This window comes from Ammospiza caudacuta, chromosome 3, assembly GCF_027887145.1.
Source record: "Ammospiza caudacuta isolate bAmmCau1 chromosome 3, bAmmCau1.pri, whole genome shotgun sequence".
In the NCBI taxonomy this organism is placed as follows: Eukaryota; Metazoa; Chordata; class Aves; order Passeriformes; family Passerellidae; genus Ammospiza; species Ammospiza caudacuta.
This window is the reverse complement of record NC_080595.1, coordinates 97,737,285-97,859,180: the sequence shown is the minus strand read 5'-3', so window position 1 is coordinate 97,859,180 and position 121,896 is coordinate 97,737,285. Positions and strand designations below refer to the sequence as shown.

Sequence of the window (121,896 nt, the reverse complement as noted above, 5' to 3'; positions counted from 1 at the left end):
ACAAAATTGACTACACAGCAATGTGATATTCCAGCTTCAAAGATGGACCAACCTAACCATCCCAGTGGGATGCTGCATTAATGCAGTCTTTCTGGCATCTCACAGCACATCTCCTGCAAGCAACACTCTTTTCCTTTCCAAAAATTAATTTCTCCCAGTAGCTTCTGCAGTTAAAAATCTGCAGTATTTTAGGTAAGTGCCAGTGACTTAGATTAAAAAATCATTGGCTATGAAATATAAAAGAAAAAAAAAGACCCTGCCTGGATTGGGTGTAGCTTTATTTATCATTCTTTCAAAAATCATCCTAAGTATAGCTGCCACAGAACTCTCTGGATGCTGTTTGAGAAGCTACAGCCACCAGTGTAAAAGGGTGCCCTCAGCATGTCAAGAGTGCCTGGTGTCTAGTCCAGGTGCTAGTCCAGGACTAAAGATTCTGACAGTTCCATCTCTGCCTGTGCTGTGAAAGCACAAGGTTAGAAACAGTTCAGTCACTAAGAGCTTGGTGATTGATCCATCTCTGTATCTTAACTTCTGAGCCTACAAGAAAGATGGAGAGATTTGCATGGGCATGTAGTGACAGGACAAGGAGGAATGGTTTCAAACTGAAAGACAGTAGGTTTAGATTAGATGCTAGGAAGAAGTTTTTCACTTTGAGGGTGGTGAGACACTGGAACAAAATGCCCAGGGAAGCTGCTGAACAGCTTTCCTGGAAATGTTCAGGGCCAGGTTGGATGGGGCTTTGAGAAACCTGATCTAGTGGAAGGCATCCCGGCCCATGGCAGGGGGACTGGAACTACACAATCCTTAAGGGCCTAAAAACCCAAACCATTCTATGATTCTATGAATCAGTTTCACCCTGTACATCACTGTGACACTGTATGAGACACCAGTCAAAAAAAGGAACTTCCAAACCCATATTCTGTTCCCATAAACAAATACATGGATGAGCAATGCCAGCCTTAAGAAACTGGAGTTTAAATGCAAACACCTGATTACATTTGCATAGTTGTGAAAATTTATTAGTTACAGTGTAATGAAAATCAACTTTTTTGGTACAGGCAGAAGTAAAAACATACTTTATATAGAAAAAAAATCACAGCTTTAAAAACTGACTTACATAGTTTAAAATGAGTAAATTTGGTTGTATTTCAAGGCATTGGACTTTAATACTTAATTTTATGCCAAACCATCACACAGTGTAAGAAATATTCTGCAACAAATTCCATACAGCAGTCTTCAGAGTATTTAGTCTCACAGAATCTCATGGTGGCAAAAAAAAATATACTGAATACTTTTCCATTTAAACAGAAAACATTGCGGAAGTTACATTTTTCTTTCTTCACATACTCTCTATTACAAAATATCAAATTGCAAATTTGACAGTGTATTCTACAAATAAATGTGTCATAAGCAACAGGAATTGCAACTCTGGCACAGCTACTTTACAAAGTGTATTATAAAAATAAATTATATGGCAAATATCAAACAAAATCAAGCACGTGCCTTAGGCTTTGCAATTGAGAGTGAAATTCAGCTGGCAGAAAGACTGCTGCTCTCTCTCTGATTAGATACTTTTAAAATACCAGCAAGGCCATTGGTTTTTAAAGCTCTACCAAGAAAAAAAAAATATATAAAACCTAATGGAAGCACTAACACTTCCATAAGTAATCAGTAGCACAAGTGACCCTGGTGTTGATGGCAGAGAGCTTCTACAGTGATCCATCCACAGGCATGGAGGGTAGTGCACACAGAGAGCTCTACGGGCGGTAACTCATCTAGAGTTCACGCGTGACTGGTGAATGATGACACTCTCTAAAAGAAAAGAGAGCAAAACATTCGGGTTTATAGAACTACAAACGCATCGCAGCTTACTTTAAAGAAGAACAATTACAGTGGCAGTGCAAGGCATTTTTCTAAAAAGTGTCACAAACATACTCTCACATCACTGCTTGACAAAACTGTCCTGGCTAATGCTAGGAAGGGAAACTAAATTAGTACCTGTCGAGGGCTCAGAGGGCCTTGGCTTCCACTTCAATGTCAAGACCATCATTTGGTTGTCCATAGGATAAAAGGAGTAATACAGTTGAATGGATTAAAGCAGAGGGACACCAAAGTTCGAGTTCCACATCCAAACTAGGTAGAGAAAGACTTGGAGTTGGGTGTCTAGTATAGTGTCTAAGCAACTTCATCATAAATCTGGTGGCAATTCATAAATAGGGATGAGGAAGAGGTATGGGGTTATTTCTCATTTTTTTTAAATTTAAACTTGGTTTATAAACCTATGCTGTGTTTATTCAGCAAATCTTCTTGAATTTTGCTACTGACTTTAATGGGGATAAATTTCAGCCACAGCTTGCAAAACTGGGTATTGGCATTTTCTTTAAAATGCTGGGTTTGCCCTGTGTGTAATACCAGAGGTCCCTGACCCTGATTAATCTGCTGAAGTACTAATGGCCTGGTCTTCTGTTCTTCTACCTATATATGCAGCTCTTACAGGCAACCTTTTTAATATAAGAATTTAACTGTCAACTAACATTTTTCTCTGAAAAAGTGTCTTTTATGAATTTCAAATAATGTAACTGTACCAATACTAATTAAAGCATATACATTTTCAGAAATATTCATCCTAATTGAAATTACTTTTGTTACCTTCCTTTCTTAATAGTATGAAGATTTTTCAAAATTTACAGGACCCAAGAAATGACACTATTGATATAATTTTTGCCTTTTTAATATATATATATATATATAAAACTTTTATATAAATATATATATAAATTTTGTAATTTTGTTGGCTTCTGCCTTTATCTGCTCCTAACTAATATTTGCAAGGTGTTTCATGAAATTACATTCTAGGAAGAAAGAAAAATGAAAATATTTTCCATGCACTCTTACTGCCAGAATTTTGCCACTAGATGGCAGATCCCAGTGCTGCTTTTCATACGTGGTGAAGTAAGAGCAAGGATCAGGCAACGTCCAATAAAATACCTTAAGGCAAATGAAATAATAGAATTTCCCGAATTGAAAGTATTTATTTTCCATAAAATTTATCAATAACAAAATATTTTCAACAAGAAATGTATACCAGCTCCACCATATTTGAGCAGTGAATGTGAATGAACCACACTACTGCATGATTTTACCTTACTGTTCTAACTGTGCTAACTTGAAGCTCTTGTGGAATATGATGTTAAATGCTACATTTGCAAATTATTTTCTAAATATTAAAAATATTTTTTTAAGATTTTTTTTTAATATTCACTGTGTACATTTAATAAGAAACAAAATTCTAAAAAATGTGCAGCAGAAAAATATCATGCTCCTTGTTAAGGCTCTGTCACTGAACAAACAGCAAAACTACAGTCAGTGTCCGAATCAGACACCTTTCTCCTACAGACCCAAAGAGTAATTGTGCAGAAAAAAGTAGGAGAAAAAATAACTTTTTAAAACCTCAAATAATTTCCACTAATATTTATCTTTCATTCATTTTTCACACGTCTAGAGAACACACACTCTAGGTTTGTCTCAGTTGTTTCTATTTGAAATCCTTACATACTGATTTGTATGTATGAATATATATATATATATATATAAAAAATGTACACACACACATGTGTAGTTACTAAAAGAGGTGTCTGAACAGTTACTAAGCTAAAATTAGAGTAGGGCCAATTTTGTCAGAGTGCTTTTGGCCCACCCTCTGTAGGAATATGATTATATTTGAAGGATATGATTAAATAAATTTTTCTATGATTCTAGATGGGAATATTTCAAGGAGCTAAGTATTCACTTAAACAAAACAATTTATTTTAATGACAGAAAAAGAAAATGAAGTTAATGTAAAACAGCTAATTCTGCTTTCAGTCCTCCTGATGTAAAGCAGAACTTCTCGAGGAAACACATCAGGATACCAGTTCATATAATGAAGCACATCAAGTGACATTTCAACATATAAAGTTTAATTTCTCCTTACAATATATACAAGTATCACCAGATAATACAAAAATGAATGTACCACAGACAATGCACACCCAAGCAACAGAAGAGAACCATACATTAGTATTTCTGTTTTTAAAAGCCCAAGGAGAGGGTTTTTTTGTATAGAGAACAATTCACACCTGAGTGTTTCATACCCAAGAGCTGATAGCTCTGCACCTGACAGTAGTTAACCCTGGTTACATTTTAAGGAAAAAAAAACCAAGGTAAGAGCAATGTGTAGGGAGCAAGATTCAAAGTGAAGTTAATATCTATAATGAGAAATATTGCATATAATTTTGCCCAAGAGAGCTCAAGCAAAATAAGGAGAAAAGAGGGTAACTCACACTGACACAGGGGAGAAAACCATTCCCCTAAATGAAAGCAAGTTCAAAAGATGAGCTCACAAAAATTCCTGCCAGCAAACTGTGTTTCAAAGCAACTCAATGAAATTGGCCACTGATGTGTGATGAGAACATATAATTGGTCTGAAAACTGTCCTGACTGTTGCAGCTTATGCCAAGTACCTGAAACCCAGAGGGACAGTAGCTTACTCTATGCTCTTCCACATCTGATTAGAATTACTGAATGTATTCATGTATTCTGCATGGCATATTTCAAGCAGTGACATATGACTTGGCATCCTGTTGGCTTGGATCAATATATTAATGTGGTTTTAGAGATTACTCTCATGGTGGTAATTACTATGTGCTTTAAGTGGTTTGAGGTTTAAATACAGTGATGTGTTCTCCATGGGCATATTACAAAGAGTCACACAGTGTTTGGTTTCTGAAAAATCACACTAACAGGTGTCCCAAAAGGAAAAAAAGGTGAGCAAAGTAAATCAAGATCTCGATTTTTCTTCTACCATTTGCTTAGGATGTTTACTATTCTGAGAGAAATCCCTCTAGGCATTACAGTTGAAGCCGTGTGCTCCTTTTTCAGTCACACTTACTCAACTGTATTGATCTACTAATGACTACATTAGCAATACCCCTATGTAGCAGTAAGTCTGGTGGGATGGGATCTAACTCAGGGAACACAGTAGAAAACTTGCTAGGAACTAAACTTAAAATCAGAGAGATCATCTGGAAAAGTGAGGGTGCACCTTCTCAGTCCATGTGTGCTGCTCATGAATGGGCTGGCATTTTCCCTGCTCTTCCCCCTCTCCACCTTACTGCTGGTGCTAAGCCATGTATTACTACTGCTGGGCTTGAGTTATCACAACTGCTTATATGGCCATGTCATCAGCCAAAACAGGGCTTCTCTCCAGCTGACACTGATTATGACTAAAAGTACAAAGATTACTCAGTCATCTTAGTTCCTGACAAAGCATTGCAACTATCATTATGATTCTGAGTGCATTATTTTGCTACTGAAATTGTTCCACTTCATTATGAAAAACCCAAACAAAATGACAGAAAAAAGTTAAGAGAGAGAAAGCATAAAGATGAGTGATTCCAAATGATCATTTAGGAAGGCTTAGTTTATTATGCATTATAATCCAGTAATGCAGAATACATGAAAGCCCTGTAAATAAAGCCCTAATATTATCCTTTGGATTGATGTGTCAGAGATTGATTCTTTGGTGCCTAGTAAAATCTGAGGTCTGAACAAAGCTTGTCCTTGTGGCATTTATGACATCACTCTTGTGTTTATTCTTTGATGCTCTATGAAGGTGAGCTCATGCCCTACTCTTCCACACAGTGAGGCACTGCTAAGGTCTTGCTCCTCTTCTCTGCCGTCCTTTTCATTAAACTGGAAAAACTTCTTATTCTGGAGATCCCTATCGCTCTGTCAGGTTTGCATGAAATTGGTTGGTTGTTCAGTGTTATTCATTAGGGAAGGAGAGATTGAAGGATGGATGAACACAGACACTTCATCTTATAAGCCTCCTTTTCAACAGGGCCCGGCTCAAAGGCAGGCTTTGGAACAGGGACACAGATCTGGGGAGGGCTCCCTCCTAGTTCAATATCCTGACCCCTCAACCACTCCCTTGTTTCTGCTCAGTGAATGCTGAAGCATTCCATGCAGAACGGCTCAGCCTTTCCAGGAGGGAATGAGAATGCCATCTTCTTCCTCCTCAGCTGTCAGTGCCACTAGTGAACCTGCCTGCAGCTGATGTGGGTTTGAGTCTCCTCAGATACTGTCTCCTACCTTTGAAAAAAGGTTTCAATCAAAAGCTTTTGAAAATAAGCAGCACTACCCCTGCGTTTGTGTGGTATTTGATCTACTAGAAGGCATTCATGATCCTACAGTCATTTTAAAACACCAACTGGTTTCTTGTGCCCTCCTTCTTTCTTTTTCTGGCCTGTGAGCCTGGCACTAAGTTATGTTAAAGCCAGCCTTTATGTTTTTTTGCCAGATTCCTTTTAATTCAGATCAGTTCCCCAATTAAATTCAAACACTTGTGCCAGCTCAAAGGACAACCACATACTCAGTGAGCAATTTCTTGGCTGGAGGTGACAAAAACAGGACTACAGCTTTTCAGTCCAGTGTGCTGGACTTAAAAGCCTTGGAGGAAACAAGAATACCTGCATTATGGATCTCAGTGAGGTACAGCAGCTGCAGTGCTACATTTAAGTCATAACAGAAACACTGACTAGATAAGGTCTGTGGAAGAACATCAGGAAGATCTTCAGGATGCCTCTTGGACTTAGGCATTGTTTTTAGATTTGGTTGTTTAAATTGCCTTTTGGAGCTGACCTACTGAATGGAGTATCTTAATGTAGTCACTAAACATAACTGTCTTCAGATTCAGAGGAAATTTCAGTGTAATACAAACAGTTAGGCTTGAACTTTTAAGACTTCTGAACTATACGCTTTTCTTTTCTCTTCATCTTACCCTTCTTCTACCTTCAGGAAACAAGAATATTAGGTCAATTAAAACAGATGTCAAAAGTTCTGAGGATAACAAAATACCTGGCTTTAGCTAACAGTTTAACCAGCTGCCCAATTCCAACTCTTTAGACTTCTGCTGCAGAGCAAAAGTCCATTTTTGTTGTGCAGCCCCTGGGGAAAATAACAGGATCCAAAGTCTGACCTCTCTGGAATTTCTGAAGTCTGTCTCATCAAATCCTCCTGACTCTACAGGAGCAACTCCCAGCCTATGCCTGCAATTCTGGCTCTAGCTGTGCCAGTTTGTGTGCCCTAGGTTTCAGGTACTGTGAGGCTGGCTTGTTTCTTCAGGTGAATTAGTTCCTTAGACCTCAAACAAAACCAAAATTTTCAACCACAGGCACACACAGAACATTGAATATGGCAACAGTTAACTAAGGGACTGTTTCTTTGACGCAAAGAAGGCTTAAGGCAGCTGTATCAAGCTACATTAGGTTGGGGATCATGTTTGCAATATTATTTGACTTTTTCGACCTTCTGTTTTGACCCTGTTTTGACAACTTCCTTCAGTAACAGTATTTAGAGTGAATATCCAGAAAAAAACCTTTTTTTCCTTTAAATATCTGTTAAAAAGTCTGTGTTACAAAAAGAACAGTAAGATTTCAGCAATGATTTATTGACATACTGAGGCTTTTAAGTGATAAGAATTCCTTGAGAGGATCTGATGTATTTCTGACATATTAACTCACATTGCTTGCTAATTCCACTTTCCAAGTTTTATCTGAAGTACTGGGAATAGGAGTTATGAAAAAATGCTACTAATACTAATCTGATTTTTGGATGTCATAGGACCTAGAACCTGAAAATTAACAGGCATTTTAGGTGCTACACATGTAAAACAACAAAACCTACTTTTTTTAATGTGTCAAATTAAAAATGCCCTTCATGTGAATAATAAAATGCCAGCTTTACAACGGGATAATTGTCATATCTGGATGTGAAACTGGAGAGCAAAGCAAAGCAGATGGAAAACCAAACATGCTTGGTTTGAATAGAATTTTGTTGACCTTTGGTGACAGAGTTCTTCCATCAAGTATCTTCTCCCAGACCAAATTTCATATTTCAGTGCATTTTCCTTTCTGTGATTTTTATTTATAATTTATTGGTCTTCCCACCTTGCTTTCTGTTTTAACCACTGGGCCCTTCACAGCTTGCTGAGGTGAGTGAAGCATTATAGAACTTTAAACCCATTATTTATTGGTCTTCTCAGCTTCATTTCTTTTGGTTGTGACTTTCTTCTGTGAAAAGTGATTGCTTAATGGAAATGTGCTTTAATAACTCTACTGTTATCAAATAAACAATCATAACAATCATCAGCATCCATACTATTTCCATGCTGGAAAAATTCCTTAAAACATGCTTGAAAAATGCAAACATACAGATGAGGAAATCACAAAGAGGGAAGGAAAAATGATGAATCACCATGGTATTGTAAGGTAGTCTTCATTTTATGACAAAATATTTTAAACAACTGAAAACTGAGGGTAATTTCCTTACCAAACCCTCTCTTTCATTGTGTACCTGAGCTGTGCCTTTAGATAGCAATTCCTGCCATCAGCAGGCTGTGCTGACTTACCCTATAAGACATAAGGATGCTTGGCAAGTGAGGTTTAAATGTAAGACCCAAGACCCAACCAGGAAAACTGAAAACCCAGTCAGGTCAATGGAATGAGGTGCTTCATAGCCATTAGTGGTCTTTGGAGCGGGCACAAATGAATTGTATTGATTTTTGCCAGATAGTGTTTCTCAAGCTTTTGCTGAAGACTAAGCACCTTCTGGCTCACAAGCCTTCATCTGAGCCCTGAGCGAGAAGTATTCCAGTGTGTGTAAGTCAGGGACCTGCTTCTAAGTTTTGTTTACAAGTGTTGACTCTCTCTGGAAGAATTAAATTGCTGCCAAACATTGTGCAACATCCCTATGCCCCTGAATTTAGTAACTATCTTGAGAAAGCAGCTCACTGCTGAGAAATGGCGATTTTCATGGGAGGCTCATAGAGAGGAGGCCACATGGTCACATGGTGCCCATCCTTCCTCTCCTCCCCTCCCACACATGAGGTACTGGCTTTCATTAAAACAGGACCTCAATGCACATAGCAAGTCTTCTGGCATTGCTTCCCTAGGCCATGTGGCATTGCAATAATGTGATCAAGGCAGGAAGGAAAGTAGAGCATGCAGCAGCAAAGGTGGAAAGTGATCTGTTAAGGTGGGAAACAATCTAGTGAAAGTGACCACACCTCCTTTGATCTACTAAAAAGTGACCAAGTCTATCATTAAGAATTCCTGATACAGATTAATAACTTATTTCAGTTACCCATTCTCACTTCCTAGACTGGAAACCTTAATTGCCTTTTTGACAGCTTTTTTTTTTTTTAACTTGACAAACAAAAGGATTTTGTTATTTAAGTAGTCAGTGCACACAATTATTAGTTTGTTGTTAAGTGATAGCTGCAGGACTTTGTTAGCACAGGCAAACGTGAACAGCTACACAGACAGGGGAGCCGACTCCATGGCAGCAGTAAAACCTGCAGAACGTACCCCCTGAGCCACCGCCATCAGCCCTGGCCCCCGCCCAGGGAGGCAGAGCTGCTGGCTGAAGATTTCTTCAGTTCTATTTTCATAGACTGAGTCTCAGCACGAGGCTCGAATTTTGTCACATTTCCTGCTCCTGGGGCTGCCACTACTGGCTTTCCTGCTTTCATACCTTTTGACACAGGAATGCGGGTGGGTGTAGGTCTCGGGGATGACCCATCCTGTCCTGTCTGCAAAACAGAGAAAAATGCAGTGAATTAAGGACTTTTCCTCATACATGCTCATCTTATACTTTGTTTTGGTTCTTCATTTACCTCTCAAACAACAATATCCCAAATCACACCTATTAGCAAAGTAATATTCACACTTGGAATCTGGCCGTGGCACATACTGCTAGAGTAGGGCCAAAGGCACAGCTGCAATCAAACAAGTTTCCCAGAGGTGAGGTGCAGTGTTTTGAATCAAGATGTCACAAGAATGGGAATTTGTGCAAATCTTCCATTCTACAGCATGATAAAGTGCAAGATGGTCTTAGAGGCTGCTACAACATTGGCCTGGCTGTCAGGACAGGTAAAATATTAGCATCTTGTATAGACACTTGTACAGGTCCTTAGAACAGCATAGTCAGGTGAGGCTAATGAACCCAGGGTAACTGCCAAATTTTAGGAGCTGGGGCATGATCACTCAGCATTGTAAATAAGATTGAATTTTACTTCCCAAAGTATGCTGAGCTCATGGCTGGGGCCATTTATTTCTGCACTGGGAAGAGCAGGGGGTTGGGAGAGAAAGAGAAAAGATCTGGATTTCCTTTTCCTGTGGCTGTGGCAGGAGGGATGTGAGAAAGGGCTCTCCCAGTCCAAGCACAAATCACAACTTGAGAAACTCTGGTAAGGGTGAAGCTGCTAACCCAGATTTCCAAGGATACCTCAAGGCAGTGTGGTCATTTTACTATCTCTGCCAGTCTTCTGCCCTGGACAACAGCTGAGCAAGCACACTTATCCTCAAGCTTGAGTACTTCAGAATTAAAAAAAAAAAGAACAGCCTAAGTGGTTGGCGTGGGTGGCTTGGGGCTGGCAGACCCAACACAGCTCCCATGTCCTTCTGGAGCCCCAGCTGGAGACCAGGCCAGAGCTATCCCATCGCTTTGGCCAGATAATGATGCACGTACTCTTCAAGATCAAATCTGGAGCTACCCCATATAAACCATGACTTAAAGAAAATACTTATAAACAATTCTGGAAGGAAAATGGGCTTTATCTCCTGCAGTGTGCAATACAGACACAAATGTTAATGGTGACAACTTCAGTGTCTCGGTTGAATTTCATATGTGACTGACATTTCTGTTCAGATTATGGATTAAGACTTTGATCTCACAAAAGAGAAGAAGTCTCCTAAAATCCTGTAATCCTAGCTAGACCCACCTGCTAAATGACTAAACTCTGCAACTTATGACATATAAGCAAAGTAAAATTTAACTGCTGAAATAGACTGGACTGGGGACCCATGTCAGCTGCAACATGCATTTATACATTTACTTAAAAATGCTCTACAAGTGCTTTTCAGCCAGTGGCATCAGAGCTTTCTGTCTGCATCCTGAGCATGCAAAGGAAAACCATTCCTTAATCTTCTAAGAACAGTTCAAAACCCCATGTGTGTGGAAGGGGCTAGCAGTGGGCCTGTTAGCTAAAGGAGGGAGAAGTAAGAAGAAGAAGAAGCTGATAAGGAGCTTTCTCCAAGGCCGTAACCAAGGAGATCGAGAGAAGGAAGATAAGAGCATTCTGCAGCTGGATGAAGCATTTTTAGAAAGTTAGGTGGAGTCAGAGTAACTTTTCACCAATGGCATGGTATTGAATTATTGTGGCCAATAGCTAAGGTAGAGGAAGGGTAAGCAACTGGAAAGTGTATAAAAGATCAGCCATTTTCATTAATAAACTGTTGCCAAGTGTTACCAACTGAGAGTGCTTGTGGCTTTATGTCGTGACCGCCTCGACTGCGACATTTTGGAGACGCCGACATGATAAGAACATAGTCGGTGGGGGCCCATACAGGGTCCTAGTAATTGGCAACCGTGACCCACTGGGACGTAGTGGGGGAGGCGGCGTTGGTGCAGCTGAGAGTGGCAGGTGGAAGCCACAGGGAGGTCCGGACCTGATTCCCTCCAATCAAGACACCTGGAAGTAGGTGAGCCACCAACTAGTAATAATGGGACAAAATTTATCTAAAGAGGAAGAAAGTGTTCTGTCTACATGGAAAGTTTTGTTAAGAAATAAGGGAATTAATACGTCAGACTATGAGCTTCGTAATATATTGCTGTGGGCTAAATCACAGAATTTTGGCACTGATCCCAACACAGAATTTAGTGTTAAGGCATGGAAGAAAGTCGGGGACAGACTTTGGCAAGTTATTCGAGCGGAAGATAAAACAGCTGTTGATTTAGCAGTAACCTGGAACTCGCTCTTTGAGGCTTTAAAGGAATGGAGAATAGAGAGAGAAACAGAGCAAGATGCGGACGAAGAGTCGGGGCTGATATCTGACGGGGGGGCTGAGGTAGAAGGGGGCTCTGATGGGGAACTTGGTGAAGAAAGTTCGGATGCCATGGGAGTTACCTGGCATGCTGCCAAAGCTTCTGGGAAAGCTGCCAAGGCTTCTGGGAAAGCTGCCAAAACTTCTGGGCAACCTGCCCTAGCCTCTTCTTATCAGACTCCTAAGCCTCCTTATCTCACACCTGCACCTGCGCAGCAGCTCGAGATGGTGCCTGTATATACTACACCGCTACGCCAGTTAGCTGAAATGTCTTTAGCAGAGAGAAAGGTCCAGCCATCTGCCCCCCCGCTTCCCTCCTCTCTGGTCCAGCCGTCTGCCCCCCGCTCCCCTCTGAGATGCCTGAACAACCTGCAAGGCCGTATCCTCCTTTACCTGACAGTGACAGCAACAGTGAGTCAAGTGATGAGTCGCCCACAGTAACACCTGACTTGGGGCAAGGAGCTCTGGTCTCTTCATCTCCTAAGAGCTCTAGCCTTACTGCCCCATGGACTTTGCCTCCATGCCAAGTCACTGTGCTTCCTCGACACCCTCAGGAGTTTTGGGAATTTGTTAGGAGGAAAGCAGTTGAAGAAAAGAACTGGGACATCATAGAAAGGTTAGGTGCTCCAAGAGTACCTCAGGAGAACAGTGCCATTGCAAATGTTGCTTGTGATAACCCTATGGCTTTTCCAGTTTTCAAAGCAGCTCCTGGAACAGGACAGAACGACAGTCATCATGTCTTTGCCTGGAGGGTTGTGCAAGACCTCCAATCAAAAGTAGCTCAATATGGTATTAATTCCTCAGAGGTAATGCAATTAATACGTGTGATTAATGCAGATTTACTTGCACCTTATGACATCACTCATCTTGCTACAATTTTATTCCAGCCAGTACAATATGGTGTATTTCAAGAAACTTGGAGGCGAGTGGCTGAGCGCACCGCTTTAACAAATATGCAGTTGCCTCAACACGACCCTCGTCATGCTGTGGGTGTTGATGCCCTAATGGGCTCTGGGCCTTTTGCTAATCCAGATTTACAGGCAAGGTGGGATCCTTCGATTTTGGCACAAGCTCAGCAAATTGGCATGAGTGCCTTAACTAAAACAATGGAAATGGCAGCTCCAAAACAGAAATATGTTACTATACAACAAGGAATGAGAGAACCATTTTTGCAGTTTGCTGAAAAACTTGCTGCCGCTATTGAGAAACAAGTAGATGATGAAACTTTGCGAGACAAATTGTGTGGACAATTGGCTAAAGAAAATGCAAATCCAGATTGCAGAAAGATTATTGATACTTTGCCTGGGGAACCCACCTTGTCTGAAATGGTTACTGCTTGCTCGAAAGTTGGTTCAGTCGAGCATAAAATGGCAGCTCTTGCTGCAGTGTTAAGACCTTCAGCGAAGTGTTATAATTGTGGACAACAAGGGCACGTAAAGTCACAGTGTACTGTCTGGAAAACAACATTTAGGCCAAGTGCAAGCAGTGATGTTGTATGCCTCAACCTGTAAAGTTAGACATTGATGTTAAAACTGCTACTGATGTACAGAAATTGGTTGGTTTAATAGGTTGGATTCGATCATATTTAGGCATAACTAATCATCAGATGCAACCATTGTTTGATCTGCTGTCAGGCATCACTTCCTCCACTGATGAGAGGCAATTGACCTCAGCGGCAAAAAAGACCCTAGAAGAAGTTGAATTAGCCCTAGCACACAAATTTGTTAACAGGATAGATCCCTCTGTTGGTGTTCAATTGTTTATTTTGAAAGACCATGAAATACCATGTGGAATACTGTGTCAATGGAATGATAATTGGGAAGATCAATTGCATATTCTGGAATGGATATTTTTATCTTTCAGATCTCGGAAAAAAGCTCCAGGACTTTATGAGCTCTTTGCAGATATTATCATCAAGGGTCGTAGGCGTTGTCATGAGATTTTGGGACAGGACCCTGTGACCATTGTGATACCTGTGCAACAGTGGTATTTTGAATGGTGCTTTCAAAATAATCATGAATTGCAATCTGCCTTATCTTGTTTTACAGGCCAAATCTCGTATCACTTGCCTTCTCATTCTGTTCTAACACTAACTAAAGAGATTCCTTTTGAAGGCAAGCAAATTTGTTCTCCTGTTCCAGTGGAAGGTATAACGGTTTTTACAGATGGGTCCGGGAAAACCGGAAAAGCAGCTGTGGCTTGGAGAAAGGATGATCACTGTGAATATCAGACAGTGATTCAGCAGGGATCTCCTCAACTGGTTGAACTTTCTGCTGTTCTTTTGGCTTTTACTTTGTTTCCTGGTTCTGTAAACATAGTTACTGATTCAGTTTATGTTGCAAATTTGGTTAAGCATTTAGATCAAGCAGTGTTGTATAATATTCAGGAGAAGCCATTGTTTACTATATTAGTGAAGTTGTGGACAGTTATTGGTGTTCGAAAACATTCTTACTTTATCATGCACATTCGCAGCCATACATCATTACCGGGATTTTTTGCTGAAGGCAATGCCTATGTAGACTCTTTAGTAGCTGCTGCTGCAATCAAAACTGTACCCAATGTGTTGCAGCAGGCAATTTTGTCCCATCAATTTTTTCATCAGAGTGCTCAAGCTTTACAGCAGCAATTCAAATTGTCTACTGCCGAAGCAAAATCTATCCTTTCCTCTTGTCCCGACTGTCATATGACTCATGTCACTCAGTATTATGGTACCAACCCTAGAGGTCTTCCTGCGTTAGAAGAATGGCAAACTGATGTTACAAAAATGCCAGAATTTGGTCGCTTTAAGTATGTTCATGTTACAGTTGATACTTTTTCTCACGCAATGGTTGCTTCAGCATTCACAGGAGAGATGCTATTCGTCATTTTTACCATGCCTTTTCTATTCTAGGTGTTCCATGTCATGTAAAAACAGATAACGGCCCAGCATATGCTTCGCGGAAAATGCAAGCATTCTTTCGTGCTTGGGGCATTGAGCATTCAACAGGTATTCCACATGTCCCCACGGGCCAAGCAATTATTGAAAGAGCTCACGGACTTCTTAAACATCAGGTTCAAAAACAAAAAGGGGGAATGCAACAGGAGTCACCTCAAGTGAGATTAGATAAAGCTGTTTATGTGTTAAACTTCTTGCGTCCCCTACCTGACTCACAGTTATCTCAAATCTTTTGCCATTTTTCTTCTTTGAATTCTAAGCAACCAAATTTCCATAGAAATGTCAAGGTAAGGGTCAAGGATTTGATTACTGGTATATGGTCTGGTCCAGTGGAACTGGTAACCTGGGGAAGGGGTTATGCTTGTGTTTTGACAGATAATGGTCCTCGATGGGTTCCTGCTCGCTGTGTTAAACCTTACCTAGAGCGTGCGGGAAAGTACAGGATCGGTGGCTCCGCAGTTGAAGCAGAACGTGCAGATGACACTGGCTAAGACCATACATCAGTACTTAAAGATGGATGAAGGAAGAATGGGAATTTTGTTGATGGTTGTGATTGTGATTTTGTGTGTCCCCTCTCTGCTTGGGATTTTGCAAAGGGCCCTGCAAAAATCCATAGCAGCTGTATTTACAGGTCAAAAACAAAAAAGGGGGAATTGTGGAAGGGGCTAGCAGTGGGCCTGTTAGCTAAAGGAGCGAGAAGTAAGAAGAAGAAGAAGCTGATAAGGAGCTTTCTCCAAGGCCGTAACCAAGGAGATCGAGAGAAGGAAGATAAGAGCATTCTGCAGCTGGATGAAGCATTTTTAGAAAGTTAGGTGGAGTCAGAGTAACTTTTCACCAATGGCATGGTATTGAATTATTGTGGCAAATAGCTAAGGTAGAGGAAGGGTAAGCAACTGGAAAGTGTATAAAAGATCAGCCATTTTCATTAATAAACTGTTGCCAAGTGTTACCAACTGAGACTGCTTGTGGTCTCTGCTTTATGTCGTGACCGCCTCGACTGCGACACATGTGTACACTCAAAAAAAATCACAATTGGAAAACTTGAATGCTGTCTGCCTGACAGGAAGGAAGCCATTTTCAATAACTAAAAGCAACATTTACAATAGCAGTCTAAAGGCTAATATGGAACTCACATGTAGATGTCAAAACAAGTTAGGCCCATACAATTCTGTAGGGCAAAACATGCAAATGCATTCCATCAGCCTTGGAAAATATGTCAACATCCCAGGGAACCCAAATGACAAACATCTTGTACTCCCTGAAAGAGTCCCACAGTGAGTAAACATGAGGCAATCAAATGGAGTAGCTGGAATCTCAGGCATTTCTTCAGCTTTATTCACATGTAAATTATTAACTAAGGATTTGGATGCTTTCAAGTTACTCATTTCAAGCCTAAATCACTCAAAAGCACTTTGAAAAGGACTCTAACTTGCTTTAAATTTCTTAGTTGCCTTCATTCCAGCATACTAACGTGTTGATTGCATGGAAGCTAATGCCTGCTTCCCAGGCAGCCGCAAAAGCATTTTGTGTTTGCCAAGTGAGATGGCACAAAGGTGCCTCCCCAGCCGGCTGTCCCCTTGGGCGCAGGAAGGGGCAGCAAGCAGAGAGAGACACATTCAGCCCACGTCTGCAGCATCTGCGGCAGAGAACCCACACGACTGCCTGTCTCTCCATCATTTCTTCCAAGAACTCAAAGCCATTCCTTCCAGCTGTTTCTCTGTAGGCTGCTGTCTTCTGGTTGGCCCAGGACTGTGGCTCTAACCAGAAACTAACCCTTACACAGCTGGAATGGAGTGCCTGAGATGCAGCCCCATGGGACACTGGATGATGCAAACTGGATCTGAGCAAGGCAAGGCAAGACATGGTGCTGGAACAGGCACCCAATGAGGTTACACAAGACATTACTGAGACTGAGATGAACACATGCAGCTGCTATGGTGCAGCCATAATCAGCTCTCACTGCAGACACGGGTGTATTAACCTGTAAAGTTGCAGTAAGGTTGGGCAGTCCCATTAAAGGAAAAAAGCAAACTGACCATACAGAACACACAGCATGTTTGAGTAGTTTGTAGCAGATCCTGCTTGGTGCATTTTATTGCCACACAAAGAGAATGCCTTCATGCACACACTGGTTTCTGGAATATTTTAAGTAAAAAAGTGCTTTTTCAGCATTTGTTCTCAACCTGATCAGGCCCCAGCTTGCTCTGGACAGAAATGGTTCAGTTCAGTGACCAACAGACACCTTGAGCAATTTGATATGCCCTGGGCTACTCAAGCAATGTACACAGGGCTGGTAGACAACACAGATGACCCAAGGAGACCTAAAACTTCTGATAAAGCAGCTGGAAGGAAGGTAGACTACTTGACAGCACTGAAAATGGCACTAAATAAAGTATGTTTAGGTAACTTTATCCTGAAAGGGTGGGACTTGAGATCTAGGCAATATAGTCAGCAGAGCCAGTGGGCAATTCAGCTCACACAGAAGCTAGCCCTGTCTCAGCTGGATCACCCCCCAGCCACCACAGGCAGCACACAGGCCTCAGTGCTGCCATGGGGAGCACATAGATTACAGACTGACTCAGCTGCCCACACTGAGCCATCTTGTGCCATCTGAGGTGTCCCATCAGCTGCCACTGCAGAAAGGGACGGGTCAGTCATCCCTCCCAGCTTCACACAGGCACACACTTGCCAGCACTTCTCAGTTGCCACAGGCACACAGCCAGCACCACAACACCTCTGCACAGGCAGGCGAGCTGCTCCCTGCCCCTTCAGGGCAGCTAGAGCACACATGGGACACCTACACCGAGCTACATTTAGATGCTGGTCTCAAACTAAACGTTGTCCAATTGCAAGTGGCCTTACAGCTACACAAACACTTGTCCCCTTCACTCTGGCACCCAGCAGCTTCTCAGCTGGGCCCTCCTGCCATGGTCACAGGATGCCCTGCATGGTTGGTGCTGTGCCATCGTGCTGGCTCTGCTGCAGCCGGGATTCCCTCTGCTCCCTGCAGATTTGCATGGCACTGGAGTCACTGTGTACCCTGGCAGCATAAACAGCTGGCACTCAATGCCAGGCTTGTAGGAGGTGGGGAGCACAGGGATTAAGTGATTATAGGACTGACACCCATCATGGCAGCCAAAGAAGATCCACATTCACCAGCAATCCTATAACCAAACGAAAGCCTAAATCAAACAGGATGTAGGCACCACTGTTTTTGGGGGTTTTCACAAAGAATACTTGGGTTTATTCTGTGGAATTTTTTCTGCAAACTATATGAACTGTCCTGGGAACAGAAATTTGAGCCAATGTGCTAAGGGAAAACTAACAAGCAGGCTCATTTTGGTTTCCATACCCTTTGGTCTCTGTGGTCCATTTTCAATAAAAAAAATCATACCCTAGGTCTGCTAGGATAGTCCAAGTATTTTCCTGGGAGTGAGTTTGACTCTAATCAAGCTAAGGAGGACTAAACACCATTTTTTCTGTTTCTATAGGAACCATCCAAATCCATAGGCTGCCATAAAAAAGGCATTAATACGTTGTACAAAGCATCTTGTGTGAGGAGAGTTAAGACAAAAATTAAAACCAGTGAGCTAAGAAAGCAGCTGTGTATCAGTTTGCCTTGTTCGATTTTATTAAGTTCAGCCTTCAAAACTGTATCTGTTGGTTTCATTTAGGGTTACTGAGTAAATGATCACAGCTTGGGTTTTCTGACTAGGGGCAGTGAAGTGTGTTTGTAAAGTTGTCATTTGCAAAACAGATGGTGAATACACTTTTTTTTCTTTATAAGAGGCTGGGGAGGAAAAGACACATTTGAGCTTGTTCAAAGGTGCCTTTCAGCTGACTAGGGACATTAAAATACAAAGGGAAGCATAAGATAAAGTAAATCCTATGGCTGAACTATTTTCCCTACATTCCAAATCTGGGAGGATAAAGTGAAGAAAGAAGCCAGATTTTAGCCAGAAAAAAACAAAACAAAACAAAACAAAAAAGTTTTGTCTGCCATGGTTCACTGCATCATCACAGTAGAGACAGACATTTAGTTAAAAGAAAAAGTTAAAAAAAAGTTTTCCAGGCTTCTGAGAGACAAAGGAGTTTGTAAATTAATTCAAGACTTTAAAAAATGAAGAGTTGCCTCTAATATGTAAGGAAACACTGTATAATAAAGTATCTACAATACTTTATATAGGTGAGAAGAGAGAGTGAGCACATGTGCAATCCCAAACAGATCTGTGTGATGAATGCAAGTTTTCTTAATTCAGAAGCCTTAAATGGGAATGGCAGCTTCTCTCCAGAAGTGTGAAAGTTTAAGATAAACACATTTTGACATTTCAGCTTGGGAAGAGATGGCTGACAAGGCGTGTTGTGGGGCTCTGCTGACTCCCGAGCAGCACGGACAAATGAGTAGGGGGTGACTATTCAGTATTTGTCAAGATACAAGAAAAAGGCTGTAACCAATGAAGGTATTGCATAAAAGGTATCAAACAAAAGAGCTTTTCCCAAAGCCCACAACTGAATTCACTGCCCCCTGATGTTGTGGAAACAACAGTGTAAATGAGTTCAAAAAGCAATTAAAAGAATAAATAGAAAAAAACTCTGCCATGGTGTATTAAAGAGAAAGATGTGGCTGCAGGCTCTGGTTCAGAAAGAAATACCTGCCTATTGCCAAAAACTGGGAACAGACGCTGAGGGAAACATTACTTTGTGTTTACCCACTCAAAATAATCTTCCCCTAAGCATCTGTTGCAGACTCTGTCTAGCTAAGTAAGTTTTTGGACTAATACAGTACTGCTAGTTTTCTGTTTAATACCCTGGTTAAATTCTTTCTCAGGGTAGTTCCAACTCAAGCAATAGAAACTTATGTCCAGTAATAAACTTGGGGAGGACTATCAATAAATACTGCCCACTATGGTTAAAGACAGAGGTGAGAATTCTTTCACTATGAAAAAGAAGTTGGGTTACCAGCACAGAAGCCCAAAGAGAAAGCAAAAAAAATATAATAGAGGACGCTCTATTGTAATACAGCACTTACAGAAGTTCAGAGAAACAGAAAGAGCTCTACTATTCACTGGCTAAAGAGGCTTGGAGCTGTAAGCAATGATAACATGTCTGCTTATTTATTTCTTTGGAGCGCAGTAATATAGCAGATATTAACTGAATTATATGGGGATCAAGGGATTATATCAAAGAAATGCCAGCCTGCATAATTAGAGTCTAAAGACTTGCCAGCTGAGCCAAAAAACATGAGGTGTATTTTTAAAATTCAGATATTGCACTCATCAAAAATAAAAATACAGTTTCCTGCTCTGTCATACCCATTGTTCTTTGTCCCTCTGTTTCTCGCTTGTAATTTTGCTGGGTTGCCATTATGAAGATAACTTTGAAGGGACTTCCTCTGGAAGTTAACTGCTTTGGGAGATAATACCAAAAGCGTACCAGCATCCAACACTGGTACAAAAATACATGAATTGGGCAAATTCTGATTTTATAGTTAAGCTTGAGCCTGGAAGAAATGTAGGGAAGACAAGAGTTTCTCCTCACCCCTCCCATTTTCCCTGCTGGTGTCTCAAACCAGAGCTATGGTCTGTCCTTCTCTCTGCCATGAAGACCACACCATGAGACAACACTGCTTACCACTGATTGTGTTCCTCGTGTGGAAGATGTTGTAACAGGTGTGATGGTGATAGTGCTTGTCACCTTGCTGGCTGCAGGTCGTGGGGACAGGTTGTTCCGAGGCGATCGAAGGACAGTACCAGTCACCACCTCCTTCTCTGCCGCGACGTTCACCGGCCGGACTGTTATCACAGGGCTCGCGCCGTCAGGCACGGCACCGGGAGAACGCTTAAACTGGGAGCCCAAGTGGATGTGGATTTTGTTGTCCTCTGTTGTGATAATGTTGGCATTGGCGTTGTACTTGCGGATTGGAGTCGGGACGGTTTGCTTTTCTGGCGTGACTTTGAAGACAGCCCTGCCCATGGTCATGTCCTGTGACTGCGGAGAGACGGAGATTTCAGCCGGCGCCGCAGATGTCGACACCGTCATGATCTGAATTGGCGATGCAGGTCTGTCAGCGAAGGGTGCTGTCCCTCCCTCTGGGGACTTTTCCCTGGAGAATGTTGTTATAGTGACTGGAGACATGGAACGATCTGGGCCCATGGGACTTTCACTGCCTTTTCCTTTTTGTGGCATAACATTGGGAGACGGAATGATGGTTATTCGTGGCTTCTGATTTCCCAAAGTAGGAATGACAGTGGTACTTGAAAAAAATTCCTCTGCAGATGGACTGGTTATCTCCAAAGTTGCTGTACTGTTCTCATGGTCTGGTGTCACCCGAATATGAAGAGGTTGACCCTGCTTTGGTGAAAGGACAACCTCCCCAGGATGTGCTGGACTACTGTGGCTTCGGGCTCCTTTATCAGGAGTTGTCTGGGCCCCAGTTTCCCTCTTTTTCATCCATGGTATCCAGGATTTCCTCATAGCAAGCTCATTTGCTGCTGGAGGATATCTCTCAAGCACTGAAGAACGCTCCATGGGTTTTTTCAAACCCACCTGCCGCAGATTGCTCATGATATGATTCTCCTCCTGGAAGGATTTCCTTATAAACACTGCTGGAGTTTCTTCTTCTGCTGCTTCATTGCAGAGAGCATCTGTCTGCACGCCGGTGGACGTCAGGGGAACATCAACCATTCTTCTCCCGTTCATGCTGGGCCTCAGAGCACGGCTGTAACGCTTAGAAAGCTCCAGCTCTCTTGTCAGGTTCAAAACTTCCTGCCCCATGCTCTTGTTTTTGTTTTCCTCTTCCATAAACCTTTGCTGTAGAACTGAATAATCAACTTGGAGCTGAGAAAGCTGGTCTTCTTTGTTCATGAGCTCATGGATTTTTTCCTTAAGTGCTTGAACTTCTGCTTTCAAATCTCTGCTTTTGGCCTCTTCCAGACGAAACCTGTGCCTCAGCTCTGCCTCCTGGCTCACCACCTCACCTTTTTCTATTGCTTTCGTTTTGGCAATCTGGAGTTTCATCTCCTCCAACTGTTGAGAAAGAAAATTAGCTTTATCCTGCTCAGTCCTAAATTTCTGCTCTAGCTGATCATACTCATCTTCAGTCTTCATCAAATCTCCTTCAACCACTTCCAGTTGTTTGAGACGTTTTTTCAATCTTTCGATTTCAACAGTAAGTTCCTTAATCTTGTTGTCCTCATGACAAACATGCTCTGCTCCTTTCCTAGTTCGACCTCTTGTAATTTCTCTTTCTACTTCCTCCATACCATCAATTCTTTTCTTTAACAGGTCAACTCTACAGCTTAATTCAGATGATTTTTCTTCTTCACTTTTCAGTTTGCCAATTAACTCATCCCTTTCCTTTGTCAAACTAGATACTTTTTCCTCCATTTCAGATTTCAGTTTCAAAAATTTCTTACTTTCTTCTATCAATTTCTCTGTTACATCCATAACTTTCCCTTGTTCAACTTTAAAATTCTTGTTTAGGCCCTCAACCTTTTTTTCCTCCTGTTTTATTTTTTCCATCATATTTTTTCGCTCATCAACCAACATTACAGTAAATGACTTCAGCTTTGTAAGGTCATCTTTTAAGCTTATTTCAGCCTTTTCCAATTTGCTTTCAGATGTCTCAAGGTCCTTCACTCGAGTCTTCACCACTTCCAACTCATTTATCAAATCCTTAGTCAAATTTTTTTCTCTCTCCAAGTTTAAGTGTAGCTGAGTGCATTCTGACTTACTTTTACTGAAAGCCTCTTCCAGCTTCTCTAATTCTGACATTCTTTTCTGCAGTTTTTCCACTTCAAGTTTCAACTCTTTGCTATGATGCTCTTCCTCCTGCAGTTTGTTTTTCAGCTCTTTGCACTGGGATTCGGTTTTTGTGATCTCTTCATCTTTCCCCTCCATTTCAAGCACGCGCTTGCGGAGGTTTTCCACTTCTGCCATTAAGCTAGAGTTCCCACATTCCCCTTTCGCTATTTTATCTCTTAATTCTTGAAGTTCCTCCTCAGTTTTTTGAAGATTTTTGTTAGTTTCTTCTAGCTCCTCTATTCTGCGAGTCAACCCCACTAGCTTGAGCCTTAGCTGTCTATTATGTGACTCTTGATTAGCCAGTTTAGCAGTCATCTCCTCATGTTCTTGACAAAACGATGATGTTTTGTGTTCAAGTTCTGCCTCTAATTTCATCAGTTTTTGTCCATCTTCTTTTGTTTTTGCAGTAATAATTTTAAGCTTTTCTTCTTCTTCCTTTAGTTTTTGGGTTAAGTCCTGTATTTTCTGGCTTTGTTGACCAAGTTGTTCAATATGCATTTGTCTTTCATCCACCAGCATGAGTGCAAATGATTTGAGCTTGACTAGTTCTTCTCTTAGTTTACTGATTCTCTTTGTATGCTCCTTCTCCTTCCGGGCTTGATAGATCTTCTCCTGCTCAAGAAGTTTCTTCAACCTGAAAGAAGTCAAAAGAGATGTGTCAGACTAAAATGTATATATACATGCGTCTGTGTGTATCTCTCTATTTTTAAAATCACATTTTAGCTTCCTTTTTTATTAATTCATTAATAATTAAGTAATTTATTAGTTCTATTTCATTTTCAAGAAATAACTACCTACTACAGTTGTATCCCCAAACCAAGTATTTTGAATTACATAAGTTAAATGAAAAATACATAAAATTGTCTAGAAATCTGAAACACAGTAAAATTTTATACATGTACAGATAACAAATACATCAGGTTTTAATTTCCTTACATTGATTTTCCTGTTAGGATGATGTTGATAAAAGTACATAATATCCCAACAGGACAGGTATTATCTACTCACAAATCCATTTATACCAAATTTGTTTTACAAGGTGAATTCCTCTTTATGTCTTGCATACAGAAAAATGTGTAAAATAAGGTAAAATATTAAACTAATTGTTATATGCAGCCACACATAAACAGACTAATCCTGGTTACAGACAAACCAGCAGGACAGAAGATTACAGTAACACACAACTGATAACCATCTGGGCATCACAATTATGAAATTAGTAGGAAGGTAAATTTTCCAGCACAGTCACTATTATGCTAAAAGGTTTGTTCTTCTACATTTCATTTAGTACATGTTGTGAACCACAAGGACCAGACTAGTGAAACCTCTGGCTATAGCTGACCTCATCTGGAAAACGTTCTTCTCTGTGGCCTCTAAATCTGCGTTTTCAGCCAATATAAAAACTCGCCATATATCCAAATTAGGTGCTCCTCAGAAAGATAATAAAAGCATACATTACCCAGCCTTAGCCATGCAACATGGAGTAATATAACTATTTTATATCTGTGATTAATATTCAGGATCTGATGACACCAACATAGGACGTTCCTGCACATGTTCTAAGCACAGATTTATGAGGATGGTGATCCTCAATTGAAAGAGGTACAGATAACACAGGGATGCATCCCAACCAATCTAAGAGCCTTATTGTAAAAGCAGCAGTCTGACTTAGACACAGGTATGCACACTGAAGTTACTGTGAAATAATATTTTTTTCCAAACTGCTGTCACAACACCTACAGTTCCCACATCCTCTATCAAGACACGAGATAATTCAAATCCACTTGCTTTGCTTACCCTAAGTCTGAAGCTTCTCAGCTTCCTTTTTATAACTGAGATACACATCCAGGTGGTAACAGCAGAGCAATTAATGCCTGGTAATTAACTCAAAGTAACTGGAACATCCATATCTTAGCAAAGATCAACTTTTATCCATATTCTTATCTTACATGTTGGATTGTAGATGACAGCAGGTGGAGCATAGATATACATTCCTCTCTGCTACCCCAGCAATGAAGTGGTGCCAAGGGCCCTGGGGCACGTCAGACCCAAAGGATGTCTTCCAGAGCCCCCACCTGAACTCTACACTCCCAGAAAGAGCCAGATCAACTCTGTACTCAGCAACTGTTAATGTTTCACTCCCTGTTCCTGGGGGAACCCGAATCAAAAGGAACTGGAAAGAAAAGCTTTAAAAAAAGAGAAGGAAGTCAGAAAGCAGAACACAGGATGCAGTAGGTAGGGAAGGAGAGGCTGAAGAATGCATTTGAAAACAAGACTCGGATAGGATGTGGGAGTAAGAGAATAGTAGGAACCAGCGGCAGAGAGAAAAACAAACAAACATTGCAGCCAACCTTGCTGGGTCACAGATTATTCTCAAAAGAAAAGTCTCTTTAGTTGTGGCAGCTCTTTGGAAAGGACTGAAAAGGCATGCTGGTGGATGCCTCATTATTGGTCAAGTTAGAATGTCAAAAGGTAAAAAAAGACCCACTGTCACTCACAAAGCACGCACTTTTCACACTGAAGAAGGAACTTTATTAGCATGCAATATATTCCCTGGCTGCTCTGCCTCAGTGCTTCATGCAAATGTTTCAGCCAAGAACTCTTCCTCATCTCCCCCAGGCTACATTTTTCAAGGAATAGTATGTATCCTTCCACAAAAATAACTGTTTGCCATGGCAGAATAGTGAAGTCGAACCTGGTGGTGCTCTAAATGACACATCTTCCAAAGTCATAAACATAGGAGAATGTTTCCAGCCTCCCTTGTCCCACAGGAAAATTTTAAGGTGACCCCTATAAATTAAAAAACCCCAGAAAACCGCTTAAAAAAATTGACATCCAAATGCCTAAAGATGGTTAGAAAACTGTCTTTGATTTGTAATTCCTAGACCTGCACATGTGATTTTCACCCAGCAATTGCTCCAGGCAGTGCACACCAGCCAGGCTGCGTAGCAGAGTGCAAAATAATGCACTGACTATACGTTGTTCCATGTGATTACCTGAGAGTCTACTGGGGAATACTGCCGAGAAAGCCACTGAAAAAAATTGCAAATACCTGTTAAACTAAGACAAGAAAATGTCAGTCATAAGGCTGAGCAAGAGAAGAAAGCATGTTAGCCCTGTCACTGCCTTGCAGGAGTGCTAGTAGTGGGGAATAACCAGCTTGGCCCCTCTGGGAAAATAAAGCAACATTCAGCACTTCATTCTGCTCCAGCTTTAGCACAGGGAAACTACATGTCTTAGATATGACAAGACAACTTTCAGAGAAGATACTTATCAATACTTCTGTTTTTCATGTCTGTGGGAACTGCTTCTAAAATCTGGGTCTGTGGGGGAGTTGGAAGGCAGCACACAAATATATGTGTTAATTGCCAAAGTAATTGGAAAATCTACACCTTTTCAGTGTTACTTCTAGAGACTAAAATAAAGCTGAGTTTAAGCTTGCTCCTGCTTCTCCATCTTTGTACAACTTTCATACCTCAGTGGTTAAACCGGAATTTCAGCAGGACTGCAAGGTGAGGTTGTCCCCTCTTGACCCTCACAGCACATTTGCTGCTATCAGGCTTTTCATCTGACTGCTGCTGCTAATGTGCTAAGCAACACCGATCTACATGGGCTCCTGTGCAACACTAAAAGCCCTTAGATTCCCAGCACCTGGTCTTCAATGTGTTAGCCAGAGCAACTGCATGCTGGATTGTCAAGAGGTTGAAAGCACCTGCATTCAGGATCAAAATGAAAACAAACAAAACCTTTAGTACTGAAACATTAGATACAGCCAAAACACTGACAATCAAACAATTTGATACCCCCCAGCCTGCATATGGTGTCTTGGCTTGTGTTTTTTTAGAAACAGAAATGAGAAATGTTTGGATACAACTGGATAACCTGCCTCCATCACTGAGTCTCAGGGGTTTGGCTGAATGTCCCCAGAATGAAGCACACAGATGTGATCCAGCTCCCTGCCCTCGTTACCACAGGTGCCATGGCAAAGCCTGCAGCCCGAGTCCGTCCCTGAATACACAACCTGAACACACAGCCATTGCTGCCATGGGGGTCCTGGGGGTCTCTCCCTCTCCTTACCATCTGTCCTCCCCACAGTATTGAGGAACAGGCCCAGTACTCAAGGCAGGCCCATTACCCCTTGCAGTACTGTCTGAATAAGCAGCAAACCCTGCAAACCCTCAGGTATGATGACCGTGTGCAACTGTTCACTGCCTCAGTTACAAACAAGCACCCCAGATGCTGCTCTATAAAGAAAGATGCCTGACTGGCACGGGCAGGATGCTGGAGTCCAGAAGCTGCTGCTGCAAGCTGACATGGTCCTGCTGCACAGGGAGCTGCCTCTCTTGGATCCCCACCAGCCTCAGCTGTTCACAGCCACACCATGCACTGCTGGAGCAGCAGGAGAGCTCTGTTGGCAGCCGTGCTGGAGAGGCAGGAGCCTGAAAACTTTCAGCAACCAATCTCGGTTGCAGAGAAAGCGGACACTGGACTGGAGGAAGACCAACTATGGAATTAGTTTTAACAACTCTCATGAATGGTGTGCTGGAAGTAGCTGGCAAGGAAGATGTAGGAGAGGATGGACAATAACCAGGCTCTCCCTCTCCTCTTGCCTTTAGGTTTGGTGCTGAAGTGTTTCACTGCACAGTCTCTGCTTCCCCTTCCCTCCTCCAAGCTATGAATTGATCAGCAAGCTATGAATCGAAGCACAGTGGGATGCTGACAGCTACAACTCTATCCCTCCAGTGATGTGCCTTCATTTCTTTAGTCATGGCTCCTCTCAAAAAAAACCATCCACTTCCAAGTGTTTAAAACAGAGCATGCAAAAGCAAATAGCCCCCCAAACATTTATTGAAAATCATACCAGAGTGTGTATCTCCCTTTCTGTTTGTACTTCCAGCAAGATGAGATAACATCACAGGTACTCAGACAACCTTTTCCACCTCTAGCACAGAAATAGGCACTCAGCTACACAAGGAAATCCTGGGAAAGCATGGCAAGCCAGATGATGCCCTGAAAGGCCATAAGCTGCTCCCATGGTTTGCATGCACATCAACATTACAGCACCATAGTTCACCTGTGTTGGCCTGTTTTAGCCCCCTGCTCTGCAAACAAACAAAGCCAAGCTTCCCAAGGTGTCTCCCAGTGTTTAATTAAGCACTCAAAGGAGGGGCTAATGTAGAGGGAAATCTGGAGAAGTGGAGAGCTATTTCTCCTGCTATCAAAACTGGCAACAGGAGGAACAGCAGTTAGAAGAAAGAGGATGGAAAGGAGTCAAGCAGGTAAGGTCTCTAGGGGACCTTATTAACTGAGTTCACACACAGCCTGGAGACCCACAGAGTTTCTCACTGCTGCTCTAGCACAAAGCCATGTGACTTCCCTCTCCTGCAGTACCTTACTTTGCCATTTACATTCCAAAAGTCTGTTGCTATGGGGTGTAATGACTTCTATCCCATTTCACGGGTGGCCAGTAAGTGGGAGTTAAGGCAAATACATTAATGAGGACTTGGTCACTCTAAGGATCAGATGACTGAGGGCTGATGAAGGCTTCTTCCTCCTGAGGGGCCAACAGCATTTCTCTGCCACTCACAGCAATCCCAAAGGAATTTCCACTGGGAAAGCAAAAGTCTTTGCAAACTCATCTTTCCACTTCAAACCCAAAGTTTGCTACTGTACATGCAGAGTTAGAGAGACTGGACAACTTCCTAGTGGTAGCTAGAAAGCTGCTGCCCATTAAGTGATGCAAGAGTCTGTAATCCCAGGACAATGAAAACCAGCAAGAGGTGGTTTAACTCAATAAAGGAGTTCCCTTTTTTTTTTTCCCCCTGTTTAATGTACAACAGCTGATTTTTGAAGATTATTTGTACAGCCACTGGGAAATCCTCCACATGTCAGGACTATTTCCCAGTGCTTCCGTGTTTGGGGCCAGGCTGAGATACACAAAAGGCTGAATTTTGCTAGTTCTGAGTACTTACAACTTGAGCTGAAGTCAAAGAGAGCCAAAAGGTGGTTAGGCTCTCTAGGAAACAAAACAATCGGGCCCAAGACTTAAATTAGGTGATGAGGTCACACTTTCAAATCATCAGCCTCACTACTTCCCATGCATCCATCTCAACTGGGAGAAGAAATATGTAAACGAGATCAGATCCCATGACAAGAAAAAGAATAAAGCACATCTGTATTACTTTTCTCCTTACTATCCATTACATTTTAAAGGTAAGGAATGAGAAAAATGTTTGAATGACCTTACTACAGAACTTTCCAACTTCTTGTTCAGTTTATTACAGGGTCAACTCTGAAAACAAACACAAGCTTGTTTTAAAAAGTTCTAGTAAAACTAAAGACAATTTTTTGTGGCTACCTAATGTACAAACTCAAAGTGTAAAAAAGTGCATGCTCTTCACTGCTGAAGAACTAAATTAACTTTGGAAAGTGATTGTATCAAACTATGTAACAAAAACATTAATATTCTTGCTGCTCCTAATCTACATGATAGTTTCTAAAATACACTGAAAGTAAAGGAAATGTTTTCTTCCCTAATTAGGAGGACACATTGCTTGTAATCTACAACAATTTATCTTCTGTTTCTAACACTGATTTTGTAAAAAATTAAATCCAGTTTGCTGAAATAGTTCATTTGTGTTGAAAGCGTCTTACTCCCGCTGAGCAGTGACTGAAGGCAGTATTTTAGAATACGAACACTCACTAAATTCAGTGTCCCCCCACCCTTCCAGGACACTGGTCACATAAGAAAAACACTAAAGATCTTTAAGAACAAAACCCGACCGACATCCTTTCAGACTACATAACAGTATCGTCCACATTCATTCCGGAGGTTAGAGGAGGGAAAAGGGGGTGCACAGAAAGCAGGCACGCAGTACCAGAGAGCGAAGGCGAAGCAGCATTCAGCTGAGGGATGAGAATTGCCAAACCTGTCTCCGGGCTGCGGTTATCCTTCCCTGACCCCTCGGTGCGCGCTTCGGGAGGGGGAACCGCACAGCACAGCCCCACCAGGTGCACCTTCCAAGGCTGCAGCCCAACGCTACATCAGCCCCGGCCGCTCGGCGCTGTCCTGCTCCGTCCGGAGCCGGGGCCGCCGCGCATCCCGGCGGGCCCGCTGCCCGCACACCCCGCTCCAGCCCCGCTGCCCGCACACCCCGCTCCAGCCCCGCTCCAGCCCCGCTGCCCGCACACCCCGCTCCAGCCCCGCTCCAGCCCCGCTGCCCGCACACCCCGCTCCAGCCCCGCTCCAGCCCCGCTGCCCGCACACCCCGCTCCAGCCCCGCTCCAGCCCCGCTGCCCGCACACCCCGCTCCAGCCCCGCTCCAGCCCCGCTCCGTCCCGCCCGCGCCTACGCCACTGCCCGGTGCGCTCAGCGAGCCAGCCAATGGCGCACGCACTCGGCAATTAGCGGCGCTCAAATTAAAAAAACAATTTAAAAAATCAAAAATAAGAAAAAAATAATTCTCTTACCTTATAGCTAGACCTACTTTTTTCTTTCTTTTTTTGGTTTTTTTTTTTAAGCAACCAGAGCGACAGCCCGGGGGGGCGATGCGGGGCCCGGCTCCGCGGCGCCGCTGCCAGGTGAGGCTGCGCCCGGGGCGGGCGGGGCTGGAGCCGCCGGGCCGGGGCAGCACCGGGGCAGCAGCGGCTCCCCTCCGCCGCCCCTCGCCCGGGGTCTGTTACTGACAGCCCCCCCGGGCTTTCTGTAGCTACAGTTCATAAGTGAACGATTAAGAAATAATAATTTGATCGCAGAGAGCCCCTGGGAGTTGGTTTTGCTTAAGGGGACTGGGATGCACGGAGCGCTGCTGCTTCCCAGTCCCAGCTGCCGATTCATTCCGCTGGCTCAACAAAAGTTCCTGTTGCTTTCCTCTTGTCTTGCCGGTGTTTGAAGTGGCAGTACTACTGCTGGTACGCGCTGGCTGATCTTAAGATCGGCTGATAAAGGCATGAATACATGAAGAAAATCCCCTGGGGATTTAGTATACGGGCGTGTTTGTTTTTGAAAATCCATGCATAGTAGCAAGCCTAACCAAGTCTGGTGAGGTCTGAAAAACACCATTCTGCTAGCTCCCTGCTTTAAAGAAGTCCTAAACTAGCCCTTTTGTTCCCAAAACAACATAAAAGAAGTTGAGGATTCCTTCTGTTTCCCTTGTGATTCCCTGTATTGCTCACAGTCACTTTTTCAGATTTTGGGAGGAGATCTAGGAAGGGCTCCCTTTCCCTTTCCCTTTCCCTTTCCCTTTCCCTTTCCCTTTCCCTTTCCCTTTCCCTTTCCCTTTCCCTTTCCCTTTTCCTTATGCCTTTGCTTTCCTCCCTTTGTCATTCACTTTCCACTTTTCTTAGAAAGCTTTCAATAGCCAAAAGCACTGAAAGTATAGAATTTCAAATATTATTATCCACTAAAAATGGATGTGAGTTTACATTTTTGAGAAACTGTCTAATTTAATGATCTTTCATTATTTTTCCTAAGGACCCTCATTCAGCACGTAGACTGGACAGAGCTCATTTGAAAAGCAGGTGCTTAGAGACTGGATTTATGCTTTTTATTCAAGATTTTATTGTTATTTACCTCACCCTCTTCAGACTCTGCTGAGAACAGAATTATTAATTTCTGGGTGGGAGATATAAGTAGAAAAGGACCAAGGTTTTGCTTGGGACACCTGCTCTGGGGTACATTGGGTGTGGGTTTCAGAGTGCAGCAGGATGGGTGGTGCATGCAGATCACAATCCCTGTGATTTTGCCTGTTCCCAGGAGTGGATGCTCCAGACTCCTGCACATCTGAGATCCAATATGCTCCCAAAAATGAGAACCATTCTTAGAGTGAAAAACATTCACAATCCATGTAAATTAGCTTCACATGACTACTAGCACCATGTAGGAACGCAACAGTAAAGTCACATTTTCCAGGGAAATCTAAACAAGTCTTAAGCATTCTCTCTGATTTCACATTCCTTTACCTCATTTACTAAATACTTTCCAAAAGATGAATCTGGGGTGCTATAGAGAGATTGTTGCTTCCTGTGTGCAAAGCTGATGCATCTTGGTATGTTTTTTTTCCAGTGTCAGAGGAAAGGTTTCTGTACAAAATGTGTTTGTGCAATTACAAATGATCACATGCATTGAGCAGACCAATGATCTGCTTACTCTATTTACTGTGTCCCTTGCAATCCCATTGTTTGGTAGAGCTAAACATTCTTTTAAAAGAGGAAATTGCATACGCAATGGCAAACACTAAGATACTGACCATTGAAATGTAATGATGTGCCATTATATGGGCACTTTAATAGTTCATCCGAAGAGCTTAGATCCTTTGCATAAAAGTCTGCACTCTAAGTTAACAAAATAATTTATAGCAATAGCAGGGTGTCAGCCTCGAGGCAGTTTGATACTAGAAAGGCGTGGAGCACTTTGCAAGCAAGTTTCAGAACTATCTGCTGACAGATGGGTTTGGCTGTGATCAGCAGCCAGGAGCAGGGCTGTGCTCCACCAGCACTGCTGGCTCGGCAGGGGAATCTCTGCTCACACACCCCGGCTCATCCCAGCTGGCTCTGGGCTTGGAGCTCATTGCACAGCTCGTGCCAGTCCCACTGCACCCCTGCTGAGTCCCAGGTGCTCCTCACCTCTGCACTCCATTGCTAACCCCCACCTCTCCCAGATCAACAGCCCTTCTCTGGTGTCTGCTCTGGCTGTCCCTTTGTCTGGGTTGCCACGCTTGGGCCAGGCTGGCACTGCAAGTGACACATCTTCCTTCATATGTGTTTCCACGGTCCCAGCTCTGAGCACAAAGGTCAGGGATGTCAAGAGGATGTCAGAGAAAGTGCAGTGTAGTAATAGTGAACCTACTCACCTGCACTGGTTAAGTCTGTACCACCATGAGATTTCACAATGAAAGTATTCTCCCATCACCATTTCAACTACTCTGGGTACCACCACTACACTGGTACCAGACCTACAGGGGATATCAGGTAGGATGTCACAGCTAAGGCCAAGCAGGCCTTTAATATCTACAGCTTTTCTTTTACTGCTGAGAAATCACATTATGTGTCTATATAAAAATAGAAAGGTACTTCATATGCTGTTATTTCTCAAGAGTACCTCAACTTTAGGTGACTTCAAAGGCTGGGAAAATTTAACTTGCTCATGAATTTTTTTGTTCACACATTCATTGGGATGAAGTAGTTCAAGAAATGCATTCCTGAGTAAAGCAGCACTTGCAACATTGTGAGAGCAGATAAGAAAAACAAGAAATAAAAGCAGCAGAGGGAATAGATAGGAATCCCAAATTTCAACTCATCTTGAAAATCAGAAATGATACTCTGCATCTAGCATGATTGCCTACTACAGAGAAGAGTAACTGGGAATCAAAAGATGGAATTGGAAATAAATTAAAATTGAATGATGTGCAAATACACTACACATTTCTTTGATAAGCTGCTCTTTTTAAAAATTTTCTAACTATGCACAGCAATAGATTCCTCTTGTGGATCTTAGAGACTTGTAACAAACTATTGCCTGATTATAAAATTCTCTGTAAACAGAGTTTTGTAACCTTCCCAGCAGACTGTCCCTGCTCTCAGTTGTCTCTTTACCTTCACTGCAGAAACACATGGAACATTTATAGTGAAGGCAGAGAGCTTGTAACTCTCTCCAAGTTCTCAAACTACAAAAAGTCCAAAAATTACTGTTTGGGCAAAGCAAAGTTTTTCCTAAATTTGTCTTTACTTACATACATGAAAAGGTACACTGTGTGCTTGCCAGACTTTTTTATTTTTTGTTCACAAAAGCTTCAAAGCAGTGAAAATCTTCCATCGCTATTTTGTTTTTCTTTTTTTTCCCTTCTTTTGCTTAAGTCAAACTCATTTGGTAAGTCAGACCTGACCTCCATTTCTGCTTACAGTTGTCTGCTCTGAGTGCAACAGATATAAATTGATTGAGTGACATCTTGACAGAACAAGAAAATTTTAATATTTAGGGAGGGAAGAGGCTGATTTTAATTTGCTGCTGAAGATATAATGAGCAAGGTGATCCATTGGGCCTTTTGGAGAAGAGAAATAAAGAAGATGAATGCAGTAAATTCTTGAAACATGACTTTGTAGGAGAAGCCTGAGAAAAATACTTCAAGTTGGACTCTGTGCTGTATCTCAGGCAATACACTTTATATGGCATACGTCATGCACATTAAAAAACTTCATTTGGTGAGCTGCCCTGACAACTGGCCTTGTTCACCTTTGTTCTTATTTAAAACAGGTTGTTGCATGCAGCTGTTAAAGAAACTGTGTGCACACACACGTTTGCACACAGGCTTTTTTATTACCCCTCAGATCTTTCAGAATAAGTCATGCTGCCTAGGTTTTAAATTATTTTTCTGTTTATTGCAGCATGAAAATCACCCTACGTTGGGATCTGCTGCCTTTTGTCAAAGCATGATTCAAAAGTTTGACAAAAGCATTTCTGGCTTTTTTTTTTTTTCCTGTTGCACTCTATCCCCTTTCATTTGGTTTTCTGCTTTCTTAGCACTTGTGTGTAACCTCTTGATAGCTGGAAAGCTCAGCATCTCCAATACTGCTGGGATTATTTTAAGTAAAAGTGATTACAGCTGAAGCAAGACGTGCCTGTGTCATGATTATTGCTTCATAGTATGATTTGGTCATATTTTGGGAATAAGCACCAGGAGTCTCATAGAAGCCTCTTGTGGCCCTTCAACAAGAGGGAAGCCAAGGGGAAAGGTGTCCTGGAGCTTAGACAAGCACACTTGGCAGGATGCCCCTTGCTGCCCTCTGTACCCACCATGGTGAGTGCTGGCTGCTTCACCTCCATCAGAGCCCCTCACCAACGCTGTCTGCCTGCTCTGGGCTCCACCCTTGTTCTTCCAAGCTACTTGCTTTTGAGGTGCTAGGTGTTCATGGGGAAAATTAGGTGGAAGAGTGAGCTCAAGTCTTTAAAAGCAGGGAGAACCATGCTTATTTTTAGTTTACCCAGAGAGAATTAATCTTTTGGGAGTGTCTTGGCCTCTTTTGCTCCAGCTGGGTCTAGGATGTGAAATTAATCCTGACTGATTTTCTTCTTTCTGTTGCTTTTGTTTTGTTGGCCTACACCTGTCTCTTTGCTATTCCTCTTTTTTTACAATCCAGGTCCATCAGTTCAGTTCTTGCCCCATTGCTCTCACTCCTGCTGATCTTTCCTGGACATTCTTTTCCTTTCTGTTTCTTCCCACTGACCCTTCCTTCAAGCAAGGTAACCCAGTAACTTGATGGGGTTGAAAGGCACCTGGGTGCTACACCTAAAACTAAAGGTTGTCTGCCTCACTGCTCCACATTTGAAACACCACTAGAATATAGTATTTGACAGAGTGAGTAAAACTAGTGAGAACGGAAAATGAGAGAAAACAGAATCCAAAGAATTCCTGATTCATTTTCACATCAAATCATACAAGTGATAGTGTGTCTGCAGTCACCACAAGAGGGTCACCAACATTGGAAAGTGTGCCAGAAAAAAGAAAAGAGTGACAAAATTTAAAAACTGGATTTAGGAAATAGCATCATTGATATTGTCATCGTTTTTGCATGCAATTGCATGCACTGGGCTGGTCAAGCATGGAGAAGCTCACACAGCTGTACAACAGCAATGCAGCTTGAAAGCAAGTGTCTGTTCAAGTGGAGTCAATATAAAAACTCATCTCTGTCAGTGCAGGGTCTTTTTCAGAAATACTGCCTTTGTGTGCACTTGTCCATATCATATTCAGCCACCTTGGTCACAGTGACCTAAGAATAATACAATCCACACCTATAAAAGCAGAGAAAATAATCTAATGAAGATTCCTTCTTGAATTTTAAATTACTTCCTTGTGAGTGGCATATTATCAATGATTTAGCAAATAATGGATCCTCAGAAAAATTTTCAAATGCTGTAAAAGAGCAGCCAGCAGCTGCTTTTATGATCTAGAGAGGGACCAATAGATTTTAACAACATCAGCATAGAGTAATCCTGGCTGTCATACCACATCCTAATATGCCATGTGCCAGCTCTCAGTCTGAAAGGCTGGGAAGGTATTTCCATTATTTTTGATGCCAGGACCCTCAGCTCTTGCCCTGAACACAAAAGTCCACAGACATTCCACCACATCCATCCCACAGCCCCACCTTTGCTACTGCTTTTTGCCTGTGTACTGGAGGTGCAGCATAAATGGGCACTTCTCTCCTCAAAAAACAACAAAAATAAAACCAAACCAAACCAAACAAAACAAACAAACAAAAAAGCACCAAAAAAACAAACCCACCACAATTGTGAAAAAACACTAAAGAAACCCCCTACACTTAAACAAAGGTTTTTGATTATCACATAGCTATTTACTACAGCTCATGCAATTCTAAGGTTTGCTGATTGCATTAGATTTGTGTCTGTTGAGAGACAATTGGAGAAGAGTCTGTCCTCACAGCTCCCCTCTCCAGCCAATGCACAGGGCCTAGACTCACCCAAGGTTCGAGCCTGCTATTTTAACCTTTTACTTCTAGTTACTTAGAGCAGAATTCAAAAAAGACTCCCATAAATATCTGGAATGCAATCAATGAAGAATTTTAAAAGGAAAATATAAAGAAAACAAACAAAAAACCCAAAAAGTCCCCATTCAAACCCAAACCAAAAATACAGAACCACTGCACATATAAATACGAATGGTCACAGGCATCTGATTTTTGAGCAGATCTGTATTTTGGTTGCCCAGATTTGCTGTTGCACATCCTTGGTAGTCCTGTCATCTTGCCTGAACTGAGCATCATTCTTCACTTGAAATTATTTGGGCTATTTATATTATGAAATACATGTCTTTAAAAGCCAGGGCTTTGTTCTGAGGACAAGAGAGACACAGGCTGATGACAGCTCTTGCACAAGAACAGAACCTGTCAGTGCTTCCATTCAAAGAAACTCTCACTTACTAGCCCCTGTGCATCCCTTGCCACAAAAACAGCATGTGTGGTTTTATTTCTCCCCTCAGTCTGAAATACTTTTAGTTTGCACTACCCCTTTGCAAGATCATATCCTGGCTGTAGCCTGTTGAGTATTTGAACAGCTTAAAAAAAGGACAGGGAAAACTCAGGTTCTGAGATGGAGAGCAAGCAAGGAAAACTGGGCCAGTTTCATACAGTAAGTGGGAATTGGAAGGTGCTGTGCTTGCCTTGGTATTCAAATTTCTTTCTTCCATGTCTGTATTGATCTCTGAATAACTGCAGGACTTAAACAATCTGGCCTTGTTGCTCTCTACTCAGTTATTTAGTCATTAGCTGTTGACTTCCACTGGGCATCCTCACTTAAAAATCACTATTATTTTTTAAAATCTTCTATTGACATAAGTGCAGATGATGCCTCATGCACAAGGAGGCAAAAGCTTACAGCCTTCTTGGTGGAATCAATAGGCAATACTGACCAAAAAGAAGGCAAAACCTAAAAGGCGTAATTTGGCTGTGGAAATTATGTAAAAAAATATAGGAATTAAAACTATTGCTATTATCATTGCTGTTGTTATAATTATTATTGTTATTATTGTTATTATTACTATTATGCTTTATTGTTGTTGTTGTTGTTACAATTGCTATGATGAACCAAAATGCATATATAAGTTATATAAAAATATTATTTTATAGGAAATATGTATTGCTGACAAGTTAATTTTCTGGATTGCAGACTCCCATGCAGAAGCTGTAATTGCACCCAACAAACTGCTGTACGTAACACATTTATATGTGCATGTATAGACTTCTACAGGTACAAGCACACACACATTTCGGAATTCCTACTCTGATTCTATTAATCCCATTAATCAAGAAGAGCTCTACTGACTTCAAAGGAGTCGCAGCAGTGCCAGCTTTGTGCTCATAAAATCCAGCATCAGGATTAATTATTTCCTAAGACCTGAAGAAGAGGGATGCAGAAAGCTTGGGTGAGCTAATGGTGGGCACGGGGCAATGGTGCCCGTCGCTGACAGCGAGTTGGAGCAGCAGCGCTGGTGCTGTCAGCTGGGGACACGAGGCTGTGACAGCAGGACAGGCTCTCCTCTATTGCAGGATGAGCTGTGCCCGTGTCACATGAGCTGTTCTCCAGACTGCCTCTCACTGTGACAGACACTGCTCTGCCCCTGCTGCTTTTGGAAACCACGGCTGTGTCCCAGGCAGTAATTTTCAAAATGGAAAAATGTTGACAGCTATGCATCATTTTAAAACGAGTTAAGTCATCTAGAAAAAGCCTCACATTTAAATGATGAAAGAGAATACATCTATCCCCTTCTGGTTCCTCTGAAAATTAAATTTTTAAATGGAATTGTACAGGAACTTTCATTCTATGATATATGTACTTATCACCAAGAGATACTTTTTCAGCTATGACATAATTGCTATCATCAGAAAAACATTTCTGTCATTCTGCTATAATTTAGCGTCATTTTCTGCTCATTTCTTTATCTTCCCTCATTAAGGCATTACATGTTACTATTAATCATTCCCTAACATAAGCGACTGCATAACAAAGCTGTGTAATTGAATTTTCAGTTTCAGAGCTTAACCAAAAATTTAAAAATATATTTAAGAAAGCTTATTTTTTTTCTCTCATTCAAGTGAAAAAGTGTTTCATGTGGATTTCAGTGAAACATTTGTTTGTTTCAGATCAGTAATTTCATTTCCATTTTTGTCATTTTAAGAAAAGCAAGGGATAGAAGGGACTGTATCTTGGCCCAATTCACCAAACCAACACATGAAAAATCCTCCATTTTTCAGAAGATCAAGTGATCTGCCTGGACCAGTGAATTCCTCTATCTGGGAAATTTGAATACTCAGGCCCTGACCTACAAGAAAATTTTCATCTCTTTGGTGAAAAGAACCCAAAATTATATAAGTGACTTGTAAAAATATAACAATTTTTCCCAGGAAAAATGGGAACAGCCACCCCAAGGAACCAGTGATGTGGCCAGGAAGGCCTCCTCTGAGAGGTGGATTCAGGTCCCAACAAGTTGACAGAAGGATTAAAAGTCTATCATGGTCCAGGTGAGTGGCATAATCACAGGGTTATTTGATATGGTTTTTTGACTAGCTGGTCTTGTGAATTAGGTCACCAGATTTTCTTTGTTGACATTAATAATAGTCTTACACCCATAATGGTATGTCTTAATGAGTTTTTAAAAAGTTAGTTGAAATACTAACTATGGCAACACAATATTATAGTCAGGCACCTACTCAAGTACCTTACAAATATGTGATGAATTACACATTTTGCATTTCTCTGCTCTCACATTTGCACGGGCCTTGGCAAATATCATGGGAATGCTTTGTCTGGATATTTGCATCTCCTGGATTTTTTATTTCTGCCTTAAGAATTCTTCACATGCAAGCCTTAAATAGAAATGAAAACTGAAATGATGCAAATATAAAACTCAGTATTTCTAATCTCCACTGCTGCTGGAGATGCTGCAGGAATGAGAAGTGAGAAGAGATGCACGACTTAGCACCCTGTTGGGGAAAGAAGATGGAGAAAGCATTACATCTGTTTAGGGTTAGGAAAGTTCCATATAGGCTCACTGATTCAGAATAACCTCCCATCACCAAGTCAGATGATGTCCCGAGGTTCTTGATACAACTGATGGAAGTTATCAGACCATACAGAACAGGTCTTGGATATTAGTAGGCCATTAGGGCAGTAGGTCATATACTTCACTAATTAGCCTGTGCACAGGATCTCTGCACAGGTAAACTTGCATTCAAACATAAAGCAAATATCCAACGTGTTCAAGCTCAAGAGCCTGTTATATATTTATGCTTTTAAATAAGTGGTATCTATTTAAATTTTTTAGAAATTCACCGAAACCTGGCATTTCAATGGAAACCTGTTTCTAATCTCTCTGAATGAGGAAGCAATTTTCCCTACATGACCCTGATTCAATTCTTGTTTTCTCTGCCTAAAAAATGACAACTTAAAAAGATGGCCTCAGTAGAGCTGCGAGCTGATATTTATTTCAGTAGTATAATAACTCTGAAACATGCCAAAGGCCTCCTAAATGTTCAAATTGTTACCTATTGCACCCTGGACAGAGTTTGAGTTCGTGAGTAGATTTTGAATGAAGTAATTTTTTCCCCCTGTCTGACCCTGGGAGCATTTGAATTGATGATTTTAGCAAGCAAACTTGCTAGGAATAATGAAGTACATATAGTTTTGTATAATAATTCTCTCTCAAGGGCTGTGAAGCTGATGCCTACTTAGAAAAAATTTTGGAAAAGTAGCTGAAACAACACATGATGCCATTTTATATAATCCCAGAAGTGACTGAAAGACTGGACACTTTTGAGGACTATCCAAGTGTAAAGAGATGGATTTGGATTAGTCCCAGCTCACATTGTGTAAGAATTGCAATACTTTCATATTGTTTCTCCACAGTCAGATGTAACTGTTTGTTCTCTCATTTTCAAATTACCTTTGGAACCATTTTGTTGGAAGCTGGGACCAGATTCATTAGTTAAAACATAAACTTTTAGTCATCTCTGCCTTGCAGTCAGCTAGAGCTGTAAAACAGGACCTGCAAAATGGACTGCCTTCAGATTTATTTAACTGTGCAGAAATTGTATTTGTCATTGCCAGGTTTTTTAATTCATTTCTTTTCATGGACTATCCCAGAATTTCTGATCTGTGACCCTGTGAATATATTATATTGACAGAAAATAACCAGCTTTTTCAAACCATACTGATAGCATGCCAGCCTGAAAAGAACAAAAATGCACTGCTGCCCTTGTCTTCTACATTATAATATTAAAAGTTTGTAGACGCACTTACTGAAAAGCAGACAGAGTGACTCGGTGCTCTAGTAAGGCCAGTAATGTGCAGTAAAATGAGTAACTGCTGTAGGCAATGATGAAGTCCCTTTGGGATGGCTTTTCCTTTTTTTTGGTCTCAATTTGGGAACCAGGACATAGAAAAAATCTCCATATGAGAAAAAAATCCAGAGTACAAATATGGCTAAACACTCTTGTGGGGGGGGAAGAAGATAGCAAAAATATTTCTGTAAAGTAACTTTATTTCCAGACTTACGAGGAATCACCAATAGATTACACTTACACAGGCCAAAATCTGTGTTACATGTTTGGATCCTTTACCTCACCCCAATACTTCTGTATGGGCCTATTCGTACCACAGAATTTGGCTTTATGGTGATAAATCACAGAAATGTATTAGTCCTGAACACTTCATATTTTTGGCTTGATTGCTCTCTAAACAAGTAAATTACTGATGGATACTCTGGATACTCTGCCCTGCTGTCTTCCTGCCAGCTCCTTTATTTTACAGTCTTCATAAAAATCGAGGGAAAACACAAACTGGAAAGGCAACACACTCAAAATCTCCAACCTGTATCACACTCCAGCCTTTACACTTGCTTGGATCCATGAAATGCAGGGAAGCAGAAAGGCGGGCACTTCCCAGTGAAAGGCTTGGTGCTGCCGTCTCGTGGGAAAAGGGAGAAGGGAAGCCTTGGTACTAAAAGCAGAAATGCAAAAAGGGGAGGAAAGGGAGTTTGTAAACTTGTTAACATCAACACTTCCATTTTTGTTTCAAGGGGGCTGTGTGCTTTATTGCTCACAGATCAGTTTCCTTTGCAGGTGATGTGGGCCCAGAATTACATCACCAGCAGAGCAGCCAAGAGCATCTCGGTGCCAGCATGACTGAAGTCCAGAGGAATGTATTATCACAGACCTCCGAGGGCCTTGCCAGTGCATTCCTTGCTGGGGGTGCTGCAGTGGGGAAGGCAAAGAGGAGACAATTTTACGTGAAGACTGAAAGGGAACTTTGTGGGGGAAAGAGCTGGGGTCACAGTCTTGCTGTCTCCTCTAGGCAGATCTAATTATGGTCATGTACTTCAAAAAGAGGGTTTAACTAAAACCAGATTTAGCAGGGCAATGCTTAGGAAGCACAGACTGAATCCTCAGCCTTGCCTTTGAGGAAAATGTGAAATGCTTCAGTGCACTGAGAACACTCACAGTGCTTGTAAAGAATAATTTGAAGCACTGAGGAAAGCAAGAACCAATATTAAATCCTCATCACTTCAGTGAATACAATAAAGTATTCAGCCTTACAATAAAATATATCTGTCCTTTAGCACAGACAATGTGAGATACTGGGTGCACATTTCCTGATCACCATGTGGTGGGGTGACAGAGTCTCAGCAGGCTCAGGGATCGTGCTGGAAATGATAAAATGACTCACAAAGCAGTCACATGGATGGATCCCCATAACAGAGCTCCAACAGAGCCTTTCTGCCACATCACACCCTCTGTTTGGCAACCCACTTCTCATCCATATAAAGAAATTACCTGCTCCTTCCTTTTTCAGGCTTTCAGGCTATTTCTTCTATCCATCCTGGATGGCAGGACTGGCTCAGTGGTCTTCACCTTAAGCCTCTTTCTGAACCTTTAAAATCAATGGGAGCTTTGCAGTGCTTTTAACAGGAGCAAAATGTGCTGTCAACCAACAGGATTAAAAGAAGGGCACAAGAAAAAATTTTCGGAGATTAGCACCTCTAAAAATGTCAGCATTTAAAACCTCATCTCCTAGGTCAATCAAAACATCAAAGAAATGCTGAGATTGCAAAGATCTCTACCCATTTCCACCAGAAAAAAAAAAAAAAGCCCTGCTGATCAAATGAAAAAGTTCATATTTAATAAGCTAAAGATTTCCCCCAACCCTGCCCCCAGGTCCCTAAAGGGAAGGCAGGAGGGCTGGGACTAGGCAGCACAGAGAACAGCCAAGTACCATTTCATGTTAAGCCTGCTTTATACAAGAATTTTTGGGGTCATGAAGTACCAATAGCTGGTTTAGCTGTGCCCAGCTTAGCCCAAAGTCACGCCACCAGCTCCCTCCCCAAAGCACAGCTGAAGTTCATGAGGGTGCCTGTGCTGGGAAGACATTTTATCCCTGGGGCTGCTGATGCCTGCTCTGCTGCTCTCCAAGTGCCCCCTGCAAGCCACAGCACCAATGCAGTTCTGACCAGACCCTTCATTCTCCACCTCTCAGACCAGAGACTCCTTACACCACCATCTTTCATCCAAGTCTTTGAGGGGGCCTGGGGGCCTTCAGCTCTTCCCCATATTCCTCAGCCTCCTCAGGAGGCTCCAGGAAGATGTCTGTTCTGCATTCCCCCGAGTCAGAGATACCCAAGCACAGCTTGATGTTAGAGAAACAGGAGCTGAGGTGGGCAAGCATTGAAAGGGGAAATTTGATGGCACAGAAAAATAGAAAATACTCTGCATAACTTTCAAACATCATTAGATACTATTACAGCATACTATAGGGAAATTTGCAAAATGCTTCAGCCACCATGTCTGTAGAAGCACCCTCCACTAAAAGTACCAGATTTCTTTCATGGCCACCTGGCAAATGGTCATCACTACTCTTTTCCTGTAACATGCAAACCTTTGCCACAATCTTTCTTCAGGTCAGTTGCACTTGGTCTTGCAGAGCCAACAGCAAAAGTGAGGCCATTCAGCCTTCTCCATTTACCCCCACATCCCCAGCTGTCTACATTTTGAATATCCCAGTGCACAATTTTCTCTTTTTCATATTTTTCACGCATCATTATTTTTGAGAAATCATGTTTTCCTGTTACTTCCTTCCTGTATGAGGCTGGCCTAATAATTAGTCACTCATAGGAACTGTTTGCTTTCGTAGCATGTTGTTGTAGATGGATTAGAGATAATGTATGAAAGCGCATGTAAAAAAATGTTCCAAAGTAAATACATTAACAGAGTGTTAGACATACGTTAGAACTGAGGCATATTTCTTTCTTAAAGAATCCCCTTTTTGCTTTGTTCAAACTTTCACAAGACAGCAAAAGCAGATGTGGCTTGCAAAAGTTGATGTAGACAACAATGGTTTGGGAAGATGGATAAAATGCTGTGAGGAAAGAAACTGCTGAAATTACTTAGAGCCAGTGTAGAAATTATTACTTCTCTCATTGTAGCAGACTGCTGGGAGATGGCCATCCTGCAGCACTGTTCTTCCTCTGGCTCACCCTGTCTCATTAACATTATAACTGCGAGGGCAGCAGAGTGGCTGACGGGCAAAGTTCAATTCTGTGTCCCTTTTTGTTTTCATGGAGACTACAAGTCTGCTCAGCTCTTAATAAAATAACCCTCAAAGTACCACAGTAAAATGAATTATATGTATAGTGGAGCTTATAAAACAAGAATGCCTTTGCAGGACCTTAAAAATGCCTTTGGGCAGGTCAGTTCTCTGTCCCAATATGTAGACAGAGTATGAGATTTTTGTATGCTTTAATCTGTTGCAACTTAATTTTTCCACTTCAAACTTTCTTTTTGACAAAATCTATTGCCACTTTGGGGCTTTCCTAAGAAGTCATCCTATCACCCTCTCTTTCACTGTGAATATAGCCCTCAAACAATACTACTTCTAGTTTTTAATATCTACAAAGACGTGGGTGCAGCCTCAGTTTCATGTGCAGTCAGAAAACAAAGGTAAGAAATTGAGATTGTTTAAGACTTTATGCTTAACAAGTAAGCCCATCCTGATTTTGCCAGTCTGCTCTGCAAGTGGTCTGAGAGGAGGAACCTGAAGAGGGAGGTACATGCATCTTGGTTTTCTATGTTTAGCTGCATGTCATGTTCTCTCTGCTTGGCCACTACTATCTTGAAACAAATTAGTGTCATAGACAGACAAAGTGGAATAAATAGCAAACATCAGATTTCTAGTGCTACTCAACATAAATCAAAAGGGCTTCAGCACTGCAATTATTGCCCTGCAGCCACCTGTACAGAGGCACTGATGAATAAAGCCAGTGGATTTAGTTGCTCTTAAAGATCTGCTTTCAAGAGAAATTCAAATTCAAATTCAAATTTTCCTTTTCTTATTGCTGTTTCTCCAAAAATTGTAGAATGTAGAAAACTTGAAGTTTGAGAGAGCAGGAAGGGTAAGAGAAAATGACCACAGATTTGGGACATGGTATCTTAGTGGCAAGACATAAAGCTCTTGAATCACTTCATTAAAGGAAGTCAATTCAACCCAGGTCATAATAGTAGACTATTTAGTGGCTTTCACACATTGAGAGGGAATAATAAGAAGGCAACAATTGTCAAATTAATGTGTATATTAAAATATAAGGACAAATGTAAATAGTATTTTAATACCACTTTTGTGTCCACACATTTTATGTGTCTACACATACATGGATATTCAGTATCAAGACAAAATGTCTTCTATGAGAATCAGATGTGAAGTTGCTCCTTACTTGAAAATACAACATCTTTTATTCTTAAAGCATATTTATTTTTACATTTTTTCCTTTTCTATTGTGAGAATCAATTTCCTAAGATGCGGAAGCATTTTTGTTCTTTAAAGTTTGCCAATCAACCCAAGAAAGTAAAGACAGAATAAAACCAAAACCTATTAAACCAGGAAATACGGTCACTGTAGCTCATGTGCCACCTACTCAAAGTTGGCACTGAACTGAGTTCAGGAAATACACTAAACAGTTTTGCTCCTGGCTTTTTGCAAATGTCTGCCACAAGCCTGTGGTTTCCTCAAAAGCATTTCTTCTTTGAACTTGCCTTAAGTATTTTTCTTAGAGCTGTTTTTAAGAAAAAAAAAAAAAAAAGAAAAAAGAAAAACCCAACAAAAAAACCATCATGGATTGATTTCAAGCAGTTTGGTATAAGCACAAAAATTTCATATTGACAAACTGAGGCTGTTACTGGTGCTCAGTCTTCAGCTAAGGTAAGTGATATCTTTCTTTTCTTAGAGACACAGAGAACAAATTACTCATCCAACAAGCAGGATAAACACTCAGAAAAAAGAAATTTGGGGTGTATGGGACTGTGAGATAACCACTGCAGATAGTCCATCACAGGCTGGGCACATTTTATGAGCATGATAATATTTTCTTCCAGATAACTTGCCTGAGGCATGTGTCTTCAAACTATGAAAAAGAATGCAGATGGTTTGTGACTTTGCAAGCCTAAAAGCAAAGGGCATGGCAGAGTCCCACCACTGGTGTGCCAGTATCCTCATGTGTGTTGTGGTTTTCCTTACCCTGCCCTCCTGCTGTGACAACAGTGCTCTGTCCCTCACAAACTCAGCACTTAGCTAAGCAAGCCATTCCCAAACTTAGCCAACACAAATAACATCTGATCAAAAGCTACCTGGAGGTGAACCCAAAATGGCCATGACTAATTCAAAACAAATTTGTTTCTTAAGTCAAGCTCACACTGCAGGAACATTCAGCGGTATTCCTCCAGCTCCAGACTTGCACAGTAACGTGTGTACAAATGACAGGAGTGGACCAACATTTACAGATGTTTTACACAAAAGTTCAGTGTCATTTAAACACAGAAATTCCTGGCTATGTCACCGCTGAAGGGACAAGCACTGGGGTTGGTCTTTCACTCACCTCTCCCGCTCCTGTTCCAAGAGGTTGGTGAAGTCATCGCTCTTGTTCATGTAATCTGTGTGTTTGTGTTTCTCATTCTCCAGCTCGTAGACGGTGCGACGATGGCACTTCTCTGCCAGCAGGAGCTGCTCCAGCATGCGCCGGTACGTCTCCTTCTGCTTTTCTTCAAGTCTGTCCAGCTGGATTGGAGGAAGGGAGAACAGACTGTTTTAAAGGTCTCCTTGCTTACTTCATCTGATTTATTGACCAACAATGTTGTGTTTGGTAAATGCAAGTCCCGTAATTATATGTCTTGGGTTTTACATGAAGCAGTGACTAGAAATAAGAATAACTGCCCTGTGAAAGTAATGATTTATTTGGATGACATATCAGCAATAAACATTTGCACAGTTTTCAGATGCACAAAGGACAGAATTTCACTCAGCTTTAGGGTAACAAATAATATTGTTGCAGTGCTGTATTTCCCCTGTGGTGAGGTGCTGTGCACGCTTTCTTCATTTCACTGGGAAAAAGCTGTAACTCAGAACTCAGAGCCTGGGAGCCTGAATTCACACACCTGTGTGGGACTGGACACGTGCATGAAGAGCATAAAGTGTAATTTGAAGGCTGAAATTTCAGTTACACATCTTTAACACACCTGTAACTCTGCTCAGATAAAAGACCCAAATTATTTAGATTCTGTCCAGATGCAGTTTTACATTACCAAATGCAATTAAATATAAGCCTTAGGAATTTCCCCTCAGCCTGTTTTTTGACAGAAATTCTCTTTATTTATTCACAACCTTTTACCCTCCTTGTCCTCTGCATTTTTTATTAATTTAATATGCCAACTATTATTCAAACAAACAGGAAAAAAAAAACAAACAGGAAGGTGTGTCTACAAACTTGCCAGAGCACTCCAAATCCATCAAGGCTATTCATGTTGCTCCTTTTGCTATTTCTTGGGTGCAGATGGCCAACTCCAGCCTCCTCCCTGCCAAAGCAGCCCTCAGCCCATTCCCAACCCTTGCCCTGTGAGAATTTCATCTTCCTCAGCCCCAGCTGCCCTGGGCTGCTGTTGTTTCACATCATATCTCGGTAAACTGAGGGAAATAAGAGAGCAGGAGGACCATGGCAGTTTGGTCTCCAGAAGCTGACCATAGCAGTCAAAGTGAAAAAATCATTGCATTTTATTAAAGAGCCAGGTTGGATTCAGCTTTTTAGAGTAGATTTTTGCACTTAGCTTTTCTACTTTATTTCAATGTAAGCCTTGTGAATCTGCACATGACAAAAGTTTTACATTGAGGTTCCTGTCAAATTTTCAGCTTCTTTGAAAAAAAGCCTTGCTAAACTCTTTTAATCTTGTTTGAGAGGATTTTATGCATGCTCTCACATACTATGGTTTGATTTCCTTATTTACTAACATCCCAAAAATTCCAGGAGATGCTTCAATGAGAATACACAGTACAGAAATATCCCACGGTAGACACAACTCCTGGTGAGCAAATTAAATGTTCTAATTAGATGAACTTTGTTGTTGCATGTTCCTTCCCCATGACCTGGACTGTTATGAAACTATGAACAGGAGCAATGGCTGTTTATTTTGGCATTCAGTCTGGCCTCAGACATTCTCAGGTCTACTCTAATTCTCAGGTCTATTTGACATTCATTTATTGCTTAAATTTTAAAGCTAGGAGTCCTGTAAGTCTCCTTTAGGGGCTGAATTGACTTTACAGTCCTAGAGTTTAAGTGATGTAAAATGAATATGGATTTATGATCCCATAAATATGTTCAAAGTCAATCTCCAAAGGTCTTCTTTTCTTAACTACCCTCATGACAGTGTTCAAGTATGCCAAGAAAATCAAGGAGTAGTTACCAGTGCTGTGAGCAGTAGAGGTTGAAGCCTGTAATTGAAAGGAATTTAAAAACTAGAAATTTAACACTCAGAGATTTTGGTCTTGCTTAACAGCACCAGCCCTTGGAAGAATAAAACCTCTTTATGGTTTGTGTTCAAATCCAGTGACTTCGCTTACAAATTATTCTGCATATGAGTGAGCAAGATTTTATTTTCAGTGTACAAATCCTGTGTAATCCTCTTGCACGCTTTGAATACATCCAAAATATATGGAGTCTCACTTCTGGTTAGGCTTCCCCCTGCACATACATAATAATCAAGAAGTTGTTACCTCTGAAATTGGTTTCTCATAGACGTCTTCCCCTACAGACTTTTCTTGGGCAAGGATGGCATCCCTGTGCAGCACTCGAAGCACGTGCTCTGGAGTTGCAGACCCATAATGAGCTTCTAAAACTTCGGGTTTGGTTTTCTCTGTCTTCAGCATGTGGATCACATCCTCCCTTGCCTGTAATAGTGCAAATCACTGTCATGAGTCAACCTATTAACCAAGAGGGAACCTGGGGAAAATAGAGGCCTTTCATATGTACAGACTGCATACACAAAAATAAAATAAATTAGAAAAATGACAGGCTGTCAATGCAAATATAAAAATGTTGGAAAATCTCAGATTAAACATGATCAGTCCAATACAAATTTAAGGGATGAATTATTCTGTTCCTGTATGACATTACATTTGAATGATATGAATTTTTATCTGAGTTGCAACTATAGCCAGAGAACATCATTATTCTTCATAAACTGGATTTTGGTTGTTGCCCATGGTGTTCCCTGAAGGGACAAGGAAATGAGGAGAACAAGCAGCACAAGTGAGCTGAACTAATATTTCTCAGATAGTTACCTCCTATTCACTCCCTAACTGAATTTGTGGCTAAATACTCTTTTCAAGTAACCTTTAAAATAATTTTTCTATTTTTTTTTTTAAACAAAACCCTAGACATTGCAGACGCCAGCTAACGAGACATGGTAAGTCTGAGCAAATCCTCCCAGCCATGGAGGAGGGCTGTGCTGCTGGAGCAGGGGCTGGGAGCAGGGGTGCACCTGTGGCCAATGGCAGCCAGGTGGAAGCTCCCCAGTTCCAGCAGCAGGAGCAAACACCTGGGCATGACCAGACAGCTCTGCAGGGCCACGGGGCTACGCACAAGGAGCACTTTAGGGCTGTGCTGTGGATAAACACTTAAGCCAGGGCTCTGTTTCTAATGATACTTGCCAACACCTGTTAAGCCATCTGTAAACTGGGGGCAGGGCACCTGCTTGTCTTCCAAGGCATGTTTATGAGGCCATAGTCCAGGGAGGGACTGTAAAACCTACAGGTTTTTGGTGGTCAGAGGGGAGCTCCTGGATTTCCCTAGAGAGCATCTTTCCCACAAGAGCAAATGGATGGGGGAGCAGAAGAGGATGGGCATTTTTCTCTTGCCTGCCTTTCTGACAACCCATGTGAGCTTGGGAAGTAAATTAAGCACTAAGGAAAGGTTCAGACATTTTAGGAAAAAATTCTTTACAAATCCTGCCCCTGTGTAAGCAATGACTGTTTTAAGATTTATGAACTGACCAACTCTTCATGCTTTTCCATGCCGTTCATAACAGCATTCAATTCATCCCTGTAGCAAATCTTAAATCTTCACCCAGAACCTCAGAGGCACCACAGCTCAACAAAACTACTTGATTTTAAAATGAGTAAGAAAATAATTTTGGGAAATGGTAAAGATCCTTTAATTTTTTTTTAATTTAAAACAGTCTAACATGAAAATAAGTAATGAACTTCAGGCAAAGATCATGTCATCTAATTAAGAACTAGCCCAATATATATAAAATTATGCATAACATTTTGTAACCTGAAGTAAAATATTTGCACTTGTCTGCAAGATACAAAATGCAAATTGGAATGGTATTAATCTTATTTCAAAATGAGAGCAGGAAAGGTTCATCACTCATGGATGTTACAACTGAGTGAATTATGTGAGCTAGTCCCAAAGAAAGACAGAAGAGCATGTACACCTCACTACATCACATCCTAAGACTGTGCCATTCTCAATACCGGAAAAGTGTTGTTTTAGGCAGGTTCTTGACAGGTTTGTGAATGCATTACATTTCTCTATCCCTGTGGAAATAACAGATGTCTTATTGTCTTCATCACCATGAGGCCAATGCTTCTATATTGAAGAAAAGCCTTTAAAAAGTCCAGTAGGATAGCATGGGAGTATGCAGGGATTCCTAAATGCCCAGATTTTATGATGTGTTGTCTTAAGCCCTTTTAGGAAGAGGCAGTGCTGAGGCCATGAGGTTCATCCTGTCCCAATGAACTAATTTGGTATCTTGCTGTGTGCTTCCCTGGGCCACAGGCAAAGGGAGCACCAACACAGAGGGACGGGGATGAGGGAGCAGCTCCCTTTTACCCTCTGCACCAAGGGACACAACCAATCATGTTGAAATGTTTTTTTGTTTTGATTCTGAGCACACAAAGCTTCATACCCCACACAGCCCTTTCCTCAGGGACAAGCACATCTCAGACCCTGTTTGGGAGGGGAGGAGAATGAATTCATTCTCTCACGTTGGAACTGTGGGGCCTTGGACGGCAAAATTAAACACTGGCAGGGCTGGGCAGAGCAGACAGAGACAGCTCAGGACTGGGGATTTAACACTGTGAATAGGCAGAGCAAAGAGCTGGACTCCATTCCCTGCAGTGGTTATTTGATACAGAAATAGCTGTGCAGGCAGCTGCTCTGCCCAGCAAGTGCCCCTGCCCTGTTCAGTTGTGCACTGCCTGACTTTCTCTCAGGCCTCATTAGTCTGTCATCACTCACTGTTCAAATGGAGCAACTTTAGCACAAGGGAGTAGGAATAAGAGCCCCTGAAACAGCTAAGAGTGTCCCTGCTAACTGAGAAAGGCTTCTGGATGCTGCAGGTTTGGGTCCCCCAAAAGCCAGAGGGAGCCAAGCCAGGGGAATGGATGATGCTGAATGGAGGAACTGACAACCCAAGAAGAAAAATAGGTGCCCAAGCTCAGTTCAGAACTTTGAAGAAAAAAACCCATTCATTGCTTCATCTTAAAAGGGAAGCAGTGATGTGCCTAGCTCCAAGGGAACGGGGCAGGACAGTCAGCACCAAACAGCCCTTGCTCAGCCCATGGGAGGGTACCTAGCCCAGAATCAGGCTGGGTGGCACCATGCCCTGTCCTATACCTTTCTTGGGTACCCCACACTCTGCTGGCATTAATGGGGCAGGCTGCCTTTTGCCTTTTCTGGGCTCAGCCATTTCTCCTATCCTTATCTTCTCAAGGGTATTGGTTAATTCACCAAGGACTTTGTTTCAGTTGTGATAACAGCTTGTGAAAAACAAATGACAAACAGACACACAGGTTGCTAGGAAGCATTGGACCAAAAAGGGAACCTAATGCTAATAATAAACTGGAGACAAATTTGCTTTTATTTGGTCAGAAACAAGCTCCATCACAGGGAGATTCTGAAGGGCAGCTAACCTAGGTCAGAGAGACATCCAAGCAACATCCATCAGTTTGGGGTTTGTGAATTCCAGTCAGTCTCTCTGAAACCCCTCAGGATGATATAGAGAGAAGGAGCTGAAACAGCATGCCTGTGTATCTTGTGATTTCATATTTCTCCAGATGACCAATTTTCCCCTGAAACAACTGAAAGAGAGGTCAGGTAGGGGTGTTTTTTTCCAATGTGTAGTGATCTGCAGGAAGCAGACCATCTGCAGAGGAGCACTGGGGCTACTTCAAAATCCATACCTGTGAATTTTGATGTAGCACACCTTTGAGCATGAGAGACTCAAAGTGGGGGTCCCTAGCTAAGAAGAGGGAGTTTTCAGCAAGCTGTTTCTACTGGTGGAAATCTACTGCTGGTGCCTCTTGCCCCAAAGTGCAATCCTGTTTTGTGTAAATCATAAGCTAGGACACAAACACAAGGAAGGTATTTCAAACTGTGAGTAAACTTGTGTATAAATCCCAGAGAACAGTTTTTAGCTGTTTTGGTAGAAGGAACATGATTTTTGGTGCAGGAAAATCATCTCTCAAGTCCTGCTTTTGTTTTGTTTTGTTGGTGCTGTGATGAGAAAGAGCATCCAGGCTTGAGAAGACTGCATATTGCAACAGCTTGTAACACAATGAAACTTATTTGCAAAAGTCCAGAAGACTGCAATTAGTCAGAAAAGCTCTTTTAAGTCAAAATATGGAATTTAAAAAAATTTACTTTTATTAGTTTTTCATTACTTCAATTGTCCTAGAGAAAACACTGAGCTACCTTTCTGTCTATATTGTTAAGGTTGTGAATTCTTGAAAATAAAGATACCTTTCCATTAATGAAGTGTCCCAGGCACCAGATTCTCTAAGCAGTAGGAGCAATAAAGACAGATTAAAGATGTACTCATTTAACTCCTTCGGTTGCTCCTGCTGATAGAAGAACTGTAAAGTTGAATTATGTCTAAGCTTGTTTTATGCTTACTGGAGGTGCCAAAATCTAAAGGCTGATGACCTCAGCTCTTGAGCACGCCATGGATGGCCTGAGGTGCTGGGGAGCACTGCTGTCCCACAAAATTTTGCCTGCTCTCCTTTCCCTCCCCTCTATTCCCCACTCATGAGTGCACTTACCAAAGAGATGGGGTCTGTGTTACTACCTGGGAAATCCAAGACAATGCTCCCCTTCTCTCATGAGTGCACACTGCTTGCCCAGATGGAAGGCTGGCACTCACTTTTTGGCAGAATAAAGGAGAAGGACTTTGTTGTGCTCACCGAATGAGCGGAGCAGGGGGCCGTGTTCCAAACCTCGCCTTACTACACGCCTAGTAAAATATTTAAAAGATATAGAAAGGATGTAAAGAGGTTCCTGCATAAAATTGAAACCATTTAGGAAACAATAGCATGACTCTGCTGCTTGTAAAAGGGGTCTGGCAGCCTAGCAACCAGATTCTTGGTCAATGGAAAGACTGTTACGCGAGCTGGGCGTTCAGACGTGCCTCTTCCTCATGCCCTGCCCTGCCAATTTACTACAGCCCTCTCTCCCCATTCCCACAGTCTTTGGCCTCTCCCATGAGCCTGCTGACAAAACTCAGCACCCACTAAATGGGGAATTTTTGCCACAGGCCATTTGTCACCTGGGAAATGGGACTGAACTGATCAAACTCGTTTCATATAAGGCATCTAGTAAATCGGGGGAAAAGATCCAATTGTGTTCAAGATGGGTTGAATGGAGTTGAAGCAATCACTATTTTACACTGTCAGGTGTAAAACCCAGCTCAAGATCATTTGCCAGTACATGTCTAAACTCTTCTTCTGATTCTTTTTCCTAAGTAGCCTTCCTGCAAATTCATAGTTTGTATCTCTCAAAATCAGTTACTGGTACCTATTACCTTCATAGCTCCACCTCTGGAGTCATCTAACTACTTTAGAAAAATCTCTATATTTCAGTAACATGACAACAATCCTCTTAATTAGATGAAAGAAATTTTGAAAATTCAGGAACAAGAGTAGCATTTACGGGAAATGCAATTATGTAATATTTTAGCAACCTGATATTTCCAGCTTTTGAATATTTCTTTTCTGGTTATGAAGACACTTTATTATACCTACACAAGGAAGTGCACTAAGTAGCAGATGTTTAATATTTATGAAGTTGTATTTTTCTTGCCAGAGATTAATGACAAAAATAACTATGAAACCACAGACAGGAACCTTTACTTCTACTTGTGTTGTTGTTCTTTGCATTGCACACAGTTCAAGTTATTTATAGCACAACAGCTGCTCTGTTCAGCATCCGAAACTAGATAAGGTCACAGGTTATCCATGTAATGGTGGGGTCTTACCAGTGACTGATTTCCTAAATGCCAGTAGGCTTTACAAATATTTCACCTAGAGTTAATAAACATCACACTCAAAGCATCCAGAGGGAGATCAGGAGAATGTTCTCACACTGCTTTCTGCGCTATCCAGAACATGATGTGCTGCTACCAGGGCAGGAATAGCCTCATTTCTGAAAAGTTCCATTAGAGACCTCAGAAAGTGGATATCACTATTTTAATGAAAGATTTTAATGAAAGAAAGCACCTTCAAGCAGGGGCACTCAAACACCTGTATCTGAAAATCTTTTCTAACACTAATCCACTAGTCCCTGGTTAAGACCAGTAACTTCCCTTCATTCTTATCTTAGGAGGAAACAAAAATAATTAGAAGGAAAGTGTACTTTCTTAATTTTGTCTCATAATACTATAAATATGTATGCAGAAAGTAGTAAAAACTACTCCTGACAGCTGGAATTACACTTTTGTTAAAGGCCTGATTGCTCTCTCTAGCCCCTCTATTGTACAAAGCATGTTTCAAAGCAGGGAGGTTAGGTGCTCTATTGCATATTGCATCACACAAAGATCTTTTTGCCAAAAACTGAGTAAATATTTTTTTTCTCCTGTACCAGATATCTGAAGTAGCCTTGTTTGTATCACTCACCCAGTGATGCTAACCATGCAAAACGCTGGCTAATTACATAAAATCATAGAATCATAGAAGTCCTGAGTTGGAAGGGACTCACAGAGAACATCAAATCCAAATCCTGGCCTTGCACAGGACAGCCCCAAGAGTCACACCCTGTGCCTGAGAGCATTGTCCAAACACCTCTTGAACTCTTGGTCAGGCTTGGTGCTGTGCTCACTTCCCCTGGGAGCCTGTTCCAGTGCCCAATCACCTTCTGGGTTAAAAAACATTTCCTGATATCCAGCCTAAACCTCCCCTGACACAGCTTCAGGCCATTCCCTTGGGTCCTGTCACTGTCACACAGAGCAGAGATCAGAGCCTGTCCCTCCTCTTCCCCTCATGAGGAAGTTGTAGACTGTGATTAGATCTCCCCTCAGTCTCCCCCAGACTGAACAAACCAAGGGACTCCAGCTGCTCTATGGTTTCCCCTCTAAACCCTTCACCATCTTCACAGCTGTCTTTTGGACATGCTCTAATAGCTTTATATCTTTTAATAAAAACTGCACACTCGAGTCAAAGTAAGGCTGCACCAGCAACAGGAATACATTGGGGTTTTTTTTGCAAGGAAGACTTTATGTACAGCAATGATTTTTTTACACCTTTCATCTTAACTTAATTCCCTAATACTTGAAAATAGGAATTTCACTTGCATGAATTTCTTTTACCTTTTCTGTATTCAAGTCTAGGTACACGATGTACTCTGGAGGTAGAGATTACTTCAGTGATGAAAAGTGACCATTGTTGATTGTTGATTTTGTACAAAGGGTAAGTGAAATATAGATCCAGAAACACAAATGATCCCTCATGGCCCTGAGGATATTGAACAGAACTGCCCTGTCTTCTCCACACCATGCAGAACTTTCTGGCCTTGTATGATGCCTTTGGAGCTCTACACTGTATTTAATTTTATTGTGCTTTATCTTGTGATAGCTCAGAAAGCTCTTCTAAAATCAATACTGGAGAAGAGGCACATGATAGACTAGCTCAGCCACTGCATAAATCTTCTGAAGTGGCTCCAGAAGAATTACATCAGAAATTAATTTGGCCTGTTATGTTTGAAAAAGTCCCTGCTAAAGATTGCAGAGCTGAGGAGAAGCAGCACTGAGCAATGTATTACTTCTTCCAGCAAGCCTTGAAACAGATCAAATGAGCACTAGAAGACATCTGTCTGTTATTTCCTGCCCACACAGCTTTGTTCTGCTTTATTGCCAGAGCGCTCCATGGATGATGTCACTTTTTTTTCTGAAGAAAACAGGCCACCAGAGCCTTTCACTGACATAATTAATTATCTGTAGTCTGGGCCACAGCCAGCAAAATTCCCATGGCAAGACCCTGAGAAGTATTAACTCCACACTGCTTGATGTTTTCAGAATTATTATGGTCTGGGATACCCTTCCTTGTCTTTTCACACTGAAAGAGTGCTTTGCTTGATATTATCAAGCCGTGGGGCAGTTACTGCAGCATATAGAATTACAGTGTCATGATCCAGTCAGCACAGAGACACCAGGGCAAGGGGTCACTGTCAAGTTATGTGCATGACTCTGCATGTTGGGATATGTTCTGCATGTTCCAGAAATGCCTCACAATGGCTAAACTCACTGGTTTGGGTTTGCTGTACCCAGTCGTACAGAGTTTTTGTCTCAGCCAACATTAACTGTATAATATTTTTCACATGGCCTGAAGCCCAGCAGCAAGCAGAAACCACAGACTGATCCATCTAGCCATAAAGCTGCCATGTTCCTTTTGTAACCAGAACTTATTTTGTGATCTGTAAAAAGCACTTTAGGAGGGAAAAAAAGAGTGACTAATGAAAGGGCAATAACAGGAAAAGCATTTCTTTTCCTCTTTCTTCTCTTATCATCTGGCCCTATTAGTAAGTCTGGACCAAGACACGAGACCCATGGATCATGAACCTCTTTCTTATGCTTCACACATAAAATTACCCCACCATGCTCCATCTCCATTCCGTAAAGGAAATAACATTTCTCATGAATGAGATTTAATTTCCAAGTATATAGAGGATCTAGATATGCTGTGAATGCTACAAAAAATATGGCATTCTGACATCAATATCAGTGTTTTCCTATTAATTTTTCCCCTTTTGTTATATTTTATTTCTGCCAGGTACAGGTTCTTCTGTACTATCATCCAATTTGTTGAAATCCATTAGAAACTAAAAAGTATCTTCATTAAATGTGTAACTCTTGTCTAAATTGCTGTTTGCAAGTGCTACATTGGTGGTATAGAGAGCACAAGCATCTGAAATTAGGTGTTCTGAGTTGAATTTCAGGGATGCCCTTCAAGCAGCTGCTGTGAGTACCCTGTCTCCAAGAGGAGCAAATCAGCCCAGGCATTTATTTTTTCCACAGTGATCTTGCTGCCTTCTGGCAGGAGCAAGCACACAAGGAGCAGGATGGAGCAGGACAGGCTGGAGCCAGCAGGGCTGTAACCACCAGGATGATGAAGTCACAGGCATTCCTTCTGCCTCTTCTGTGGAGACAGGAGCATGTGGGACACTAACAGACCTAAGCCTGTGTACATGAGTAATAAACTGTATACACAACTTTCTCTTGTCCAAGCGTTTTGTTGGCTTCAACGAGATGTTTTTGAGTGCTCTGTGCTGCACAATATGCATCCAAGTTACTGGTGGCTGATGAATGGGCAAGAACACTAGGGCTGCGTTTCAGCAAGCACTCACCAGCACAACCAATTATTTGAACGCAGGAGTTGTCTGAGGAAATGAGGGAAGTGGCCAAACTCTGAGCGTGAAGCACCTGGGGTGGGTGGGCAGTGAAAGGCGCAGAGTGAGAGCTCCCAGCCGTGCCCATGATGCCCTCAGTTGTCTCCAAAATCCCCCAGATTCCCCCCAATGTCCATCCTTCACTTTGCCCTCCCCAAGCCCCACTTGGGGACGTCCTTGCCCCTCTCTATTCTCCCACTGCATTTCCAAGAATGACTCTGAATCCCTTCAGAATGCTGTTTTACCTGAACTGCTGAGATGGCCCAAGCCAATACTGGGGAATTGGGGTTCCATATTCACATCAATACTTCTGTTTCTGATTTGTTTAAACTTGAAGGTGACAAATGTCTGGAAGTTACCATGCAACTGTATATTTGAGTTAGTTCAGTTCCACTCATTTTTCTGGCATGGAAGAGTTGATGCTAATTTTTTGCAAAGAAATCCAATAATTTCCAGGATAAGAAAGACATCACTTGCAAAATCCAAACCCTTCCTGTCTGAGGAAAGGATTTCCCTTCATAGTGCCTCCCTCAGCAGTGCATCATTTTGGGTGCCACATCTGCCCAGCCCTCTGAAATAAGTCAGAGTTTACTTCATTTTGGACATCACACAAACAGTGAAGGCAGCAATTTTGTAAGATGTGGCAAGACACAAGATGTTCAGTAGGACCTGCAGTTTTCTATGTGAAAATGTTACATTTCTCTCACTTTAGTTAACCAATAGGTGGAGCCTTTAACCCTAGAAATAAGACATTTTCTCAGCCATGTTATGACAATTATTATGTAAAGATTTATATTTGCATTTATTAAAGCTTGTTTTGGATGAAAAATAATCTGTTTTGCTCTCAAGAGCTTATCTGATCCTCAGCTAGAGGACAACAGACAAAAACTTAATAAACACAGAACTGGGGCAGCAAAGTTAATAAAAACAGGTTCATCTACCACTGCAATGTTAAATTAACAACTGGTGACTCAGAGTACTGGACAGCATTATGACACATAAGGCATATGCTAGCTGCAAGCTTTCCAAAGAATCCCAGATATTTTAAAGCCAGAAAGCTCATGCATTTAACATTGATTGCAAAATGACCGGCCATGTGCTCTCCCACAGAGTGAACTTTCAAGAAAAATGAGAAAAGGTACAAACTTCTTTATTACTGTTGCACTGAATATACAATTTCCACTAAGCAAATGTAAAGAAAAAGAAAAATAAATAGTCAAATTATATCACTATTTAAAACTAATTTTTAAAAGTTAGCAAGAGAGGATCAGTTTGGAAAAAGACCAAAACTTTAAAAGCTGGTTGTGGGCAATTCTGTTTTGAACAGAAGATGAAGAATTTTGGGAAAAAAACCCCAAGCTGTTCCTAGTCTTCCTTCCACTCTAGATAAGATGTTCAGTGGGTCAGAGACACTTGTCAGTTATTCCTCTCTCTTCTGATCCTTCAAGCCTAACCAACACAACAGATACTGCTCAGGCATTACTAGAGAAGGATGTTAAAACATCTTTGTGAAAGAGGACTTCAGCCTACAGCTGTCCTGTGACAGGGACATTTTACTGGGGATCATTACTTGAAGAGCTGAAAAGCATACATGTAATTCTAAAGCAATTTTAGTACCAAAGAGATGGATGGCCACCATCCCTCTAGTTGACAGTATCTCTGCCCTTTATTTCAGATGGAGCAGGAAATTGCCTAAATAGCACAATTTAACTATATTTCAGTATACTGTCCTACTTTTGCTATTTTTTTTTCCCCTCTCACAAAACAGCCAGGTTCTATTTTAAAATTGATGATTTTGGGGCTTGCTAGACAAGTTCTTCTTACCTCCTATGGTATATTCTGCACTTTGCACAGCAGAAAATGCAAGCTACAGAAAACAAACCATACTATTCTGGACAAAATTAATCTCTGGTTATAAATTATTCAATAAAAATAGAAGAGAGCATCTGTGGTCTGAATTTTTTTTTTTTTTTTTTTTTTTTTGTGCTGCAAAAGCATTCTTCACCAGCAAAACACAAACAAGCCAGGGGTCAGTCAGAGAGGAGAGAATTTACTCATTTACTGATATACTAGACATTTTACGGTTTGTTTTTAGGCTTTTGTTTTGCTACACTGTGGATACCATCTATCCCTTCATTTTCTTGCCTTTTGTGTGCCCACTTTCTGTGTCTAGCTTGGCTCCATTTATCTCTGTTGTGTTCCCCTTTTGCTTACACTCTTTTTCTTCTATTGCTCAGCCTCTTTCCCCTCATTCCATTCTGCTTAAGTCACCTCTCCCTCCACACATTAACCCTATCTTCTCTTTTTCCCTGTAGCTCTGTACTTGCCAAGGTTTTTCCCGTGGGGAATTTGCATTTCATCTATGATATGCTCATAAATTCTAAATTATTTCAATTCAAACAACAGGACTTCACAGATACCCTGCATGCACTTTTCTCTGGCTTTACCTATTCTTTCTGCCTTGGCTCATCTGCTGCTTGTTAATCTGTGCTGTTTTGCTAATGACCATTTGAAAACTCCTTCTCTTCACTGTTTTCTCTGGTGCCAAGACAACTTGCCCCAGCTTTCTCTTCTGGTTTCTGTTACCTGCGCAAGAAACACATCTGGTTTCTTCCCACCTATCTATCCCACATTCCTGGCTTGAGCTTTCAGGCAGATCCAAATTGATTAATATTAATGCAAGAGTATTTAAAAAAAGGCACTGAAGAAAAATGCAGAAGTTTGTACTAATCAACTATGTGGTTACTTCCAAGGTGGTTACAATATCTTGGAAAAGTCAATCCAAAAGCAGTTTGAGGCATTGCATGCAGGTTTACACACTGCAACAAGAGAAAAAGAGACAAGAATATCACAACAACAGCTACAGAGTCAAATTCTCTTGTTTATACCAGTCAGAGTGACAAGTGATGGGAAGGCCAGGTAATGCCATGCCTAAAGAGAAAGGCAAGTATGAAAGCAAATGCAGAAGGCACAGGGAGCTCTGTCCCACAGCAAGCACCACGTGCAGCTCCAGCTCCAGCCACCAAGAAGGGACCCCAGGGTGTGACTGCTGCTGGTCAGGGGTGATGGGGACATGGAGAGCCCATTTTGCCAGAGGAAATGGACAGGATGTGGTACAGTAGCACAGCAAAAGCAAAGGCTCAGAGGATGCAAGGCTGCTGCCTACAAACACATCAGGCATTATAGGCAGGAGGGACAGAGGTGGGCTTTCAAAGCAGGATCTCTGTATAGCAGAGTTTCATAAAGGTTTCACTAGATGTAATTAAAATTGTTTTAGAAGTTAAATGGGAGAAATCAGATAAACATTAAAGATTTTCAGTTCTGGGACTGTTTTTCCAATAGGAGTAGTCAAAGTAAACAAACTACCTAAAATATGGCTTACTAAGTTAACAAAAAGGTTAAAGGGAGCATTTGCCTAAAAAATTAGATGATGGGATTTTATATACAGTAGATATTCTACAATTTTGTCTCCAGAATTCTCAGGTCAGTCAATGCATCTGCAGGATGAGGGAAGCCTGAGATGGGAAGTGACAAAAAGGTAGAATAAGAAAAAAGGTCACAACTAGAATAATAAAAAAGGGAAGAAAAGTGAATAGGGAAATTTAGCTCTTAGGAAAAAGAGTGAACAGAGCAATTATAGAATAAAAGGCATTATATAATATGTAACCCTCCAAAAGGGAAAGTAGAAAAGCAGAAAGATGGAAACAGTAAAGAATTTTCCTTTCCTTTGCATATACAAAGCATAGTTTTCTGCGAGAGAGACAGACAGAAAAATACTAAAATACCTTTTAAAGTGTTAAAATGCAATGGGTAGTTTATCACCTATACCCATGTGAGTTGACTTTGTTAAGAGAGAGGATTTTCCTGGTGGCCAGATGTGCAGCCACTGATACCAAAGTGTTTCATAAGGACCTTGCCAGGGAGAACAGAGTCCTCTGTTAACCTTTCCCTGATGCTCCCAGGTTGAGAGGAAAGTCTTGCAGCCCACCTGAAGGTGAGCTCCCCCTGTCTCTGTGGGATGAGAGAGCTCCTTCCCCCACACCTGCCTTGTTTCAGCAACCAGCCTCCCACACCTGCCCTTCAACAAAATACTGCTCTGGCACCTCCTGCAAGCACTCAAATTAACCATTAAATGCAGTCTTGATTACATACTTGTAAGGAAGGGATTTCTTTGACAGCAGAGTGGTTTGGTCTCTCCCTTTGAACCAGGAATGGTATATAAATAGGTTTACCTCTGAATATCTGCTACATCATGTTTCCCTTCAAATATCAAACCAAACCCAACCCAGTGTTACATTAGGAAGTTTGAGGAGTTGTCAGAAATTGTGTCTTGTCTAATTAATAAATATTAATTTATACATCCCTTGTATATGATACATACTATTCCTCAGGACATCACATTTCACACATTGCCCATCTGCACCCTCAGGTCTGCAGCAGAGGGAATGTGACAGCAGCTGGCAGCTTAACTTGCATTTCCTTTACACCCCATGGCTGCCTGGCTTTGAGGAGCTCTGCTCTCAGGAAACATTTCAGCCCCAAGGCACGCAAGGGACGTCCACACGAGTGAGGGGCTGAGCTGCAGGGGATGAATGCCACGCTGGCACTGGAGAAACCCAGTGAAATATGGACTATAATAAAGGCCTTGAGTGGAAAAGTTGCTCCTTTTTGAGTTGGTGTGAAATACAGGAAACTGTCTCCCAAGCTTAAATTGGCCTGCAGCAATAGGCACAGAATCTGGATAAGAAATTATTTTCCTTGAGAAACCTAATGATTTGTAGTGGGATGCTGTCATTATAAATATACTTTTATTATTGTGGGTTTTTTCCCCAAACATGCAATGAAAGAGTGAGTTGTAAACATGTAGGAATACTCCTCCTCATTTCCTTTTGGGCCCCCAATCAGGAAATGTTGAAAATCAGTGTTGGTATTGCTGAAGATTAATGGCTGCTGCTCAGAAACCATACAGAAAGGGAACATATTCCTGCCAGGACAAATACATAGGCCATTGGACAAAAATCTGTGAACCACAGATAGTATTATATCATCATTATAAAGATCCACACTGCCTGTCTTGCTCTGTAATTAATAATATTCACATGTGGGTTTGACTGAAATCACTGTAACAACCAGGCAAATTAATGCCATGCCTTCATGGTCCAATTTATTCTACTGGTATTTGAAGTTTTCTTTTCAAATCAGCTTTACAGTATTTAAAAATTAGATTTTTTTTTCCAGGTATAGGAAGCAATACTTCATGGATTTTTTGCCACTCTATGTTCAATATGGATTTAAAGACCATGTAATCACTACTTTTTTTTTATATGAGCAGTTAGATCTCACAAGAGAAAATACACTCCACTGAGCTGTAGGCCCATTAAAATAAATCCCTGTCTTCAGTTCATTTGCTTTCCACTCTCCTTCAGAGAGGCTGTACTTAAGAGCTCTCCTGCCATGTATATTGGGACACATTCCCATCACCACAGCTTCTGTAAACTTCTTCTTCACTTTTGTTTTCTTGCAAAATAAGGCATAGGCTATATGGTGACCTCAGATGTTTGTGAAAAGCTTTCCTTCTCTATATTCAGTAAATGCACAGGGTCCAGCCAGGAAACATGAAGACAGGCACAGCTGAGTCCAACTTGGTTCTAGAAGCTAAAGCACAAGCAAGCTACCTGAGGGTATTATAATTTCAAAAACTAATCAAGGGAAAAATGAGGACATAAACATCATTTCCAGGGCATCTCTCCATGGTTTTCTGGCACATTTGACTTCAAAACAAAGAACTGGGGCATCAAGTTGTAAAGTAAGTGCTTAATATTGGTACCAAGATCAATGTGGTGTGGGTCTGTGATGTGAGATGGTGTGAGTAGTGAACTAAGCACATGAATACATTACCAACTTACCCTGCTAACCCCACAGTTGTCACTGTCCCAGGTTACCTCCTGTGGCTGAGCTCACTGTTTGAGTGTTCCAAAGCAGTGTCACCCTGGTGGAATGGGCATAAGATGCCCCCTGCTCATGGCTGATTAAAAAATTATGGTATTTTATCCCAATTTTTTATTCAGATAATAATGTATCTCCCTACAGGTACAGCCTGATGCTATTACCAAAACAAATTCTTCTTACATATGCCTAGATAATGTTTGCTTTGCCAGAATTGAAATGGCTTCAAAGTAAACCTAAATATGATTTGTCAGTCCAACAAAATGCCAGCCACCAGAGATGTCTGAAAGGATCTGAAAATAAAAAGCCATGAAATGACTCAGTGCATTAGGTCACTGTGACAGCCAGGAGGTAATACCAGAGTATTTACTTTGGCTGGAGCCTTCCTTGGCTCATCTTCCTTTGTAGTGTTAAAGCCAGGCTCTCATCTCAAGCCAAAGTGCTGGAGCTTGCCCACTTCAGAAATGGGTCAACACAGGTACCAGGGAAGTAACTAAAATGGGGGGTTTGAAATGAAATTTAAAACTTGTGTGGATTAAAAATAATTACTCTCTTCCCTGCCTGGCTGCAAGGAGCAGAAGAAGAGGTGCACTCTATGGCCACCAGAGTGGGTGTCCCCATGCCCTCCTGTCATGCCAGGAAGCTTCAGCTTCTCCCCATCTCTTTGGGGTCTGTATGTATGAAAACCCCTAAAAGTATTGTCCAGGATCTACTCCCATCATCCCCATAGGGATAATGAGAACATGAGCAGTCCTTCAAAGCTTGCGTAACTATCCCACAAAGTAAAAGACTACAGTGAAGAACAGAATTACTCAAGCAATAAAGACCACATTTATTGCCACACAGGAAACATTAGTGACTTTCTTCACCTCGCCTTTCCAGACCACAAAGGTGACTTCAGGGTAAATGTTTGTGAACAACATGAGCATGATACATTTCTACTGAGGTTTGGCTCCGTTCACCACAGAAGCTGCACGCTAGCTCCATCTCTAAGGAAATTACATATACAAGATTTTGAATAAAGTCAAATGGAGCACAATAAAAATGGCTACTTTTCTGTAATAGTAATTTCTTTTTTCCTCTCCAAAATTTCATTCAACATATTTTCTTCCTTTTTTACCCCTGTAGTTTTTCATTGTAAAATGACTATTTTCTGTCTTTGACAAAATTATTTATTTTGAATGCATACTTCTGGCAATTTAACAGTAGTTTCTGACAAACTAGAGGGGAATTATGTGCAGGAAAAGTGATACGTAATGATACTCAGTGAGATGGAATCTCAGAGTTATGCTAATGGTGACTCACGTACCAAAGAAATTAGCAGAACAATTGCTTCTTGTAATCAGATAAAATGGTAACAAAGTCAACATTAAAGTAATAATGTTATGAATGTGGGGAAAAGTAAAGCCTTCTATGAAAAGCTAAACAGTAATAGTTCATTGGAATAAAGGGATTAAGACAAAATGTTTCACACAGCTTGGGTGGCTTTTTTCTGCTTGTCCATAGGTTCAGTAAAAAAAGTCACTAAAGTACAACCAAAAGAACATGTGAATTTGAAAAGCAGTCCTACCACAAAAGGGGATAACTTCTGAAAAGCCACAAGTCTTCATATTGACTTTTTGAAATACCACATTTCAACTTCTTATTTTGAAATTCTCTGGAGAGAATCTCTCATGCTACAGAGAGTTCAATGATGAATTAGCATTAAAGAGAATCTCAAAAGTGGACAGACATTTGGGAACAAGTTAAGTGCAAAATCAGGCTGACTGCCATCAGGGACTTACTACTGGGCTGAATTAACATGCAAACCAGGACAACTGAGAAAGCTTTCATGCAAGCACTACTCCAGGAAATAAATGAATGGATCTTTGAAAGGCAAAGAACGTGCAAAGCACTGGACTCTGGAAATCAGACAGGACAGGCAGAGCTTTGGCTGAGGCCTCAGTAATACCTAAATATGCAGAAGTTCCAGGGGACATCCTGAGTCCATTTTCAGTATTCCTGACTTGTATATTGGTCTCTTGAATATTTTCAGTAATGTAATTGTATTCCCTATATTTACTTGTCTTTCCTGCTCCCTTCTTCCCACCCACCACTGGTTCCCCTGTGGTTGTTTTCAGCCTCACCTGCAGATCCACATTTGTTTGTCAGGTGTTTCTTTGACAGGTGTTTGTAATTTATCTTGCTTTGGTAGCTGCAGTGGGAAATAAAGCATCACTTAAAACTGTGACTGTTAAACACCAACTACCACTGCTCTCTCCTCGTGGTCCTTTGCCTTAAATATGAATGTTCCTGTTAGTTGAGCCCTGTGCTATTTGGACAACCTAAAAATAGATGGGTACATAGAAAATATGGTTTAGAAGACGTTTAATTTACCTGCAATTCTCCTTCCATTATACTGAGTAGTTTTATCAAGTCTTCTTTAGAAAGCTCTATGGACTTCTTGTTCTTTCTCTCGCTAGGACCGGGTGATTTTGAGTGCCGTTTGACAGTTGCTGAAACCATGACCTCATCTTCCTTCCGATGAGGTTTGTTCTTTTTCTTGGCATCCTCCTGAAGTTTTTCATTCTCTGTGTGGCTGATGACAGGCTTGGAACTGGAGAAGTGCCCGTTAGACGAGCTTTCTCCACCTTGGTTTCGGGACCTCATCCCTGCCTAGAAAGAAACAAACATAAAGATGCATTTGTAAACTAAATTACTTACAAAAAAAGAAAGTCACAGTGGAAATACTGCCTTTGGTAAGAGCAACAGTCTTCTAAAAACTGGCGAATACTGTCATGCTCAAGAGGTTGTGGTGGAAAGCTCAACCATTCCAACAACTGTCTGTGTGTGGCAGAAAAAAGTCCCGAGGTAAGGTTAGCCATCTTTTTCAGCAAGCCAAATGCCGATATGATTTTAAATGTATGGAACTTAAAATTGATGTGGGACAATGTGTTCCAGTGCTTCCTTTGCTTCAGCTGATGTGTTGATCATTCACAATTCAACGCTACAAAACAAAGCAGGTTGTCAAATAGATCTTATTTAATACGTGGCTTACTTGAGAAACAGAAATGAGATTAAACTTTTGAAAAACTTGTTGCTGGAGTAGAAATTCTCTTTGAGAGTGGAGTGCCAAAGCATAACAAATGTCAGTCTGCTGTTTCTCTGAAATTAGCAATTATTTTATTGCAGGTAACCAAGAAAACTGGAGAATGCAGAGTAAATCAGGTGGCAAATACTGCACAGGATTATTAGACAATAAGTTCCATAAGGGAAAGTTAAAAAGAAGTTTGAAAAATGTGCACAAATGGTATGAAATCACTAACAGGTAAATGGGCAATATCAACACACTCTTTCCAGAAGATTCAGGGTTTCTCCAAAATGTCAGGTCATGGTTATTCAACGCTCACATTTCTGTCTTCTTAAGCACCTACATTGAGCCTTAGACTATGACAGCAAACATTTCTCAGCTCTGTCACCTGACCAACTGTACTGCTAAATTTTTATAGCAATAAATCTAATGAAAAATATTCCACTGCTTCCGAGTATTTCCTCTTGTTTAAATTAATCCCTGGTGTTAGTTTGCAGTTTGCTCATTATTCAAACAGATGCTTTTCAACATCAATAACATCACGGACACTTCTGATAAGGAGTTCAGAGCAGCAGTTCATTAATGAGGGAGTAAAACCTGAAATACATTGATTATTCAGCTTTGCTAAATTACACTGGGTCTGCAGTGGCTTGCCTACGTACTTGACTCAGGCCAGCATTATAAATCTCTTGCCACAATTAGCCTTGCACTTTTGTAGTTTCACACTCAGCATGAAGATTGTCTTTTTATTATGACTGGTTACTCATGTCTTCACTAATTCAATGGAATTCATCCAGCAGCGTAAACAGGGAGAGAATTAGACCCTCTATTTTGGAGTGAGAGAGTTTCACAAAGAGATTCCTTGCATTGTAGGCCTGCTCTTATCCAAACAATATGTGATACAGGTATACAATGGCCTTTAGCTTCCTGAATGCTTATGCAGGGTGTTTTTCATCAAACAGTTTGGATTAAATACATGAATTACACTTTCTAAAAACAGATCTCCATTATAAGCATGAACAATACCTGAGAACCTCAGGAAATCTTTTAGGTTTCAGATTTATAATGGAAAAATAAACATAGTACTATGTTTCCTCTCAGATAGGGCTTTTCAATTTGTTTAACTTTAATGGGTTTGAAACTTTCCAACCATGCTTCCTCTCAGGAGAGAGCACTTGGGATTCAATCTGTCTCTATTTTCTAAGTGTTTCCTTCTGAGTCCCTGTGGGTCACAGCCTCCAGCCACTTTCATCTCTAAACCAAACCTATTTTTTATGGCTTACAGTGAATAGCTTCATGGATCCAGGACATCCCACATGTTTTAAGAACAAATATTTGAAGACTGACTTGTATATGTTTTGCAGTGGAAAACAGGTTATTATATTACAGTATATTCTGCTTAGTAATGTGCCATTTTAGGGTTTTCTCTGTAGCAAGGTGACCTGAAAGTGCACAATTAATGTTAAATTTAACTTATGTCTAGTTGAGACACATCATCAACCTGAAACATTGCATAATAAACCAGATGCACTTAGCTGAGTTTGTTAGACTTCATGAAAGGTGGTGTGTCACCCAGGCACATCATAACTCAAGACAGCCACTTTGATCCATCTGTCCTTGTGGGAGCTGAGAGAACAATTCATGAAGCTGTGTAAAGACTGAGCAGTTGACTATAGGCTTATCAACCTGTTAACAGAGAAATTAGGAATGCATATTTCAAGCGTGCTTATGCTCACTATAAATCAGTAGAGGCCCCCCAAGGACAAATGCAAAGTTATGTTCATTAAAATGGCAACAGAGAGGCTTAACGAATTGACCTGGTGTTTTGTATCATCTGGCCAATTAGCATATGATTGCTGTTAGAGGAGATTGAACTTGGTCTCTTTCATAACTTCTTTTAAATTTTAGATTTATTTTGCAGCAAGCTTTACCTGACAGTAAGTGTGGCAGACATTCTGCCACACTCAGGGACACTGCCCCTAACAGCCTTTCTTAGTGTGAAAGCCTGCCAAAATCAGGACAATGCTAACACTTACTCTGTCTTCCCTTATGATGTTGATACTTTTTCAACACATTACCCAAATGCAAAGGTGACATGTGCTGAAGCCAGAGATGCAGGTGACAGAAGCTTAAATGGTGACAGAGAAGGCCAAGGTTTCGATATTCACACAGTAATTTCCAAGGAGTTTAAGGGCCAAAATCAACGGCACGATCCAGCTGTTGTGCAGTGCTCTAGGAACACAAAGCAGCTGTAGGGATGACTGAGTTTTAATCAGAGCAGCGTGAAGTAGCCAGAACATACCAGTGATGTTGGCTGAAATACTGTGTGCTGGAAAGGAGTGCTCAGCATTATCATTTTGGATATCCGTCTGCATTTCTGATGGCATCACGATAAAGGAAAGTTTCTGAGTATTTGCATGACATTATTTCAGTATGTAAATATCCAAATCCCAAAACTTTGCTTATCTGTTGTTTCACCAGGGTTCCAAAACTGATTCTGGGGACACTGCCAGTCCAACACTGGTAACAAATGACCTCCTGCTGTCAGTCCTGACCACATCTCCATATCTTACAGCATTCCTGATCTGCTGAAGGGATTGTGTTCCCTGAAGAAATAGCTCGTATGACTCTAGCATTTAACTCTACTTCTTTTTTCCCCACTCCTTATCAAATTGCATATTAAGCTGGGAACCTTTCCTAACAGTTTCCAGTCAAACAAGAAGACTTTATGTGATCAGTCACCTTGATTTTGACATTTATTGGCTACTCATTTCAATATGTGCTCACAGCATTGGTACTCGGCATGGGAACTCTTCAGCCCCTCCTCTGGTTCAGTCATTTTTTAAGCTTTATGCACAAAGGACAAATGCTATGGTTATTTACATGAGCCTGAATTGTTGTTCTGGGCATAGATCCTTCAGTTTTCACAAGTTAGAATCCACAGAAGATTTTATGAAATAACCTTTATGTTAGTTTTACTGACATCAGGAGGAAATCTGTGAGGAATTTGCTGAGTAGGATGTCAGGAGAGGACAGGATGCATGCTATTCCAAGTTCTTTCCCCCTCTGATGGCAATTTGTTCTCCCCAAAGCTCTTGAAATGGCAGGTTAGATTAGGCTCTGTTACTGGTTCTGTTGGAATCAGATAATGCAAAGGGGCTCTTTGAACTTAATGTGCAGCCCCTCTTGCTAATTGGACATGATGATTTTGGCTCCACAGCATTTTCCCTTAAGATAATAATACTAATGTTATAATACACACACACATGCACAAAAGTTGATTTAAAGCCATGATATGGTTGTTGCCATTGGCAATAAGTTTGTAGTCTGGATCTCAGTTGCAGATCTAAGTGATTAGAGTATGACATGAAAGTGCTGGGTTTCTGACAGGCTAACAAAGTATTGCTGGGACAGTGCAGCTGGGTTAGTGAACCAAAACTGGAATTTGTTTCTCTGCTGTGACTTTAGGAACTGTATCTTTCAGGAGCTCTGCTGTGCAGGAATTTGGAGTGGAGCAAAGTGATGTGCAGAAGTGCCTGGGTACACAGGGCTGATTGACGAGAACTCAAGCACTGAGCAAGACAAGATTCTGCCTGGTGATTATGGATCACTATATAAGACTAGGAGAGAAAAATGATTTAAATATACTCAAACTGGACACCAAATAATATAAACCCTCCATCAGTTCTGAAACACCCCACAAATGATGAGGAGAGCTAGAAAACTTTTTACATAGTGTCAGTCTGTATCTAAAAGTAGTAGGTACCAATTAAAAAAAACACATCAAAGACAAGATGAAAAAAGGGGAAGGGAAGGGAAGGGAAGGGAAGGGAAGGGAAGGGAAGGGAAGGGAAGGGAAGGGAAGGGAAGGGAAGGGAAGGGAAGGGAAGGGAAGGGAAGGGAAGGGAAGGGAAGGGAAGGGAAGGGAAGGGAAGGGAAGGGAAGGGAAGGGAAGGGAAGGGAAGGGAAGGGAAGGGAAGGGAAGGGAAGGGAAGGGAAGGGAAGGGAAGGGAAGGGAAGGGAAGGGAAGGGAAGGGAAGGGAAGGGAAGGGAAGGGAAGGGAAGGGAAGACATTTTCTCAAATTTCAGGAGGAGGATGGGGGCATCAAATTGACCTTATTGGCTTATAAGTCCTCAGCAAGAACCACCCCAGATGGCAATGGATGGCTTTAGCCCCAAGGGATCTGGATAGCCACAACTAAGTTTACCTGGCTTCAATGGTGTGACTTTCATGGGACAATCATGTAGAGATACAACTGTTCATACCACCTCAGAGACTGAATAAAATTATTAGTTTTCATATTAGTTTTTCCAGGTCATTTTCCTGGCCTCTGCAGATGTTCATTATTTTGTCTGCCTGGAAAAGAGTAAAAGGAATCACATTCCCAAGAGGTTGTGATAGGCCCAGTAGGAGCTGCGGCTGCACTGAATGAGCAATGCTGTGCAGTTGGACTCTAACGCTGCGTGGAGCAGCTCTGGATGTGACAGACTCTGGACTGTGAATGAATTAGGCCAAGGGAATGCAGACCTCATTCTTGCTTTTGCTTTTGCAGATGACTCCTGTGTTTGTTTCAGTCATGACGGTCAGAGGAGAGCAATAAACCTAATGACTAATACAATGAAGAACAGAAAAAATATCTGACCTTAGTCATCCTGGAGTTTCCTGAATTTCTAAATTTTCAATCCTAAAGTACTAATCCGTTGTGCTGTCTAACCCCAGTCTCTTGTCCTCATATGCATCATGATTTGAGCAAACAAGAAAAGGTCTTTGTTCCTTTTGACAGTGTTACACTTTGCCAATGTGCTTTTGTGAGAGCACATGTTTGCTGCTTGCCCTTCTTGTTGGACTCTTGGCACGGAGCTATGGATACTCTTTGAATCGGGACAATTCTCTATTTAGTGAACAGCTTGAATAGCCAAACCACTGGGCTGTAATTCCTGTACAGACTACAGACCTGTGCCTAGTCTAGCTATGTAAACCATTGCTGCTTTCATCCTTTCACCTGGTCTGCTTGCTGCCCTGGAAAAGTGTTTGTCACACAGGTGTTAGGAGGAACAGCACCCAGTGCTGAGCCTCATGCACTGGAGAATAAATATTGGCTTCATCCTGTTGACACTGCTGCCATAGTAGGGTTTGCTGTTTGCAAGTAGTGTAGAAAAGTAGCAAGGTTATAGCAGACATGCTTGCTGAGGTGCAGCATGAGAATCAGCAAAGCCTTTTTGCTTTATCAAAGACTTATTTTTTTATTTTAAAATTGATTCTTGTAACAGCAGTGCATAGTAACACACAGACTGTGTTCACCAAGGACTATATCAACTATAGTTCCTTTGCTTGAAAAAAAAAAAGAATAAGCATAAATGTACTCTCAGAAAGAAAATAGATTTCTGAAAATTCCATATCCAGTTATCTTTCTAAATAAGTATAATCAGCATGAAAGCAGAAAAGGATTTCACAAAATTAAAAGAGGAAACACAGTCATCACCAAGGTAGATTTGTACCACTTTAACTCCATTTTCTTAATTCCAAGGTAAACTCTTCTCTAGCAAAATTATGGCACAGGTTTACAAAGAACAGAGTTTGTCCTGGTATAATTCCATTAATTTTGTCATTTTCAGGAAAACTTGTGGTTTCATCTGGAATACTTTTACATGAGTAATGCATGCTGACCAACTAAGGAGTAACATAGGCTTGTTTCACAAAGATTCATGTTTCCCAGGCTTCATCTGGAAAAACATCTTGGATGCATGAGGCATGAGGAATGATAAGCTATTAGATCATAATTGAGTCAAAAAAATAAACTTTTATATATCACCCTACCCATGTTTTGATTACTGTGCTTCCCAGCTGCCAGAAAGCACAAACAGGAGTCACAGAGGAGACAGTTCAAGTAGCTGACACCACTAGACAAACATGCCACAAGGTCTGATGAGGGCCTGATGAGACATTTATTCTCTGGAGTGGCCATGTGGCTGAGAGGCACTAGCCAGGAGCAAGGAGGGTGGCAGCAGTGCCAGGCGCCTGCAGTGCAGCCTTTCCAGCCCATTTCAGCCCGGCTGGGAGAGATGGGCGAATCATCCTCTTCCCAGCACGCTGGGGTGTCCCAGGGCCAGGAATACCTCTGATCTGAAGGAGAATGAATCTTTGGAGGAAAGTAATGCTGCTGCTTTCTGGGGCCTTGCACCCAGCTGGTGCAGCCACTCTCAGAGCGCTGGGCTGAGCACTGTGCCCTGTCATGATTCCTCACATATTGTTTTACAGCTCTCTGCTCTTTTGAGTTAACCCATTTCAAATCAAACTGTGAACTTCACATGAAGACAGCTCTAGCAGTGTCACCATTAGTTCCAGCCCAAACCTCCTAAACATTTGTTTTATCCCCTGACAGGCAGAACGTGCCTGGAGAATGGTAAGAGAGGTGATGCAGATTAGCTGGCCTACCAAAGGTTTTTCACTCCTGCAGCTGGGAAATCTCTGGTGTTAGGTAAGCACTGGTCACTTCTTTCTCTTGGCAGCATAGAACCAAGCTGATAACCCACAAGGTGAAATACCCTGTGGACATAGGAACAACACTCTAGTGTCTCTAGTAAGTAATTTCTAAAGTCCACTGCTCCTATAACAGAGCACAGTCTCCTGCCAAGGTGGTAGAAAACTGCTGAAAGCAGCAGTACACAGGAGCAGGCTGAAACTCATCACAGGCCTTGCCTTGTTTGTAGCCTCAGTATGACCAACCAAAATACCTAAAACTGAAATATCACTGAGGGAATACAACACAGAAAGTAAAGTCATTCCCTGAGCTTTGCAAGCTGCTTCAACCTACTGATGAATCATGGGACAAATAGCAAATATAATTAGGAAATGAGGAAGTCCTTAGCTTTCTACAAGATAAGTTTCAACTTTTCACTTTGAAATTACTTTTTATTTCAAAATTAACTTCTATTTTTAACAAGTGTGAGATGAGACAAAAAGATTAATGTCCCAAAAGCAAACTCTAAGCTTTGGGTAGAGGTAAACATTTTGTTGTCTCCTTCTGACCTGATGTGGATCTTGAATCTGTCTTCTTTTCAGTAGCCATAATTTGCACAGCTCTGATTTTGCTAAAGCAGTAAACTATAGCTATGTTTCACATGCGACTAATTAATCTTTCTTTTGCTTTAAAAAAATGCAAAAGTTAATCACAATGTAGATACCCATACAGATTTTAGAGCAGAAGGAAAAAAAATAGACATAGGACCTGTATCTTCTACAAATATAGTCTCCAAGAGACAACAGTGTAAAAAAAGCCATCTGCAGCATCTCAAATTTCAACTGTTAACCAAAGCAGGGAGCAAGCTCCAAATCTCTGTCAGTGACTCCTTTGTAGGAAGTTTCAGTTGTTGATAGACACAGAGTACCAGCTTGCACATGAATGCCTTGTCATCTGGTGAGACGTGAATTTAACCCCCTCCATTAGACTGGGCTGCCTTCCACCTCCCAAAAGGTTCCTCCTCTGTGAAGTTTAATTGGTTTTAAAACAAGGAGTTAAAAATAGTCTCTGATTCTAAACCTGGCCTTGGGTTTCACTATCAATTTTGGTGGTTTTACAATATTTTTCCTATTGGGGAAAAAAAAATAAATTCTCTGGCTACACGTATGCTGGAGATTAACCATGCCCAGGACTCCTCTCTGACTGTGAGGCCAGCTGTCCTGGAAAATACTTCAGGCTCTTAAGCCCTCTTAGCATCCATAACATGTTGGCTGCATCCACAGCACCCACTGGGAATTGCTCCTAGCCCATGCTGACTCCTGAAACGTCTCTCAGATGGGATGGGAGGGTGTTAAGTGGCCTGGCCACAAGTGTGCCAAGGACCACTGCAAGAGTTTAGCAAGGGTACACACATTCACCTTCCAGTATCTGTGCTCATGCCCCCTCACTGTTTAATTTACAACCTCTCCTTTCCCCAGCCTTTACAAACAGAGGAAATGGAAAACTAATCAGCCGTGCTAAGGGAAAGTGCAACTCACCATAAATACACAGTCTGGAGAGAGAAAATAAGGAGTGGGTGGTGGGAAAACAGAAAAAACCCCTGAATTTTTCAAGTTAGCTCAAGGCATGCTGAACTCTAGTACTTATTCTAGAGGCATATTTTTAAGTTGCTCCTGAGGGGTATTTTGGTGATAGAGAGGTTCAGCAGGAGCAGGGAGAGACAGAGAAGCTGAAGCACAGAGAGAGGCTGTACAACATCCTTACCTCACACCAGCCTTATCCTGGCTTTTGCTGGGCTTGGTGGCACAAACCTGGAGCTCTTTGTGTCACTGATAAGGGGACTGGCACTGTGAGGCTCCAGAGTGGCCCTTGCATTATTCAAAGCCCTGGCCTTCACTTGTCATTACTGTTTGCAGAGAGGTAAAAGGAAAGGAGAGTCTTACTTCATTCCTGGCAGTGCCAGCCCAGTGACTGTCATCATTTCCCTGTAATCCTGCAGCTTTCCACTGACTTCAGAATTTGTGGCAAAGAAAGTAAAGAAGTAAATGTCAGCCTAAATGATTTAAATAATACCAATGTTTCACATTGCTGACAGGGAGCAGCACAAAAATCTGCAGATGCCTCACCTGGCATTGAGAATGGCCTCAGCCACTTTAATAGTTTTCATTTTTAGAAACCATATTTGCATTCCTCTTGTAATGTCATGGTTTCAAAATCCCTAGACAACAATTTCTTCACTTGAAAAGAATGAAGTTAAAGAGTTATCCTGCATGTACAGGTTGAGCTGGTTTTGATGGGGCTTTTTAACAGCCTTTTAATGTTAATCTCCTTAAATCTTCACCTGGCCTTTTAATTCAGAGCAAAAATTCAGGCTAAGCTGAAATACAGCATAGTTACTTTGAGTAAGGAAGGAAAGGAGAAGGAAGAAGCAAATAAATATTTCTGCATAAGCTTGGTCTTGCATTAGCATTACTAGGATTACCTGTTGCCAGATTCTTTCACATCTGTGACATCTTAAAATCCAATTTCATCAGGGATAAAATATAAGTTAATTGTGTTTGTCTTGTTGCAACTAGCCAAACACCCTACCTTTCTTAACTTCATTAAATGGGTTTAATTTTCTTTTTTTTTTTTTTTTAACTAGGAAGGATAGAGGAAAACATTCTCAGCTGCTTTTCTTAGAAAGCAATTTCAGTTCAGAGCCATGGAAAGATATTAAAAAGAGATCCAACAAATGGAGTGGGTGTTTTACAAGCCTATGTGATGTTGAAGTTGTCTGCGCTGGTATAAATTCGTAATACCCAGCTTTAAGTATTTCACTTGTGTGATTTAGGTAGAGGTTTAGGTTCTATCCATAATCTGCAGTGTCTTTGAAATGGAGTCTGAGCTCTCTGAGGCCACGTTAGGACTGCAGGTCCATCCTCCTCCTCCTCCTCAGTCAGGCAGTTCCAGTGCCCACTGCTACCCCACCACGGCTCCTCTTTGTCAGAGAAAGCTTCCCCTGAGGATCTTCCCATGGTAAAAGGTGCTGGGTGGAGGGTGGTGTTGTTCCCTTCTCCCTGTGAGAGTTCATGGCTGGAGGTCTCCGTTTTGCCGCTCTCTGCACCCTTAATTTGGGCACATCAGTGAACTGGCTGATGAACTGGGGCTGCATCCAGAAATGCATCATCACAAAGGCCGATGTTGCTGATGGGTGGGGAGGCACTAGCAGGTATTTGGCACCTCGTTATCAGCATCTGACACAGTGCCACACTTGGTGGCAAGTGCTAGGACATGGCAGAGGCTGTGGGACTGTGTCTGCCCTCACAGTCCCTGCTATAACCAACCCTGCCAGCTTTGCAATAATGAAGTCGCAAACTGGAGTGGCTTGTGCTCTTGGGATGGGTTTTCTACGAGGCATCAGACCTCTGCTGCAGGCACACTTCTGCCTGAGAGGGGCAGAGAACACAGTCATTCTAAAAATACAGTGAAGAAATTGGTGAAAAGAGTCAATAGGTGACCCTTACTGAGCTCCCTAACTTGGAAATGAGCTCATTCGGTACTCCAGCTACAACCTCTTATGATAAACTGTTTTCTTGGGAGGAAGAGTGGGGAGAATTTGGCTGTAATTGTACAAAACAACTAATTAAAGAAAGAGCAATAAAAATGGATCTATGTTAGGTTTCTTCCAGTTAGGGAAGGTAAAAGTAGAAACTAATTTTTATTAATGAAAAATCTGAAAAAAAAAATTTCAAGTTCCTATTTCATATGAGGAGCTGAATGACAGAAAAGCAGTGGGGATCTCTGTTGCTGAAGAAAATTGGTGGGGTGTCTCTAAATATTAAGGCATCACTGCATCTTGGAATTCAAATTTTCAAGCCTGATTTGACATTTCACAAAATTTTGGTCACTATCAAAAAAAAAAAAAAAAGAGAGAGAGAGAGAGAGAAGTGCACATACAGATGACATATTCTTGGTAGGTCAGGTAAGAAAGCAGCATACATAAGTACATCACTGGTTTTCTTTATTTAGTGAAAAGCTGTCTGACCCTGCAGTTATGTAATGTCTCAGCATTCCTTATTTGTTTCCTAAATATTTTTCATCTGCCTTCAAGGAAGTTTAGGTGACAGAAATTACTTGGAGCTGTTTCTCCTGTGTGGGGGACCCAGGGCCAGGTGCTGCTGCTGGCAGCTCTGTCATGTCTTGGCTCTGCTGTGACCAAGCTGTGATTGGGAAAGGGGAGATGAGCCAGTTTTCTCCCTTTGAGGAAGCAAATCCACCTCTTCTCATATTCAAGGTGCTATACTCAGTTATCCTAAGAAACAAGATTTCATTTAGTGCTTTGCATGTCACATTTCATTTACTGTTTTACTCCCAGTGAGAATAAATCTCACTCAGTTTTACATGCCTAGTGAGAGTGAGTGAGCTCTCACTGCCACTGCTTGTTGTGGTGCTATTCACTGCAGAGACCACAGATAAGAGCTTTTCCTTATCTGCATTTGTCCACACAGACTGCATGAATCTCAGAGGTAAGAGGGTTTTTTCAGACCTGCCCAGAGGAAAGTTAAAGGGCAGCTCTCCAGAGCATCCAATAGCCAACTGCTAGGCACAGCTGTGCCAAAAAAGCAAGCTCAAACTAAACAGCTGAGCCTCCACTGTATATGTCCTGAAAATATTTCCCAAGGCTTTCAGAAAAGTTAGAATTAAGTCCCCATGTTGAATAAATATTTCCTTACTTTTACTAATTGAGAATATTTTATACCTTTAAACCTGAAAGACTCTGCTAAATGAAATGGAATTTGAGGAATACATACACCCTATGCCCCTATATTAAATTGTGCAACTTATTTAAGCAAAGTAAATTCAGAAACATGGTAAATTCAGAAACATGGTAAATTCAGAAACATAGTATCCATCTTTTCAATTCATGCTGAACAACATCATTGACTGCAAAAAAACCCCAATATAAATTAAAAAAAAAAAAAGAAAAAAATCAATCAGCAGTTTGTGAATGAGTTCTAGGCCTGCAAAACCACCCTGATGTGAAATGGCCAGAGAGTTTAGAGAAACCCTGTACACCTGGCAGATGGCCACGAGCTCAGCCTAAGGTGGCTGTCATGCTTGCAAAAAATATCTCTATTCTGACTGTTCTTACTGTTACTGCTATTACTTTTTGCCATCAAGAAAAACCAAAAGCCTGCATGGAAAAGGGCTCAGAGCACATCCCAGTGTTGTGGGATGACTTGGCTGCAGCACTGGATTTCCAGGCACTAGAATTCACCCCGTGGAAGCAGCAAACACCAAGGATTTGACAAACCTTGGACTTGTCAGAGAAGCATACATGTCAAAGACAAAGGATTACAATCAAAGGGATAGGAAAGCCTAGAAAATAAAAATACTGGCAGAACCCAACATTTAGGAATGAGGTACAAAAGTCCTGAACTGGAGTGGCAAGTCCCCTGTCCTCTGCTCAGCCAGGGTGTGGCACAAGGTCTTGCAAAGGATTTTTGCAGGTGGCCAAACAACTATTTATATAAGCAAGAACAAGGCTGGGGAGCTCTGTGTAAATACTTGCCACTGACTGATCTCTTATACCTTGAAGATGCATTTCTAGAAAGGAAAAAACCCTGAAAATTGTTCTTCGCATTGTGTATTCAAAAAAGCTGAGAAGTGCCATTATATTAGTCTTTCTCAAACCTCAGAGAAACTTTTCCAAATGTCTATACAGGCAAATATTAAATAAATGGCTTGCTGAAATAATAGAACTGTTGTTGGACTTTATAACATATGCATATTTTTAAAAGAAAAAAAAGAAAATACTGGGAGGGGAAGTAATTTTTTTTTGCTAATTGTTTTGAAGTCCATAACTAGAAACACGTCATTACCAGTTTGTACTCACATCAATTTTATATCAGAGAAAAATAAAGTTTTGTTTGTTTAACATTGTTAGGTAAAACAGTAACTATATAAATTTAAGAAAGCAAATTGCTTATGCCAAGTTAGTGTCAATTAGCATTATGGATGACAGTTTAAGGAGGATTAGATGATGTATTGCAGATTTGAAACAACTAAAAATAGAAAAGCCATACAAGCCATAAAAATTGCACAATGTGCAACTTTCAGTTCCAGGAAGATTGTGTTTGCAATCCTTGACTACAAATGGAGCTGCTTTCTGACTGTTGGGATAGATCTTCTGGGGCCATAATTAATACAGACAGTCCTGAGCTTTCCAAATGACTCAGACATTTAAAAATATGATATGATATTGGGCTTAAAGCAGTGAAATTTTTATAAAATTATTTAGTGTTTGCCTTCCAGTTTCTGAGCTGGGTTCACAGCTCCAAAGTATGTTCTAGCACCTTGAGGAACTTTAAAACTGGAAATAAAGAATGCTGTATAACCAATGTGATACTAGCAATGGGGCTTTTAAAAGACAGGAAAAATCCAAGATGAATATTGTAAGACATGTCATATGGTCATAGGATTCCATGGTGCCTGTTTCTTGTTACACTAAGTCCTTAACTCAGGATGCTTATTTTTAACTCATTGTGCTAAAAAATTTCAGAGAAAATAATGCTCATTGAGGATGTCCTTGGGAATTGTTAACAGTCCCCAAAGGTTTAACAGCTCTGCAATTCAGATGAGCCTTTGAAAAACTCTTGGTTTTCATGTTCACATGGTCGTGGTTTGAAATAAGTCATTTTGGTTACCTCCTGGAGCTGACATCTGCAGAAAGCTCAGGTATTGCTTTCAGCCATGCTATTGCAACACTGCTGAGTGTTATTTATTTAGGAGCATGGCTCCAGCTGGGAGCTGTGTCAGCAGAGCAGCCCGTGCTGTGCAGGAGTACCTGAGTCAGAGATGCTCCCAGGGCAGGGGCTCCACTAGAATCTGGGTCCGGAGTGGGGAGGAGGGAGTCGAGGGTAGAGGTGTCCCTGTGCCATCTCTGCTGGTCCCACCTGAGGCTGGCTGGGGTCCCTGCTGCTCCCTGGAGAAGAGATAAGGCTCCGGGGCCACATGCCAGGACAAAGAGAGCAGCAGCACGTTCTGCTTGTCTGCCAGCCAGCCAGCAGCCCAGCTAGAAAACAGAGGTTTCCACATCTTAAGTGGCTTGAAAATATTAATATTCTTTATTAGAGACTCCTGTTGGCTTTATCCTTGTGTTTCCAAAGCTGTGACAGTGCACAGTGGCCTGAAGAATCCAGGAGGAATTGCAGGTATGATACAGTACAGCAACTGGGTGGTGACACTTCACACTCCCTTTGCCTCCAAAGAGCCGTGCCACAAGTCACAGCTTTCTGCTGTAATTCAGCAATCGACACCAAGAAACCCCTCATCCCAAAAAAGCAGCTGTAACGAGGGAAAAAGCTGGTAGGTGGTGTGCTGGGTTCCTCAATGAGCAGAGCATGTGCAGGGCAGTGACACAGCGTGGGGACAGGAGAGCAGAGTGTCAGTGACACTGCAGGCAGCCTGCAGCACAGCTGCCAACCTGCAGCACAGCAAGACATGGTTTCTGTCACAGCCCACAAAACAAAGGAAGGTTGGGGACATGGTGACAACTCCAAATGCTGTGGAGGTACAGAGGATGTGCAGGGAACCAGGAGCTCTGCTCCAGGAGAGCTGGGGATGTTGCTGGGCCGATGGGGATCAGAGCCATCACACTGGACAAAGGCAGGGTCTCGTGGTGATAAAAAAATCATTCATGCATTTGTTTGGGTTGCCTAAACAAACAGAATCGTGGACTCCCTGAATTCTGCCCTGTTGCTTCTGACTGAGCAGCATGGTTATGGCATAGACAAAGTTGTGCAGGTCAAATACACTCCAGACACAGCTGGCATGGAAACACCAGAGCCAGTGGGTCTGAGCAGCGCTGCATGCAGGCAGGCCCAGTGGCAGGGCTCACAGAGATTCCGAGGGCTGTGAGACCATGGGGGTCTTTCCTGGGCAAGGAAATCATGGTGTTCTGGGGGGCTGTGATCTTTTTAAATAAAACAGTAACAATTTTGTTCGCATCTACAAAATTATTTAAATAATTTATGTAGTTCTAAAAACAGTATAGCCATACAAGGAACATTACCATTCAAGGAACAAAGAACTATTGCACTAAGTTAGTAGCAGTCAGAGCAGTGCCTATTATTTCTTAACAAACTGTATGTGAGTTCTTGCAAAATAGTAACTATCCACTTGGTATTTGTATATTTTTTCCCTTGCTCTAAGTGGAAGGAACAAGATCTATTGCATTATGGGCAATACAAGGAGAGTTACAGTAATGAAATCTTAACCAGCTGTAATTGGTGCATACATATTAAGGAAAACTTAGCTTAACAGGAAGGTTATTTTACTGATAATATTTTAATTTTCTAGAAAATTTGCTTAGAGAACTTCAATCTTGAGCAGCAGCTACTTCTTGGAAAAGATTGAGCAATTACCTATTTCTTTATTTATGAATAGCAGAAAACATTTCCTACATGTGCAAGAATTTGGGTTATCACACTGTTATACCACAAGCTCTGAATCACATCTCTCATGACAATCCACAAGAAGCAGAACAGAGATAACTTGTATGAGACACATGGGATTTACACTAATTAATTCTTTGGCCTGTGAAAGGTTTGTCCTTCAAAAAATTCAGTGAATTTTTTTTCATTAATTTGAATGGAGGAAGGATCAAGACTACTGTCTTTAAAAGTATCTAGACCTAGAAAAAGAAAATTAGTCATATTTTTGCAATGAAGAGCTGAATTTCCAATGCAATTCACACAGTGCAAGAAGCAAAGAAGAGTTTGCTGTCAACAAGCACATACTAATTATTAAGATACAAAAAGGGTGGACCAAGGCTTAGTGGGTCAAATTCTGGCCTCATTTGCCTTTACTCTTCTGAGTTTAAAGAGGTTACTCTGGATTTTCATCAGCCTAAATGAGATTGAAGTCTGATGTTCTGTAAGCAAACAAAAGTGGCATTATTCATGATTCACAGAAACCTTGTTCACTGAAGACATTGTTTAAAAATAGGCCCTTAAGGGTACTTCCTTTCCTTTATTTATTGTTTTAAAGTCATTTTACAAGAGTAGTAATAACACCTATATCTTCCCAAGAAGAGACATCCTGGAACAGAGATAGGATTTAAGTAATTTCCATCTTCTAATTCTTGGCCAAGCAGCAGGATAAGGTAGACACAGTACACTCTTTTCCCATTAAGCATTAAAATATGTGAAGATAATATTTATGCCTATACATGTCTTTTTCATTTTAATTAAGTGATGACACAGTAAATAGTGAGCAAAAGAAAGAGTCAAGGTGAACATCACTGTAGCACTTAAATTATTCCCCATTGTACATCATTGTGTTGTATTAAGAAGCCCATGAGCTTTTGCTGCTGAGCTGAATACTGATGCAGCTGATACTTCACTCACAGACATCACACAGGTGCATCAAAATGCTCTTAAACCCCTGTCAGACTAATGAAAGACAAAGCTTTGGTTGCAGACTCCCTCACAAGCAACTTAAACCTAGCAGGGCTGCAATGGCATCACAGCTTTTTGGGCTGCCTTTTCCATCCCAACTGTTAAGAGTTTTATCATGTGATAAAAGAAACAATAATTTTTGTTTGTTACTCTCAGCAGAGTAGTAAGAAGCTATTCATTCTCTGTAGATTAGTTTTGGAGAAAGCCTCTCGTCTTTCCTCATTCACAGACACATGTTCCCTCTCCCCCAGTGGAGATGGATCAGGAAACCAAACGTAGCAGAAAGAAAGATGAAGTTTTCTTTGGCAGGTTTGCCAAGAAGCCCTAATGAAAGGGGTCAGTGAAAGTCCCCATATTCCCATTGATCTGCAAGCCACCATTCCCAGGACTTTCAAAGGAAAAGCCAGGGAAAGCAAAGAGCTCTCAAAGCTGCTTTTCACTCCAAGCCCCAGCAGCTACACTGGAGATCATACAACAAGGGGCAAGTCCTGGGCAGAGAGTCTGGTGGGCTACTGTGAAGGTCTGGCTGTGCACAGTCAGTCAGAATGGGACACAAAATAAAGCTGATTTTGTCAAGCACCCTACAACCCACCAGCACCACTGGACAAGGCTTTGGGATGCAGGAAGGGGCACCTCCTTCCCACGACCCACAAGCCACTGCGGGGGCAGGAGCCATGTGACAGCTTCCACCATCAGATCAACCCTTTGACTATCACTGTTATCATCAGAAGTGTTTGTTAGAATTACAGTTCCATTTAATTTATTATCAGTGCCCCAAGAACCCCACATTAGCCCCCCTGGGGCCACCAGTCCCAGTCCAGGGTTGCCACACAGCCACACACAGCCCAACCCTGCCCTGCCTGCCCATGAGGGCACCAAGCTGGGCCCACAGCCCTTCCTGGGCTCCTCCTATCTCCAGGAATGTTCCTGATGCCAAGGCCTGAGGCTGTCCCCAGCTGTCTCCCTCAGGTCTCTGTTCCCCAGGGGATTGCATCCCCAGTCCTCAGAAAGCAGCCCCTCCTGCATGTATTTCTTTAATTGTCTACTTAACTGCTTGTATTCACAGTTGGGATTCTCCTTTGCTCTTGTTCCGGTGTTTTAAAAGTTTTTCATTTTCATTGATCTTCATATGTGCATGTAGTAGCTTAAATTTGTGCTTCCCTTTTCCTACCGTATATTACAAAAGCTCTTTTTGCCTTCTGCCACAGGGCAGAAAAATGGAACTCAACCTGTTTATTCCTAAGAAAAGAAGGACTGTAGAAAAACATATGCTCCCCCAGTATCTCTCCTTTACACTTACAGATACATCCTGTTCTGCAGTGATCCTGATGCCAAGCACTGGGATGTCAGGCTCAGAATGACTGGAGAAAAGTTTATCTCTGAAGCTCCCCTTGAAACTTGATTAAACTATCAACTCAGTAAGGATTACAAGTAAAACAGCCAAAAAAAGATTTCTGTCACAGTCTTATTAGCTGGCAGTCAGGAGTCTCCTGGAGTTTTCCAAGAAGCTATGGCACAAGAGACATGGGGGACACTGGATTTGACCAAACATCCTTTTCTCTGTGGTCCTGGGAGGTGGTGGGATCAGTTGTACCCACATTCTCTTCTGCTTTCCATTGGCTCACACCAACAGGAGCACTCTGCAGAGGTAATTCCAGGGTAATTCCAACTCTCTGAACTCTGAACCCTCTGAACTGAGATTTCTTTAAGGCAACATATGAATGAAATTGTGCCTTCTCCAGGAAAGGTTCATCACTATTATACAGTGTTCATAGGAATTTTCCCAGTCAATAACTGTAAAACTTTGCCAAACAAACTTTAAAAATACCAGACCCATTTCTTCAATTATCACTGTCGGAAATCTAATGAACTGCATACAACGGTGGCTGAAGGTCTCAACCAAATAAAAATTTTCATTGATTTCCCAGCTTTTGATTGAAACCCTAAAACCTTTCATACTGCAATTTCAATCAACAACTTGGGGAGGCGGAGGGGGACTCACATTATTTCTAATGAAGATCCCCTCAGAAGATTCAAAACCTTTACTCAACCTCCTAAATATTTGGCACAGCACATCCTTGCAAGCCTGAAATTATTACTCTGTTTGCTATGGTTTCTTTTATTGTGCTGTCATGCAAGACTGTTGTACTTTGTCATTTGTAGCGCATTACCTCAGACGTGTCCAGGTACAAAGATGGATTTCTGGGATGATCAGGGTAATGGAGAGCCTATCATATGAGAAGACAGAATGAAGAGCTTGGCTTGTTTAACTTGGCAAAATAAAGGCCGTTAAGGGATCCAGTTGCTGTGTATAAATATATCACAGAGGCAAACATCAGGGAGTTGGGAGAGCCATTTCAACTAAATGACAGTGTTGGCAGTGGAACCCAGTGGCATAGATTGGCCAGAATTCAACCTATGTGAGAAACCTAAAACAGGTTCTCACATCGGGCAATGGGATTTGGGAACAATTTTCCAGCTGGAGAAAAAGCAGCAAAACTCCTAAATACACTCACAGTGGAACTTGATAAGTGTATGAAGGGGATTATAAAACATGATTCCTGCAATATTATAACAATGTATTTGATGACCCATTAGATCCTTTCCAGTCCTCTGTTGCCATATAAAGCTATAATATCTCATGCAGATTCTGTACACATCAGTCATGTATGCTTCCAAACAAGATATGCCAGCATACTTTATATGTTTTAAGCTATTTAAAAACAAACCAAACCAAACCAAACCAACAACTCTAACCAAATAGTTCAGTTTAGTAAGTGTATTTGTTCAGGGTAGGGATAAAACTTAAAATAATTTTCTCTCCCACAATGACAAAAAATTCAATAGAACCCAAATATATTACAAAATAAAAATATTTTACTTGTCCAACACCAAAATTCCTAAGATTATTGATAATTAGTTCTACTTGTCATCTAGAACTGTTTAAGCTTTATTACATTTTTTATAAAATATTTTATCCATGGATTTAAAACCTTTGCAGCTGAAGTTCAACTGTTATTTATGGTATTCTGCTCTAAGCTATAAATTAATTAAGGACAAGAACATTTTTGTCCTAATGCATTTTATGTTGGAGGGTATCCAAAAGATATAGCCAAGGGAACAGAATTATGATTGTTTCTAATTTATGTTGGTCATAGCATGGGTTGAACACATGAGAGGGAAGACTTTTTTAAAAACAGAGTCGTCTGGTTTTGGAGATATTCTTTATTTTCATGCTTACAAGGTTTCTTATGCTGAGCTTGAAGTAAAAACGTATGAACTCTACAAAGCAGAACATTTCTTGGGTAAAAATAAACAGTTTGTAAAAATCTACTTCCACCAAAATCAGTAAAACAGTTACATAAAAATTAATCATTTATGAATTCATGAAATCATAATCATTTATGAAAAATTCTTCTTTCTAAATGCAAACCCACATAGACACACACAGAGAGCCCCTGAGAATGGGACCCAACTATAGCCATGACAGTACTACACATAGTTTCACTTTCCTGTAGCTCTTTCTTGAAATTTTGATGAAAATACCAGCATGCTATCTTCATATAGCTCAGTGAAGGCAAATTTTACTCCAAAGATGCCCCAAAATTATTGTAATATCATATCTTATGGTAATTAATAATATCAAATTCTGATTCGTTCTACTCTCAACTAATATGGCCTCATAAACCTAGCTTGAGGTTTCCTGGTTTTGTTAGCAGTTCACTGTCTTATTAGCCAGCATTAAAAATTAGTTAAAAATCTCTCACCACTTTCTTGCAAGCAATGCTGAATTCAGGTCTCGAGATTCAGCATTAGACACTCAGGAAGAAAGGATCCAGGAGAATGGAAAACATGTCTCCATTGTCATCAGTTAATGGATGGCTTAGGACCTGAATTACTGACTTCTACCATCTTTTCCTCTCTTATATAAAAATTATTCTAAAAGCATTCTAAGTTTCTGACTTTAATAGGAGACAGTGACAATCAATTTACATATATCTACATAACTTTGCATGCATTTCTTCATTTTATTTTTTTGTTTTATCATTTGCACATTCACTTACATTGTGAAGGAACATCCACCCATCCATCTTCTCTAGCCTCTTGCCTCTTCAACATCCTTCCTCCATGCCTCTTCACACCTTTGTCTCTCAAGTAAACAAATCAAAAGTTTCACTTTTGACTCTGACATTGCTGGTGATTTTCATCATAGCCTCTGTTCCTGCTCCCATTTGTGCCGGTTTTGGCTGGGATAGAGGTAATCACAGTAGCTGGTATGGGGCTGTATTTTGGATTTTTGCTGGAAACAGAGCTGATAACTCAGGGAGGTTCTCCTTACTGCTGAGCAGAACTTGCACAGAGTCAAGGCCTTTTCTGCTCCTCACCCCACCTCACCAGTGAGGAGGCTGGGGGTGTGCAAGGACTTGGGAAGGGACACAGCCAGGACAGGTGACCCCGACTGACTAAAGGGGAGTCCCATACCATATGGTGTCACCTTCAGCTTTTAAAGCTGGGGGAGGAAGAGGGGAAAGGGGGACATTTGGGGTGGTGGCATTCATCTTCTCATGTGACTGACACCCATGATGGGGCTCTGCTCTCCTGAGGATGGCTGAACACCTGCCTGCCCATGGGAAGTGGTGGATGAATTCCTGCATTTGCTTTGCTTGCATGTGTGGCTCTCACTTGACCTGTTAAACTGTCTCTTCTTCAACCCACAAATTTCCTCACTTTTACTCTTCTGGTTCTCTCCCCATCCCACTGTGGGGAGGAGCTGAGTGGCTGTGTGGGGCTGAGCTGCCAGTTGGGATTAAACCATGACACCGTTGTGTATGATTAAGTATTCTATCAGAAGAGATAGGCATTTCTCAAGTTCCTGATTTGCCTCAGCAGTCCACATGACACATATACATCAAAACAGCCATGTTTCCTCCTTAAACTGCTACTTTTGTCTCAAGCAAAATTAGTTCTTGATTTGAACAGAAACTGTCCACATGCTTTGAACTCTTTCAGAAGCAAATTGGTCATGAGTAAATGAAGACTGATCAATTTTCAGAAGACTGATATTCTGAAATATTTTCTCTTACAGAAGAAAAATGTCTGTGCTAATTTTTAGAAAAAAACTTGATCCATATTGAAAAGAAAAAGTTATATACTATCTGACACTAGATTCTGGATTTAGACATTATTCTGGGAAATTCTGATACAATCCTCATGGGCCACATTATTTTGTTCATGTTTGTACGTCAGAAACAAGACATAGCTTCACAAAGGAATCTCCAGCACTGTAGGTTTTAAGTCCCTATTGTGACTGGTCAAACTGCTAGTTTCTGTGCTCCTCTGAAATATTAGTCAGAAACAGTGTAAGGATGGTCAGAAAGTGTACGATACTAACTCTAGGTTTAGAACCCTGGACAACAATTTCATGTGCTTATGTGCTTCCCTTTTTGTTTGTTTGTTTCCATTGCCTGTGGAAGACAAATCTGTTCTCAAGGATCTCTCAGTTATCAGATTATTTCTGTGCATCATGGCAGCCAGAGAGCATTAGCTTTGGCTTTCCTTGGTGATCCACAGTGCAGGGATCTGAGCTCTGCAGGGCTCTGGCACTGACTGCCTTCCATCCTGGCTGTGTCTGGGAAGAGGGCCAGAAAGGTGAGTGATGCTGACATCTTTCAAACCCATAGAGTTCTAGTAGAAAACTAATCTGTGCTCCTATCACATTTGGCACCTGCTCTCTTTTGCTTTTGATTATTGTTGCTTTACATGGGCTTTGAAGCAGTCTCCACCAACAAACAGAATAGGATGGTTCTTCACACACTAAAGAGCAGAACTACAGAATGCCTTCTCCACAAATGCAGAAATTAAACATGACTTGGGAGGAGACATTCTTGGCACAAATATTCACTTATGGTTGCTACCCAGATAAACCACATCAGGTTAGGGCAATCTCTTGAACTGAAAATAGCTGGAGAAGAAAAAGTGCTTTGGGGAAGTTTCAAATCCTTGCCATGCACTTGCTTTCCCCTGCTGACAGTTTTCAGCTCCTGGTTTGTGTGTTGGTTGGTTTGTTTGCTTGCCCAGAGTGGAGCACAAATGCAATCCCCAGCTGCCACTAATTATGCTGCAGAGTTCCTTGCAGCTGATTGAATTTCAGGGGCCCACACAGAGAAGCCTTGAACCTCACTTTGGGAAACCAGTGGTGGCTTACTACTAATTCAATAGACTTCCCTCTCCTCATCTGATTGCTTATGACAAGATATGGAAGTAAAACTGAAGGACTTGATGCTCAGCTATTTTAAATTACTGTGGCTTGGCTGGTACCCTTGAAAGCAGGCTTCTTTGTCCCACTGTAGCTCTGACATGAAAAGCATACTGTTATCTCAGCAAGGATGGTTTATTGAACTGTTTTGTTCAGATACAAAGGACTCCTATTTTTAGAACCAAAACTGTAATTCATACCCTACAACAACAAAAGCCAACTGTATCCTGAGCTGAGGTACACAAAAAATTATAATACCTCCCGGCAGGTATCTGGAGCTGACTTTTGTTAGTCTTAAACCACAAAAATTTATTGCCATTACTAAGCAGTTCAAATGTGAAAGCTATTCTTGCAAAACAGTCACTAATGAGCCTGCAAATAAGAACAGAGCAGCAGGGAACTGCAAAACGTTATCTCAAAAGTACTTGCCTCACCCTCAAATGAAATCCAAAAGCAACTCTTCCCATGGACAGAAAAGAAGGGCAGAGCACGTTGCTTGTTGCTGAGCATGTGAACAAATTGCATACCATAGCTCAGATGTCACAGCACTTTTTCAATAACACTTTTAAGCTTTTGCTAATGCCTCAAGCACCTAAAATTAAAGGTGAAATATCTTGAATAGAAAGGATCCTAATCTTACGTTCATTTAGATATTTATATTTATCGATGTAACAGTTGTTTCTCAGAAACTGTTCTGTTGAATTAGCGCTGGAGCTGCAAGTTTTTAAACAATCTGCATCTAAATTTTTGTAAAGCCAAAAAAACTATTTAAGATAAAAGTAACAGAAACATAAATTATGTTTTCAGAGCGACAATTTAAAAGTGTATTGAGTTGCTTCTGAATTGCAAAACAATCTTATATCTGAAATCATTAGCAATGTTCACGGTGCATGTCACAACTAAAATTCCATTTAAGCATATTTTTAAAATTATCTCTTCTTTCACTTAGCCATTTTGTTCAAGAATCTCTTTCTCATGGATGGGTTGGTAAAATATGCATCACTCAAAGCTCTGTAAAGTATGCAGCCTCTGCTCTGCTTTATGTCAGGTCATTTCATCAGCTCTTGGAGAAGGATTTGAAAGGCATGTTGGCAGATGAAAGTCTCTTGGTTTGCTCTAAAACTGTGATTTTCAAACTTTAACAAAACATGCACTGAACACAGGGCATTGAAAACTTGTGGAAGAAAATGGGTGGTCATTTTTGCTTCATGCTATCATTTCAGGATGGAGCTGCCTCTGAAGTTCTGCTTCACTTACAGGAGTGAGCAACTCCTGGGGCTCTAAGGCACCACCATAGCCCTTTCACAGGAGAGGGAGGCCAAGGAATTCATCTGGTCAGTCCTCACGAGCTGCAAGTTCCAATGCTCCACTTTTGCATGGAACAGTGCAGAAGGCCCAGCACGGCCTGATATCCCCACAAACATAAGAGCTGTGTGCTCTATTCTGCTGAAGACAAGGGCTCAAAGTGGTTCTTTGAGTTTCTGGTTGGTTTGTTGGCTGTTTACAGTTTAGTTGTTGATGTATCAAGAAGTTTTTGGAGTTTTTTTTCTGATGGAGCTTAGAATTGCCTGTATGAGTTTTTTGTGTTACTCATTGAATTGCTGTTCAATAAAAAACAGTCCTCCAAAAGCACATATGGTTAAAACTAACTTTTTTTATTGGCTTTTTTTTTTCTTGCTTACATGTTTCCTTTTGAAAAGGAGATAGTCCTGTGAAATCATGCACCCAATTGTGCTTTTAGCTCTAAGCACTGTTTGTCCATTAGGAACTAAGAAGACCCAATGAGGTGTTATTAGCTTCGACTCATCTGACTGAAGCATCATCTGCTGTGCTCATTAATGAAGGTAGTTCAGGTGGAAACACTGATCCCTGAGCTTTATTAAAATTGTCTCTGTTGTTTTCACTCATCTAATGAAAAGAGAAAAAGGAAAGTAGATAGTAAAAAAAGATGCATACAGAGGATATATACTAAAATAATGCCTAAGGACCTAACTCAAAAAATCACTTTAAACATGTGTCACAATATTTTTTCCAATGCTAGAATTTTTCAATGTTAGAAGTTCAAAATATGCTTGGAAAACAGTCTCTCTAGCTGTAATCTTAGAGAAGTCTGATTCAATAATAATAAGTATAGCTTTATAATACAGAAATGTTTTATGTGATTGTTCAGATGATCCCAGGCACTTGGTGTGCTCAGGTGAGTGTGACATGAGGATTACATCTAAACAAGGAGATTAAGCAGTGCCAAGGCTTGGTCAAAATTTTGGCATGGACTAACCAGGGGTCTTCCTAGAATGCTTCAGGAGTTAGCCCTGCCTGGGGATTAGCCTAGCCAGAGATTGGCAGCCTGAACATAGTGAACCTGTTCTGAAGTCCACATTTAATAATGTGGGTATGAGCAGCCTATGGCTGAGGGTCACAGAACCAGCACTGGCATTGTTTTGTGTCACTCACATATTTGTAACTGTTTCTGTGTGGCTTTCAAACTGTGAGAAATGGAAACACAAATGCTTTACAGAACTGCAGCAGAACTGCAAAGCCCTGGCTTTGGGGAGGAGGGCAAGCAAGCGAGGAACACTGAGACAGATGGCACAGTCAGATGGAATGAATTCCTTGGGGGCACTGCAGCAGGGAGAGGAGGAACAGTGAGCATGGTAAAAATATGGGAACAGCAGCTGCCATAGCTGTTTCTACAAGAGCAAAGCAGGTTGAGCAAATTGCCTTAGGAGCCTGCCCTGTGCCCAAATCCAAAGGGAAGAGCTAAGAAGGCAGCTTTGCAGGGAAGTGTGGTACCTTGCAGATGAGTGAAGTTGGAGAGTTGCAGCTATTAGAGGGGGATTGGGGAAAGCTCCAAAGCTCACAGCTGGAAGATGAGCTGAGGTGGATGCTGGGACAGAGAGAGAAGTCCAGCTTGTTGTCAGGCAAGGGTGAATGCCAGACAGTGCAATGGCACAAATCTCACACCACAGAAAGACACAAACTGAGATAATTCTGATTCCAAATGTGAATCAGCTGAAGATTGAGATAAATTCCTAATAAAAGCATATTTACACTGGCAAAATGTCAGTGTGATTGTTGATTATTCTCTGCCATCCCAAAGGCAATAAATCCATCCCACAGCAAAGGTGATGACCATTATTTATTGCTGGCAAAGAAATCCTGACAGACAAGGTACAACAGCATCACTAAAGGATTTATCACTGTGCTGTTCCTCACCAGTGACCCTCCCTAGCAGCTGGAGCAAGCATGCTATCCACACATCTTTTGCCACCATGGCATAGGCTCTGCTGAGGAAGCATTATTGAAACAGAAAAAGTGAGGACTTTCATGTCATTTTGGTTTGAGCTGTAAGCTGAAGCACCAAGGGAAGGAAGAGTGTTCTTAACCCAGTGTGGGAAGAGTGTTTCTTAACGCAGTGGTGCACAGGGGTGCTCTCTGTAAATGGCATGTGCCCAGGTCACCTGCAATAGGTGAGACAGCAGGAGCTGGGGCAGCTTTCAGCATGTGTGGGCTGTTCTGAGAAGCCAGTTATCAATCTCCACCAGGTGTCTTTTCACAAGATATCCTTGGTGAATGCTTTGCTCAGTGGCTCTTAGCCCGGCATAATTTTCACAGGAATGGCAAAAGTCAATTTTCTGCCACAGAGCAGTTTTCTGGCTGAATTTCAGTAGATCATTCTGAAACACAGAGACATTAAAGCTCTTCAGCAAATGGTTATGGGATTGTTTTCACATGGGCAAACAAGAATTTTCTCTCAACTAATTCTTGGAAATGCTCAAAGCATTCTAGCTGAAACTTCCAAAAACAATTCAGACTCAGCCAGATATCCAGCCTGAACAACTGAAGTTTGGCAAAGCTGTAAACAACTGGGCTTCATATAAGACTAGATTTTTAATGAAAAGTGTCAGGCAAACTCAGATAGGGCTTTGTTATCAGCTTGCTCTGCAGTATGTGCTCTCTTCTTATATCCCAGCCTAACATTTCATTTGTAAATCAATTGTCATGACTGTTTATTATAGTGTTTTGATATAGCATTTCATATCTGCTCACATTTATACTTCAAATTTTCATATATTGTGAATTACCAGTTGATTATATATATTTTACCAATAATAAAGCAAACCTTCAAACTAAGAGAAATCCATCAAGTGCCACCATTAACAGAGTTTCAGCTTATTGTCCAGATAAGAGAAATCTGTCAGATGTATAAAAGTATCTCATGGAACACCTTGATTTTTACCAGTTTTTTCTTGACTTTAAGGAAAGGCTTGCAAAGAAAATTTAAGAGAAATCCACTGAAAATGTACCATCAAAATGTACAAACTAATGTTGATAAGACTGTTTATCAACAAATCCATTCCCTTCCCTCTGTGTTCTAAGAGAAGTATTTTTAAAGATGCTAAAAATAAAACCAGATGTTTTATTAAATAAATTAATATATTTTTGTTTGTAGTCAAAACATCAGAAGGGATGTCTGTTCTGACTTTCAAAACATCAGAAGGGATGTCTGTTCTGACTTTCACTATCCTATTCTTGGTTGATTTTGTGGTTTCTTAGAGAATACATAAAAAAGGACATGATCACAATCTGTGAGCTGACATAAACAGTACATTCTCAGACATGCTCTAAGAAAATTCTAAATATTCCTTATTATTATTTCAGCCAAACTTGCCAAGTTTTTTTTCTGTATTTGACCTGCAAATGATGCCTATTTTGGCAGCACTCAAAAAATATGCAAAAATAATATAATGTCTGCAGTTTGTGTTTTCCTGCCTGCAGTGCTCCATGACAGCATTTTTAAGATGAACCAGTCTGACACTGCCTGGCTTTTGTGCAATGTCCTTGGGAATTTTGACCTATTAACTACAGCAGATTTTAATGCAAGCTGTTTCAGGCAGGCTTGTTTCCATGAAGAAAGTGTTTGGATTTGAGGGGTCACTCAGATGAAATGCCACTTGTCAGAGTAAGAAACCAGATCATTGCACTGAACTGCAGGACAGAATTGAGAAGTTTTGCCTTCCTTGGGAAACCTGTGGAAAGGGAGTTGCACCAAAGAGAAAATGGATCCTGTATAACACAACAGTGCCTACATTAGGTATTCCTTGAACTGTCAAATACTACATAATCCAATCACCTGACACAGAAAACTGAGCCTCACTACTTTCTTCACTGTATAGTGACACTGTATTATTTATTTTTACTGGCAGGTATGGTTTTCAGTGGTGTTTTGTGCTTGCTTAGGTTCTCTCTCTGCAGAGAAATGGAAATATGAGGTTAATACCAATATTCTCCAGCCATAAATTGGGTCCCATGGGCCCTAGAGAAGGGCTAGGACACCTTCACCCTCCCTGTCAAGGCTCAAGGATGTGCTTTCCTCAGCCCCTGGTGTTACAGCTATGCAACCACCCTGCTGCTTGCCTCGTGTGGATTCCCACCACAGGGGAACTGGAGGCACAGCAATCTGAATAGAGCCTGCAGCTGAAATTATGCTGGGCAATTTCTTCTAGTAAACAATTCATTCTGCCTAAAAGAATGGGTTTGAGTACTCTGAAGCAGATTTGGGTCAGATTCAGCATAAAGTTGAAAAGAAACTAGAAATTAAAATTGAATAGATGAACTGCAGAAACAGTTCCTTTTCCTATTTCTGATATTTTTCCCCCACACTAAGATCACAAGAAGTCAAAGATACTATAGGAGGGGAAGAAGAACAATTTAAAGAAACTTATTTCTCTGCCTTCTTTTACCAAAAGTCCCAATTTTCTGTCCGAGCCCAGTAGTGTCTTAAATTCTTACAGTACAGAAACTGTTTTTCAAATTGTCTGTAGGATTCAAAAATGGGTATTTGAACAAAAATGTGTGCATTTTGGGTCACAGGGAGCCAACCAACTCTATCACTTTGCATGTAGCTTTGGGTCTTCCCGAGTGCTAGCTCTTGTTCCATGAATATTTAAAGATTTCACACAAAGTTGACTTTTCTTCCGTGAAGTGAAACAGTCAAAGTATTTTCCTGGGAGATGTTTTAATGTCTATACTGTAGTGAAAAGGTATTGTAACCTTTTCCTTTCTGGGTTGTTTTGATGGGTGTTTTTCATGATTCCAAACTGCCCCTTGTCATCCTGTCCTTTAAATTTTGATAGATGAGCCCCATAATAAAAGCAGTATTTTGAAGTCTAGTAAAATATTAAATGCAAGCAAAACCTAATGAATCTCACTGCAAATCCTAAAAAAAAAAAAAAACCAAAACAACCAGAAAACATAGCAAAACATTAATTTTTCTTTTTTTTTAACTCTGTAATGAATCAAAAAGGTACAGTTATACCATAAATAATTTTCCTGGGAATTTCTCTGGAGGACTAAGTGAGCAATGCCTCCTTCTCACTTTTCTTTGTCTCTTTCTCTTACATGTTGACTGCTTACCTGTCCTCCAGCTTCTCTTTCTAACAGATAGGATGTTCAAGGACAGAACTGGGAGCACTGCAGATGTTCTTTCTTTCTCTCAGGGAGGAAAACAGTCCTGCATTTGAGAATAGCTCCGTTTGTGGGTGGATCACCACGGTATTACTGAGTCTTTGATTATGATATGAAAATTCCTATGGACCAAGAAATCAAAGCCTGTTTGCTAGGGAATTATACATTAAGATGGATTAAATAACTTTTATGTTGGCTATAGTAACAAATATAATTAAAACAAAAATATAAGGTGACAACTAATGTAAAACATAAAATATCAATTGATATACTACAGAGGTATATATGCAAAATTATTTTTATTCCCAGGCTCAAGTGCCTATTTTCTTAGGACGTGGGAGAAGGAATGAAGGGGAAGAAGAGGAGCAGTTGCTGCACCATTCCCAGATGAGAGATGGGTGATGTTCTCCCCCAGCACACGGCCTGCCTGCAGCTCTGAGGCTGCTGCTCCATTACAAGGGATCAGTGAGTATTGCACACTTGCAGAGCTGCACTGTGATGCAGGTAAAGGCACAAGGAAGCAGCATTTTCAGCCTCAGAGAGCCTTGAGACACAGTTGATGTTGGGGTCAACTGAAATGTTATCTGTCAGCTGTAGCTGTCAGCAAAAATATTAAAGGAATAGCAGCTGCATCATGCCACAAGCAGGGGAGTGGAGCAGCCGTAGCTCCAAAATAGATTTTAGAGTCAGACAAGAGTTTTCTTTTCATGAACTCCAGTAATAGTCAAGGACCATTTATTTTCTAAGCTGCTTTGAGCCAGTTAATAGTGCTACTGCTTTTAAAATGTTTTAAATGTTTGAGATGCAAGTAAAGAAGAGCTATTTAGAATAGGATGTACTGAAAGGTATGTTAGTAAACCTTTAATTTGTAATTTTTCCTACTAATTGCTTTCTGCTTCTATAGCTTTAAATTTGCCCTCACCATTTTATTCTGTAATACAGCAATAAACCTGATATGACAATAAAAAATCATAACTATGTTTCTCAGCTGGAAGAAAAATTATTGACTTAATATAGCTTCTGTAGCATTTATTCTTCCTTTTCAGGTAATTTAATGAATAAGATACTAAGTTATCCTGAAGGTATTTATTAAAGAATAGCATCTTACAATCTTTTTGGATAGTCATTAAATAAAATAATAATAAGCAGTGGTCTCTTCAGGATCTTGAATTCCAAGATAAATGTAATAAAGTTTGTGTTATTGTTTACTGCTTGAAAGAACTTAGGCAACAGCAGAATATTGCTCTGATTTTTGAGCTGCTGCTAATGAAGTACAACCAGACAGGGCACAGTTGTTATGAGTCAGGAAATGTGGATGCTCCTGGACAGAGGCCAGGGGGGCTTAGACACACAGGGATGAGATGTGTATGCATCCTTTGGAGGAAATACACTGCATTGTTTTGAAGCATCTCAAGCTGCCTGATCCAAGAAGCACCCAAATGGCCACCCAGAAAGGAGGTAATTACCTCTCCCTTACTCAAGGTCCCCCCTTTTTTTATATCAGGAAAACAACATTGAAGTAGGCTGTCCAGGGGAGCTTAGAGATCAGATATTAGGTTCAGCCATGAGACAGTAGGCTCAAAATCCCGAGGGCTTAACTTTGTTCTTTCACTATGAAAAGAAGAAAAAACAATTCCACAAAAACCCCCACCAATCCCACAACCCTAAATAATAAAAAAAACCAAACAACCCAACAACAGCAACAGCAAGAAAACACCAACCAACTAACCAAAAATACCCCCTGATGTGCTAATATTTGCTGTGAGACTTTAATCAAACCTTTTGAACTCATATTCTGCTATAGTATGGTATGAGCTTTTTGTAAGAGAATGGGTGTTACCACTGTACACATGGGGACAAGCTCCACTCTCCACAATGACAAAGCATTTGCAGAAATGCTGCTACATTTCAGTACGTGGTACATATGCAACTCTTTCCTTCTTCTGAGCATTCTAAACATCATCACTGTGTGTCACTATTTTTTAAGTGAAATTAACTAGGATCATTTAAAAGAAACTACTGATTTCTTTTCCTTTCCACACCTCTTTCTTGCATCTGAATATAACTGCCCCAGAAGACTGATTTTTTCACTCTTTTGGTAGGTGACTTTTCCTTATCTTCCTGCAACCCCTCCCTGTGTCATTCCCCAAAAGGGAACTACAGCTTTCACTCCCCTCCCAGCAGAGCAGGACATGCAGACCCTTTTTCTGTGCTGGTAAACCCAGGATGTGGGTGGCTGCTTGGACTCGCACATTTCACACCTTTTTTTCAGGGGAGCCCTCACAAGAAAGACCTGAGCTCTCTTTCATGAAATCCAAAGAAGGGTCATTTATTACCCCATTCTCTCCTCAATCTGACAGGCTCACCACTGAACTAAGGAATTATTTCCAGACCTCCTGCTTTGGTCTGGGCTAGTTTTGAGGCCAGCTGTGCAGTTGTCACTGCTGTCACCATGGCAGGGCACAGTGTGACAGGCCCACGCTGCCCTCAGCTGTGTCCCAGCAGCCATGGCCTCTCCTGAGCAGTGGCACATCTGTAAGGGTGGGACTCTGCCCTGCTCCCAAACTCACTGTCCCCTCTGTCCACTGGCATCACCAAACACACAGATTCAAAATCTCGAGAAAATCTTCCATAGTTGTTTTTCAGGACATTTTAAAGCATCATGGCACCAGGTCATCTAGAGATCAGAGACTTCAACTTTCTTTAAGACATCAGAACTCCATTTTCTTCCAATTTTCTCTGGTTTTAATTAAAGCTGAGTGCCATGTTATGGCAGCTGAATTCCTTGGTAAGCCCTCATCAAAAATCCCACTCAGCAAGAGTCCCTTGAGCTGCCACCATTGCTTTAACAAAGCAGGCACGACTGGAGACACTGCAGGAGCTTGCAGGAGACAGGCAGCCCCACAGGACATTTCTGTTTTCCAGGTGCTCCCTTTTCCTCCCTCCCCACAGCTCCATAGTGGCTCCAGAGCTTCCAAACACCATCTAATTTGGGCAGTCACATTTAGCTCACCCCTTCTCTCAAAGGTTCTTTTTCCTTCAGGATTATTTTTTCCCAGTGGTCTCCTCCTTGTACTAGAGAGCTTGTCCTGAGCACTCCCAAAATAACAACAAGCTCACAAGCTGACAGCACCCCCTTTGCTCTGTGAATTACTTCTGGTACAACTGAACCTGAGGGAATGGTTTTGATTTTCCTGAAACATCTTAGTATTGACATTAGTTTAGTTTCTATTCTGGCATGGTTTTGTTCCTGTTCTGGTCACATCCCTGGTCTTCCTCCTTCCTTTCTTTGCTGTGCTTTACCAGTATGGCTGGTTTATTGTGACCTACAACTAAGGGCACAGCTAAGCTTCCCTCCGGAGAGCTCCTCTAAAAATACATATTCTTGTCACGCAGACTAATTCAACTTCTATTCCTACTTCTCCCTGCAGAATCTGGCTTCTAAAGAGGGCTATTTAAGTCTTCTTATTCAAAGCTGTTGACATGATGTTCAACACTGCAACATCTCAGAGTGTCAAAGTCACTACTGCGTTTATTCTTGTAACATTCCAGGTTGTTATTAAAAGTGGAGAAGTAACTTGCTGAGAGTCACGCAGGGAGTCACTGATGTGAAAGTCAGCAATTTAAGCAGCGTTTCTCCTCCCTGGTATGGCAACTATCACCTCGCATTTTAAGGTAGCATTATTTTAAACAACAAAATTCAAATATGACGTGAATATTTTGGAGAGGGAAGCTGAATTTAGCAAAGATTTTCTGGTGAATAAGGACTCTATGAGATGTACTGCCACTCTTACAGCCTTGCAGTTCAATCACACTCTCGCAGTCTTATTTAGACTTTGTTTACACAACTAGTGCTGGTGGTAAGTAAACTAACCCTCCCTGTGTGCAATTATGCTTGCCTTATTTCTAGACACTCACTGCTGTCCTGGAGGGATTTTTGGAGCTGACACCAACAGCCATTGTGGAATTGTTGCCATTCTACCAACTCCTTAACAAACTGTTACAAACTGTTGTGTTACTATGAGTGCATTCACTGAACACTTCTGCAGATTATTCAGTTTATTTCTGTTTGTTTTCCTAGGCTTCTTTTGTGCTAGGATGAGAAACTCATAACATTGTCAACAACTCCCTACATATTTCTCCAGCACTCCATTAGTTCTCATGGACCTGTAGTGATAAAGGTTGTGTGGCTGATAGTGATACAGGACAGGGGCTGGAAACTTGTATCACTGCGGGGAGTTTGTTTTCTTGGAAGGAGGCAGCTGTGCCCTGTCACAGAGAGAGAGGGCTCTGAACAGCTCCTCCTGGGCCCCCAAGCACCACAGCAGTACAATCCTCTTGAGGAAGTTCTGTAAATTTTCATTTGCAAACCGATGGAATTCTGCACCAAAGATACTTACATGGCACTCCCACCATGGTTCTAATAAAAAGCTGTTCCAAAATAATTTGAGGTTTTAGAATATGTTCTCTGAAAGCAAAGGAAAATCAATTCAGGTATTTTTTCTTTCCAACCCACTAGCTACTTTTGAAACCTCTACCCATATGGATTCAAGGTAGGGTAGTTAAAGATGTTTACCTGGAAATTCTTGATTAAGAGGTTTAGAGTTTAGCTTTAAAACACTCAACTTCCTGGCCTCCTGCTTAAGCATTTCTTGTCTGTCCTAGGCTGTTCTGGTGTCTATCAGAGCATGAGCTCTTCTTCCTAAACCTCACTACGTTTCTCACTAAATTAACCCCACTGAAGCTTGTGTCCGGTATTTTTTTATTAAAAGGGCTGCAAGGGTTTATATGACCAGTGTGTGTGTACCAGCTCCTCCAGTTCCTCTCTGCAGCCAATGCTGAGTTTGCTCCAGACAAGTACAATGGGATCTGAGACCTCTGTACACCACCAACTACAATAATTCCCTCTCCTTTTTCCCTCCATATGTACAGATGATGACAATACTCTAGTTAAAGTTTCAGTTTTAGGAATAGTATTTATCTACAGAGGAGACCACCTGTCTTCAGGGGTTATTCTTGTTAGGTATAAGACATCCTGTATGTAAAGACTGACTGCTACATCCCTTTGAGTGTCACAAGCCCTCTGCTTTGTCCTTGTTTCATGCTACAATCGTCACTAACAGGTAAATTTAGATACTTCCACAAGCTGGGCTTTTTTAAATGACCCTAAGCTAGTCAGGCTAACCAGAACTCCATCTAGGAATCCTGTTTGCCATATGTGCATTATGCTCTGCTCCTGATTAGGATACAATTGGAAAGAGATGTTCACTGAGAAAAGGAAACTCGGCAGTGGAAACAGTCTCCAGACTTTCCTTCCTCAAAAGCAGCATCTCTGTTATCCTTTCTTATACACTTGCTTTTTTATTACTTACATTTTCCATGCTAGCCTTGCAGCTTATTGGACTACCTGGAGAGAATATACTTAACATTTTTCAGAATTGTTTTTGCAGAAAGATGGCACCTCAGCTGTGCCTAAATCTAAATGTTTGCCTTTCAAACAGAATGTAGCAGGCAGAAGGAAAGGAAGAGGGTGTGCACTCTGAAAGCTAGAGTAAACTAAGATAAAATATTCCATACAAGACTTTTTGTCCTTATTATTCCTATTTTAGGACATAAGACATCAAACACAACAAAATCAAACAAAAAACCCCAAACAAACAAACAAAACCCACTACAAGTGGGCTTTTTGCAATTTTGAAAGTGTCAAAGACCTGTGATTTGTTACCATCAAGCCATCTTTTGTTCAATGTATTCTGTATTTTGATATACTTTATCATTTCTTGCAAAATATTCCATAGCCAGCCATGTCCAAAACTTTTTGATCCAAAGATCACAAAGATGAGAGATTTTAGAATATTTATAAATTAAAAATACTCAAGGTCCATGAAAATTATCAAAGCCCTGAGCAACCTGATCAGAGTCTGGAGATGGTTCCACTTTGAGGGAGACTGGATGATTTCTGCAACTCCTCCCACCTGAGTTATGGCTCTGTAAATAAGTGGCAGAGGATATGCTGCTGTGACCCTGCCTTTTACTATTTGCACTCTGGTGCCTTTTGTGCCTGGGATTCCAGCCTCTGTCTGTGCCCCTGGAGCAGCAGTGGTTCCACACTGAGGCAGCTGCCTGAGGACAGAGGCTCCCCTGGCACTCAGGAGCCATGAGTGTCCCTCTGGGCACAGGGACATTTGTGCTGCGCTGGGTTTGACATGCCTCAGGACATCCAGCATGGCACCGTTCCCTCCCTGCCTTCTCCTGCCCAGAGGCAAGAGCTGGAATGTGTCGTTTTCTCTAAAGAATTTTATCAGACTGAGGAACTGAAATCCTTATCTACTGGAATAAAATGTATGTTTCTTTTCATTACAGAAGTCCTTGTTGAAAAATAAAAGGAGAAATAACACACTATAGAAGAACTACTGTAGCCTTTACCTTAGAAGTTAGATCCAAGAGGCTTTGCAATTAGAGATGGTGAGACAAGTGAGATTTTCAGGATAAGTATGAATGACAGACACAGGAATAGAGTAACTTCAGCATGAGAAATATATACTTAATTAATTTTTAGCCAGGCCAGCACTAAACCAGTCATCATTAATCACATATTCTTTCCCACCCTTTTGTTTATGCCATTGCTTATGGCTTTTAAAGGGTTATTTTTTGAACAGTCTGGATTATATATTTTAAAAGTAAGAATGTTCTTAGGGACATATAACTAGATAGTGTGAGATTTTATGAATATCCTTTCTACTGTGTTCACCACTTTGAACTTGAGGATAAATTGTGTATGTTTTTTTCAGTGTATATTTGTTGTCACAGTAACTGTAGTTTTCCCAATAAATGGAAATTGCGCCGTTTCCTTAGCATTCAGGTTACTGCACTGAAATAGCACCATGAACTCACCATTACTTCTCCCTTCCTGTTGTCAAGTTAGATCTCATTTAGTTGCAGGAGCAGGCACTAAAACAGGTTGGTTTAGATTTGTGTGCATTAGAAAGCTGAAGCAAGTCTGCCTAGCTGCATTACATCCTATGACTCATGCCTGTGTGGGAAAGACCTTATTTTCACAGAGATCTCTTAGATAAACAAGGCAAATTGGCAGCAATTCGATTACACTGATGCAAGCAGTCTCTGCTTTCTGTTGCATTCATTTCCTTTATATTTTCTGAAAAACACAAGCAGGCTGATAAACTCCAGTGAGAATTCTTCTACCAAGGACACATGAGCTTTCATTTTCAATTACTTTTTTTTTATAATAGGAACAGCTTTAAACCCAGTTTCTAAAAAAACCTCTATTCTGTTACTGCAATAAAATCAATTTTTTATCAGTTGGCTTTTTTCAAAGTTTGTTAGCGAAGCTGTAGCTCTTGCTGTCGACAACCATAACACACTCGTCAGTTAGATACCTCCCTCCCACAAACACACAAGCCTCTAAATACTGGATTTAGAGGATTTCAGATAGAAAATGGATTTAGATTCAAAAATACCACTTTTACATACGCGCTCAAACAGATTTTTGACCAGCATAAATCACAAAACATTGCACTCTTTGTCACCATTTCCCCAAAAAGGAAAAGTGAAGAAAGTAACCATTACTGTATTGTAGAGCTCTAAAAGTGTGTAAATCAAACAAGTTCAGTGCAAATTCATCGAGGTTTCTGCTCTCGTTTTGAAACCCCACCAGTTTATACCTGAATGACTTTGGCCACATCTTAGATAATTAAGATTTTAATTGTCATTTTATCAGCTTTGAAATGAAACTCACTTGGACAAAGTGTAGCAATCTTTCAGATTCACACCCCCCTTTGCCTCTGTCAGCGCACAGCAACCAGGGTTGTCCATTTAAGGGAAAAAGTACAAGCTCCAGCCTATTTCCCTGTGCTCTGGATGTGTTTGTCCCACTCCTTCAGCACAGCTTTCTGTTGTGCCAAAAAGCACTTCCTTCCTTGCAAAAGTCATGCACACATGACCACATACACTGCCATTTCTGATGAAGGTTTAATTTATCTTTTAATTGTATTTTCTCTGTATTTCTGTGTGTGTAAAATATTGTGAAGGATGCCACAATCTATGTAATCTTACAGATCACCTTTACAGCTACAATTTGCATGCTTTACTTGTGGAAAAGGTTTAGAGAGATAGTCCAGACACAGCAGAATGAGAATCGCAGGGCCAAGCCATCTTGAATTAAAAAAAACAAAAAAAACAACAAAACAAACAACAAAATACAGCTATCCCAACCTAGGAAGATTTTCTATTTGCACTTATATTAGGACTTATTTTATTATGATGCTGAGAATAAAAAGTAATATAGAAAGTACAGATTATCTGCAGAAAGAGGAAGAGTAGGTGCAACGACCCAAAATAAAAGGGAAAATCTAATAAAGTGTCATGAAATGCAGGATTTTCACAAATACATGAGGCATCACACATTTTCAACACGATCAGAAACTCCCACTGTCTCTTGTGAACAGAACACTGGCCCAATTGTTTCTGCCTTCACCTCAAAGCATAAGTGCAGGACCATGTTACGAGTTCTAGTGTCACTAGCTTGGTACAAACACTGGCTACTAAGTAGAAAAGGAGAGGATAAAAAAAATTCGTAATGTTTTATGAATTGATTGTCTTCTCTGTTATCCAGTATGCTCCAAAATGAAGAAAAGCCTGTTGTCCCTAAATAATTACTAATATTCTGTATAAAATTAGGAAACAACTTTCAGTAGAAAACAACAAGAGAAAGGAGAGCAGAAAAGCCTAAAAATGAAAACTGTCACAAGCTGAAAAGTTTAGACATTTGAGCTTCTTGTAAAGAAGTATTTAAACATCTCTATACAATAGGATATTCTTATTTTATCTTTCTAGTTTTAAGTTCTTATCCTAGGTTTTATACACTAAATATTTTGGTGAAATGGGAAGTATGAATAGATGGAGTTCCTTCTCATTTGTAATGTTGTTTTATCTGCCTTCTTCACAAATATTCACTTTATTTTTCCAGTTGTCATTTTAGATATGTAGAAGGACAAAACCCCTGACCAAAATTCAATTTATACATTTAAATAGCAGAATAACCTGCAACAACAGACCTTGAGAAAGGAAGAAACAGAAAATTGAAAGAAAAGTAAAATGTCTCTTAGAAAAAAAAATATTTGGACAGAAATAGAGATGATCTCTTTTGTTAAATGCTCTTGAGGGAACTGGAAATGTATCTGCTAATTCCTGAATACTAAAACTTGATCTCATTCAATTCAAAGGAAATCTCAGTCTGAATTCAGTGGCATAAACCTGACCTTTGACTGGCACAGCTCTGAGGCACATTCTTAATTTCTATCTGGAGGTACCTGAACTCAGATAAGATTACCAAAAACCTTAAATTAAGTATGTGTGGAATGTCTGCCAGCAGAAAGATCCTGTATCAGGAGGAGTTTCACTGATACACCTTATCAATAGGAAGCTTTTATTATGGAAATGGCTTTAGTGGTGAAATTGTAACCCAGAGGAGCAAAACAGGGCATACCAGCAAAACAGAGATTTCCTAATATTCTAATGCTTAGTCCACAGGCTGCTTCCAGGAAGCACATCCATTTTTTCAGGAATCCTACCTTGGCTGGCACAACTCTATTAATATGAATGTTTAGTTTTTCCATTTGTGTCAGGTGTGACAGTGAGGGGCACTACAGAAAACTCAGATGTCCTGAGGTGTCATCAAGCTCACTAAAACCAGTAGCATGAAGGATGTACCAGTAAATACCAGAGCCAAAGGTCAATCATCTACCACATAAGAGCAGGAGGAGCTCAGGAAAATCGAAGCATATGTAAGAAGGGACAGAACAGTGCTGAGATTTGGAGATGAACTTCAAGTCTTTGAATTTGGTGTTAAAAATAATCAGATCCTCTATAGGGAGACTAAAAGACTCAGGTGATGAAAACACTCAGTCAAGATGGTGACTCTAGTTGTGACTAGATCAGCTAAAATTATAACAAAATTAATGTAATAATTAAATAATAATAATTCATAATAACCATAACTATGAAAACATCATAAAATCAAAAAAGTCACCAGCATATTCTGGAAGTGAATTCAGATTGGAAGGAGCCTTTAGCACCATGAAAGGCATCATCCATTCCACAGTTATGTAAATATAAACAAAATCAAAATTATTCATGAGGGACAAAATAAATGGGTATGCTATGTCTACTTGTGTTCCACCAAAATCACTATGTGTACCACCAAAATATAAATTACTTTTGATTTGATATAAAATGGACTTTGGTTTCACTGTAGTCATTAGAAGAATTGGCTATCTTTCAAATATGAAGCCATCTGTTGAATAGCCACATTACATATTCCACAGATTTGATTGGGAAATCCCAGAGCCTCTTTGTGGACACCTGTTGAAAAGAGTAATTTTAGCCTCCTCCTCCATTTTGAAGTGGGAAGGAAGACAGATGTGTGTAGAACCACTACTCCATGTGTTACAGTTTGAAGTTGCTACTAGACTGTTCAGATGTCACTTCATTTGACAGTTATCAAGCTAATAATTTGCCTTTTGATTTAAAAAACTTGGCTAAAAGCAAATTGTGCGAAAAAAAGGGAAGTTGTATAACCACACATTACACTGAGCAACAACTAAACCAAAAAGGGAGTCAATATTACCACAGCATTTTCCCAGATTTTGCTATCCCTACATTTTCAGAAGGTCAAATTTGTCATTTCTCCACAGTTTAATTTGCCAGATATTTCACTAAAGAGAAGAGGCAGTCATTTTCACTCTAATGTCAAGATGACAAATACTGTACAAATCATATTGTCTCAGATTTATTTCTTACTGTGTAGCCTTCTTATGAAAAAAATAACTTTCTCAGGATATGTTCTTATTAAAAAGTAATTCCAAAGTTTCCTTTTGAGACTTAGATTTAGGATACCATAGTGCTTTAGTAATTCCACAATAATGATTATCACATTAAATAATAGTTGCCAAAAAGTGCTTTAGTGTGCCCCTTGCTACGAAAAAAAATGTACACTCTGTTAATTTTTTCTTTTAAGAATTTTTTTCCATCCTAATACTTAACTTATTTTATCATTTCACAAGCAGTTACATTCTCAGTCACCCAGTACAAGTTGCTTCAGAGTATTTTAATTCCATCCAATCCATCCAGTGCTAAGATGTGGTATTGATGTCATTTATGTAGTATGCAAGGATGCAACTAGAATTATTTAGTCAAAGCAAGACATTCTCATCTCCCTGAGGCAGTCCCAGCGTCCACAGACTGTGTCAAACACCACAGACACTCAGCACAGACTCAGTTAGTTCATTCCTTCTTTAGGACAAATATTTTTCATCTGAGACAATTCTACATAAATCTGTGAACAGGGTTTTAGCACAGGGTAAGTGCATTCTTTAAATCTCTGCCTTCATAACTGAATTCATATTGCATATGAACTTACAATCAGTCTCTTAACAATTCATGCGCACTAGATTTTTTTGCTTGCAGAAAGCAGCTTTAACAGAGGTGGCTGGGAGGAGTGGAATTCATTCTCCAATGGATCAAACAGCTTTTGTCAGTTAAGACAAAGTAAATCACACTAAGCAATTCCTTCCCCTAAATTACATGACCACTATGGGGCCATGGGATATGCATTTCCAACAATAAACAGGCTTCCATCCTGCTGCCAGGGTAAAACAATCATCTGAGAACTGGCTTCTCATTTATGATTTTGCTGATAGAAACATTCACTTTACCAACAATGACCCAGCTCAAGCACACTTTGGTACAATGAACATAAGGTCAGTCCTTAGGACAGTTGTATTATGCTGCTAATCAAAGCAGCAGAAATTAATATTCATTCTATGTAAATAAGCACAAGAACCAAGAGTGGCTGTCACAAAGGCAGTATGAAAGGCACCAGGTGTGTCCTAAAAGTTTGCAAGAAAACAAAAAGTACAAATGCGCTGGGCCACAAACTATTTGGTTAATTCTGTTACTGAAAGGCTGCTTCCTTTTATTTATCACACAGGTTATCACTGCTTTTAATAGCTGCTGGACTATCACTGGTCAGAGATGATATGTATTCTATTATTAAATGTTGATTTGTCTTCTGTCTGCATGTAAGCAGAGATAAACAAGATACATGTCAAAATCTATGCACATTTTTTCTTATTACTACTGGCTAGTTCATTATGCTTGTTCTCAGAACTGCAAAAATTATTTAAGCAATACTTTTCTATCATGAAAACTTAAAAAAATCTCTAAAACTTTTATTCCAGCTTTCATCTATTGACATTTCCAAATAATTCAGAAGATTGTTCAAAGAAGGAAAGAGACAATAGACATTAGAAAAGAAAAATTTTGTAAAAAAAGACACTAGAAAATAAAGGTTATTGTAAACAAAAAAAAAAAAAAAAAAAAACAACAGAGTGGTTAACTCAGTCTTACCTGTCAGCAACACGGACCTGGGAATATATCCTTTACACTGCAAGATCACAGTAGCCTGTCCCACAGCACTGCCACAGGAGTAGAATGATCCAGCTCAGGAGATCACAAAGACAGAAGCTTTTCCCACTTTTCTGGGTCTACCAGCAGCTGAAGTAACGAAGGAAACAAGGTAGAGAGCAGAAGACCGGAGCTGCTTCTCGCAGAAATCCCAGGCAGGAGAAGCAGGAGGTATACTCTGTCTGTGTCTCACCCAGACTTTTGTTTAAAAGTTTTTTCAACTGTTGCTAGGTGGTGTTAGGCTTTGGCAGTTTAGTTCTCAGATTGTATTTCCCCTCTTCTGGTCTCTTCACACAGTGTTACAGCAATGACTTTGTTGAGCTCAGCTCGCTTGTGCTATATTTAACCAGTGTTCTCAGCAAGTCAAGCCTGTCAACAGCTGAGAAGTTTGGAGCAGGCTTTGCTGAGTTCCTCAGCTGCTGAATTATCAGTGGATGTTGCACTGCACAGCCCAGCTACTACATTCACTGAAAGATTGTGGGGAAACTGTCAAATCCTTTTAAGGGCTTCCAGTGACTTCACAGGAGTAATTACTATTTAAAGCACTAAGTACAAGATGTGTATTTAGGCATATATTTTAGACTTCTAGAGAAAGAATACTTGTGTTCTCTGCAGATGAGTTCAATTATTTATACAGTGAGAATTTTCCTAGGACAAGTAGGAAGTTTATAATTTGAAAGGTATGCACTTCACTTGAGGAAAAATTACACGTGGGAAGAACTTTTTGCAGCATAATTTCTTGCAGAGTTTAAATATACTAAGATGACATGGAGAAATTAATGAAGGCTTAGGGTGGAAATTTTCACTGTGATATTTATTCCAAAGACAACCTTCTTCTCCCAGACCAAGAGCTTCCTGCAGTTATTCCTATACTGTCTCTCACTGAAGAAAAGGAAAGCCACACAAATCACAATTGGTTTGACAGGAGTATTCAGAACACATTACTCCAGGGCTGTGTGCATTCTGATGATCCACACTTGCTTCTGGATCTAATTACCATTCCTAATTCTAAGCCACAAGTCTCTTAATCAACAGACCAGCAGTAACACCAGACAGCTTTCAGCCCACAAACAGTCATGATATCAAGACTCAAAGATGTTGCAGATCTCAGATTCTAGAACAAGGTTCTACCAGCTCATGGCACAACAGCCTTTGAAAATGTCTCTGGCAAGGAAAATTCCCTATTCAAACAACTCTGTTCTCATCTGAGCAGTGCTTCAGAGTTAAATGCAGAAAGAGCCTCCTTTGGAAGGCTTTTCCCTAGTGATGGTCTGAGGTATTGATCTAGGGCTAGATGAAGGGGCAGGGAAGAAAGAAGATGAGGAAAAAAAGCAAAATTATGCTAAGAAATTCGCTTGTGGATATTTATACATGAGGACACACCAAGCTTGCAGAGCAAAAAAATATTCAAGCAGGTCATAACAGTAGCCTGCAGTGATGCTGGGTCTCTGTGGAAGGAGTAGGATGGGGAGTGAACACACACTGTGGCAGCTTCAACATGCAGGACCATAATTGGCCACAAGGACACAAGATACCAGAGGGTGAGTACAAGCCCTTACAGGAAGCAGCTGTGGGTGAGCTGTAGCCTGGTGCTCTAACCCTGTCTCTGGAATGACTTCTGCTTGATCTGTGTCATTATCTAAACAAGCAAGGAACAATGAAAAAATACTTTCATTCCCAAGTTGCTCATAAAGAGAAAATGAAGTAAATATTAGGTATTATGTCAAGTAACTGATATTAAGACATTGATGACACATTTATGAAAGCCCCAAACACTACCATCATGTCAAATATATTTTGTTTTGGAGACCAAGTAATAATCACTAATTTCCATTTGCATTTCAATATTTGACTTGGACAGAATAGTTAGAAGGTATAAAAAATGGGAAAACAACTGGTTTTCAAAACCAGTCATTTGGAAGATGATTTTAGCAACAAATAATATATTGGCATAAAGTTTGCTGGTATATGCTTCCACTTTGAACTGAAGTGAGATACAGATATCCACATTCTAAAATGAATCTCTGACTTCGTTCCCTCCTAAAATTGAGGTGCTCCAACCAGATGTATAACTTTTGGACTATTCTGGCTTTAAATTCTTGCTCAAAGTGCAGTACTAACAGCACTTTATTCATTCAAGTACAATAAATCAGGCAAACAAAACAATTAACTTGGCTTATAGATCTCAAAAAAACCCAAGCTATTCTCAACATTTCTCTCCCATTAGTTCCTGGCACATTCACTAAGTGGAAAACAATACAACTTCTTAGGAGGCATTCTCTGCTGCCAGCCCTTGTGGCTGAGTTTCAACAGCGACCTGCTGGTGCGAGTCTGCTTTTTCATGTACACTTGCAAACTCACTCCCCAGCTGTGCACCATGGATATAATCCTCTAAGACCAGGGGAATTTCAGAAAAAAAAATAGGTAAAATAGAATAGATTAGGTTTTACGAGTCAGAAAGTATATAAAGATTGTATGGGAAAAGGTGTAATTAATCAGAAATACTGGAAGGGTAACATTTTTAACTTTGTGCAGTATAAAAATGGTTCTCATCTAAATGTTTCCCCTACTGAATGATGGAAAAAATAATTACAAATAGGTTGTGGAGGGTGGGAAATAAAAGGAAAAACAAAACCATGAAAGAGACTTTTTAGTTTGGCATCCTATGTTAGGTCCTAATGTCAATAAAGACCATCATCCAAAGTCTTAGTGACATTCTCCAACTAAGTCTAAAGAGAAACTTTCTTTTAATTTCTGATAATTATGTTCTCTCTTAGTCAAGCAACCAAGATAATGGAGTCCAAAGTAAATAATTCTAAGAAAATTTGTAATGGAAGCCAAATATCTCAGTATTATTTCAATCAAGCAACCAAAGGCCAGAGCAAGGCAAAAAAAGGGAACAAAATGTGGCACTAGAGAGAGAAGAAGAGCAGCAGCAAGACTTGTTGCCATTTTCAAAGATAATGTTAATCTCAAATACAGATGAGGGCCTGTCACTGTTCACACAATCATATTTCTTTGTACTTGCATTGCTAGAAAATGAAAGAAAAAATTTTATGATATGAACTGTTCTAGAATAATTCCAGGCTTGAGGCAGAAATTACTGGCAGAAAATCTATTATTTTTATAGAGAAGATCAAAACAGATGTCTTCTTCTGACCTTACTGGATTCTCTTGACCTTAAAATGTATGCCTGTAAATAAGATTTTTCTGGAACACATACAATAGTATTACTATGTACTTTTTACCTCAGCCATCCACCACTTTGATGTACAAGTATATCTCATTCTCTTAGTCATAAAGGCATTCAGAGATACAGCCTACTACCTTTGTCCTTTTGAAATATTTTATACCAGCCTTAACTTCACCAATATACTGGGAAAAAATCTATGTGAATAGACGTAGAGTTTCTTAACTGTATGTCCTGGCATAATTCTGTGTGAGCAACCACTGTGAGTTCTTCATTAAGCTGCTCCTTAAAATGCATTGAAGTAATCAATATTTTAGTTTCTAGCAAATTATTTTTTCATTTGCTTGAAAGGTAATGCACCACAGTTTTGTGATAACCTGCTTTCATACTTATTGCTCACTTACATAGATCTCTATTATTTTACATTATGCTACTGCTTTTAGCTTTGTTTTGGCTTTATGGTATAAGTTGTGCTTCTTTACAGTTTGTTGGAAGGGAGGGTGTTGAATCATGTTTTGATTAATAAGACTATACACCCTCAAGTCTGTATTTTGGGAGAGATGGGTATTGATTTTTTCAGTTTTCCAGATATTATTGTCACCTTATAAAAGCCAATGCTGCCTTTTAGCTGTTAGGTTTGCTATATTTTCATATCAGCCCCTGCTTTTTTATAACCAAAGAAAGAAACATATTTCTGCATTTTGTTCATAGATTCTGCCAACAAGATCCCCACCACAGTCACAAACCTCCAGGAACACTTGGAATGTTATAGTATTTTCTGTAATAGTTTTGCATGCTTTATCAGTGAAATAAAACCAGGGTGTCTTTCATTTGAATTCTTCATATTCTGTCTTGATCTATATATTTTGTTCAAGAAGCATTTTTTTCTTTTTTAGAAGTTACAATCTTAATAAAAGCAACACATTAAAAGACGTGTCTGTTTTAGTTATTTTATATTTATTTTTCCATTGTACAAAGAAAAATATTGGCATCCCATAAGCTGTCTTCAAATGAAGACAGGTGCAGATCAAATATGGGGCAGTTAGATATACAGCCACATCAAGAACATCAGATGACCCATTGGACTTAGGCACAACCCTGTCTCCAAAAAGGGCAGAAAAAAAGAGTGCTAACTTTAGAATAATTTGAAAACGTCTGAACACTTCTGAATCCAAAGCTCCAGAACCTGGCTCTCACTAGAGCTGGGCCAAATAGAGACAGTAGGAAGCATCAGTCTCTAGGAAAGTGTCAAATCAGACCTCTGGAAATGGAGTAAATCATCTTATTAGCTTCACTGCCACACCCCAGGAGTGGTATGCAACTTGCCCAAAAAGTATGATAAAAATGAGCTGAAAATGGACTATTTGCTTTTAAGGCCAGAGAAAACTATTTTCATAAGCTAACAGAGTCTCCTACACAGGAAAGATTTGGAATTTTGTTCATGCAAAACAGCAAGTTGCTGCAAATTAAAGCACATCTTTGAGAAAGATTACATAAATCAAACATGGATAATTTGCCACAGTGATGTATAAGTCCAAGAGTAAATCACACTTCCTGTTTCAAGCAATCCCAACCTTTGCAATCTATTTCCCGTTTGATCTCAGCTGGCTTAAGCTCCTAGACCATGACAGTTAGTCAGTGGCCTTCAACATCTCACAATTTGTTCAATTCTAAATAAGTTTCTGTGGTTATTAAAAACCTTGAAGAGGAAATCTCTTTACTAGCCCCTCCCCAACCCCCCCTCCTCATACAAATTAATAATTTTCAAATGAAATGAAGAATTCTGAGGTTAAACACAGCAGTGTGTGTAAACTAACAACATTATACAGTTAACACGTAAACTAGGAGCAAAGAGTATTTTCTCCAAACAAAACAGATCTTCTGAATTTATTACCAAGGCTGTGGCACCCAAGGGCCAGCTCCCCAAGAAGGATGGCCCTGTCCTTGGCAGCAGCTGAGGGATGCGCAGCCCTGCTCTGCCATCCCCAAGAGCACAGTGCCACCTACCAGCGGCAGGGCTAACTCATCGCGGGCCGGGGGACAGCGCGGCGAGAGGGAGCTCTGGTCCTTTCACCCAATTCTGCAGCGTCCCTTCCTTCCTTGCTTGGTCTTCTGTGGGCTAGGGGGAGGATTCTTCCACTGCACATCCCCAGATTGCAGATGTGTTTCCTATAAAACTCTGGCCTCCGTCATCCGCTCAGTGCCATGCACATGGGTCGCTACAAGCTGAGACCGGTCACATCCTACTGCAATAGAGACATTGTAAGCCAACCCTCATTCATCAGTGCTTCCCCAGATTTTGCTGACAGGAGCCTAAACTCATTATTACCTAATCTGTGCATCTGGAGGACTTGAACTGCTGTGGAGAAAGAAGTGCCTAAAACATCCCAATCGTTATAAAATAGGTGCCTGCCCAGATTCCTCTATCTAGGAACAGCTAGGCTAGGAAGAAGTGGTCTTTCCCAGTTTTGTTTCCCTGGAAGCCTCAGGACAAGATGCCCCAGAGATAAACCATAGATGTATTCAAGATGTAAATAGCAGTCCAACTAACTTTTTCCTGTAGAGCTCTTTCCAGTCCCATGACCAAACTGTACACAAACACCTCTCAGAGACAGTCACAGCATTGGTACAAATTATTTGTGTGCAACTGAGCAGGAGAACAAGAGGGAAGGGATAAGGTGTTTAGATTCAGGCCCAAATCTGTGCTTGAGGAACATTTCTGCAAGGTTCAGAGGCAGAGTTTTGAGATTCAAGATTTTAATCTCTATGAAGTATTAAACATTTGATCAAACATCCAATATTTCTTTACATTCAATGTAAAGAAATAGACAATATATGCAAAATAACCTTATTTGGCATAATTTACATTTTCTGGTTTTACTTTCACAGATGTGGGGAAGAGGAATCTGCTTTCTTCTTTCCTTTATTTAAAATGTGGTGAACAATAACAAAGAGGGCTCATTTAAATTGGTGTTCCAGTAACTTGCTTATGAAAAGACATTGCTTGCCAGTGATAGATAAAAATGCTTAAAAAGGACTTGTTTTTCAGCAGTGCTGTTTAGAACAGCTCCTAAACACAGTGTTTACTGGGGAATGTTAGGAGAGATTAATTTTGCTTTTTTTTATTGACTGTTGAAAGGGCAGGATAATATAGATAACAAAATATTAATAATAACAAGTGCAGGTGGAAATAGGAAATCTGGGGGGAAAGAAGGTTCTATTGCTTTAGAGTCAGTTTTGCCCATACAAGCATACAAACTTTCTGTATATTTTGGCACAAAAACTATAAAAATACTTTTGTTTTGGTTTGATTTTGGAAACAGCAGAAGGATTTCTATTTTTAAATCATATCTGTTGGAAAATATCCTCTGCAAAAAACTCCCCAAATGCTACTCCTGTTATTACCAGTAAGTCATCAGTTGGGATTACAGAAAAAGTTTGAGCTGTAACATGTTTGGGCTAAATATAAAATCTGCCACCTTCATTCTGACTACAGAGCACTGTGCTGGAACACCACCCATCATATGTGACTTACTTAAACCACCTGTTCATCGTGCCAAAGAGCAAACTAACAGATGTAAAGCCCTTTCTTTTGTATGTAGAGCCTATGCAACTGCTTAGGAAATCTACCTGAACCAAAACCTGCAATGAATGTCTGATAATCTCAGTACAGCCTGGTGTCCAATATGTTTCTACTAACACAAATTACTTAGATGAAAACCTCTCTAAGCTGGAAGAAACTACTTGAGACCCCTTAGTCCTCAAAATTGAAATTCAATTTTTAGAGAAACAGTGATAAGAAATTTCCAGAGATGGAAAATCCACAGGCAACAGGGAAATGTTTTAGTCCACAATGCAGAAGTCAAGAGAAGGGATACAGAGGAAACTGAACCTACAATAGCAAGAACACTACAGGAGACTTCCTCATAAGGCATCTCTTCCTAAAAAAGGAAAGGGAAATAAAGCAAGTACCTTAAACACTCCTCATCCTCTAAACTACTGCCTTTCAGGGTATGAAAATCTCAGCAGAACAAGGTACTTACTGAGTCAAAGGTAAGCATCACTCACCACTGACAACCATGTAAGTTTCCTTCTTTTTCATTGCCTGACTAATTTAAGCAGACCTATATTCAGTCAGTTCCTGAGGATCCCCACTTGCAGTAATCAAAAGCATAACAGCACAAAGACTGCTTAGCAGAGAAGCCATAGACAGTACTGCCCAAAGAAATTTGTAAAAAAGCTACATCATACCATTAATTTTATTAGGTCACTTTTCCTTTACAAATTAACATATTACTACTTTCTGCTTATAATGTCTTGGTTTGGTTTGGTTTGGTTTGCTTTGCTTTGCTTTGCTTTGCTTTTTGGGGTTTTTGGGGGGTGTTTTTTTGTTTGTTAGTTTGTTTTTTATTTTTTAACATATGTCACAGAATCAGACAACAATTCAGATTCAGAGGAACCTCTGGAGGTCATCTCATCCAATTCTGCTCAAACAAGGTGACTTAGAGCAGGCTGCCTAGCACCATGTCCAGACATCTTTTGAGTATCTCCAAAGATGGAGTGAGCACAGCAAATGAACAGTACCTTGAGCAGATCAGTCTCCTCTAAATCAGCCATTAATTAGCTACCCAGTCTGAGCTGCTTGGTTTTGCTTAATCTGTAGTAAATCAACATCAGTCATTGAGAGGAGATGATTGACCACTCATTTTAGGACAGTAAAAGTAACCTGATAAGAACCTAGTCTGCAGCACAATTCCCAGAGTAATGATTTAGCTTTTTCATTAATGTGTTTAGTAGTATTTCTCATGTGTTATTGTACGTAATGCATTATTAAGAAGTAAATAAAGTTTAGGCTTCACAAGAAACTGAAATAACCAGATAATTCTTTGAGGTTTATTCCCAGAAATTTCAGAAGTTTAACTTCAGAAGCCAGAGTTTAACTACCTAAGAAAAGTCCAAAGAATAGCTTGAACTCATTTCAGTAATACTGAGACAATTTACAATTCAATTCATATTCAGAGATGATGCACTTTATGCGACTTCTGTTGTATTATCCCTAGAATCCATATTAAGTCTAAGATTTCTTTAACCAAAACCAGATCCCTTTCTGGCAAATACACCTCCTTTACAGAATGTGGGAGGCCAAGATTTTTGAGTATTTTGTGCTTCCCTCCCACATACATAACTCTAAAAATTAAGGCTTTATTTTGTCATGTTTTTTCCCCCAACTCTATCATATTAAGCAGATTTTCTTTCTCCCTAAGGTCCAAGTAAATCCTTCTAGAAAGTCAAGAATACACTCAGGCATCTCAAACTATTCTTCTGTATATCTGTCAAAAGGATGGCCTCCTGCTCATCCACTAAGTGCTTCTGCATCGCTTGTGTTTTATTAGTGCTGCAGCTATGACAGGTTGGGGTATAAAAAAATTTGCAGCCAATAACAAATCTCCAAGGCATCATAACTAAGACTCTTTTAGGGACAGTTTACCCTTCAGAAAACAACTAATAGAAGAAAAAAAAAATTTAATCTCCAGACCATAGTGACATAGTTGGGAATTAAACAAAACAGAACAACATGACCATTTTAAACTAAACCCAAGACAAATCAGTGAAACATTGCAAAACAAGTAAAATAAATCATTATCAACAGAGAGTAACAAAGTACTGAAGCAAAACATGAGCACCTGAAGAAAATAATAATTCTGCTGTAGCTCATAGATATGGCTGGTTTGTCATATATTGCTGTAGTGCTCTAGAAGACCAAAAAAAAGGCCCAGAATTGCTTACTAGTCAAAGAAGGAGCAAAATTTTATGCAGAAGGGGTCTGTATTATTCACTGTTAATATTGGTAGGAATTGTAACTTCTCTAGTTTACAATAGGCTGACAAATAAGAGGAAAAAAGCTCCTCAGATACAGACAATCTAACCAGGAGAGGGAAAAAACCAGAAAAATATCCTGATGCAAACAAGAAAAGAAAGCAGTGAAAAGGTGGGAAGGGCAGTTTAGTGCCCCCAATATATTTTAGCAGGAGTGCAGAAGTTTCAGTGGTGAGGGCAGCCTGAGAACCTAACTAGACAGAAACAGTTTTGTGCAATCAGTTTGGCTTACACTACCAGCTGACACACACTGTGAAACCCAAGTTTTTCTAATCCAAGATTAACAAACACTTTTTATAGGAGTGTGAGTTTCAAACCTTAACCTGCATTGAGGTTTACTTCTACCATTCATAACAAAATAGGAGGTGTCACACAGAGCAAGGGGTGGCTACCAAGTTAGAATCTGAGCTTCAAACAAGGGGATTTGTTATTTTTTCATACCTACATATAAAGACACGTAGCAAAGCAATTTGCCTTCAAACATTTAAATAAACTTCAACAATCATGGGTTATTGTAATGTCAGAAGAGAAATATTATGAGAAATAATGAAGTAAATTAGTAAGGGATTTTAACTAGCTTCCTGTAGTGATAACAGAAGCCAGTTAACCATAACATTTTAGGAAGTAGCTGCCTGTAAACACTGACTAGTATAAAGACCTTAGGTTTCCCCAGGCCTGAGGGAAAGACTAACTCAAGAAGCTGAAACGCATCTGAAGGCACCATTCATCTCTAACAGGCAAAAATATTGTACAAATATTTTCTTTTTGGAAGCAAGCAACAGAAAGGGATGGGCAGCCCATCCCAATGTGAAGGGCAGCCAGAGTGCTGGCTTTCCATCTGATTCCACACCTATAACCACTGTATATCCTGCCACTCACAGGATCAGCCTGATCACTCTGCTCAAACCACAAAGGAAATATTCTCTACATTCCTACAGGAAGTACATTAAAAATAGAGAAAAAATACAGAAAATTACCATTTTGCATTTCCTCATCAGCATTTTTGGGCGTAGGGCTTAGGGATAATGCAATGCTCCAGGCACAGAGTAGTGATAAGTGGGTACAGCAGCACATCACAGGCCTTTCACACCCTGGGAAGACCTAAAACTGATGGGACAAAGCAAACCTGGACAAACACTGCACTTGAATGTAGTTGGCAAATCTGTGCAGCACTCCTGGGCAATCAGATTACTGATCTCAAATCATCAGGATGCCACAGGTGGAACTGAGATGGATGTAGAATGAGATTTACATTTGAGAAGTTTTATTAGGATGGTAGGAAAGGATGCAGCTCCTCACTACACATTTTTCCACCTGAATATAAGGGAGTTGCCAGTAGCTGACTGTAGTAAACTAGAAAGGGAAGTCAAAGGATAGCCAGAGTCTGAAGTTACACAGAAACAGCCTCCACTGTGCTGCCAAGGACATAGGCAAGACTAGTCACCCCTAGGAAAGCACTGATCCTAAAGTAAAAGGGACTCGCTTCTCAGTAATGAGCAGTATCCCCTTACTTTGAGATCTCTCTCCATCAAAACATTTATTTATAGAGGCACTGTGGGAAGAAGTTCTTCCACTACTGTCTTCAGGTCGTAGACAGAAGCTGGAGGGACTTTAGAGAATACTATCTGACTGTTTAGTTACTCTTTTTTTGTTATCACTGATTACCTGTGTTTTTTTATTTAATCCCAGCTAGTGCATGTCCTTTTATTTCATCTTGGATTTTTTTTCTGGATACATGACAAGAATGTATGGAAAAATAGGTTACTCCACAAATACTATGACCTGTACTTTTGAAAGGTTTCACAAATGACAAAATCTAGTAAAAAAATATGTGGTTCATAGAAACTCCAATCCCATTTACAAAACTGAATATCAATATCTCTCTATTCTTTTGTGTAAATTTTCTGAGGTCCCAGATCTCACCTCAGGTTATTCAATAAACAAGAAAGTTCAAGAGAAGGCAGCAGAATAAGTTTGACATACTTTTAATTCTTCAACATTTTTGTCTTCACAAATTAGAATTTTATAAGTATTACAAAATTTCCTTGTAACAAAATCACAAGCACAAGTATAGCAAACTATATTTATGAAGAACAACTTCAGAAACAAAGACAAATTTTTGTCTTCTCTACTGTTTGAATAAAATAAAAATAGATGAGATGAAGCATATAGAAGGACAAGAAGGAGTACTGAAATGTTGCCCAGAAAGATCACTGATGAACAAACCCTCCCAAATTCCTCTTCTTTGACTTCACCGCAATCATGACATTAATTCCTGTGGAACGTAAACAGGTTTGTCTTCTGTTAGCAGCTCCCAACAAAATGAGGTCAGTCTTTGCCTGACCTTTGCAAAAAATAGAATCACAGAGATACACATTCCCCTGGACTGCCCACAGCTTCTAAAGCTTCTGATTCTTTCTGTGGTACACCTCATATCAAAGCAGCAATGCACTATTTGTTAAAAAACCAGCATGACACTTCCTTGGTTAACTTGTATTACTTGTCTTGTTCCATCAATTTAGTAAACTTCATATTGCAACTTTTTAGTTTATTGTAATATGAAAATGTTGCTTGAACTTTATCCCACAGCTCTGAGACTATTTCATGAGGCTCATGATGGTTACACAAAAATACGTCATTTTAATACTGTTCAGAAAAATAAACCCCACAATTACACTTCATATAAGGAGTGTGTCTGTGAGAAATCTGACTGATACTCTCATCTAACAAAACTTCGTGGCACTGTCTGTGACTTTGGGCTTCAGCCAATGAACTTTACATTAAATGGAAGGAAAACACAACCATAATGAGCTCGAGATAACTATATATTAAATAGTATGTTGAAAGATTTCAACTGAGCAGCTAAAGCATATCTAATTGATTGATTGATTTATTTGGTACCAAACACCAATCAGGTTTAAAAAGTTTTGCAAGCAAGGCTTGAGGAATTTCTACAGGAAGGAGGGCTAAGGAGGTTCTTTGCCCCACAGTTTGATTTGAGCTGTAAGTGACAGCCCCATCATTATATTAGATACCCATGACAGAGGTCATGTACATTACAGTCACCTTAGGATTCAGTTGAACTAATATACTCTTGAGTTATTCACCCAGTCTCCCTGTGCTATTGAGAGAAACAAGCACTTCTGAAGCAGAGCTCCTCTTCTGCTAATACAGTTGGTGAAATCACTCCCTGGAAGTGTTTTGTTCTCTCCACTGATCATAAGATGCTGAATTTAATTCAGGTGCCCATGACAAAATAAGTTACATGACTCTCACCCTTCGTATCTCAACTTGTTGCTCTGGGATCCCAGGTATCTGTCTCCTCTCCAGGTATCTGCAACTCCTTCACAGATATGAAGCTTTCATTCAAACAGCTATTTTTAGACAGCTAATTTTCTGTTCTCCATTTTTATTACATTAGGCAACCCTGTTTTCCATTTTTTCTTTAGCTTTTCTGTCTAGCAAGAAGGTCATGCCACAGACAGTGACCTACTGACTAGATCAACAGAGATATGGATTTAGCTAAGTTGATAAATGTTTCCCTCCAAGTTTCAACCCATCTTTGCTATTTGAACTTGAGCCTGATGTAAACTATCTCTGTGGTCATGCTTATATCAGCTGAATGCAGTATAAACAAGAAACGGCATAGCACAAAACACCAAAAGCTCTTGGAAGCATCATCATTATCTCAGGTAAGTTTAATGACTCTGATTCAGGCCTTATTTATATCAGATCTTCATAAAGAATGCTACATCATACTCAGTGTATGCAGAAAAAAATCCCAAACAAACCAACCAACCCACAAACAGAGAAAGAGAGAAAGAAAGAGAAAGAAAGAGAGAAAGAGAGAGAGAGAGAGAAAAGGAAAGAAAGAAAGAAAGAAAGACTACTTCAAACAGACCTAATTTGGTAGGAGACAAACTTACCTATAAAGGCTAAATGAAATACACTTGTATATTTTATATATGTATGTATATATATATATATATATATATATATATATATATATATATATACACATATGTCCCAGTACATTATATATTATATTAAGCTTATTCTATTATACTATGCAGTGTAGAGAGAGTAAATGTGATTGGTGAAATAACAAACTATGTTTATTATACCTTAATTTGAATAAAAATTTGTTAGATTAATCCCGAAAATAATTACATATATTTTTATATCTTCTGCTCCCATGTTCTAATGACAAATATTAAAAGCAAACAGGATAGGAAATTTTTTTCAGTAGTGATCCACTTACAGGTTTGGCTACTCAGGCATTCACTAAAAAAGCTGTCTGCAAACTTTGACAGCCTCCTGGATCTGGAAGAGATTGCTGCCACAAATTTAGGTTTTCCACAGTGACCAGATCTGAAGACCCTCTACTCCCTGCTAGTACCATTACCAACAGGAAATTTAATAAGGTTAAGAAATAAGACTTTTTAAATGAACTTTAACTAAAAACATGCCTAAACAAGACTCACAGAGGAGTGAAATTTGAATTTTTATCAAAATTCATGAGAGAAATTTAAAAAATAATTTTGCTTTAATTTACCAAGGTGAATCAGCAAAAGCTCTACGCCTGTAGAGAAGTGGTCAGAACTGGGACCATTATTAACAAGATGAGCCTTTGGGCTATGGGCTTTGTCTGCAGAACTGAAGCACTGGAAAAGCAGCTTCTCATGGATATTTTCTCTCATTACAAAGCCATCACAGCAAAGAACCAACTGAATAGGCTTTGTCAAAAAAAGTCCCAGCAGCCGCAATACTTGTGGTAGAGATACACTGAGGCAGCAAATTTTGCATCTGAGACTGGATTTCAAGCACAGTAAAAGTTATGAATAATTGGTCCCAGTAGTTAGTTTCATCCTAAACACTGGGAACATTTGCAAAATTCCTAACTGGAAATGAGTGTTGAATATCATCAGACTTTGGAGTTATTCATCTCCAGGGTTTTCAGTGAAACCTATCTGTAGCAGTAAATCAAGATTGAATACAAATGGTGACACTGCTGAAGAAACCTTAGATTGTATGATTGCATTGCACTCACAATGCCTTTATCATCTGTCCCCATTTTTAATATTATTAAATATTAACCCCAGAGATCATTTTAAGTGTGTATGAACTCCAAGTCTGAGTTAATAAACTAGCAATTAGTAGTATGCTGTTACAAAAACAATATGCAAATGCATCTTAGCTCCTGGACTTACACTGATACCTTTTAAAGTTGTATGAGATGTTATTATTGCTATTTGTAAGCAAAAAATATTTGTTGTGGTGCACCCATTTTCAATTTTCTACCGATTTTCAGGTAGCCTGAATGGGTTATTAGGAGTCTGCTCCTTTTTATACATCCTCAATGACCACAGGATGACATCTAGTGGTACTAAAGGGCTTCAGTCTTTGTTTACTTTAAACTGTTAAATTTGAATTAAACACACATTACAGTTTCCAGGATGGGAACTTCCTTCACATATAGGAACCATAATTCAAAATATGAAA

At 40.5% G+C, this 121,896-nt stretch overlaps 1 protein-coding gene across 7 annotated transcripts; it reads right to left on the bottom strand.

The window, feature by feature from the left end:
- Positions 1-997: 997 nt before the first annotated feature.
- FILIP1 (filamin A interacting protein 1) lies at positions 998-107,558 on the bottom strand. Of its 7 annotated transcripts, none has more exons than XM_058800897.1 (7): positions 107,271-107,558; positions 65,523-65,801; positions 48,257-48,430; positions 46,092-46,270; positions 20,491-23,296; positions 9,408-9,631; positions 998-1,812 (listed from the first exon to the last, which is right to left on the bottom strand). In XM_058800897.1, exons 2-6 carry the CDS (start codon positions 65,793-65,795, stop codon positions 9,425-9,427), a joined length of 3,639 nt encoding a protein of 1,212 aa, XP_058656880.1. In that variant the 5' UTR covers positions 65,796-65,801; positions 107,271-107,558; the 3' UTR covers positions 998-1,812; positions 9,408-9,424. The 7 variants fall into 7 exon arrangements, with proteins under 7 accessions (XP_058656880.1, XP_058656881.1, XP_058656882.1 ...); XM_058800898.1 differs by having other exon boundaries at positions 9,574-9,631; XM_058800899.1 differs by having other exon boundaries at positions 9,574-9,627.
- Between the last annotated feature and the right edge of the window lie 14,338 nt (positions 107,559-121,896).

Coding starts and splice junctions, on each gene's coding strand:
- FILIP1 (XM_058800897.1), bottom strand. CDS start 65,795: ATGAGGTCCCGAAACCAAGGTGGAGAAAGCTCGTCTAACGGGCACTTC. Junction 46,271..48,256: donor ATGAGAAACCAATTTCAGAG/GTAACAACTTCT, acceptor CCTCCAATCCAG/CTGGACAGACTTGAAGAAAA. Junction 23,297..46,091: donor TTGGAACAGGAGCGGGAGAG/GTGAGTGAAAGA, acceptor GACTTCTTTCAG/GTTGAAGAAACTTCTTGAGC.